A 144,179-nucleotide genomic window follows, 5' to 3' on the forward strand; every position below is an offset into this window, starting at 1 on the left:
CCACCCTGAACACCATTTGTGATATGTTGGAGCCCCACCTACAGCCTCGCCGGACATATCCAACAGCTTTCACCCTAACTTATAATACGATGGCAGCCCTCCATTTTTTTGCCACTGGGTCTTTCCAGGAGACCATGGCCAGCGCTGGTGGATGTCTCAACCGATGTTCAGCATGGTTCTGCGTGATGTTCTGTCTGCCATCATGAGATACAAGGACAGATATATCCATTTCCCCAGGGGTACTGAATTGGCAGCTGTAAAGTGAGACTTCTATCCCCTTGGGCACATCCCCCATGTTGTTAGTGCAATAGATTACACACATTACGGTCTTGTGCCACCACATGCAAGTGAGCACATTTTTCATAATCGAAAACATTACCACTTCATCAATGTGCAGGTGGTGTGCCTGGCAGATATGATCATCTAGCATGTGTGTGCCAGATTCCCCGGATCAGCCCATGGCTCCTACATCCTGAGGATTAGCATTGTGCCCCAGCTGATGGCTAATCTGCTTCCCGAGCGTGCATGGATTGTGGGTGAGTATGGCCAGTCGTATGGCATGCTGGGTGTGTGACCTGCTGACCTATGCCTGTGCAACATTGCAATGTATTTTTGTCATACCTAGGTGACTCTGCATATCCCAGCCGTCCATGGCTGCTGAGCCCACTGCGGAATACCAGGACCCCAGCTGATATCCAATAAAATGAGGCCCATGGGAGGACACGTTGTGTGGTGGAGCATTCTTTTGGTCTGGTCAAGTCACGTTTCCGCTGCCTGGACAAAACCGGAGGTGCACTGGCATACTCGCCCAGGAAGGTGTGTCAGATCATAGTGGCATGCTGCATACTCCACAACCTGGCCATTCACAAGCAGATTCCCCTGCTCCTGGATGATGCTGAGGACCCAAGGTCCCCGCCTGCACAACAATCTGAGTCCAGTGATGAGGACAGTGGAGAGGAGGAAGGTGGTGACATGCGTCAACAGCTCATCACCCGCTATTTCACTTGAATGTGGGTGATGAAGTCCAACATATACATTGTCTGGTGAGACTGCTGTTGTCGTGAAGGGCTATGTGTGAATAGTCTAAACACCGAGATGTAAAGTCACCTGTGTGTGGAGATGTGACTGTGACATGTCATCTCTGAACGTATACGGGACGTGCATGTTGACACTTTTTGCACATTTTGTTGTCTGCATGTTGGTTTATATAGATGGCTGGTGTAGTGTACTGTCTGTGATGCCACACTCACACCAGTGTATTTTGTTCTGTTGTGTTTTCCTAGGTGCCTCAAACTTCTCCTTGCCTGAATACAGTACATACTTCTGATACATTATGGACATTTTGAAGACTGTACATCCTGTACTAAAGACAATTCTGACACAAAGGCAGTGTGTAAGGTATTTTATTTCTAAAGTTGACATGTGAGGGTTGTGGGCAGATTTACATGGATGTAATGATGGGGCAGTGAGTTGACAGTCATGGTAAATGAGATGTAAGAGTAGATACCACTTTGATGTGGTGACCCAGTCCAACAAACAGGTGCCATTCACAAGGCAGTTTGGGGAAGGACAGTCCAAACAGTCAATGCAGTGGGGAAGAGGGTTGCCATCAGGGCTGGCTCAGTGACTGGCATTTGGCTAGTGCTTTGCCTCCAGATACTCCCAGGCTCTTCTTCGGATGCCCCCTTGGTCGCTCTGCTTGGGGGGCCCCTGCTGTGGTGCCAGGGCATCTGAGTACTCACCCCTCTCTGTGGCTACAGGGGAGGATGGTAAACTGTCATCCTGCTGTAAAACAGAGGGGGGTGGAAGTGCTGGTTGGGACGCAGGCCTGTCCCTCAGTAATGCCACTTGCTGGCCCATGAGATCCACCAATTGTCCAATATTGGTGTCGATGGACCTCATCAGGAGGATGAGCTCGCGTAAAAGATCGTCCAACCGGCCACTCTGTCCCCGGGCCTGTTTGTATGCAGCAAGGACTCTGGTGATATGTTCCAGGGATGGGGTCCCAGCCTCCTGGTGTCTGGAAGTGACCTGTTGCCTTGCCACTGTGGGTCTCTGCAATCTCTCCCTTCCATCCTCAGTCGTTGGTGTGGGTTGGACATCCCTTGGGACAGGGAGGGTGTTGCAGGTGGTACTGTTGGTGGTAGTGGTGGATGACAGCAGGGGTCTGCTGTGCAGTGGGTGTTGCAGCAGACGTGGTGGTGGGGAGGATGGGGTCCTGGGACCTGTTGCTCCCTGGCACACCAGATGGGCCGGCCTCGAGCTCATCGTCAAGAAAATCCTGGGAGTCTACATCCAAGAGTCCAGCTAACGGGGGGAGATACTGGCTTTGCTGGTTGTTGTAAGTAAGTTATTGGTCACCTGTGGATTAGATGGGGAATGGTCATTGTTGTTAGCTATGCGTCATCCCCAGTCTGTACACTACACAATTGACAGATCTTCACATCGTTCGCATGTGCACTACTGTGTCTCATTACATGGTGCAGAGGTACATACATTACTTGTACATGTTGTGATGTATCAATGCACACCATGCAAATGGTACTGTAGTAATGTTCGCAGTGACCTGTTGCCATGTAGAGACCAGCACATCATCTTTTCCTTGGTGTCACTTTGTTGATTTGTCTGACCTCCAAACGTCACATCTAGCCATGGACTGGCCAGTGTATTGTACTGCAAGACTTTTTCCTATCATGTACAGATTTAGATTTATGAGCCTACACATGCTTCCTAATTATTGTAATTGTCCTTGCTGATTGGGTCACATGGCAATGTACTCATCCGAATGTGCTGTGCATGGTTGTGCCCAGTCTTCCTTGTGCCTGTAGGTTGGTGTGTCACTCTTTGTTATCTGTGACAGTTCCCTTTGCTTACCAGTGTGCACACTGTGCGTGTCATGCAAGGTCGGTGTGCATATTTGTGTAATGATAGGGCTGGTGATGTCAAATGGCATGCTTTGATTAGTGATAAATGAGTGGGTGGACGTATGGCCTACTGACCTGTTAGGTGAAGATGAACACTCCAATGGCTTCAAACTGCTTGTGGGTGGAGGGAGTGCTCAATCTTGCTCATCTCGGATACAAGGGTACATGGTGGGAGTAATATTGCAGGCCTCCCATGCCTAAACAGCACAACCTGGGAAGATGGCTAACTACTGTTAGATGAGGGTGAACAATGCAATTGCTGACACATGCTTCTGGGTGGCTGGGGAGTGTTCCATCCTGCTCAGGGGTAGGAAAATGGGGACTGTTGGGAGTTGTAGTGCAGGCCTCACACACACCCACACCCCTCCCTGGGAAGATGGTTACCTACCTGTTAGTTTGTTTGGTGGACAATGCAATGGCTTCCAACTGCTTGTGGGTGGGGGAATGCTCTATCCTGCTGGGGTGTCGGCCAGGGAGCATGGTGGGAGTAGTGGTAAAGGCCTCCCACCACCAAACAGGCCTCCCAGGCAAGATGGCTACCTACCTGTTAGGTGAAGGTGAACACTGCAATGGCTGCCACATGCTTGTGGGTGGGAGGGAGTGCTCTATCCTGCTGAGGTATGGGCAAGGGAGCATGCTGGGAGTAGTTGTGCAGACCTCCCACCCCCAAACAACCTCCCAACCAAGATGGCTACCTACCTGTTAGGTGAAGGTGAACCCTGCAATGGCTGCCACATGCTTGTGGGTTGGAGGGAGTGCTCTATCCTGCTGGGGTGTGGGCCAGGGAGCATTCTGGGAGTAGTGGTAAAGCCCTCCCACCACCAAACAGGCCTCCCAGGCAAGATGGCTACCTACCTGTTAGGTGAAGGTGAACACTGCAATGGCTGCCACATGCTTTTGGGTGGGAGCGAGTGCTCTATTCTGCTGGGGCGTGGGCCTGGGAGCATGCTGGGAGTAGTTGTGCAGGGCTCCCACCCCCAAACACCCTTCCAGTCAAGATGGCTACCTACCTGTTAGTTCGTTTGGTGAACACTGCAATGGCTTCAAACTGCTTTTGGGTGGGGGAGTGCTCTATCCTGCTGGGGTCTGGGCCAGGGAGCATGCTGGGAGTAGTTGTGCAGGCCTCTGACCCCCAAACACCCTCCCAGCCAAGATGGCTACCTACCTGTTGGGTGAAGGTGAACACTGCAACGGCTGCCACATGCTTGTGGGTGGGAGGGAATGCTCCATCATGCTGGTGTGTAGGGCAGGGGACATGGTGGGAGTAGTGGTGCAGGCTGCCTGTTCTCGTGCTCCCATGGTAATATTGCTGGCTACGTTTAGAGTAAATGGGAGTGAGTGAAGGTTGGATCTGTGGGACAGGTTTTTGTGGGTGTGTGGTGCAGATGTATGAGATTTATCTTGGGTGGTGTGGGTTTTTGTTTGTGCAAGACAGTACATATCATTGTGTTGGGTAACATTTGTTTGTACTTATCAGCCTCCACTACACCGGATACACCTGTGAGACTCTCTGGATCCAGTATGGCGAGCACCTTCTCCTCCTATGGTGTGAATGTTTTCGATGGAATGGGAGGGCCACTGCCAGTCCAATTAACCAGCTCCCAGTTCTTGCTCCTCCTCTCTTTGACAACCCTCTTGAGATCATGCCACTGCTTCATGATCTCCTTTTTGGATTGCGGGGTGATCCCTACTGCATTGACCCTTTGTACTATCCTTACCCACATCTGTGTTCTTGTGGCTAATGGTGTCTGTTGGACCAGACTACCAAACAGTTGTGGTTCCACTCTGACTATCTCATTGACCATGACTGTCAACTCACTCTCTGTTTGTGGGTTCAGGGGTGTGGGTGGTAGTTGTGGTGTTGGTGTGTGAGGTGTGTTATGTGCTGGGGGCTTGTTGGTGCTGGTGTGATGGTGGTGGTGGTGGTGGTGTTGAGTGTGCTGTGTTCTTTTGCCTCTCCTATCTGATCTGGTGGATGCCCTTCTCTTCTGGAGTGTTGCAAAGCATTGTGGTCAGTGAAGGGGCTGGTTTTATGCTCAGCTATGATGGTGTGTCTAAATGGGGTTTTGCTGTCAGGTGTGTTGTGGGTGTTGTCCTGGACATTGTATGTTTCTGTTTGTTATGTATTTGTTTGTTTGTTTGTTTGTGATGTGTTTGGTGTATTTGGAGCGGCATGGCAACTTTGATTTGTGCAATGTTTGGCATTATTGTGGGGTTTTTGCATCGTCTGCCATGTTTTGTATGGATCGTCCGCTGCGGTGACTGAGCAGCAGCTCTTCCGCTGGCTCTACTATTCACTGCAGTGTGCGACCGCGGCGGTTGGAAACATTGGTTAGTAATGTGGGACCAGCGGGGATATACTAATTTCCCGTGTGGTGTCTCCACTATGCTTGCTACGCTATGCTTGTTGTGGGTTGTATATTTTCCACTGCGTTTCTGACCGCCGCAGTCGGATTTTGGACATGACCGCCCGCGACCGGCGGTTTTTCTCCTAATTTCACCCCCGGTTTTTCCACGGTCCCGGCAACAGGTTGGCTGGTTGAGGTTTAGTGTTCTTTAAGAAGTACCCTCACTGTTTGCCTACGTTTGAGGGACATGTTGGTAATATGCAATTTCCAAGGCATCCTTTCAGAACATCAAACCCAAATATTGGAACGCATTAACCCTCTCTAAAGTAACCCCACCCAATGTGAGACTCCCCCTGTATGCCTTATAGGGCTTGATTGCCATATACTTGGTTTATAATGTATTTATTTCAAAGCCCCGCATAGGACAGAAAATGTCAAATTGGTTCAATAACAGTTGCAGGCTACTAGGGTTTTTTGACACCAGAAGAGAGTCATTGGTAAATAGGAGGGTTGACATTTTCTCCTTGTTTAAAAACAGGGCATCTACAAATTTGGTGATACGAAACTGGGCAACATCATTCAGATAAAGAGAAAATAGAATTAGTGCCAAAACACATCCTTGGCAAACACACTTAGACACACTAAATGGTTCTGAATGTTGGCCTTGGTTCCTCCACTTTACTCTAGCACAATTATCTTACATGGATACGAACCACAATAGATAGGATCTCCATGGGAATACCTATGTCACGCAACACACACCAAAGATTAGCTCTAGGGACTAGGTGAAATGCGATTTCAAATATATGAAAGTGACATAAAGACTTCTTTTCCCAGTAACCACTACTTTCCAGAATAATGGTAGGAAATGAAAAACCTGATCAATGGTGCTTATCCGACACCTGAAGTCATCTTGAAAGGGTGTCAAAATGCACTGCTCATCTATCCAGTCCTGGATCTTCAACAACAAGGCTCGAGAGAAAATCTTCTGGCCTTAGTCGATGAGACTGATAGGCCTGTAGTTCATTGGAATATTCCCATCACCCTTCTTATATATTGATATCGTATCAGCTTCCTTCGAGGACACGGGTATTGAAGAGCCACCAACTATGGCATTGGATAGTCAAATATATTCAGCCCAGCTATCCTTTTCATATAGAAAATTGAATGGCATCCAGGTCGGGCTCTTTATTACACACTATTGCTTTGATAGAGGTTAGAATATCCCTCTGATCAAATAATATATCATCATGCACCAATTGGAATGAAAGTGGTACAATCGTGGTGGTGTTTTCAGAATATAGTGATTTAAAATGGGCATGCCACTCACACTGCTGCTATATGATTATCAATCAAAGGTTCAACTATAGTATCACCCCTTGAAACCAGGGATCAAAATGTATTTGACTCTATGTCTTTGCAGGCCTCTTTTAGAAGGCTCCACCTATCTTTATTCCATTGCTTCTTCACCTTCACCTTGGTCTGTTTAATTAGCTTCCTTAGTGATCTAACAAGGGGGGGTACATTGTTTGATTTGAAAGCCTGGAAGAGTTGTGCTCGCACTGTTCTGCACTCTCTACTAAACCAGGTATTTGCTGCCCTTGGATGTTTCAATGGATTAGTTCTTACTGCAGGTGCCATAAAGTACTGAACCAGACACCCAAATAGACTAGAATTTACATACGTGACTGCTCCTAGTCCCCCTGCCTCCTTGCTCAAGGGCTAGGATGTCCAAGGTACTCCCTAGCAGGTCCTTGTTTATGTGTGCAGAATCTCTACCTTGGAAGCTAGATACAGCCACCTTAAACGTTATTTATCTTTAGTCAGAGGCAGGTCACAAGATAGTGCATTCTGCCTGACCTGATGGGGCAAACAACTCCAGGATATCAACAAACATAGACATTTGGGATTATGATCACTTTCCATTCTGGCCCGTATTTCCATATCATCAACTGGGTGCTACAACCTTAGGTCCAGCAGCATGTAGTCTATACAACTTGAGCTATTGTTCTTGTTATAGGTGTATGCCCCAATATTGTCTGATTTGTTTCTTCCATTAAGAGCTCTGACCCTAAACTCAAGGGACAAGGTTTTAAGACAGGAGATAGCATCGGACTCGTATATGCCACAGTTCATCTTCTTCAACTGCCCCCAAACATCATCCTGGCAAGGGGCTCAAAGGTGATATTTAACTCACGAGAATGGCCTCGCCTTTCCAGTAGCCCTCCAATTTCTGCAGGGTACCAGATTGCCTACTCCCATGTGTTCGTTGTGCAAAGATATTATAGATATCAATGGTGATGTTGGAGTTCCCCTTGATTCGAAATCCCAGGAAATCAGGGCTGCCAGTATGGAGTTCAGTGACACCGCATCTAAGTGCGATCTTTACCCAGATCAATAGACTCCCGGTAGGGCGCCCCCAAATTTATTCAGTGATGAAAGCATATAGAAGTTTAAGTACTCGGCCCTATGAGTGGGCTCAATTCCCAGGTTTCCAGGAAAATACAGATGTTCACAGGTTCCACAAATGAAATTCTGTTGGGTAAAGACAATTTTGGTTTAACTCCAGTTAGATTCCAGGAAACCAAAAAGATGTTTGGGGGTGCCCTTGCTTTAGGCAATTGTGAAACTGGGGACAAGGCAATAGAGGAGTGAATTTTAGTACCTTAAATAGCCTGGTGTAGTGTCAAGTTCGAGGTTGAGCTACATAGCACCAATATTTCGCCCCTAGATATGTGATTAGTGGGTTGGCCGTTGAAAATAGAGTGAAGGCATAGGGGTGCCCTATCTGGGATTCCTCAACAACTACATCTGATTGAAGGGGCTTCACCCCCTAGGCACATGGGTTCCTTGCTGCTTTAGTCAATCAACCAAACCCCACACTGTCCATCCTCAGGATTTAAAGCTAGGGTCTAGTTATTAAGTGCGGGCCTACTAAATACGGACTATATTTTAATTAAATATAGTATCCTGAAAGGGAGGTAGTACTTAAGTTCAGGGCAACAAAATTATCAACCAGGCTCCTGTTTGTTAGCTGAAATTCAATACAATCAGTAGCACTTAGGGGATCATTAATCTTTTAGCCCTGATAATGTCTTTCCTTATGACTGACCTACAACCCCCCCATACATGGTGAATCCACTGGATCGCCTGATTCTTCAACGAGTCATCGTCTTCCCTTTGAGGGTTCGTTAGAGTCCTAGGCATGTTTAACATAAAAACTGTACATTCAGCAGGGCTCTCCTTATTCTCCCAGGGCAGTCGATGAGGGTTTGTCTGGAGCTTTGTTTGTACACAGCTGGGAATGCTGGACCGCTTTGAAATGTGGTGACCAACATTGCCGGTCCTGGGCCCTGCTGAACCAGATGGGGTCCTTCTGTTACCCGAAAGAACCGAGCTTCTTTTGCCTTCTATCATGTGTATCTTTCTTGGGATCATGCCATATGTTACGATTGGGGTCTTACAAGGGACCTTCTTTTCAAGACAACTGGCTGGATCAGGAATACAGCCAGAATGGGGACTATGCCCAATAGCTGCCCATGAGCGGAGGTCCTCCTTCTCCTCAAGGAGCTAATTAACTAGAGATGTTAGATCACACACCATGGTCTTAAGGGAATCTATTTCTAATCTAAGCTCAGTATTGAGCTCACAAACCGCTGCTTGTTTAATAGGTGTGGATATTATCTTCTGCGGGTAAGCGCCCCAAACACTCAACCCCCTCACATAATGAACTATCTGGTAAAGACTAAAGCGGGGTTTAGTGGTTGCAACATAAAACATTTAGGGTAGAAAGTTCTATAGCATTTAAAACACGCCATCTTGTATGTTGGTTTCAGATAAAGTGCCATTGGACAACACCTGTCTCTTACCAGAGGCCGCTGGCTGGGGACGATGGCTGGAGTAAGGTGAGGGAGGTTAGGAAATAAATACAAATTAAAACGTACCTGCTGGTAACCGTCGTCAGCCGCCGCCACTCCTCAGCAGGAACCAGAAACAGGAAGCACTCAGGCTTCCAGACTCCCCTAGCCAATCAAGACCCTGCTTATAGCAGCATTGTGATTAGTCTGAGCGCCTTGGTTCAGCACTCAGAGAGGGAGTGGAAGATGGGCATGTTCTCCACCCAGGCTGTAATATAACCTGGGTGGAGAACATGCAAAGTGTGCATGACTGTGTGGCTCGCCCAAGAAGGTCTGCCAAATTGTCATGCAAACTTAGGTGCAGCAGCAGCCACTCCTCCTACCCTGTGACACAGGAATACCAGCCCAGCTCGCCCTAACCCGCAGGCAACTGCAATACAAAAAATAAAATGTTAATAATGTTCTGTTATTATAATTTTATTTTTTCCTTTGCACTGCTTTAAAGTAGTGGAGTGACGCTCCTCCTCCTTAGCGGAGGAGCCTTTAATGTCTCTTACCATGATTCTTAAACATTTTTGGGGATGCGTGTATGTTTGCTAACACTAACCCAGGTGATATGGACCTGTTGCTTATGGGTGGAGCAATAACATCAGAGGCTAGGATCACTTTAGATTCAGCGACTTTATAATTTAGTCTATCCATAGTACAATTGCCTCCAGAATCCTTTAATAACTTTTTGACCATCATTTTAACCACTTCCATCCCACCATCCAATGCTTTCCTCTTCCCCATTCACTTACAACAGCAGAAGTGATATATATTTGGGTTATGGGAGACATATAAGAGGAAAACACACAAGATGATGGACGGAATGTTACACAACGGCAAAACATTCACCCCCAGTCACAGATCTGGACATATAAGAGGCCCATGGCAGTGACAACAGTAAATGAGACCATTAACAGTAGGACGAAGGACTAATCCTCATGGAAAGTTCAAAAGAAGGACAAGACAATCATACAGCACAGTAGTGTCCAGGGATACTGAAGGCACACGTTAGAGGGATGGCCCAGCCAGTCTCTGACTGGCACTGACAGGTGCAGGATGGACCAGCCCTTGGCCAGGTGCAGTCCAGGTGCTGCAGGCGCATGTTCCGCACATGCCCCTGAAGCGGGCCTGATATGACAATGTCAGGTACACTCAGGTGTGCAGGTGCAGGGAATCCTGGGACGAGAAGTCCCCAGCGGCGGTGGCCATAGATGCTCAAGGACCATGGCAGCTCTCCCCCCATGAGTGACAAAGCCCCTGGGTGAGTAGGCAACGTTCAGGTGCCAACAGCAGATTCCTAACCTACGGGCAGAGGCAGCGAGTTCCCAGCACTGCTGGACAGCAGCGAGGCTGATATGGCGATGTCAACTGCACTAAGGTGTGCGGACAAAGGGAATCCTGGGACTAGAAGTCCCCAGCGGCAGCAGCCGCAGATGTTCGAAGACGGCAGCGGCTCACTCCGCGTGAGTGATAAAGCTTCTGGGGCGAGTAGGCAATCTTCGGGTGCCAGCAGCAGTTTCCTAGCCGAAGGGCAGAGGCAGCGAGTTCCCCTGTCTGTAATTTACTATGTATATACAATATATCACCTCTCCATTCAGTGAAATATGTTAATTATATTATGTTCAACTTCAGTCTCTTCATTTCAGGGACAGTCCTCTCAATGCTATGTATCTGAGCTGTTGGGTCGTTCCAAACTCCAAATTCCTGCTTTATCACTCTGTCGAATGACATTTGTAGACATACAATATAACTGTCTCAGTAATATGAAAAAAGTTGCGTATTTTCGGTAGCTTTAATTACACGTATTAAAGTACAACCAAGGCTGCTGTAATTATTCATCATGGAAGAAACTAATTATGCGACAAGTCTGGCTGAATTTGGTCACATGGACAATGCTTTATTTTTCAATTTCATATGGTAGTAAATGTAGTTAATTGCACACACTTCCATTATTGATTCAAAAGAGGTCGCATTGCTTTACAAAATAGTGTTTTAAGAGGAAACTACACCCATTCATTCAGCAACAGTTTGAGAAAAAATGTATAGCATTTGTGTGATGAATTATGCATCTTTTTTAATAGAACAGACTGTCTTAAAATCATACCTCCTGGAAGTCAGTGTGTTTTTTTTAACGAGCACTGACGGAGCAGCTAAAAAGTATGCCCTACCAAGCAGAATGGAAAGGGAAGACCACTCGGTCCCTCCGAACGTATGGATGGGTGCCCCGATCCCCCCGGGAAACCATTTTGGGCGGAGGGCGTGGTTCGGCTGGTATGCCCAAAGCGGCGTAGCCGGATCGCGCCCTTCCCGCCCAGAAGGGGTTGTCCTAGACACCCACCAGGAAGTCCGCGCACGGATGGGCGTACCCGAGGAGGGCCCCCGCCCTCCCGCAGACGGATAAATAGAGCGGGAATCCAATAAAGCGCCCTCTTGTTCCAGTGCTCGGAAGGCTGAACCACTCGTTGCTCGAGAGCCCTCGACGGAACAAGCAGCAATTTTGAGAACTTGTAATCTTTGTTGTTTCTCTTTCAGTGTCAGGCGTGTGGAGGATCTAGGACCTTGTGGATCAAGTCGGACGGAGTAACCGAAGGCATGTCTGGCAAGAAAGCGGGAAATAGCTCCGAGATGGAGAAGATGCTACGCACCTTGGTGAACCGAATGGCGGTGATGGACCGAAAACTGGGTAAAGTGGATTCGATCGGTCGGGGCTTAGCAGAGGTTAAGAAGCAGATAGCAGCCCAGAACAACCTCTCGGGGCGGCCTAAGAAAGTGATAGGACCGGCCTTGCCGGACGTCGCCCCAGAGGGTAAGGGGAAGCGTAGTAAGAGCAGGGCGGATTCCAGGGAGGGCCCAGTCCCGGAGGTGCCCCCAGCAGGCCCAGTCGCACCGGTCGACAGCCCGGTACCAGGTCCGGACATGGGTTTACCAATCCCCGTTGTAATAACACCAGTTGAGGATGATCAGATGCCCCCAGAACTGGCCCTTCAGTTAGCTGCAGTGTTACCCTGGCTAAAGAAGAAGGCAGGGGGGGCAGTGGCTGCGGGGGATCCGGCCGAGGAAGCCAGAATAATAATTGAGCAGTTACGGCAGTCAAGGGAAGCCGGGACGGCAAATGTTCCTTATATTCCCCCACAGGTAGCACCGGGAGTCACGACGGATGGCCGAGCAAAGGCAGCGGACACGGCGGTTGAACCCGGTAACAACCCATTGCCAATGGTTGGGGAGAGTTCAGTGCCTTCGAGGCGGGAAAGGTTGTCTCAGCACATACCGGCGGCCACGAAGGAAATGATATGGGGGGACAAATATATTAATATGTTTTCACTGTTGACTGACCATCGTGAGATAGAGTACGCAAAGACCCAGAAAGATTTATGGCACCCCAGATGTCGGAATTTAGGGTCGATGAGACCATGGCGAACTGGGTGAAGGCCTTTTCCATATTTACAGCAGTAATGGGGGAATGTAAACCCGAAGTGTTGCCCGATTTATCATGTTACCAGAACAGGATCATGGATTTTTATATGATGTACGGGGGGAATGAATGGAAGGGTTATGATGTTCACTTTCAAAAATCTAAAGATTTTGATGAGACTTTAATGTGGCATTGTCTCGACACGGTGTCATGGCACAAACAGCTCTTGCCTGGATCGGCGGGTACGACCTCGCCAGGCGGGAGCGGGTCTGGGACAGTCCAACAAAGACCGGCGCAGCCCTTTCGTGCAAGCGCCGGTGGGGAATCACAGCCCAAGACCGGCGGGAATGGGGGCAAGCGTGGGGTTTGTTGGGGTTTCAACAGAGGTAACTGTAACAGGCCCCAGGGAACATGTAGGTTCCGGCATGCTTGTGCGGGCTGTGGGAACTCCTCACACCCAGAAAGTAGCTGTAGGTCCAAGAGCAGTAGTTCGGGAGGAAAGGGGGAATCCAAGCAGGATTGATGTGATGCCTGGGAAGCAATCATCTTCACCCATCGACATCCTGGCTTTGACTCCCTGGCTGAACAAATGCCCTGATCATGTATCCGCCGGGATTTTGAGGAATGGCTTCCTGTACGGCTTCAACATCCTGACGGGGAATTTTCGGGGGAGCCCCTTTTGTAAGAATCAGCTATCTGTTCAACACAACCCGGCAGTGGCCGCCAAGAAAATTACCAAAGAGGTCAGCTTGGGACGGTTAGCAGGGCCTTTTCCATTCCCGACAATGGCGGATTTCGTGTGTTCACCTCTAGGAGTGGTTCCGAAGAAAGACCCGAGGGAGTATAGACTCATTCACAATCTGTCTGCCCCGAGGGGGGCCTCGGTGAATGAAGCCATTGACCCTGAAGTATGTTCAGTTTGATACGCATCGTTCGGCGATGCCGTCGAGCTACTGAATCGCCTGGGCCCCGGTGCTTTTATGGCGAAATCAGACATCGAATCAGCATTCAGGTTGCTCCGGGTACACCCTCGGGACCAGCGCTTGCTAGGATTCAATGACCAAGGGAAGTATTACATGGATAAATGCATGCCCATGGGCTGCTCAATTTCTTGTGCTTATTTTGAAATGTTCAGCTGTTTTTTGGAATGGGCGTTCACCGAGGCCACTGGGCATAGACAGGTGATGCACTATTTAGACGACTTCCTGTTCTTAGGGCCGGCAGGCACTACGAAATGTGCACAGACACTGCAGGACTTCTGCACTCTCATGCAGGAGTTTGGGGTCCCATTGGCACCGGGTAAGACAGTGGAGCCATCTACTTCACTGGAGTTTCTGGGAATTGAGCTCGATTCCGTGGAGGGATGCTTCCGTCTGCCAATGGAGAAGGTGGCCAAGTTCAGGGCTTCCTTAATACAATGCCTGGGTAAAGAGAAGGTGACCCTGCACCAGTTACAACAAACAGTGGGCCAGCTTAACTTTGCCTTAAGAGTAAAACCGATGGCTCGCCCCTTCTCACGTTCCATTGCACAAGCTATGGTCGGCCTCAAGGAGGGACACCACTGCACGAGACTGTCGGCAGAGGTTTGCCAGGATATGCGCATTTGGTTGGCATTCCTGGCGGACTTCAACGGTCGGGTGGCGTGGAACAAACCCCCAGCATCGCCCGACGAACTGGGTTTATGGACTGACTCAGCTGGGAGCGTGGGATTTGGCGCAATCTTTGGTAACCGATGGTCGGCGCAAGTATGGCCGACGTGGTGGCACTCCAGTGGCCTAACAGGTAACATTGGGTTCTTGGAGCTATTTCCCATTTGGGTGGCTCTGTTGGCATGGCCAGAAGATTTTAGGGACCGCTCAGTAGTGTTTTGGTCTGACAATATGACGGTGGTCGAGTGCATTAATCACCAGGCAGCACGCTGCAAGTGGATCTTGAGACTGTTGAAAGAAATTGTATTGAGATGCATGAGATTGAATGTACAGTTCAGGGCAAAACATGTGCCGGGTGTACTGAATAATGCAGCTGATGCACTCTCTCGTTCACACATGCAGGCTTTCGGGGGCTATCTACCGACAGCGGATCTAGTGGCGGCACCGTTTCCCGAAGCACTATGGCTGATCGGTGCCCCGGATTACAGGACCTCGTGGCAGCCAGCTTAGCGCCCAGGACGAGGAAAGCCTATGAGGGAGTGTTTCGTTCATACTGCGCCTTTTTAGGGCCGGTAGGGAGACATAGCTGGGGGCAGGAGGAATCCTTCCTGGGGTTCTTAGTGGCGCTTCATAAAGAAGGCCGATCAGCCGCAACTGCCAACAGACATAGGGCGGCCATATCATTCATGGCACAGCTCCACGGCATACGGGATCCGACGGGTTCCTTCCTAGTCAGGAAGGCGCTCCGCGGTTGGCAACGCTTGGAGGGTCGCAGACAAGATACAAGGCACCCGATTGGTTTAGAGAGATTGTCTTTGCTACTAGCAAAACTTGATGAGACATGCTCCTCCCCTTCCGAGGTAGTTCTGTTCCGAGCGGCTTTCGCATTGGCATTCCATGGGGCCATGCGGGTAAGTGAACTCGTGGCGAGGAACAAGAAGGATGTGGAGGGAGGCCTATGCAGGGATCACGTTCAAATACGGGGTGATTATATGTTAATCTCGATAGCCAGGTCCAAGACAGACCAGGAAGCTTTGGGGAGTAGTGTTGTTGTGCAGCGTGCCCGAGGGAGCCCCAGTTGTCCGATAAGGTATTTAGAGGATTACCTAGCACAGAGGCCGGCGACATGGGGAGGGAGCCTGCTTAGACACAAGGACGGCACCCCGTTGACGAAATTTCAGTTTCAGAGGGTGCTGGCACTTACAAGTGCTGCGGCGGGCTTGAACCCATGCGATTTTGGGACCCACTCATTCAGAATAGGGGCCGCTACTGAGGCTACGGCCCAGGGTCTGGGTGCGGAAGAGGTTAAACAGCTGGGCCGTTGGTCCTCGAACTGTTTCAAGAGGTATGTGCGACTGCACATGTTGTAAAAGACTGATGAAATACACTCACGCTTGTTGTCTTTTGTTTGAATTACAGTTTCGCAAGCCTGTGACGCGAGGCGGAATTGGGGATCGACCCAACACCAGAGGACCAGCGGTCAAGGATCACCGTCTGGAGATCAAGTGGTATGGGTCGTGGGCCACTCATACGTGAGGCGTGCTGGGGACGTATTCATGGCAGGTGACGCGACTCACGCATCTGGGGAATATGGGTTCAGAGTGACCTTCCATGGGAAGGGAGGCCTCTGTTTTGACCAATTTCAAGCGTTTGTGGAGGGACTCTTAGGGCGGCAAAGGTCACCGCCATCTGTAATCATAGTACACTTGGGGGGCAATGACTTGGTAAGACTGGGAAGACGGGTGTTAGTGGAACACATATTGTCGGCAGTCAGCTGGTTGGCTAGGAGGCTCCCGGGGTGCACAATTGCCTGGTCCCACATGATCCCCAGGAGAGTTTGGCGGGGGGGTTTCTCTGTAACGGCGTTGAACCACTCGGTAAAGAGGGTCAACAATAAAACTGGGAAATTGTTTCGCTCCGCGCATTTGCAAAGCATTCCTCATGGGTGTATTCGGGGTGATCACTGTTACTTGAATGATATGGTTCACCTGTCTAGGGCGGGGAATGATTTATTCATAGGAGACTTCATAGCTTGGCTAGTGGGATTGAGGAGGCATGACCTTTAGGAGGTGTGGGGGGGCCGGATAGTCGGTCAACTATCCGGCCTGTGGCGGTAAGGTCATGATCAGTGAGCAGTGATATCAAGGTCCCTAGGGGGGGCGCCACCCAGTACGGATGGGAGCGCCCGGGGGGAGGTGGCCATTGGCACCTCCCACAGGGAGGCGGTACCCACTACGGATGGGTCGCCTAGGGGGAGACGGCCATAGGCCCCTCCCAGGGGGGACACGGCTATATGCCCCTCCTACGAATTTCCCGGGGGCCGGATATCCGCTCCGGCGGAAGAGAGTGTGGGGAAGGGGGGAGTCCACGCTGTCCTTCTTACAGATACCTCACACGGGAACTCGGATGACCTTTAAGATGGCGTCGAGTGAAAGGGGGCCCCCACGACAAGGGAAGTTACAGTTGGCAACGAGGGTAAAGTCCTCTGCGCATGCGCCACTCACACCGTGAGGGCGGGAATTTGGTAGTAGGGATCTGACACCGGTTAAGACCTTGCCGTTGGCCCTTAATGCTAGGATGTACAATTTTATTTTAGAATGTTATGCATTTTCAGGATGCTAGACTCCGCTAGGAAACCTTTGTATTAGAGATCTGTTAAGGTTAGCCAAAGAACATGTCTTCATCAAAATGTAATGAAAGTAAAATTGTACATAATTTATGAAACGTTTTAATTTAAAGTTTTAAATTTTGTTTCATATTTTAATAAATACGGCCAGGGGGGTAACTCCCCCCGCCTTCCAAAAACTCAAACTTGTGTTTGTCTCCTCCCATGGGGAATTGGTGTTGGGAGGGGGTGGCGGGCATCCCGGCCATATATAGATTGAATGCTGTGTATTGGAGCTTGCCAGGTCGAAGCATAGCATTTTTAAAGCGTAAATAAAAATAAAATAGCAATATGACATCGGCGCACTACATTTTAGGGGAGTTTTCTCTATACACTAGTCATTACATGCTATCACTTCAGAAACATGATAAACGTCTTGCTACAAAAGCTTTGATATTTTCCCTAATCTGTTGGAATGCCTTTAAACCTCTAACTTCGTATTTTTGCTAAAAAAGTAAAGGGCTCCCCCACTCATGGAGAGCAACAATCCAACATTTACCTGCAGATATATTGACACCTATTCAGCAATTAATTAAAGGGCGACAGGTGAGGGCAGGGACATTCGGCAATGTGTTGGAAGCCAGTGAGTAATTTTCATTCTGCCTGTTCTGTATGTCTTGCTTTATTTGAGGTAGAAAGTGCTTTGTTAACTGCAGCCAGCGAAATATGTGCGGATGATGCTTGCAAGCTAACTGGAGAATCACAGTTATTCAGCGTTTATATTGTGCCGCAGAAATTGTTCAGTAAATGCACCAGCAGTTTATTCTATCGCTAAATAATGAGTAAAAATCAATACAATTAGAGACATGGTCCAGTCGGTACTGTTTATATTTAGGTTTAGACTCTGAGTACTTGGGGCCAGTAATTGTTAGCCTCAGAGCACCTTGGGTAAATCATGTCAAAACCTTAGAAAACAATTGCCCAAGTAGCCTTCATATATGTGTGTCCTGATACACTGATTGCAGTGACTGGATATTGCCAAGCCATTTTACTTCGCCTATGTTCTTTCACAATAAATGTGTGGAAAATCGTAATGCAATCTGTCCATTTGGCAGACGTAACCTTTTTTTTGTAGAACATTATTAGTTCGTATGGTTTATTGCCATGGTGAAGTGGCCAATGTTAATAATTTTTTTGATGTTGAGTTTTAAATTAGAATACAATTAATAGTCCTTACGTAAAGTTCGAAAATCTGATGCCATATTTTCAAAGTGTAATCTCCCTGAAAAGAGTTGGAATTATGCTCACAATAAACATAATATCACTCACAGGCCTCCCAAAGCTAAACTTCAACAGCACAATGAACTGTACCCACAAGGGGCCTCATTTATGAGAAATGACGCATCGGTGCGTGAAAGCAGCGATGCGTAATTTCTCAGTGCGACATACCTGATGCGTCATATTTACTGTATGACGCATCATGTCGCAAGGAGTTACAGATACGTCAGTATTTCTGACGTATCTGTGAGCACAAAAGTGACGCATTGCTGGAGTGTGTTACAAAAGTGACGCAACTCCAGCAATGCATCCTTTCAAATGGGGCAAGCCCCATGTGAAAGGGCCTGCGTCAGTCTTACTCATGCTGTGAGGCAGGCGCAAGATTTTGACGCAACAGCGTCCTAGAAGTGACACAGTGAAATCACATAGATTTCACTCCGTCACTTCTACGAGGCTTTTTGCGTGGGAACGCCCCCCCTGAATACATTATACCTGATGCAGGTACAATGTAGCGCAGGGGTTTACAAAGTGACGCATCTGGTTAGATGCATCACTTTGTAAATAGTGCGCAACAGGAGGCATGTTTTGCGCCGCCGATGCGTCACAAACAGTGACGCATCAGCAGTGCAAAACTGACGCAAGGCCTCATAAATGAGGCCCAAGGTGCTTACGAGCACCGGGTGAAGGTAGGAGGGATTCCTTTCAGACGCGCAGGACAGGTTTCAATGTTTTAACTTTGGACGGGAAACACATTGGCTGTGATTTGCATGAGTAACACCTGAGTGATTGCTCGCTAAAGTGCCCTGCCAGGAACCCTTTGTTTTGCTAATGCCCTGCTCCCTTCTGCCTGGACTGAGGTGGGAGGAAGTTGTAAGCTCTTCATATAAGTAAAAGCTGCTTTGACTAGCCTGAGTTTACACTACTTAAAAACAGGCGGTGTAGGTAAGAGCGGTGGGTGGGGCTCGGCAGGGAGGGGGGAGTAAGTCTGTAGATGGCAGAATAGGGAAACAAAATAAAAAAAAAAAAACACTTACCTTGCGCTCGCTGCATCGCTGACTTGGCACTGTGGCGAGCATAAACAGTAGCGGCTCGTGGAGGGAGTGCGCGGGGCGGGGAGGGGCAGAGTGGGTAGTAGTAAACTCCGGCTCACGGCCGACCAGAGTAATGTGAATAAATAAATAAAATGAATTTCATTGCGCGTGCTGAAATGCCAAATGTGTTTCAGCGCGCGCATTGAACCTCATTTTATTTATTTATTTACATTACTCCGGTCGACCAGGAGCCAGAGTTTACTACCACCCACTGTGCCCCTCCCTCACCCCACGGCACTCCCTCTAGGAGCCGCTACCACAAAGTAAGTTGTTTTATTTATTTTTTTATTTTTTTCCCTGTGCCGTTGTCTGTTGAATTGCTCCTGTGCCTGCAAGAGCAGACAGCAACCAACATGTAAATAGTCTGCAAAATATTTTATTTTCTGAAAAAGCAAAAACATTTCGATGTTTTCAAGGAAATAAAGAGTATTCTCTGTCTAGATGTGAAATTCCACATAATAAGAAAAGACATCGATGTAAGAGCATATTGATAAGATTAAACCACAGGTTTGTATTTTCCATAGGAATTCAGTCGAATTGTATGTGTAATGTCGATCTTATAAGCATCCAAAGTGTTCACGTGTATTTGTTTTCTAGAACTGAATAAGGATGGAGGGAGGAAACGAGTAGAATATGTATGCCTTTACCTGTGAAGTAGTTGAAAAGGTAAGGTAAAGTAAAATGCTTAAAGTGGTTTAAAGCATAAAGCCGACAGCTAGTGGGGCTCCTCCATACTAGAATACTTATACACATTGCGAGTCGTAATAGAAGTGTGATAAAAAACCTGCAGATGCCTTGTTTCAGGATTGCGGAAAATGTGGCATGGAGATATATTGAAGGGGTGTTTAAAATTTGCTTTCAGGAAACTTAAGCGTAGTTAAGCAAAATGCTAATTTGTCATTTTCTGCTATATTTCAGTGCAAAATTCATCCCCATGCACATTTTTGGTACAAGGATGACTTAAACAGAAGCACAGTGAGCAACTTCTGAGCGAGATTCTGCTGAGTTCTGTGAGCAGGTGGAATTTGGCACATTGCGCTCAATTGTTAGCGCTGGGAGCTTGTTCCCTGTTGTAAAATCAGCACGAACTGCACCACACTGTGTGCCAGAGGGCACTGCTTCTTTCTCCCGCTTGAGTAGATATTCTACTCAAGCACCAGCTTTCTCATCACAAACAGCTGCGACCTGCCATGACCACCCGCGTTGAGAAATCTCACCGGGAGGCATTCTAGGGCCAACAAAATTGCACCAGTGGATGCAAATTCTGTCTCAAGCTTGCCAACTTAACATTGTGAGCTGTGTGCCAGAAAAAAACTTTGCCACATAGAATTTTTCACCCACCCCTAATAATTTTGGGAAATTTGTGTTTTGCTTGTTACAAGAAATTACAGATTTGCACTTCATGTAATTATGTGCAATGTAATGTCATTTTTGGAAAAAATCAGATAATTATACAGTTGAGGTCCACTTCTGCACAGGACACACAGGTGATGAATACGAATAGAATGACAAAATGTGAACAGTTATATATTGAAGGTGTTGCTTTAGGGCTGTATTTATTATACCAAGAAATGCATTTGATATGTCAGTGTATGTACTGATAAAGTGCCATCTCAACTACTATACAACGACTGATTGTCAATACAAGACTGCTACCTAAATGGAGCTGGAGATACATGATGATTTTAAGACAGACTGATTATCAAATGCCCTTAGCACATGGTGCACCTCTGGAGGGAAATGTGAATCACAATCAGGCACGGCCCGTGCCGGGCGTTATACTGGGGCGGTGACGTCAGGCAGGGGAGGGTCAGGGTGGGGGATTGTAAAATACGGGATATGGACCATTAGAGGTAACTACCGAAAAAAAAAAAAAAAAAAAATGTCATTGCCCACGCTGCATCACATTTGGCGATGCAGCGTGGGCAACGAAATTCGTTTTCTTGAATTTTTTTCGATACTTACCTCTAATGGTCCATATCCCGCATTTTACACCCTCCCACCCTGACCCTCCCCTGCCTGACGTCACCGCCCCAGTATAACGCCCGGCACGGGCGTGTCTCATCACAATATTCTAAAAGCATCACTTTAAAACAGACTATCCTTCTTGAGACTGAAGAACACTATAATAACATACTATCAGCCCGATTCATGAAGCTAAATAGCGCTCGCAAAGGGCCAGATTCTGAGAATCTGGCCCTTTGCGAGTGCGATTTTTGCATTTGGGATTCATCATCCCAAATGCAAAAATCGCTAATTGCGATATCGCATATTTGCGAGAAATTGGATTTAAGGAATCTCTGTTAGAGATTCTTTAAATGCAATTCATTTAACCAAATTTAAATGGCAAATTCGCAATATTTGGTCGCTATTTACCACAAATTCTCGTGGTAAATAGCGAAAAAGTAGAAAAAAGCACTTTAGTGCATTTTATTCTGTTGCATGTTACACACACACATGTCCTTTGGACATGTGTGTGCGCAGAACCTGTTTAAATTTGCATTTCAGGGGTGCTACAGGGTGTCCTTTGGACACCCCTGGCACCCTTGAAATCGCTATCTTATTTGCGATTAGCTAATTGCTAATTGCAAGTAAGGAATACTCCCCATTCATTCCTATGGGCCTTTATGCCCATCGGAATGAATGGGTAGTTATTCCTTATTTGCGATTAGCAATTTGCTAATCGCAAATAAGGATTGTGTAGGAATCGGAATTTATTTTGCGATTCCTACATGAATCCCGTTTTGCGAGTCTGTAATAGCGATTCCTTATGAATCGCTATTACAGACTCGCAAAACGGGTCTTTGATGAATCTAGCAGTAACTTTTTGTGATCATGAAAATCACTACACAAACATACCATCTCTGTGGGCTCTTGAGCATTCCTGTAAATACACAAAACCTCTATTTGGACTTGAACATCATTAGCTTCACAATCTTTGTAATGGGATTCAAGCTTTGAATCTACACACTATTTCAGTGAGGACTGAAACACAATCATCTTCACACACTATCTCTGTGAAGACTTAAACATCACTATTATAACATACTATCTTGGTGGGGATTTGAACAACCCTATAATAACACACTATATTTGTGGGGACTTGAAAATCACTATAATAGCACACTATCTCTTTGGGGACTTAAACATCTCTATAATAACACACTATCTTTGTGGGGACTTGAACATCGCCATAATGACTCACTATCTTTGTGGAGACCCAAACATCACTATTATGACATACGAAATCTGTGTGGACTTGACCATCATTATCAATCAATCAATCTTTCTTTATTCGGATAAGAATATATCCATAAAAGCAGAACAACAACAGAAAACATCTCCTTAACATTTAATTTATTAATCGGGTGGTACCTCAAAACATCAAAAATAAATTGTCCCACAATTCATTAAATTAATGTTCTTTTTATTTATCAAAAATATTTTTATATATACATTTTTTAAGTAGCATAAATAATCTCGATAATATGGGAGTCCAGAGAACATTTACAATAATAATCTCAAACTGTACACTCAAACATTACCAAACACACAACTACAATCATACAGGACACTATCATACTCCAAGACATAGTTCAACAAATCAAAACATATCATAGAACATTTCATAAATACATAAGATAAAAAATAGGAAGAAAAGCACCAATGCACGTTTCGGAAGGGAATCCAAAACCCAAAAAACCTTTGTCAGGGCACAGCTGGTCAATTATACATTGCGTGATTAATGATCATTCATAAACATCCAGTAGTTTTCTTATGCGTAGTGCAAGAAGGGCTCTATATAACAATGGTTTGAGCTTTATTTCAAGACTTAATAAGATGAAACATAGTGAGGGCTGGAATCTTCCTAAACAGGGGTGGATATGAAGCCGAGGGGCCTAATTGCTTTCCTCCACAGGGATAAAATCGTGCATAAAATATCTATTAAAGGTCGTCCGGCAGTCCTCTCAAACAAGAGCAAAGATGGGGCAGTTTCCGTCTCAAAGCAAGGTATGACGCTGATGCAGCTTTATGCAAATATGGATTAGAAAAATATATTTTAATTGAACCACGGTTGGGTTAGACTTTCTAAGGTACAGACATTAGAATCCATGCTTGCTGTGGTCCCGCTCCACACGAATAAATGGATAAAAACGGGTGCAGATTACAAAGCACTGATACATTTTTTTAGTTTTGCGGACGGTTTAATGCCTCCATATTTTCAAAAAAGGGGGTGGTGATGGACATGAGTCCCTTGCTCACTGCACCATCAAGATTCAAGCAAGCCACTCAGACATGAGTCCCTTGCTCACTGCACCATCAGGATTCAAGCAAGCCCCTCAGACATGAGTCCCTTGCTCACTGCACCATCAGGATTCAAGCAAACCGGGCCGAAGACGGCTGTAATGCCAGAAACTGGTCATCGGAAGCTTGTTCCCTTTCCAGTAAAAGAATTGGCTTGGTAGTTTGGTCTGCTCTGTTCCCATGATGCACTGGGCCAGACTAATTTGCATGTAGCCAGGTTCTGAGCTGGGATGGTGCAGTGAGCTAAAAAACGGTGAGGCATCCTAATCATGTACAAGGGCTGTATAAATCATAGATAAATGGGCCTCCCATTCCTCACTATTTATGTTACAACTTATCCTGTTCAATGATTGACCCATAGATCTCATATCCTTGACAGCAGCCCAAAGTTTAGAGTGTCGGCTTTGGCAAGGGCGTCCCAGCGTTCTTTTAATAATTCTTCCTTCCTTTGGAAAATAGCTAACTTATACGTCTTATAGTGATTTAATAGGAGGGTAACACCTAGGATCACTGGACAGGGCCTTATGTAACTGTCTGTTAATTGCCGAACATTCACTATTGAACCATCTTGGTCTGTGTTGGGCTACGATAATGGGTTTTGATTGTACAGATTTAATTGCCTCACAGAGTTTAGTAAAGGCACTGATCACCTCAGGGTTATGGTCTTTTGTTGACAAGCAGGAGTCAATAAGTCTTGGATAATCCCTTGCCATAATGTGGAACAGGTCAGTGTTATTAACACCTAGCCAAACCAATCTTAAGTTGTCATTAGAGAGGTCAGATTTCTGGCATAACACTCGTTCTTGTATGTCGCCTGGGAGAAAATCTCAGCACTATTTTAATTGGGTTGTGGTTGCCATGGATAGTAGGGACAACCTCAGCTTTCAATAAGCAGTCCTCAAGAGTAGGTGGGATAAAAACATAATCTATAGTAGTGGCACTGCCCCTGCCTCTTAACATTGGTTCTGGGGAATTATTATTATTAGTTGTTACAACAATTTCCATAGCACTGATTAAATTGTGATTTTGCTGGTGTTCCTTTAGTTCACTGCCTCCACTACAAGTTTGCACTCTACTGCTGGGTCCCATAGTTGCAGTTCTTTCCCTAAGAATCTTGGCATCGAAATCGCCCTCCAAACAAATGCCAGCTGTGTTTTCAAATCCATTACGATATTGTAAGGTGGTAACATAATCGAATAGATTAATACAATTTGGATTGGGTGTGGTATAAAAATAATTATTGTAAAAATTGAATAGACAAATAGGTACTCCTCTTTTATATATCAGGGCTTGAAATGTGTCACCTTTTGTATGTAGCACCTTGTCACTACCTCCTGCAGCGATATTTACCCAAACTGAAAGGCCACCTGATGGTCGGCCTATTTTGAGAATTGGGGCAACAGTGTTAAAACAATCATACCCTTCAATATATAAGTCTTGCGTGGCCCAGGTCTCCTGGAGCATAAGAATGTCCTGCTGTCTCACCAGTTCTAGCCAATCCGGTAAGTTTACTTTTGACCGTAGACCAGCAACTTTCCAACTTAATATGTTTAGATCTAAATCAATGGAAGACTTAGAGCAGCTTGGTTGCATATCTCGGTTGATAATGGGGGAGCTTATGGTACAGGGTCAACATCATTAATTTCGAGTGATGGCAATAGTCAATCCTGGGTGTCCAGGCCAGACAATGCTGAGAATCTATTATGTACAGTAAAAGGGCAGGCTCTTGTGTAGGGGTCCAGGAATCGGTTTGTAAAAATAACCCAGCGGAAGTGACCACATATGCATGTGGTTAATGGCTGTATACTCCTGTACCTTCAACATTGATGTTCCATGAAAATTAATCACAATACAGTCCCCTTATATGTTCTTTGGTGAGACACCCACCCACCCTACTCTTCATACCATAATGATCTCCTTCATGTTTGACACATTAAACCTCCATTATTTGGATAGCCAATCCACGCATTTATTGCGCAGTTGGTCCTAGGTTTCTCTCTGTTCCTTCTTAAGGGTTGGTAACCCTGCCAACACCAAGACATTGAGACAGGCTGCTAGTTGCAATCCCAAGACATCCATATTAGGCCCAGGAGGATTTCTACACAGAGTATCAAACACATTACTACTTGACCTACTTGGTCTTCTTGATCTGCTTAAACTTGAGTGCTTACCGAGTGAACAAATGGCAGGTTCAGAAGGAAGGTTGGGGGGCATGTTTGAAGCATTTTCAGCCATGCGTGATTGACCGTTATTAGTGGAAGGATGTTCTAACACTGCATTAGCCTTAGACAGAAAACACCCCCTAACTTGGCTACATGTTCTGCATGAGCTTCCAACTAGAGGAACAAAGGGCAGGGATAGGGTGATGGGGGAGGTGTTAATATTAGTCAGAGCGCTGGGTGTCAGGATCAATCCCTCCCCCGTGTTAGCAATAGTTTGGGTAGTCTCTTGTCGTTGACTCAACTTGTTCATGAGGCTGCCTAAATGATCTAGGTGCTTCCACATGGATGTAAACTTCATGCCCATCATATCATTGACCTGTGCTGAGACAGTATCAATACCAGTATTGACAAAAGTGTCCCCAAAACTCCAGTGTTCAGGTGCAACAAATACTTCCTCAGTCTGGGTACAGATAGAACAGCTTAACTTCCCATTTGATGTAACTTCTGGGATGCTAACACTCGTCAAGAGTTGTATGCACGAAGACAAACAGGTGAGGGTTGAGCTGGTGCAAGTTGGTTGATTCTTTTTTGAACAAGTGGACTTCCCAGTCTTCCTTTTACGCTTAGCCGCCAAGACTACAGTGGTTGTTGGTGTTCAGCAGTATCATGTCCTTTCAGACTCCCACTAAAAAGCACTGTGTTGTTGGGACCGGATCTCTGACGCAGGGGCATGCACAGTCCGGTAGTCGTTGCAAAGGTGGGTGCACGTGTAAAATCAACTAAAGCCCCTCCAGCTAAGAGACCGTTCTGTAGGGCCACACTTCCCAAGGACAAACATCACTCAGTTAGTTTAATCTCGCTAGACACAATGCTAACAACCCTTTGCAACATGCTGTCAATGCTGGTGGTAGCAGGGCGTGCAGGTTATGTCCCAGTACGTTTTCCCATCTTGGGTTTCAGAGGGCCTGCTCTTGTGTATTCAAGTATTTAAAAGTGGGCACTCACCTCAGACCTCTTGGATAGTGTTAGTTAAGAGAGGGTTGGGCCAGCCCAGCCTCTGTTGGCCACTGACAGGCACAGATGGCCAGCGGGAGTCCAGAGCTGGCTAATAGCGCCACCTGGTGGGGGCAAAGCATGTTGGTGCCTCCTGGCATGAAGGCTGATTTGGAATGGAGTCCCATAACAGAGTGTGGCATTTTACTGCTTGTAGCAATGAAGGGTTCCTCCCAGTATTGCTCCTCTCTCCGGGAGCACTTTCTCATCTTTACTGCAGTTCTGGTGACAGCAGGGTAAGCGCTAGACTGTTTTATCTTCAGTCTTCATCAGAGGGTTGTGAAGTTATGTGTGCTACTACCCATGGGTGTAATGAAAGTAGCTCTGTGAGCGTCTGCTGGGGTGAGCTAGGGGAGACGGGTGTGCGGGGCCTGGGCCAGTGGGCTGATGGATGCCAGCTCTCCACTCTCTTTGGATTCCAGCTTCCCTAGTCCCCTGTCAGGTCCGCGTCTGGGTGCTGTTTTCGGGGTCTTTTGTGAGTCAGGGGTTTCCTCCTCCACAGGGATGCAGGATGTTAGTGAGGATCAATCTGGGCTGCTGTGAGTGTTCAGCCATTTCCTGAGGGGGCTCCCACAGGGACCAACCAGAAAGGTGTACAGTATGTAATGTTCTGTAGTTTGGTGATATTAACAGGTGGTCAAAGAGGCGCCCATTGTCCTGGCTGTGCGAGGTAATCCCTCAACGCTGCACAGTCTTCAGATGCTCTGCAGCAGGCCTCACTCAAGGTCCTTGGCCTCCTCACATAACCTCAAGGGCGTGCTCCCCACCAGCATGTCAGGTCACCCCGGGGGGTGCAGTTGAAAGTCACCCGGATCTGCTTATCACTACTCATTAACTATCATTAGCTTCACACTCTGTATAATGAGATTCAAGCGTTGACTCTACACACTATTTCAGTGAGGACTTAAACACAATCATCTTCACACACTATCCCTGTGGAGACCCAAACACCAATATAATAACACACTATCTTTGTAAGGACTTGAACAATCCTATAATTGCACACTAACATTGTGGGAACATGAACATCACTATAATAGCACAATATCTCTATGGAGTCTTAAACATCTCTATAATAACACACTATCTTTGTGGGACTTAAACAGCACTATAATGACTCACTATCTTTGTAAAGACCTAAACATCACTATTATAACATACCATCTCTGTGGGGACTTGAGCATTCCAATAATTACACACAAACTATGGGGCACATTATGATGGCGGACGGACCTGAGTCCGTCCGCCACCATAGAGTAGGAGGGAACTTCCGCATGGGCTGCGTAGTTCCCTCCTTAGCAATTAGGATGTGACCGCCACCCTGGCGGTCACATCCTCTATTTTTAACATTGCGGCGGGTGCGGCTTTAAGCTGCACCCGCAGCAATGTTAAAAATGCACGCATTGCATTTGTATGTAGAAAGTGGCAGGCACCGCGCGGTGCCTGCCTCTTTCTGCATACAAATGCAGGGGGGTACCATAGGTACCCCCCATGTGCACCCCCCACCCCCCCCTTCACCTAGGGGGCCCGCAACGGGCCCCCGCAGTGAAGTTACACATGCTTTACCACGGCGGAAAAGCCGCAGCGGAAAAGCATGTTTCAGTGCCCATCCTAATCTGGCTGACGGTGTCTGAGAGACACCGTCACCATATTAGTGCTTTTCCGCCGCGGTTGTAAGCCAACCGCAGCAGAAAAGCTGCGGACGGAAACCAGGACTCACCAGCCATCCTAATGTGGTGGTGGGTCTTTGGTGGGTCCGCAGAGGATTTTCTGCATCCTCCGGGCCGGCGGTGGCTTCCGCCGGCCCGGAGGATGCGGAAAATCCTCCATCCTAATGAGGCCCTATGTGTGGACTTGATCATCATTAGCTTCACACTCTTTATAGTGGGATTTAAGCTTTGACTCCACACACTATTTCAATGAGGACTTAAACACAATCATCTTCACACACTATCTCTGTGGAGACCCAAACATCACTAAAATAACACACAATATTTGTGGGGACTATAACAACTCTATAATAACACGCTAACTTTGTGGGGACTTGAACATCACTATAATAGCACACTATTTATGTGGGGACTTAACCACATTGCTGCTGAGGTTATTTTTCCCCTGTGCTGGATAGTGGAGTTCTCCTATATTCATGACGAGCTCAGCTCGTCATCAGCACTGCTCAACTGTGCCTCATGACGAGCTCAGCTCGTCATGAGCATGGAAGGGGTTAAATAGCTCTATAATACACACTATTTTTGTGGGGAACTTGAACATCACTATAATAACACGCTATCTCTGGGGGGACTTGAGCATTCCCATAACTACACACAAGCTCTGTTTGGACATGAGCATCATTTGCTTCAAATTCTCTGTATGAGGATTTAAGATTTGTCTTTATACACTATTTCAGTAGGGACTTGAACACAATCATCTTCATGGACTACCTCTGCGGACTTGAACATTCCAATAATGTCACACCATCTCTGTGAGGACTACTATAGCATATGCTATTTCTAGGATGACAGGAATAACATTATCTTCACATTCTACCTTTGTGGGAACTTTATTCACAACTGAAGACACCATCTCTAGACAGACCCTTGAGCTATTGTGGTCACAACCACCACTATTGACATTATCACACACCCTCACAGTGCAGTGATGACATACCGCCTCTGGGTGCATCTTCTCACACAGTCCATATACAGACATTAACATGATATGCATTCCAAGGGAGGTGTTGTACAACAGTTATTTAAGCAAAAATGTAAGCAAATAATTATGCTCTGGATTCCACTTGACCATATAGTGCGCTTTAAAAGAACCTCCTAACATAACATAACATAACATAACACTCTTCCATCATGAAGGGTGCAGGCAATTTATTGACAACGATTATCCATTTCGCGACTGTATCACACAGTGGTACAGGTACATTGACGACGTCTGGTGCATGTGGAGTGGCCCTGAAGAGCGACTAACACAATTCCATGAATGGTAAAACGCAAGACATCCAGATATCAAATTTACCATGACAAAAAGTCGATCAGTATTGACATTTCTTGACGTGGAAGTATTCGAAGAGAATCAGAAACTAACTACAACACTACATCGGAAATCCACAGACAGAAATACCATCTTACACTATCGGAGCTCCCATCCCAAAAATCTGAAAAACAATTTACCATACGACCCGCTACTAAGAATAAGGCGCAATTGCACGTGCAAAGAAGATTTTATGGTTAATGCATCCATCTTTAACGACCAATTAAAAGGTCGAGGCTATCCCCAAAAATTGTTGAAACACGCTGTCAAAAGAGCTTGGCATACACCACGAGACACCCTGCTAATCAAAAAAGTGAAACCTCCTATGGAGAAAGTGGATCACTGACATAATATAGAATGACAAAATATAGACTTACCAAAATATAGTCACCAAAATATAGAATGCCAAAATATCGAATTCCTATCTACAAACAGGTAAGTACAAAAATATCGAATCCAAAATATAGTCTGTAAAAAATATAGTCAGTCAAAATATCGAATTTTTTTAATTAATGAAATAATAAATATAATTAATTAAAACATACTTAATGTTGTACTCAAATAACCTTAAAATTAAGATATAATTAATTTAAGTTATTAATAAAAAATGTACAATATTTTACCGTAGGATAGCAGGAGGGTAACATTTAATATTACCACCCCAGTGAGTGCAACAGTAGGGAAAGCGTTGGATAGCGTAGGGGTAAAAAATACTATTCCCACTCCAGTGAGTGCAACAGTAGGGAAAGCGTTGGATAGCGTAGGGGTAAAAAATACTATTCCCACTCCAGAGAGTGCAACAGTAGGGAAAGCGTTGGATAGCGTAGGGGTATAAATTACTATTCCCACTCAAGAGAGTGCACCAGTAGGGAAAGTGTTGGATAGCGGGAGGGTGAAAATTACTATTCCCACTCCAGTGAGTTTAACAGTAGGGAAAGTAATGATTTAATATATTATTAAAAATAAATTAAATATCAATCCCAATAAAACATTAATTGAAATTAATAACCAATTTAATATTATGTAATAATTAATTAGAAATACAACTACATATTAGTTATTAAAAATTATTAACCTATTCATAATTATTTAACAACTATTTAATTTTCAATAACAAAAACTAATTAATAATACAAATTAATACCAATTAAAAATTAACAGTAAAATAATTATCAAAAAGTATTTTTAAAATGTAATTAATTACAATTACATTACTTCCCACCCTATTCCGCTATAAACCCACATCCCACTACAGAAAATACATTAATACAATTATCATAATTATCAAATATTTAATTAATACAAAATAATTACCAATTAATAAAAATTTATTGCCAATTAATAGAAATTAATTACCAATTAAAATTAATTAACAATAAATTACAAATCAATACCAATGAATGAAAAAAATTATTTACTTAACTACAAATACATTACTTCCCACCCTATTCCCCTATAAACCCACAACCCGCTACAGAAAATAAATTTAGAAAATTAACATAATTAATAATTAATCAATTAATACAAATTAATTGGCAATTAATAAAAATGAATTACCAATTAAAAAATAACAATTAATTCAAAATGAATACCAATAAATAAATAAAAATATTTAATTAATTACAATTAAATTACTTCCCACCCTATTCCCCTATAAACCCACAACCCGCTACAGAACTAAAAAGCAAAATTTATTTAAAAATTAATAATTGCTAAAAATTAATATTTAATTTAATATAATTAAATTACTTCCCACCCTATTCCCCTATAAACCCACAACCCGCTACAGAATTAAACTACGCAAAAATTGAATAACATAAAATTCATTACTTAAAATACATTAAACATACATTACAAAAATTAATATACACTTTTCACACATATACTAACATACAAAACGCTTTAAAAAAATGATATTATTAAAAAATCGATATATTTAATGCCTATATTGTATACTTCGATATTTTGACTTCTATATTTTGAAAATCGATATTACTTACCTTAAATTCGATATTTTTAACCACTATATTGTGTCCATTCGATATTTTGTCCATTCTATATTTTTACTTCGATATTATGTCCATTCTATATTTTGGAATCGATATTATGACTGTTTACCGGAGAAAGTGGTGTGTGTATCCACGTTTGGTTCACATACTAATAAATACAAGAAGATCATCCTATCAAATTGACACCTTTTAACCGGATTGGACCTCCAGATGGAAAAACCTCTATTTGCCATGCGTAAAAATAAAAACATTGGGCAAAAACTAATCAGAGCCGACTTGGGACGAACACCAACGCCAGTCAGTGATTTGCGCACGCAGTGGAAGTTACCCCCCGTTCAAGGTCACAGAAAATGTGGGAACTGCTCTGTCTGCGGTATGAAAATTGAGGGCCATGAGTTTATACATGACGGCATTAAATGGACACACAAGGTGTTCACTAACTGTAAAACTAGGAATACCATTTATGCGATCAAATGCCCATGTTCTCAAATATACATTGGCAAAACGACCCAACAGGTGAACCAGAGAATCGTACAACCTAGATCAAGCATCAAAAATCAAGTACTGACCGCCCCAATGGTGCAACATTTTGTTGACCAACAACATTCAGAAAGAGACTTTCAATGGACTGTACTATCCGGTATCAAATTGCCCCCACGCGGAGGCAATTTAGAAAATATGCTGGCTAAAAAAGAAGCGTATCTAATTCTAAAGTTCCATTGTACAACAAGAGGATTGAATGAGCTAAGCGAGTTGAACCAAGCACAAACTTGAACATTGGAACCACAAGTCCCAGAATCCAAAGGGACAAGAAACACGATGATGACACGCATAAAGGCTGAGACAGCACAAGCATTGAGTGATACACGTTTGGTGAGAGAAGACTGAATCTATGCCAGAAGAACACAGCTGCAAAGTAAGTGAAACCCGCCGCAAACACGGTTATGAAATGTGAAGTAGACAGACAGTGAAACTGCCGTACAGAACAAAAATGTCACAGTGGTTCAAGTACTCCATTGCGGCAACGTGCAATGTAATAACATAATGGGCTGCAGCAGATAGACTAATAAGGATGATGAAAGCACACATTTAAACAAACAGCTTTCCGTTTAGACTGCGTTTAAAAAAAAAAAGTTTCCTCTGTTTGGTTGCGACAGGAAATTATGCTGCCCCAAATTTAGATGAGGATACAATTCATCTGTTAGAAGAGGAACCTTTCATACAAGTAAGAGAAATTCTGTGGAAAGCTCTTCCTAAGACACAAACAGTAAGCAACTTCGTTCTGTATAAACAATGGCAATTTAATTGTTTGCAGGGTGAATTCAAAATGTCCAAAGCTGACCGTGTCTGGAAACACGAACACAAGTAGGGAGTCATCTAAATAGATGTACAAAGGCTCCAGTAAGTGCTTCCAACTCTAAGTCATAAAAAACAAAGATTGTGGTTAAGATTGTCCCATAACGTCAGACTCAAACTTATATAAAATCAATTTGGTTGTGATTAGGGACAGAAGATGGACCTTTAAAAGAACCCCATCAAAAGCTATAAGGTACTCTTCGTATGTACTTAGTGGGTTGGTTTATTTAAAAGTTTGATAAGGAGAGGCAAAGAAGGGCGCTACTCATTATATATTATTTTGTTAATTACCAGGATTACACCGTGGTCTAAAGCCCTGATGATAATCCCCCAATGCAGAAGGGGATTGAAAACGTCTTTAATCGTCTGCGAGGGACCAACATTGATTGGGACTCTAGTGAGGGTGTCATAATTGAAACATACCTCGAGAGCGAACTTTTATTAAAAATAATTTTCCCCGCTGCCTGCCTGTCATAGTGCCATATAGAATTTGAATTTTGGCAGGCAATTGTTGAAAGTTTGGACTGGTGTAATTAATTGATGCAAATACAACAGTGTTTTGTCGTTTTTGATTATAATATGTTTTTGTATAATGTTTTTTATACAATTTTGATTCACACAATATACTGAATGAAATGTGTATTCCTCCTATGCATTAAGAGTAATGAACAGTTGTTTGAAATGAAGTTGAATCAATACAAATATGAAAGTAAAGAACAATGATTTTTTGCGTTGTATTTCGAATCTGCAGTATTAATTAACAGTACTGAAATTGGTGGTCTGGTACCCCTTGTTTGAAAAAATCACTTTGGACCATGGCACACTCTTCCATCATGAAGGGTGCAGGCACTTCTTGAGAGCTGGTGAGTTGGCATGAGGGACATCACCTCACCATCTTGTCAATGGCAGCTTCAAGTCCAGGGAACCAGACCTCCTCCCTCATGTGAGACTTCATCTTTGCTGTTCCTGGAAGTCTGTCCTGAGTCAGTTCTGCCATGTGGTGCTGAAGTTTCTCTGGGTTTACTAGGTGATGTCCTCATAGGATTAGCCCATCTATTGTGGGACTTCGCTCGTTGCACACCCGCTATATTTTCATGAGTGTTTTATTCTCTGCCATTTGCCACCAAGTGGCATCTCATAGAAAGTTGTGCCACAAGCTATTTTGTAGCGTGACCTTCACTTTTTCCAGGACGAGGTCTGATGCGGTTGTCTGTTGGGGGCCTCCCCCCGAGCTTAGAGCTCGGGGGAGGCCCTTTGGGATATTGTGCTAATCTATTCTTCAATTGCATCTTTGCTGTCATCGTTCTCGCTCACTAGCAAGGGAGGAAGGTGTGAGAGAAACTCTGCTGGGTTTTTGGTCCCCCTGTCAGGTAGTGACTTGCATGAGGTAGTGTTGTAGTTGATGTAGGGTATGGGGCGGAACCACCGTAGAGAGGAACAAGTGGCTGGTGGTCCGTGACTACTCTGAATAGCTTAATACAGAGGTACAGGTGGAAGTGCCCACATGCCCATTTATTGGCTAGCTCTTCTGTCTCAATCTGGGAGTAACATGCTTCCGTCTGCGTCATTGCGGTGCTGGTGAAAGCTAGAGGGGCCTATCTTCTGGGCTCTACCTCCAGGATGAGCACAGCCCCTAATCCAGCAGGGCTGGCATTGATAATCAAATTGTTTCCTTGGATCGAAGTATGCCATGATAGACTTGCTTAGCAGGGCTGTCTTTACCACTTGGAAAGCACATTCTTCAATGGAACCCATTCTCTTGGGTACATCAGACTTGGTGAGGGCTCTCGGGGGCTCGGCGAAAATGGCAAACATTAGGAATAACCTTATCTTAAGTGTAAATGACACTTAACCTTAGCGCACTGTTGCTCAAGCGCTAAACGCGCTCCAAATTAAACATACACTCTTTTGCTGTTTCAAAATTATTTTTAGTTTTTTAACAGTAGTTTCCAAAGATTACAAATAAACACAATTTGTTCTCATTGTATAACAAACACAATATGCAATATTCAACAGAACATCAAAATCAGTTTCTTTTCATCTCTGTGTGCCCAATGCATTTCGAGCTGTAGGCAGCTCTTCGTCGGGGGCCTGTAAATAAATAATGCAGAAAGCAATAATGTCACTCAGCAGTCTTAGAAGCACAAAAAATAGTAAAATGGAGCTCCAAAACAAAAACCTCCGAAAACAAAGAAAACCCTTCACCATCACCTAAGTGCTCGTGTGAAAAAACGATGAAAAACCACTTACTCCAGACGCGCTCCTCAAGAGCTAAATCATTCTGTAAACACAAAAACCAGAATATGTCCTCTCAACTCAGGTTTCTACCAGGGTAACTAAACACAATCTAACTAACAATGATCAGTCCGGTGGACTGAAGCAACAGGTTACCTTGTCTTCAATTCCACAAATCAAAAATGCTGACTGCTCCGTGTTATGGTTTTCACCTGCAAGAAGTCACAAAGAAACACCATATTTGTGAAACGGGCGTCTAACTAACCCTGACCGATGTAACTAACACCGCTGCAATCACGCAGCTCGCTCACCTCAATCAACTTCCACAGACTTCTCTCGAAACTCCTCTCGTAGGGAAACCTCACGCGCTCTTCTCTCGACTCGGCAGTGGGTGTAAAACCACATACCTCGCCGGTACTCAACTACGAAGCTACAACCAACAACATGAAAGACGGACTAGCGTCTAAAGTTCCAAACGCCGAACCGCGCCATCTTGGAATGGTGAAAATTACACATTCGAATAAAAACAAGTAAAGGGAAATAAAAGGGTGAAAAATGAAAGGGTGAAAATAAATCACTGGAGGAACTAAACACCAAATTAGAAAGATACCAAAAGGAGCTTCAAGAGGGTAAACTGAGGAAATTTAAACGTGATACACTGGACTATAAATTAAATGAAGTGTATACATGGGCGGAAGTTTATGCCCAGCGAAGATCATTTCAGAAGAAAAAGACTGTCGTGACTTCAGAAGAAAGTCTAGTTTCTGATAGTGAACTGAGTACAAACCGGCCGGCAGCTCAAACCCAAATTGCAGAGACCAGCACTGGACAAACAACAACTGAAGCTACCAAATCCATCTCCACAAGCCAGCCTTTTTTATCCCAGGTAGTGGACACAAGCCAACCTCCAGGGAAACAACCGAAAAAACAATCAAAACAAGGAGAGGAGGGAGAAGGAGTCCGAACAAGAAGCACGAGGTGAACTTGGTCTTAAACATCTCACAGATAGAATTGACAAAGGATGAAACGAGAATATTGAATAAAGGGCTAGGATTTGTTCCAACATATGACACCAACAACTTGGAAAATGAGATTGCATTTTTTAAATTCATGAGGGTCCTCAAACTTAGACATTTCTTCACTAACGTGGTACCGGAACAAACGGCGAAAGAAGAACCTGAACTCCTAGAGTTCAAGCCGAAATCTAAATTTCAAGCTCCAGTGAGCCATAAGATCTTGGATGCCTTTGAAAATTCTGTCCTTAATGAAATGGAAAACATGAATTTGAAGAAGTCAAAGAGGAAAAACATCTCGATTTATGACAGGTCCATCATAAAAGGTCTTCAAGAAAATTCTAATATTCATATACAGAAAGCTGATAAAGGAGGCGCCATAGTAGTTATGGACAAGACCATGTACCTTAGAAAAGTGAATGAACATGTGGAAGACACCATGATCTATCTGAAACTGGATAGAGATCCTACAGTTGAACTGCAACAAACACTCACTGAAATCCTAACCAAAGCTTTGGATCAAGGCCACATATCTGCTACTACTAAACAATTTCTAACTGTGACTAATCCCAGGAGACCATCACTCTATATGCTCCCCAAGGTGCATAAAAACCTTTTAGACCCCCCCATGCGTCCGATTGTGACCGGGTGTGGCACCATTTTTGAACCACTCGGTCAGTACATCGATACATTTCTACAACCATTCGTCCAACGATGGTCATCGTACATTAAAGACACCAATGATTTTCTTGTGACGCTAAAAAATGTTAAAACTACAAATTCCATACTTTTGTGTACTATTGACGTCAAGTCATTGTACACTTCAATTCCCCACCTCGCTGGGTTGGAAGCCGTAGAATGGGCTTTGCTACAACAGAATGCTGTAAGAGCTAACAAGGTGTTTATTCTAGAGTTACTACATTTTTGTTTACATCACAGCTATTTCAAATGGTCTTCTGATTTTTTCCTTCAACAACATGGAACATCCATGGGATTTGCCGGGGCCCCGGCATATGCCAATACCTTCATGGCAAAATTCGAGGCAGATCATATGTACAACAATAAAAATTGGAACGACCATGCAACTTTGTATAGGAGGTTCATTGATGACATTTTTCTGATATGGTCAGGAACTAGACAAAACTTGGAATCAGAGATTGAAAGGCTAAACTCATGCTCCGAACACATTGAATTCACGCATGCCATAAGCGAAAAAGAACTTCCTTTCTTGGATGTTCTAGTTAAAATTGATGAACAACTAATTGTTACCACCATATATAGAAAACAAACCGATGTCAACAATTCACTCTTATATCAAAGTTTCCACACCCAACACCTGAAGGATAACCTCCCAGTATCTCAGTACATGAGAATCAAGAGGATTTGTTCTGAAGAAGATGAATGCAAAAAGAATCTTGACTTGCAACACCAACGCTACAAAGATCGAGGATATCCGGAAGAAGTATTGAAGAAAGCTGAAGACCGCATTAAAGTTTGCAGTAGAGAGAATTTACTCACTCAAAAACCCAAGAAACTTCAAGATAGACAAGTGTTCGTATCCAAATTTTCTACATCATCAAATAAATTAAAAACCATAATAAACAAACATTGGACTCTTTTGAGGAATGAAGTTGATTTCAAGGGAATTTTTAACAACACACCTATTTTTGCTTACAAGCGCTCTAAAAATTTGAAAGAGTTACTTATGACCCCTGTCAGGGCAATTGAAGAAGTCAACAGAGGCATGAAGAAGTGCCAGAATTGTGTACACTGCTCCAATGTTATTGTAGGAAGCATACTGAACCATCCGCAAACTGGCAAAGAAATACAATTACACTACAATGGAGATTGTAACACAAAAAAGGTGATTTATTACATCAAATGCCCGTGTGGCAAAATTTACACAGGCAAAACAGAAAGGAAACTAAAAACCAGAATTTCAGAACATAAAAGTACAATCAGGAACAAAAACACCAAAAGTAATTTAGCTAGACATTGGAATGAGAATAACCACAGCATCGCTCAGATAAGGTATTCCATCCTAGAGGTAGTTAAATCATACGAGGGGGTTGATCTTACTAGATCCCTCCTCCAACGAGAGATTCACTGGATTAAATTTTTATTGACACAGGAACCTAAAGGACTTAATGAAAAAATAGATTTCTCATGTTTTTTATAAGTCCTTTTGACTTTGTCTTTGTACCATAGTATGCTGCTTGTAATAATCATCGTTATATTGCATCTGTTTGTAACATTTTGAAGCACATTGTTCCTTGGTTTGAGTCACTATCTCATCACTTAACAATATATTTTTTTCACCCTTTCATTTTTCACCCTTTTATTTCCCTTTACTTGTTTTTATTCGAATGTGTAATTTTCACCATTCCAAGATGGCGCGGTTCGGCGTTTGGAACTTTAGACGCTAGTCCGTCTTTCATGTTGTTGGTTGTAGCTTCGTAGTTGAGTACCGGCGAGGTATGTGGTTTTACACCCACTGCCGAGTCGAGAGAAGAGCGCGTGAGGTTTCCCTACGAGAGGAGTTTCGAGAGAAGTCTGTGGAAGTTGATTGAGGTGAGCGAGCTGCGTGATTGCAGCGGTGTTAGTTACATCGGTCAGGGTTAGTTAGACGCCCGTTTCACAAATATGGTGTTTCTTTGTGACTTCTTGCAGGTGAAAACCATAACACGGAGCAGTCAGCATTTTTGATTTGTGGAATTGAAGACAAGGTAACCTGTTGCTTCAGTCCACCGGACTGATCATTGTTAGTTAGATTGTGTTTAGTTACCCTGGTAGAAACCTGAGTTGAGAGGACATATTCTGGTTTTTGTGTTTACAGAATGATTTAGCTCTTGAGGAGCGCGTCTGGAGTAAGTGGTTTTTCATCGTTTTTTCACACGAGCACTTAGGTGATGGTGAAGGGTTTTCTTTGTTTTCGGAGGTTTTTGTTTTGGAGCTCCATTTTACTATTTTTTGTGCTTCTAAGACTGCTGAGTGACATTATTGCTTTCTGCATTATTTATTTACAGGCCCCCGACGAAGAGCTGCCTACAGCTCGAAATGCATTGGGCACACAGAGATGAAAAGAAACTGATTTTGATGTTCTGTTGAATATTGCATATTGTGTTTGTTATACAATGAGAACAAATTGTGTTTATTTGTAATCTTTGGAAACTACTGTTAAAAAACTAAAAATAATTTTGAAACAGCAAAAGAGTGTATGTTTAATTTGGAGCGCGTTTAGCGCTTGAGCAACAGTGCGCTAAGGTTAAGTGTCATTTACACTTAAGATAAGGTTTTCTAAATTTCAGCACGTGATAGGGCAGACGTGCTACCTTAGCTGCACGCTTTGAAGAAAAAGTTTGAATATTTACTTAAGTTCAACTAAGAATAATAAATAGAGAGAGTGCTCCCCTAATCCCATAAAAAAAAAAAAAAAAAAAAAAAAACATTAGGAATAAACCTACCACAATAAGTAGTCATCTCCAGGAAGCTTCAGACCTTTGAGATAGTAGTCAGGGCGCGGGCCTGTTTAATGGCGTGCAATTTTTGGGGATCGACTTGCACACCATCCTGGTTGAACATGAAGACAAAGAATCAATGGAGTTCTTGAAAAAGGAACGTTCTTCATGGTGCAAAGTGATGCTGTGCTCCCCCCACAGCTGTCTTAGCATGGCCCGCAGGTGCCTTTGGTGCTCTTCTACTGTTGTGTAGTTTATTAGGATGTTGTCGCTCACATTCGTGCCACCTTGGAGGTCGAGTAGTGTTTCCCTGATGGCATTCTGGAAGACCCCTGCTGCAGAAGAAATGTCAATGTTCAGTCTCTTGTACCAGCACAACCCTAGGTGTGTTGAAAATGTGGTGTTATTTCTGCTTTCTTTGGAGTGGACCTGTTGGTGGAATCCTGCATTTAGGTCCAGCTTGAAGAACCACCTTGACCCATTGAGGTTTGTGATGATGTCGGCCATTGTGGGTGTTTTGGGTCTCTCACACTTGATATTCTGATTGGGGAGGTGCATGTCGATGCAGAGACGTATCTTCCCCAACTGTTCTGGCTTCCCTGCTATGACCATGGGCCCTTTGTTGGCCAAGATGCCTTCTTAATGATACCTTAGCTCTCAAGCTTGTCTAGCTCCTTTTCGACTAGTGGTCATAGATGTAAAGGTACCCATCAGTGGCAAAGGGTGACTGGTTTAACAGACTTGTTGATGTGTAGTTTGATTGAAGGGCCTTCCAGGCACCGTAGTCTTTTGAAGAGTTTGGGGAATTGGCTCAGTAGCTTATCGACATGGCAGACTGTCACATTCTGTGCAAACGATACAAGGCCAAGATCTTCAAGTGGTGTGGCTCCTGATAGGAGTGGCTGCCTCCTTGACAACCACATGGAATGCAGTTGTGAGCTCTTGATCTTCCGACTTTACTTGGATTGTCATTTGCCCTTTCAGGGGCAGCAGGGACTGACTACCGTAGGTGAAGATTTTGCTGTTAGTCGGGACAGAGGTGGTTTTGGCTGGAGGTGTCTGTACTGTTTGATTTCCATCACATCACAGAGGCGCCAATGTAAATGAAGGCTTTGACATCTGAACCGATTCAGAAAAGGGGGGTGGTGGTGAACAGAGTGTCTGAATTAAGCAGACCACTCTTACCCAGTCCAAAGATCAGGGCTTGATCCATCACCGTTTTTTAGCTCACTGCACCATCCCAGCTCAGAACTTGGCTATATGCAAATTAGTCTGACCCTGGCCCAGTGCATCATGGGAACAGGGCAGACCAAACTACCAAGCCAATTCTTATACTGGGAAGGAAACAATCTACCGGGGACCGGTTTCTGGCATTTCAGCCGTCTTCGGCCCGGCTTGCTTGAATCCTGATGGTGCAATGAGCTAGGGAATCACATCTGAGTATACCCTTCCACGCTTATGGTGGACAAAAATGATTCAGAAAAGGGGGGTGGTGATGAACAGAGTGTCTGAATTAAGCAGACCACTCTTACCCAGTCCAAAGATCAGGACTTGATCCATCACCGTTTTTTAGCTCACTGCACCATCCCAGCTCAGAACTTGGCAATATGCAAATTAGTCTGACCCTGGCCCAGTGCATCATGGGAACAGGGCAGACCAAACTACCAAGCCAATTCTTATTCTGGGAAGGAAACAAGCTACCGGGGACCGGTTTCTGGCATTTCAGCCATCTTTGGCCCGGCTTGCTTGAATCCTGATGGTGCAATGAGCTAGGGACTCACATCTGAGTATACCCTTCCACGGTTATGGTGGACAAAAATGATTCAGAAAAGGGGGGTGGTGATGAACAGAGTGTCTGAATTAAGCAGACCACTCTTACCCAGTCCAAGGATCAGGGCTTGATCCATCACCGTTTTTTAGCTCACTGCACCATCCCAGCTCAGAACTTGGCTATATGCAAATTAGTCTGACCCTGGCCCAGTGCATCATGGGAACCGGGCAGACCAAACTACCAAGCCAATTCTTATACTGGGAAGGAAACAAGCTACCGGGGACCGGTTTCTGGCATTTCAGCCGTCTTCGGCCCGGCTTGCTTAAATCCTGATGGTGCAATGAGCTAGGGACTCACATCTGAGTATACCCTTCCACGCTTATGGCGGACAAAAATGATTCAGAAAAGGGGGGTGGTGATGAACAGAGTGTCTGAATTAAGCAGACCACTCTTACCCAGTCCAAAGATCAGGGCTTGATCCATCACCGTTTTTTAGCTCACTGCACCATCCCAGCTCAGAACTTGGCTATATGCAAATTAGTCTGACCCTGGCCCAGTGCATCATGGGAACAGGGCAGACCAAACTACCAAGCCAATTCTTATACTGGGAAGGAAACAAGCTACCGGGGACCGGTTTCTGGCATTTCAGCCGTCTTCGGCCCGGCTTGCTTGAATCCTGATGGTGCAATGAGCTAGGGACTCACATCTGAGTATACCCTTCCACGCTTATGGTGGACAAAAATGATTCAGAAAAGGGGGGTGGTGATGAACAGAGTGTCTGAATTAAGCAGACCACTCTTACCCAGTCCAAAGATCAGGACTTGATCCATCACCGTTTTTTATCTCACTGCACCATCCCAGCTCAGAACTTGGCTATATGCAAATTAGTCTGACCCTGGCCCAGTGCATCATGGGAACAGGGCAGACCAAACTACCAAGCCAATTCTTATTCTGGGAAGGAAACAAGCTACCGGGGACCGGTTTCTGGCATTTCAGCCATCTTTGGCCCGGCTTGCTTGAATCCTGATGGTGCAATGAGCTAGGGACTCACATCTGAGTATACCCTTCCACGGTTATGGTGGACAAAAATGATTCAGAAAAGGGGGGTGGTGATGAACAGAGTGTCTGAATTAAGCAGACCACTCTTACCCAGTCCAAGGATCAGGGCTTGATCCATCACCGTTTTTTAGCTCACTGCACCATCCCAGCTCAGAACTTGGCTATATGCAAATTAGTCTGACCCTGGCCCAGTGCATCATGGGAACAGGGCAGACCAAACTACCAAGCCAATTCTTATACTGGGAAGGAAACAAGCTACCGGGGACCGGTTTCTGGCATTTCAACCGTCTTCCGCCCGGCTTGCTTAAATCCTGATGGTGCAATGAGCTAGGGACTCACATCTGAGTATACCCTTCCACGCTTATGGCGGACAAAAATGATTCAGAAAAGGGGGGTGGTGATGAACAGAGTGTCTGAATTAAGCAGACCACTCTTACCCAGTCCAAAGATCAGGGCTTGATCCATCACCGTTTTTTAGCTCACTGCACCATCCCAGCTCAGAACTTGGCTATATGCAAATTAGTCTGACCCTGGCCCAGTGCATCATGGGAACAGGGCAGACCAAACTACCAAGCCAATTCTTATACTGGGAAGGAAACAAGCTACCGGGGACCGGTTTCTGGCATTTCAGCCGTCTTCGGCCCGGCTTGCTTGAATCCTGATGGTGCAATGAGCTAGGGACTCACATCTGAGTATACCCTTCCACGCTTATGGTGGACAAAAATGATTCAGAAAAGGGGGTGGTGATGAACAGAGTGTCTGAATTAAGCAGACCACTCTTACCCAGTCCAAAGATCAGGGCTTGATCCATCACTGTTTTTTAGCTCACTGCACCATCCCAGCTCAGAACTTGGCTATATGCAAATTAGTCTGACCCTGGCCCAGTGCATCATTGGAACAGGGCAGACCAAACTACCAAGCCAATTCTTATACTGGGAAGGAAACAAGCTACCCGGGACCGGTTTCTGGCATTTCAGCCGTCTTCGGCCCGGCTTGTTTGAATCCTGATGGTGCAATGAGCTAGGGACTCACATCTGAGTATACCCTTCCACGCTTATGGTGGACAAAAATGATTCAGAAAAGGGGGGTGGTGATGAACAGAGTGTCTGAATTAAGCAGACCACTCTTACCCAGTCCAAAGATCAGGGCTTGATCCATCACCGTTTTTTAGCTCACTGCACCATCCCAGCTCAGAACTTGGCTATATGCAAATTAGTCTGACCCTGGCCCAGTGCATCATGGGAACAGGGCAGACCAAACTACCAAGCCAATTCTTATACTGGGAAGGAAACAAGCTACCGGGGACCGGTTTCTGGCATTTCAGCCGTCTTCGGCCCGGCTTGCTTGAATCCTGATGGTGCATTGAGCTAGGGACTCACATCTGAGTATACCCTTCCACGCTTATGGTGGACAAAAATGATTCAGAAAAGGGGGGTGGTGATGAACAGAGTGTCTGAATTAAGCAGACCACTCTTACCCAGTCCAAAGATCAGGGCTTGATCCATCACCGTTTTTTAGCTCACTGCACCATCCCAGCTCAGAACTTGGCTATATGCAAATTAGTCTGACCCTGGCCCAGTGCATCATGGGAACAGGGCAGACCAAACTACCAAGCCAATTCTTATACTGGGAAGGAAACAAGCTACCGGGGACCGGTTTCTGGCATTTCAGCCGTCTTCGGCCCGGCTTGCTTGAATCCTGATGGTGCAATGAGCTAGGGACACACATCTGAGTATACCCTTCCACGCTTATGGTGGACAAAAATGATTCAGAAAAGGGGGGTGGTGATGAACAGAGTGTCTGAATTAAGCAGACCACTCTTACCCAGTCCAAAGATCAGGGCTTGATCCATCACCGTTTTTTAGCTCACTGCACCATCCCAGCTCAGAACTTGGCTATATGCAAATTAGTCTGACCCTGGCCCAGTGCATCATGGGAACAGGGCAGACCAAACTACCAAGCCAATTCTTATACTGGGAAGGAAACAAGCTTCCGGGGACCGGTTTCTGGCATTTCAGCCGTCTTCGGCCTGGCCTGCTTCAATCCTGATGGTGCAATGAGCTAGGGACTCACATCTGAGTATACCCTTCCACGCTTATGGTGGACAAAAATGATTCAGAAAAGGGGGGTGGTGATGAACAGAGTGTCTGAATTAAGCAGACCAATCTTACCCAGTCCAAAGATCAGGGCTTGATCCATCACCGTTTTTTAGCTCACTGCACCATCCCAGCTCAGAACTTGGCTATATGCAAATTAGTCTGACCCTGGCCCAGTGCATCATGGGAACAGGGCAGACCAAACTAACAAGCCAATTCTTATACTGGGAAGGAAACAAGCTACCAGGGACCGGTTTCTGGCATTTCAGCAGTCTTCGGCCCGGCTTGCTTGAGTCCTGATGGCGCAATGAGCTAGGGACTCACATCTGAGTATACCCATCCACACTTATGGTGGACAAAAATGATTCAGAAAAGGGGGGTGGTGATGAACAGAGTGTCTGAATTAAGTAGACCACTCTTACCCAGTCCAAAGATCAGGGCTTGATCCATCACCGTTTTTTAGCTCACTGCACCATCCCAGCTCAGAACTTGGCTATATGCAAATTAGTCTGACCCTGGCCCAGTGCATCATGGGAACAGGGCAGACCAAACTACCAAGCCAATTCTTATACTGGGAAGGAAACAAGCTTCCGGGGACCGGTTTCTGGCATTTCAGCCGTCTTCGGCCTGGCTTGCTTCAATCCTGATGGTGCAATGAGCTAGGGACTCACATCTGAGTATACCCTTCCAAGCTTATGGTGGACAAAAATGATTCAGAAAAGGGGGGTGGTGATGAACAGAGTGTCTGAATTAAGCAGACCACTCTTACCCAGTCCAAAGATCAGGGCTTGATCCATCACCATTTTTTAGCTCACTGCACCATCCCAGCTCAGAGCTTGGCTATATGCAAATTAGTCTGACCCTGGCCCAGTGCATCATGGGAACAGGGCAGACCAAACTACCAAGCCAATTCTTATACTGGGAAGGAAACAAGCTACCGGGGACCGGTTTCTGGCCTTTCAGCCGTCTTCGGCCCGGCTTGCTTGAATCCTGATGGTGCAATGAGCTAGGGACTCACATCTGAGTATACCCTTCCACGCTTATGGTGGACAAAAATGATTCAGAAAAGGGGGGTGGTGATGAACAGAGTGTCTGAATTAAGCAGACCACTCTTACCCAGTCCAAAGATCAGGGCTTGATCCATCACCATTTTTTAGCTCACTGCACCATCCCAGCTCAGAACTTGGCAATATGCAAATTAGTCTGACCCTGGCCCAGTGCATCATGGGAACAGGGCAGACCAAACTACCAAGCCAATTCTTATACTGGGAAGGAAACAAGCTACCGGGGACCGGTTTTTGGCATTTCAGCCGTCTTCGGCCCGGCTTGCTTGAATCCTGATTGTGCAATGAGCTAGGGACTCACATCTGAGTATACCCTTCCACGCTTATGGTGGACAAAAATGATTCAAAAAAGGGGGGTGGTGATGAACAGAGTGTCTGAATTAAGCAGACCACTCTTACCCAGTCCAAAGATCAGGGCTTGATCCATCACCGTTTTTTAGCTCACTGCACCATCCCAGCTCAGAACTTGGCTATATGCAAATTAGTCTGACCCTGGCCCAGTGCATCATGGAACAGGGCAGACCAAACTATCAAGCCAATTCTTATACTGGGAAGGAAACAAGCTACCGGGGACCGGTTTCTGGCATTTCAGCCGTCTTCGGCCCAGCTTGCTTGAATCCTGATGGTGCAATGAGCTAGGGACTCACATCTGAGTATACCCTTCCACGCTTATGGTGGACAAAAATAATTCAGAAAAGGGGGGTGGTGATGAACAGAGTGTCTGAATTAAGCAGACCACTCTTACCCAGTCCAAAGATCAGGGCTTGATCCATCACCGTTTTTTAGCTCACTGCACCCTCCCAGCTCAGAACTTGGCTATATGCAAATTTGTCTGACCCTGGCCCAGTGCATCATGGGAACAGGGCAAACCAAACTACCAAGCCAATTCTTATACTGGGTAGGAAACAAGCTACCGGGGACCCGTTTCTGGCATTTCAGCCGTCTTCGGCCCGGCTTGCTTGAATCCTGATGGTGCAATGAGCTAGGGACTCACATCTGAGTATACCCTTCCACGCTTATGGTGGACAAAAATGATTCAGAAAAGGGGGGTGGTGATGAACAGAGTGTCTGAATTAAGCAGACCACTCTTACCCAGTCCAAAGATCAGGGCTTGATCCATCACCGTTTTTTAGCTCACTGCACCATCCCAGCTCAGAACTTGGCTATATGCAAATTAGTCTGACCATGGCCCAGTGCATCATGGGAACAGGGCAAACCAAACTACCAAGCCAATTCTTATACTGGGTAGGAAACAAGCTACCGGGGACCGGTTTCTGGCATTTCAGCCGTCTTCGGCCCGGCTTGCTTGAATCCTGATGGTGCAATGAGCTAGGGACTCACATCTGAGTATACCCTTCCACGCTTATGGTGGACAAAAATGATTCAGAAAAGGGGGGTGGTGATGAACAGAGTGTCTGAATTAAGCAGAAGACGGCTGAAATGCTAGAAACCGGTCCCCGGTAGCTTGTCTCCTTTCTGGTGAAGAATTGGCTTGGTAGTTTAGTCTGCCCTGTTCCAATGATGCACTGGGCCAGGGACAGACTGATTTGCATATAGCCAGGTTCTGAGCTGGGATGGTGCAGTGAGATAAATAACGGTGATGGATCAAGCCCTGATCTTTGGACTGGGTAAGAGTGGTCTGCTTAATTCAGACACTCTGTTCATCACCACCCCCTTTTCTGAATCGTTTTTGGCCACTATAGGTGTGGCAGGGTATACTCAGACATGGGTCCCTTTCTCACTGCACCATCAGGATTCAAGCAAGCCGGGCCGAAGACGGCTGAAATGCCAGAAACCGGTCCCCGGTAGCTTGTCTCCTTTCTGGTGAAGAATTGGCTTGGTAGTTTAGTCTGCCCTGTTCCCATGATGCACTGGGCCAGGGACAGACTGATTTGCATATAGCCAGGTTCTGAGCTGGGATGGTGCAGTGAGATAAATAATGGTGATGGATCAAGCCCTGATCTTTGGACTGGGTAAGAGTGGTCTGCTTAATTCAGACACTCTGTTCATCACCACCCCCTTTTCTGAATCGTTTTTGGCCACTATAGGTGTGGCAGGGTATGCTCAGACATGAGTCCCTTTCTCACTGCACCATCAGGATTCAAGCAAGCCGGGCCGAAGACGGCTGAAATGCCAGAAACCGGTTCCCGGTAGCTTGTCTCCTTTCTGGTGAAGAATTGGCTTGGTAGTTTAGTCTGCCCTGTTCCCATGATGCACTGGGCCAGGGACAGACTGATTTGCATATAGCCAGGTTCTGAGCTGGGATGGTGCAGTGAGATAAATAACGGTGATGGATCAAGCCCTGATCTTTGGACTGGGTAAGAGTGGTCTGCTTAATTCAGACACTCTGTTCATCACCACCCCCTTTTCTGCATCGTTTTTGGCCACTATAGGTGTGGCAGAGTATACTCAGACATGAGTCCCTTTCTCACTGCACCATCAGGATTCAAGCAAGCCGGGCCGAAGACAGCTGAAATGCCAGAAACCGGTCCCCGGTAGCTTGTCTCCTTTCTGGTGAAGAATTGGCTTGGTAGTTTAGTCTGCCCTGTTCCCATGATGCACTGGGCCAGGGACAGACTGATTTGCATATAGCCAGGTTCTGAGCTGGGATGGTGCAGTGAGATAAATAACGGTGATGGATCAAGCCCTGATCTTTGGACTGGGTAAGAGTGGTCTGCTTAATTCAGACACTCTGTTCATCACCACCCCCTTTTCTGAATCGTTTTTGGCCACTATAGGTGTGGCAGGGTATACTCAGACATGAGTCCCTTTCCCACTGCACCATCAGGATTCAAGCAAGCCGGGCCGAAGACGGCTGAAATGCCAGAAACCGGTCCCCGGTAGCTTGTCTCCTTTCTGGTGAAGAATTGGCTTGGTAGTTTAGTCTGCCCTGTTCCCATGATGCACTGGGCCAGGGACAGACTGATTTGCATATAGCCAGGTTCTGAGCTGGGATGGTGCAGTGAGATAAATAACGGTGATGGATCAAGCCCTGATCTTTGGACTGGGTTAGAGTGGTCTGCTTAATTCAGACACTCTGTTCATCACCACCCCCTTTTTTGACATCTGAACCAGCAATTTTGACCAGGCAAGTGGGCTGTGGGGTCTATGTCATCAATATTGTTTGAAGTCATTGGTGAAGGAGATGAGGCAGGCTTCCTCTTCATCTCTGTCTGGTGATGAGTCTTCTAGTCATTATTGTTGGCATTGCAATGACTTCCTGATGTTCTGTGACTCAGAGTTTTCCAGCGTTAGCTGCAGTAAGGCCTTAGTAGGAGGTCACCTCTCCTTTATGCCGCTTCCTCAGGGCCCTCCTCTGCACATGGTTGCAAAGTGATTTATCTGGCCACAGTGTGAGCATGTGCAGCCTTGTGCATAACAATTTTCAAAGGAATGCTCTTCACATCCTCAACACCTGCAGCAGTGCTCTTTTTGAAAGATGCTTTGAGTCTTGGGCCTGTTCAATCTTCCATTCATGTGGAGGGTGTCTGAGTGCTCCATCTTCACAGTGGGAGTCTTTTCAGGCTGTTGCGTATTGGTGAAAACCATTTCCGCTGCTTGTGCCACAGACAGGTCATGGGATGTGGCCGTTATAAGGATGTCATTGAGGCTGATATTGGGCTGCCTCAAGATGAGGTCTCTGGGACTCTTGTTTCTGCAGCCCTGGCTGATCTGCGCCCTAATTTCTTTAGATTGGCCGTCTGTTGTGCACATGATGGCAAGTGCTCTTGGGCGCACATGGAAGGCATCTATGGATTCTCCTTCCTGCTGCCGGGCTTAGCAATGTTTGAAATGTTCAAAGTCCAGGTTCAATTGGAGATTGAAGAGTGCATGGAGCACGTGCATGGCAGCGTCGTAGTCTGTGGAGGGGCCTGTATTTGGGAGATGTTCGAACAATTTGTAGATTTTTTCCCCTGCATACTGAAGTAGGTTGGAGCACCTGATGTACCTATCAGTCTTGTGAGTTGCAATGAAGTAGTTCTACATCTCTCAGACCTATGTCTTCTAGCGTGGTGATGCAGTTGCTGGATCAGCAAGCTCACTCTCACTGAATGGTTGCAGCGCTCACACGTGCGCATGTTGTGGGATTGACTGTCCCTGTTGTGGGCCTGGCTGGGGAACGGTGTTGACATTGTTAACCATGGCTGGCCAGGTTTTGTGCACACGTTTCTGGGTGTGGAAGCTTGCGGCGCTGCCTTCTGAGTCAGTGGGCTGATCCTGGTTATGAGCCAACCTCGGGGTGTGTTCTCTTTGCAGGGCATTTTGTGTGGGGTAGCAGATTTGAGAGGTGGGAGTTATTGGTGAATCCATTATGGGCAGTATGCCTTGCTTGTCTAACTTCTGGTCTCTCTGGGAGATCTCCTTTCTTTTCTTCAATGCTGGTTCTGCTGTTAATTTATCCATATATTTGTGTCGTTGTTTTTCAGGTCTCTGTTCCCCTTTGTCGGCTCAGGCAGAGCAATGCCGCTGGAACTGGTCTAGCCAGGCCTCTCACCATGCTGCAGGAGTGAGGAGGCACCCTCCAGGAGTGCAGGTAGAGCAAGGGAGGTCATAAGCGCCAAGACATATCACGCGGTGACTGGAGGGGGTGCGGTGCCGCGTAGCAGTGCAGAGGTCCCTCAGATGCAGGCACAGAATTGGGCAATGGTACTCCAGAATGCTGCTGGCCAACATGCTTAAAGTAGGTCAGTGCAGGCGTGCAGCAGATAAGGGTTTGCTTCAGGAGTGGTGGACTCGTGCCGTCAGTTTAGTGGGGGCTGCAATGTAGGAGTGCCAGACCAGCCTCTACAGGGGACCTAAAGGAAATAAGGTACACACTCAAGGATTGCAGTGTTGGCCAGAAGACAAAGTGCAGTCTCTGCCCTTTTATTTTACTGCCTCTGGCCACGCATGGCTACAGGATGTACATGGTGCATTTCCAGGGGAAACTGCCACCGCGGGGAAGGGGTTAGTTGGCCATGACATGCCCTTCAGCCCAGTGAATGAGTCAGATTAAACAGAGATGAGGAGTGAGGGTGTGAAATAATGGATGTGCCGGAAAACTGCAGGAGTGCTTGAAAACAAAAAAAGTTACTTTGTTTAAATGACAATCATGTTTGTTTCAGCACCGTTCTCTGTGTTTATAACCCATTTCATGGAGGCTTCTGTGTCCTACTTGTAATGTGTCCAGTGGTGGGGAGCTGAAGGGTGTTAGATGAAACAGAGATGGGATTTGAGGGGGGGGAGAAGTAACAGGGCCTGAAAACTCAAGCAGTCGTACGGAGTACTTGAAACAAAACAAAACGAGCATTGGCATAGCCAATAGGTCCTACCTTTGTGACCCTTAGAAGTGTTTAGTCATGCATCACATTATCCTGGGTGTTGTGCCATCAGGGATTGAAGAACTATGCAATTACTTTACACTGGGTCATGCATGTGATTCAGGAATAGATACTTGCCTCAGGAAACATCTACAGACACATTCCAAGGCTTTTTAATGCACAGACAGAAAGACAACTGCCGAAAACATTCTGTGTGTGACTGCATCATTAGAGTATTGATCAGCCAAAAAGCAGTGAAGTACTTTTCAATGGTAGGGAAGTCACATCTCTCCTCTCCCAGGCCTCTATTCACCAGGCAGCCTTCTCTAGAGTTTCCCATTCAAAACACTTCGCGTACCATCTGTTTACCAACATGCCCTCATCCCCACCCTCTGTCCCAGCCACTTGGGTATAAGGGCACTGGACATAGCAACAACAACAAAAAAATCACATTTCTCAGGTAGAGGGGAAATAATGGATAAAGAGGGACAGCTCTGGCATCAATTAATCTCCGCATACCTAAAAACGTAATCTGACTTTAGAAAAGAAGAATAAAGAAAATTGGATTATACAAAAAGTGGATGGACGAAATTAACTTTGGAATTGGTGGTGCAATCCACATTTGTGAGAAAGCTAATCTGACTTTGTTTAATGTAACTGGCGCTATAGTAAAGCGCTTCAATACCTGTGGGTCAGCCGAGTTCATACTCTCTAAAAATGCACCCCAAATTAATCTGTCACTTTGCTATAAAACTGGCACTCATGTAAAGCATTCTAACACCTTTGGGTCACTAAATTTAACATTATATAAACAAGTGTCAGAGAAAATAAGATGGGAGTTGCCCAAGCCTTGCCCCTTAATGTGATGCAAGGTTGGGCTACTGATGGTCCGGTGACCGAGACAAGCTAGCTAAAGCAGCAAGCAGCAAAGGGAGAGGGGCTTGCTGCGAAATCCTCACACTTTGTAGTCAGAGAAAATTAAAGAGCCACCAATGTCAAAAGCATTTGACATTTCAGTACTTGACCGGTGTACTAGGAAAAGTAAAATAAGAACACACTGTAGAAAATGTAAAAAGCAAAAACATAGCGTAACAACAAACACCAGTTGAAAGCATACAGCGGTACGTAGTGAAGGAACAGTGTAGACCCAAATATTGTACTGACCAGAGAAAGGTGAAGAGTTCAATTGAAGACATTTTGGAATGAAAGGCTTGCAGTTAAAGGCCAACTCGTGTTTAGTAAGCTTGAAGGTATTTATGGGTTTAGCTCATGGGTTCATTGGCATGCACTTTGTGTTTCCAAATAGATTGTAACTTGATTAGACAATGGGTGCAGAAAATCCAAATAGCTTAGAACACCCGGAGGTCTTAGGTGCACAATGCCACTAAGATTGTATTTACCGCAAATATACATGCAGACATGAACAAAGAATGGATACGTTTGTTTAGCAATGTTAGAAACTGCAAAAAAGCATATGTATAGAATTTGGCTCAAGTCAAGGGTCACAGGTGACTTCATGTTTCCGCAAACAACCTTTACAACGGAGTCATCACATCGCACTACATTTACAACGCAGTCATTACATCGCAACGTCCTTTATTGCGCATGTCACTACAACGCAACCGTAACATTGAATGTCACTACAACCCATGGCATTACAACACATAACACTACAACGCAGGCATTACATCGCATGTCATCACAACGCATACAATTACAACGCATAGTACCCCTACACTATCCAACACTTACCCTACTGTTGCACCCCATGGAGCTATAATAGAATTTTTTACCTCTACACCATCCAACAATTACCCTATTGTTGCACCCACTGGAGTTAGTATATTAATTTTTACCCCTACACTATCCAACACTTACCTTAAACGCAATGTAATGGTATGCATTGTAAAGGTATAATGCAATGTAATGGAATGTGTTGTAAATGTAGTTAAAAAAATGTATTGTAAAGGCATGCGAAGTAAATGTATGCGTTGTAAGGGAAGTAGCGGTGTAAAAACGGTGTTGTAAAGGCATGCATTGTAAATGTATGCATTATAACGTCGTACATTCCATATGTTTCATCTGATCGGCATGTATTAATCTGTAACTGATAAAAAGATGCGGATGATGCAAAATTGAATGACTATGTGGATAGGGCTGTATGTATGGCAAGATGACCAGTATCTAAAGGAAGAGATGATACCTGAAGGAGAAGGGGAATGCAACAGCTTCACCAGAAAGTGTTCAATAATGGTTATTGCGATGTGAGAGTAGGAAAGATGCTAGTGAAGTAAGGTGAGAGATGATATCACAATGAATTTTCAGGACAGATTCAGAGAGGTTATGTGAGAATTACAAAACGAACAGAGTCTATACATAAGTGTAGATAGTATGGGTGAAATGCTTCAACTCCCAATATTGTTGATACCAAAGAAAGACCCCTTATCGATTTGGATCACACAAAAAGGGTAAGGGTAAAGCCTAATCATATTGATATTACAGAAGAAGAGCAGGATATGCTTTCTAGAGTTAGGAGAGCTCAGGTGACAGAACTAGAGCAGTTGTGGTTTCAGGGAGCACGTGGCCAGCCAGATCATAGGATGGTATCTTGCAAGACTATGGGGGGATTGACCCTACATAATTAGTGCAACAAAATGAGTGTTCAATCAATTTTGCACAGCACAGATCCCACCCAGATTGAGACAGTTGCTGAAGGAGAGAATATCTGGTACAATGTTGTGCCATATGTAGATAATTTAGTAGATTGGACTGAGCAGTTCGCTTTCTGAAATTTGTCCATAGTGACAAGTAGGGCTTTTTGATAAATGCAATATGGCGAATGCTGTGAATGGCATTCTTTATTGTGAGGAAGATGCAGACTGGGATTAATCCCTACATGCAGAAATGTTAGCATGCATGGGAAAAAAATTCAAGACAGCACAATCCCCAGTATTCTATTACTACCTTTTATCAGATGTCCCTGGTACACCACAGACCTGGGGCACCTCATTATTATCTTCCTTGGCCACAAATGGCGTGGCTGCTAACAGAGGGAGCAGGGAAATGGATTCGAGCTTTTCAAAAAGAAACTGCAGGTATCCCCACAGAAGTAGGGGACATAAAGAGTTTGCTTAGTTCTCTTATAGGAAAAGAAACAAACACTGGCTTTCAAAATAATGGAGTGAGAAATGTAACCCCCACAAGATTAGATTTGAGGGGTTTTCTATAATTTGGTTAGAACAGTAGTTTGGAATCAGCTGAGGAAAAAGTATCTTGATAGGCCAGATAATTGCTTTCTTATGAATCAGTCAATGAAACCAGATGAGTATCCCACTCAGTTCCTTAATATGATGAAAAAAGAGGACCTCAAAAGTAGATCAGGGTTGGGAGGTTAACTGGAGGAAATTACATATTATTTTATAGCTTAGTGAAAAATGGATACCCTCTGATATACATTATAGCTTAGATAATATAGTGGCATTAGAAGCCAAACCCCGAACAAAGATACAAACATATATAATCCATTTTTGCAAGAAAAATCAGGAGAAAGAAAGGAACAAACAATATGTGACAGAGAAAGCAGCTGGCAAGTTAGTGCAGCAGAAGTTGGCAAAGAAATTAGCAGTACAAGGCGCTTAAGTGGCAGGTGCCATTCAGATGATTGCAATGTCTGTGGTTTGGTCCCAGGGACCACCCAACACTAGTACCCACTACAGCATGATAATATAAGGATATAGGAAAGTAGAGGAGGATGAGGAAGAAACGAAAGACGTAGGATAGGCCCTCAAAGGTAGGATCCTGTGAGCAAGTTCTCGCCACTGCAGCCTTTGCAGTGCAGAAGATCATCCCCATTGTTATGGGGGCACCTTTGATGCTCTATGCAAAGCATGCAGTATTTGCTATTATTCAGAAGGCTAGGACTCGTCTAACTATACAGAGAGTGTCAGGATATGAGGTGATACTGTCACTACCATCTTTAAAGCTGGTTAAGTGCCATACAGTGGATCCTGTGACATTCTTTCCCCATCCAATATTAGACTCAAAGAATGATGCACATGACAGTGCAACCTATGTTCCCAATGAATCTAGTGGAGCAATTGAGGTTCCTCTTAGGCCCAATGGTAAACACCGTTCTGCTCACGGAGTTTGCAGTATTTGGGCACTCTGCGCTCCTCAGTGGTGGGCAGAGTTCCTGAATTCTGCATTTCCAGGCACAAAGCCAAGTTCTTTTTCTGTTTCGCGCTTGACATTTGTTTTAGCACTCATGCCACGATAATCTGAACCCATTCGAAAGCTCATGCAATGCTTTGTGCTTGATTACTCCAAAAACATGAGGATTTGATCTTCTAATTGGATTGGTTAACTTAGTTATAGTAAGGCCATACACTGAGATATAATAAGACAAATGTTACCAGGTTGCTAAATTTACAGACAAAAATATACAATCATACTCAGAATAATCAAATTATAATCAAACATATGAATTTAAAGGAATGTATTGTCAATATTTTATTCAAAACATGTTCTATACAATTGATATTGACAAAGCTAAAAACACATTAAAATCATATGGGGGCATATGTAGGTAATTTACTTTTTGTGATTCTCAAATAGCGATTTTTAAGGAATTGCTATTTGAGAATTGCAAGATGGAATGTAGGTAATAATTTGCAATTTTTTGCGAATCCCTAAAATTCCTTAATTGCGATTAGCAAATTGCGAATCGCAATTAAGGAATGAGTGTCCAATTCATTCCTATGGGCAAAGAGGCCCATAGGAATGAATGGGGATACATTCTCATATTGCGGTTTTCTTTGAGAAAATCGCAATTTGAGAATCGCTTTGGCTGAATAATTAAGAAGCCATTGCAGAGTGTCTGTCACTATAGTGAATCAGTGATATCAGTGAATACCGCATTCTCTCCTATGTAGTTTGTACAGTTACGAGCTATTTCACAGTAATGTGTAGTATCATGGAAAACTCAACAATACTTAGTGGTTTCGAAACTAGCACTATAGGTGACCTGTTTTAGAGAAGCACACTTATGTGACTGCATTTGCCTACTGTCGCAATTTTGTGGTGATAAACTGAATCACTTATCTGTTTTTTTAAATCTTTTTCATTTATTACATCAGCACCTAAGGGCAAAAAGAGGGGCGTTGAAGGTCCGGGAGAAGCTGACCAGCAGGAAGTGCCACCACCAACGCCGCTGCAGAGGGCTCTGCTAACCCCAGTAAGTCTTATTTTTGATTAATATTATTTCCCTAATGTTCGGTTTTAGGATTCTAATGGACAACTCAAACTGAAGGCAACAACTGTGCTCCTACTAATTATTCCACTTGAGAATGTTAACATCCAGGGCCAGCTTTAGCGCTGGTGGCCACTAGTTTTTTTTGGCTCTCCTCCCCATGACCTCCTTCTCCATGAATTTTCTCAGTGCCATTCTTCAAAAGTGCATCTCATCTCTCCATAGCCTCTCTCTGAAATACATTTCATTTTTTTATAGTGCTACTCGCAGTTCACTCATACTCATTTCTGTGATCTGCATGGTATATGTTCTTTGCAGCAGGCACATTAACCCTCCACACTACTTTATGATGAGTCAAATGTTACTGCCACTAGACAAAATTACGATCTGATCTCTCACCAGTAGGAACATTATTCACAAGACTTATCTTGACATTTTTATTGTTGCCTGAATACTGCTGGAGGCTGAAGGAAGCTCACATGCTTTTAAATCAATAGTTATTTTTAAACACTGCACCCCCCACCAAAGTCAACACCAGGTGCGGCTACACTAGTCGCAATGCCCTAAAGCCAGCCCTGATAACACCTGCACTCAGAATACAAGTAAAAATGTAAGTAGCTGATTAAGAAAGGAGTTTCACATGACCAAAATCCCCAATGTTCTTTCTAAGTTCCCAACTTCTCTGTAATTTCAATTTGGTGACCACTTGCTATTAGCATGGATTAAAGCCCCATCTCCTTTTTACATAAACTCAAAAGGAGGGCTGTCTCTTGGCCTGCAACCTGCTCAAAAGCTAAATGCACACACGCACAGCACAAGACTGGCCATTCAACGAATGTTGTCTTTATTCGCCATCTATTTTAACTCTGATTCTCCTCTTTCCCAGTAAACGAAGACCATATATGTATTGTTCTGCTTTATTATCCTGCAGATAATTTATATAAAAATGATAACTTATAACCGGAGTCACTATAATTCTGCAATTCCGCAGCTACAGAGGTTTTCACATAATTACGGATTTACTGCATTTGCCACACAATCCATTATCTATTGCATAGTTTTCAGATTTTAACCAAAAAATATTTTTAGCTTATCTAGATCAAAAGTTACTGAAAACACAGTGAGAAGTGTTGCCAAACAGCAGAAGGCCGTTCACACAAGCTGACTGGCCACCTTTGCGTAACGTATTGCAGTATTTGAGTGTTAAACTTGTACTAAAGAGGTGAGTTCTTTTCTCAGACAGTGCTAATGTGTACAAATATAAATGAAGTAATACAATTGCAAAATGTGCAGCATTATACCTTATAATTTGACTTTTTCTGCCTCATTATTTAATCAACCCTGCTGCATAATTCGGTCCTATCCTGTCGTGTAATTTCAGTGGCCGTGATTAAACTGTTAATTATAAGAGTAAATTCAAAATACACACAGGCATTTCTCAACAGGTGTTTCTCCACAGTAGTGTTGATGTAATGCAAACTAGGCATGTTGGCTTTTTCCAAGCGTGGTAAGGTTGCATGGGCTCTGTTCGAACTGGTCCGTCTTGCAGGGTCACCCCCAAACATTTTGCCGTACTCCGCCTATTTTTTTTGACAAACTCTTTTTTGTTGGCCTTAGGACTCTGTGCACTTGACCACTGCATACCAGTGCTAACGTGCTCTCTCCTAAAAATCTTGTGGAATTGGCTTATGCCCAAATTGCATATTTCATTTACTAATAAGTCCCTAGTAAAGAGGTACTACATATTCCCAGGGCCTGTGAATTCAATGCTACTAGTGGGCCTGCACCACTCGTTGTGCCACCATCTTAAGTAGCCCTATAAACATTTCTCAGGCCTGCCATTGCAGAGTGTGTGCATGAAACTGCCATTTCAACCTGGCAAAATAAACATTTTTCAAGGCCCAAACCTTCCCTTGTAATAAATATAAGCCCTCCTTTGGCTAGGGTCTGGACAGCCCAAAGGCAGGATACAGCGTTGTAAAAAAGTTGGGCATATACTTAAAGCCTTACTTGCCCTGTTAGTGAAAAACTCATAGATGTGTTTTTCACTACTGCAAGGCCAAGCTCTCCCATAGAATAACATTGAAATTACCTTATTTAATTTACAAGTGCAATTTCCACCTGGGACGTGATAACCAGTTAATGTTTGGTGTCTCTGGAATCACAATTTAAAATTCTAACTTATGGTGAGGTGAGGCTGGATTTTAAAAAGCAATTCTGAAAATGCTACTTTTAGAAAGTGTATAAAAAAGAGATAGATGGAATGGTTCAATAATTCTCAGCCACTGGTAAATACTAAGAGCTGCATCCCAATCTATTAATTTGCACACCATGTCCTCTCAGTTTGGCTACATGCAAATCAGTCTTGACCCTGCTCCAATCTAAGCAGTCCAGCCCAAACTGCCAAGCCATGTCCTCCCTGAACCAGAAAACAAGCAGCCCAAGACCGGTTTCACCCTAGTTATGGGCTCATCAGCCGGACCAGCTTCCTTCAGTGACACATTGCGCATGGGACCCACTTATGACCATACCAGTCCCACTTAGGGTGACGCACTAAAGTATACAAAAAAAGTGATGGATGGAATGCTTGAATTAATCTCAACCACTGGTAATTACTCAAGGCCACACTTCAACTATCATGTCACCTTAGTTTGGGCCCCGCTATCTTCATATCAGTCATGATCCTGCTCCAGTCAGACCAGTCCAGCCCGAAGTGCCAAAGGAGGTCCTCTCTGAACTGGAACACAAGCAACAGAGGACCACTTTGTCTCTGGTTTTGAGCTCATCAGAAATGAATGCATTATTGAAGGAAATCACTGCAATTATAACTACCCTGTCTGCCATAAACAGCAAGATGAATGATCTCACATCCGATGTCAGATCCATGAGAAAAGAGATGACCTCCTTCCAGATCTGAATTGACGCATTGGATCAGAGACTGGACCAAGTAAAGCCTCCTCGATGGGTTGTTGGACTGAGTAAGACCCATCGACCTCCTCTGGCATAATGTTACCGACATGGAAGACAGGCTGCAATGGAACCGTTTCCATATCCATGGGTTCTTAGAGGGATTGGAGCAGAAAGACATGTTTGCTTTTCTGAAACAATTCCTCTCCAAGCCTACATCTTTCAAAGCAACTAGACTTCCGGAGGGCTCAACACGCCTGGTGTGATCCACCGTCCAGCCTATCATTGCCTGGGCCCACCCCCACCAGCTTAGTTCTAAAGGCAGCAAAGCATTTGCCTTCTCTGATGCTCTTCGAAGGTCACCACATATCTTATATACAAAGTTTCATGCCCTTCGCCCCCTGCTTCAGACAGGGGACATTAAATATATCTTGTTCGACCCTGTGAGCATTGCTATCACTATTGACAGCAAGACTAAAGACTTTTTCGAGCTGGTCAGTCTTGTCCATGAACATGTTGTCTGGGCAGATACGCTGTGCCCCACTTTTCACCTACTGAGATTGAAGCCTGGCATCCACAACGCCAGCACCTGCGACATCAACAAACCTCAGTATCCACTGATAAAGGGTCCAACTGGGCGGGTCTCAACCCGAGGGCGAGAATCTCATTAAGAACAGAGAGAGAGGCACATCCAGATCATTGCTTAAAACAACACCTGAGACTGCTGTGGGTGACTAGGCTGACCCATGATGGTACCTACATCTCATGGCCCCATGTTGAACAGCATCGGATAGTATCATATATGTTTCATTGTTTTTCTTGCAGCTTTCTGTTTCCTACCTACCCCATTTCACCACTAAATGCCTACTTGACTTTGGGTGGGATTGGTGTTCGGGTGTGAGTGTGGGATGTGACCATACTGTTATGGCCCTGAGCCTCCAATATATCTACACTCCCCCGTATTGCCAGTAGGCTTCGTTGCATGGTTTGTGTTCTTGCTCCTTCAACATACATCACTTCCTTCCGATTTAACCATCCTGTGGGCCAACTAGAGCTAAGCATCCCCTCCTGGCCAACCCGCACAGTCTCCTGCCCTGCTCCCATTGCTATATTGCCTGCATATTGGCATGGACGGGTTTAGGCAACCCCGACCTGTTGGCACCTCTGGGGGCAGGAACTAGCTCTACTATTCTTCTGCCCCCTAACTGAAGCTCTCTCACCTACCCATGCTCCTTTAACTCCCCCATGGCACCCTCACCACACCACCATGTTGTTGGGATCTCCCTGTTTTTTTCCTCAATTCCTTGAGGGACCCGGTAGGGTATACTCTCACATCGATTGATCCATACTGGTAATGCCTGCTGAATGACGTCTGGACCCTTGGCCTTGGTCTCGATAAACATCAATGGCCTATTACATTATATGAAATGGAAGAAGGTATTACACTATTCATGTACGAGACACACCAACATTGTACTTCTCCAAGAATCCCAACTATTCCCAGAAGAATCTCTGAAGCTTAAACATGACTGGGTGGGCACAGTAGTTAGCAGTAGTAGGCAAGTGTCAAACTGTCAGACATTTTTCCTATCCTGTAGTTCCTCTAAGAAATGCGGAGTTGCCATTCTCATTAGACATACCTTTCCCTGTAAGGTACTCAAAACATCAATCACTTCAATATGGGGAATTGTAAGCGCGCTACTCACCTGTATGGGTCTCAATGTGCTGGGGGGGAGTAAGCAGCTCCGTTCAGTTGAAGAGCCAGGTATTTAGCATCTTCCTGAAGATGTTCAGGGAGGGTCGTGTCTGATGTCGATCGGGAGCTTGTCCCAGGTCTTGGCTGCCATGTAGAAGAAAGTTCTTCCACCTGTTCTGGCTCTGCGGATGACCTGGGTTTTGGCGAGGGCGAGGTTGGCTGAACGAAGGTTTCTCTTGGGTACGTGGAAGGAGATTATCTCATTGAGGTGTTGGAGTCTGGTGTTGTGGAGGCAATTTTAGGCATGAGTGATTTTCTAGGAAGTGACTCTCTTGTCAATCGGGAGCCAGTGGAGGTTCCATAGGTGTTGGGTGGTGTGTTTGTTTCGAGGAATGCCGAAGAAGAGTCTGAGCAGTGTTCTGTATGTCTGGAGCTTGCAGAGCATAGAATTGTTGATCCCAGCTTAGAGGGTGTTTCCGTAGTCTAGTCTGCTGGTTTTGAGTGCGTGTGTGACAGCCTTCCTTGATTCACGGGGGATCCACTTGAAGGTCTTTTGGAGGATTCAGAGGGTGTTGAAGCAGCTGGAGGTGATGGTGTTGACCTGTCGGGTCATGGAGAGGGAGCACTCAAACACAATGCTGAGGTTTCGGGCATGGTTTGTGGGGGTGGGGGTACTGCCAAGGGCGGTGGGCCACCAGGTGTTGTCCCACGCCGAGGTGGAGGGTCCGAGGATTAGGACTTCTGTCTTCTCCGAATTGAGCTTCAGGCAGTTTCTGATCATCCAGGATGCGACATCCTTCATTCCTTCCTGGAAGTTGAGTCTGGTGGTAATTGAGTCCTTGGTGAGAGAGAGGATGAGCTGGGTGTCAGCGTAGGATACTATGCTGAGTTTGTGCTGTCTAACGATGGCGGCTAGGGGGGCCATGTAGATGTTGAAGAGCGTGGCGCTGAAGGATGATCCTTGGGGCACTCCACAGTTGATTTCCATGGGTTCGGAGTGGAAAGGTGGCAGTCTGATTCTTTGGGTTCTGCAGGTGATGAACGAGCTAATCCAGTCAAGGTGGGGGTTCCTTGTATGCCGGCGTCATGGGGTTTGGCGGTGATTGTGTGGTGGGAGACGGTGTCGAACGCTGCAGAGAGGTCGACTAGGATCAGGGCCGCAATGTGTCCTTGGTTGTGGAGGGTGTGGATGTCGTCTGTGGCAGTGAGTAGAGCAATCTCGGTGCTGCGTTGCTGGGGAATCTGGATTCCTAGGGGTAGAAGATGGAGTTTTCTTCAATTAATTTGATTAGTTGTGCATTGACGGTCTTCTCAGTGACTTTGGCCACAAAGGGAAAGAGGGAGTTCGGTTGGTAGTTCTTGAGGTCATGGGGTCTACTGAGGGACTCTTGAGTAGGGGTCTGACTTCTGCGTGTTTCTAGTCATCGGGAAAGATGCCGGTCCCTCAGGTGGCTTTGATGGTGCGTTGTTGTTCAGGAGCGATGGCTGCTCTGTTGAAAATGTGTGGGGGCAGTGGTTCGTGGGGGCTCCAGATGGATGCCTTTTAGCCTTTCATGGTCGAAGTGGTGTCTTCGGTTGTGACTTGGGTCCAGGAGGAGATGGTGGGCTGGATGTCGTTGCTGGAGAAGGAAGTGGTTTCGGAGTTGGGTATCTGGTCATTGAAATTGTTGTAGAGTTCCTTGATTTTTAGATGGAAGTAGGATCCAAGCTTGTTGCAGAGGTCCTGGGGAGGGGTGATGTCTGTGGTTTTGCTGGGAGGCTTGGTGAATTCCTGGATGATACTGAAGAGTTGCTTGGAGTTGCAGGCATTCGTGAGGATCTTGTTTTGCATGAAGGTCCTTTTATTGGTTCTGATGCGTTGGTGGTATTCCATCATGGCGTTTTTGGAGGTGATGCGATCTTCTGCCGTTTTTCTGTTTCTTCAGTTCTTCTCGAGATGTCTGCAGATGCGTCTAGATTCTTAGAGGTCAGTGGTGAACCAGGTGGATTTCCTGGGGTGCTGTCTGTCAGGGTTGCGTAGGGATGCAAGCTTGTCTGCACAGTTGGAGATCCATCTGTGGGGTCCTTTGGCTGCAAGGTTGGTGTCGGTCAAGGTGGTGGGCCGTCGTGGTTGAGAGTGGAGTTGAATTGTTCATCAGTGACTTTGCTTCAGTTCCTTTATGGGGGGTGCGGTGCAGGTTTTGGCTGCATGGGTTCGTCGACTTGGAAGTGTACTCTGTGGTGGTCTGTCCATGGGGGTTGAGTGATGTGGCTGAAATGGATGTTGTTACCACCTGCGAAGATGGGGTCAAGGGTGTGGCCTGCCTTGTGGGTGGGCATGGTAATGAGTTGTTTCAGTCTGATGTTGGTGACGATGCCCAGGAGGGTGGTGGAGGTGGGGTCACTCGGTTGTTGAGGTGGAAGTTCAGGTCTCCGATGAGTATGTAGTCCATAGAGGCGATAGCGTGGGGTGTGAGGAGGTTGCCGACAGAAGTGGCGAATGAAGAACAGGGACCGGAGGGGTCTGTAGGTGAGGGTGCTGTGGAATGTGATTCTGGGGCTGGTCTGGATATGGAAGTGAAGGTGTTCAATGGTGGGGAAGGAGTCCTTCATGGAGGAGGTGGAGAGTCAGCGGGAGCTGTTGTGCACAATGGTGAGTCCTCCTCCTGGGAGGTTGGGGCTGTCCTTCTTCTGGATCTTGTATCCGTCAGGGATGGCGGTGGCGATGCTGGGGGCGGAAGAGGCGTTGGTCCAGGTTTCTTTAAAAAGGTGATGTCTGGCGAGAGGATGTCGAGGAGGTCCCAGATCTATATGGTATGTCTGTACAGGGAGCGCAAGTTGAGGAGGATGTACCTCAGGACTTCGGAGGTGTTGGTGTTTGGTGCGGGGGCTGTGGGAGTGTGGTCGGAGGTGAAGGATTTACGACAGTGATGGCAGGAGAACTGGCCTTGGGTGGTGTTCGGCATTGACCGATGGCAGTTGTTGTTCCTTCCAGGGTTGAGTGCGAGGAGGGCCGTGGAGTTGTAGCAGTGGGAGGTCACAGATCCAGGTTTCCTCTTGCTGGCCGTGGACGGGCTTGCCTTTGGCGTGCCAGCGGTGTGCACGCTGCACGCGGCCACACAGCAGCGGAGGGGGGTAAAAGGGCACGGAGAGCAAGGCAGAAAAACAGCAAAGTTAAACACAGGCACAGTTACAATAACAAGACAGGCACAATAACAAGTGAAGAGGCTAGAAGGAAGACAGAAAAGCGGGCACTGAAAGACAGAAAACGGCATATATAAAGAGACAGACAACAGCTGCCAGCAGAAGAGCAAGGCTCTCCTACTGGACCACCAGGGATGAAGCACAGGCAGGAGCCTGCGGGTGGAGGAGGGCTTCAAACACCTACCTGCACAGGAGCAGTGGCAGCAGAACATCCAGTTCGCTGCTGGGGGAGAGAGCAGGTCTCTGACATCGACAGACAACAGTCACTAGGTTTTTGCATGACTCCACTTTCCCAATGGAATCAAAATTGTGAGCTCAGTTTACAGCACCAATACTGCTAAGATACATCTTATCCCACATTTCTCAGATCATTGCTGAAGATGGCTATTCCCCTCTTGCTGTTGGATGGTGATTGGAACTTACCTCTGAATCCAACCTTTGCTCGGTTGGGTGGACCTGTTCCCAGAACAGGAGAGATAAGGCGATCCTGCAGGAGGTGATGTTGGATCATGCATTATTTAATGTGTGGTACCTTCTTTAATCACAAGACAGGAAATACATGTTTTCTCCTTCCCTCATGGTACCCAACACATGTAGACTTTTTCTACCACAGGCACCGCTGCTTATCCCTATGGCCTGCTGTGAGATACTTGCAGTGAGCATCGCTGATCACAGTCTAGTCAGTAAAGAATTGAAAATAGAGCTGTCTACTCCCCCTCTGGCTCAATAGAGAATGAAGGGCTTTTCCTCAAAACTCCCTGAAGGAACACCTTCTGCAACATATCCATTCTTTCCTGATGGATAATGATAGCTCAATGACCTTCCTTAGGACCTCATGGGGGGCCAGCAAGGTGATGATGCGGGAAGCCCTGATGCATGATTCGGGGACTGCAAAGCACAAGACTTGGACAGACCTGCAGCAGGTCTAGGTGGCAATACACGATCTCCAACTTGTTATGCCAACACCCCTATGAGTGCCTGCAGTAGAGTTGGGGATTGCCAAACTTTGACTCAATATGTTCTTCAGTGCTACAATGGAGCAGATACAGCAAAGGAGAAAAAAGGGGCAGGCTGCTGGCCACTTAATTGTGCCAATGAGATTCACAGATGTCCATATCTGCCATTTGGGATGCAATTGGATCCTTCTTGATGCCCCTACTGGACATATATAGCATACTGCTTTGTCACATTTTTCTCCTCCCTATATATATGTCAGACTACTTAGCCACCCCGGAAAGCTGAAGAATTCCTGCTGCCTTTGTGTCGTCCCTTCTTTGAAGCTAAAGGTTGGGCATACTTGGAGGGCGACATAATGGAGGAAGAGGTATGTATTGCGACTTATATAGTTCACGTATCACCAGAAGGCATCAAGGCGCTTGCCTTGGGAACCCGTCCTGACTTTTTCCCTGTGAGATAACCCCTACTGGGCATCCCCAAGGTGAAAGCCAGGCATCCCGCAGTGGGTGGGCCGCCGTAGTGGAGATTAAGCAAGCTATTGCCCAGAGTTGCAGCGTGGGACCCCATGATTAGAGTAGGCACCGAGGCGAGAATTATCGAGTCCGTGGACATTTTTGGGCTCAGGACCCTGCCGCGTCGGGAATTGAACCCTGGTCCCGGGCCAGACCTCTGCATCAGGGTCTGCCGCTCTAATCAGTGAGCCACACTCCTCCACGTGGCAGCCATTTCAGTGCTGCCCACTTGCCAATCCCCCGTTGAAGACAGCTTCCCTGGAGAGTTCTTCAAGACGGCAAGCCCCTACTGGCCCCCCTGTTGACATTGACCTACCAGAGACTATAGTGTCTGGGTTCCTGGGATCAATACCCAAGAGGGTTACTATCACTATAATCCCTGAATGAAACAAAGACCCACTTGACGGCGCAAATTAGCTCCTAATCTCCTCAAAATTCTGGGCAAGATACTGGTGAGCATGCAGGGCAAGGGTATATGCCAACTGATTTATCACTACCAGGTCAGGCTTGTCCTAGACTGCAGCTCTTACAACCACTTCCACATCCCACTCGACATACTGTGGAATGTGAGGAATGACCCTGAGGCCAGAATGGCCCTTTCACTCAATGATGAGAATACAGGTGGTTGTGTTGAATGGACATATCTCTTCCAAGTAACGAAGGAGATGGGCCTATGATCTCCCCATAGCAGTTGTCAGCTGTGGTGATTTCCTATCAACTTTGTTCTCGACCGCAGGACTGTCCCCTCTCCCTGCTGTTTTTTCTCCTGGCACTAGCACCCTAGTCTATCACTATTCACCCCTCAGCTGATGTCTGAGGGATTCAGGAAAGAGGGATAGAGGTGAAGAATCTTTTATATGCAGAAAACTTTTAGGTCCACCTGTCTCTGCTTGCCCCCTCCCTTGCTGCAGCGATGTCCATTATTGACCATGTCTCACGACTTTGCAGGTACAAGATTAACTTGGACTCAATATGAGGTGCTTTTCTTATAGACGGAAACCACCAGTGTTTGTATCATGATATGAAGTCGATGCCTGCCGGACTTTGGTACTTTGGAATTCAGATTAACAGAGGCCTAACAAGCATGGTGTGGGATAATCTCCTCCCCCTTCTTACACACTCCAAGCAGGTCTTCCTCTAGTGGCAACATCTCAACTGCTCTATCTGGGGTAAAGTCCAAACTGTTAAGTTGATGGTAGCGCCTCACAATAACTATGTGTTTGGCATGCTGCTCCTTCAGATAACCCAGCCAATGCTTCTTAGGACTGAAGTGGGCAACTGATCCTATCTTTGAAGTGGCAGTTGGCCCCACCTGTAGGCCAAAACAACTGCTGAGGGCCTTTGTTTCCAGCAGGTATCTTCCTATAGTCTGGCTTTCAACCTCTCCCAGCTAGTCCTTTTCCTGGACAATCCCAAGGATGCATCACATGGCTTCCTGGTGGGTCCTTGTCATGTTTCCTTTTGCCTCCCCATGGGTCTTGTAACAGGAACTTCATTCTTTCTGCCACAGCCTGCAGAACTGTGCACAAGTTAATAGATGCCCATCCCTCCTACACCGCACTTCCCAGCTATGACATAATGCAGCCCTGTGTATTGATAACGAAACCTTCTACAGGGATGCATGGTACTCAAAAGGTATCTATGCCATAGACCAGCTTATTTTTAAGGGGACCCTCAAATTCTTCCCAGCACACTGGGTGGAATTCAGTCTCTCTGTGATTGACCATTGGACATATCGCCAACTAGCACATTGCCTTTCGGTGACTTTAGGTATTTTCCCACGACCCCCCTGTATCCCTAGTCCTGCTGTACCTCTGTGTTGAGGAGCAACATCAAGGCATGGTAAAAGGTTTATATGGTATCCATCTAAAATCCCTCCATTCAGGACCCACCCTTGCCCTTACTAGGCTTGGATGAAAAGTTCCTTTAGGCAAGAAATACTCCCCAGATGACTGGCCGACACTACCCATGAACCATGATAGGGTTCTTTGGGAATACAGATTGAAATTTTTTTACTTCAAGGGCATTCATAATGGTATTTAACCCCACAGACACTGAAGCAGGTCCAACTACTAGCACACAGCGACTGCGGGAGATGTAACTTTGGAGACCGTACCCTGTATCACATTCTCTGGTCCTGTCCGGGAATACAGCTGTACTGTACAGTGGTTTGGTCCCACCTTGAGATCTACCATAGTCACTCTGTCCATCCATTCTCCCACTTAGCTCTTCTTCATTCTGTGCCTGATGCCCTGGACCTGGATGTCTATGCCCACCGCTGGCTTGCCACATTTCTTGCAGTGGCCGAACTGTGTATCCTACGCTGCTGCCGGCAACCTACATGCCACACTCCTACTGAGTAGACTATTGAGCTCCATATGGTGGCTCTCCACAAGATGGCTACCTACAAGCTGAACAAAAAGATGGAGATATATGACGGAGTGTGGGGAGCCTTCCTGACTGAGGTAGGAAGCCCCTCCCTAGTGGGAGGTTTACCATTAATATAGCCTCCTACTGACCTCCTCTGACACCAGGCCCACTCCCCTTTCAGATTGCCAAATCCGATTGCTGGACTACCAGGTGTTGCCTACCCTGCATTTCTTACAAATTGTTGACCATCCCAGATGCTGCTGCTCCATTATCCTCTATGTATCTCTTTAGGTCCCCCTTTGCACAGAAGGAGTCACCTGACCACATTCCTCAGCCCTCTAATACCAGCTACTGCTGGCATGCCTAGGGGACCGCAATCCACTCTTTCCAATACTTGCATACTCCCCACGCCTCATTGAAGGAGCCCAGCGTCTCACATCAGCCATTCCTCACAGCTCATGCTTACCCTCCTATCTAGCTGATAGTAACCTGTGCGTTCAATCTAAACAGACTACTTTCATGGTGGGAGTGACGAGTTGGCCTGTCCCTGCCTTCGCTACCTGAGGTACCTACACATGGCTCTCCATTTTGCTCAGATATCGGCTACAGGTTGCACCTCAAACTTTAATATTGTCATCGGAGACTGGTTCTGGCTCTAGTTCCGGTTCTGGCAGAGGTGTGCTGATACAATGTTATTCATGGAATATATATCTCGTTCTCAGTTCTCATTCTCTGTGATCCCCTCTGCCTCCCCCCCCTTCCCGTCTCCCCCCCTTCCCTTCTCCTTTCTCCCCCCTCCCCTTCTCTCTTATGTTTTATTTTGTGATTGGTTTTGTGGTGTACCATATCACTGTTTGTACTGGCTGGGGGTTTTGTGACAGAAACGTTCACCTCGCAGGGGACTGACTATATCACAGTTACTATTCCTGTTGTTTTTGCAGTGTTTTCTCTTCTCCACCGCCACTAAATCCATTAAAAAATATATTTTGCAAGCAAAAAAAAAAAAAAAACAGCCTTTGACCGACCCACAGCTCCAGGTCCCTGTTGCGTGATAATTCTAAATGTATTTGCAATCGAAGCAAACTGCCTAATTTGCAAAAAAACATATTTTTCCATTGCATTTGTAAAATAGTGTTACAAATTGCCATTTTTACATAGTGACATAATAAATAAATTAAATGCAATGAATAAAGACTGCTCGCGACATGAAGCGAAAACATATTCCTATAATGTTCTTACAGTGAAAAACAACTGAGGGACATTTAACAACCATCAAGGGCCCGATGTAGGTAAACGCGATTTTCCGATTTCAAAATACCGAGGCGGGCCGAATCGGTATTCTGAAATCGGAAAACGAGATGTAGGAAAAAAATACCGAATGAATACCGATTCGGTCGGCATCGGTAATGAGAATCGGTACGTTCCGATTCTGCTCGGTCCGAATCGGAAAGTACCGAATCGGCCAACAACGAATCCGAAATCACCGATTCGTCTACCACCGAATCGGATATTCCCGAATCGGCGAATACCGAATCGGTAAAAGCCGAATCGGTAAAATCCGATTCGGCAATCATAGACCCATGGCGAAAAAGCCCATAGGAATGCATTGAAAGAACCGATTCGGCTTTTACCGAATCGGATAATACCGATTCGGATTTCACCGATTCGGATATTACCGATTCGGTAAAAGCCGATTCGGCAATAGGCGATTCAGCCAATGAGGTGGCTCCCCCTCCCCCACCCAAACAGGGAGTGGCAACCCTGGCAGGTGCAGCTAATTAAGAAGTTTCTAGAAGTATCTGGAAAGCCTGCCTGAGCCCAACACACACAGTTAGCAGCAGTTGGAGAAGGAGGTTGCAAACTGAACAGGAGAAAATGGCAGATCAGTCTGGAAGCCAGAAGTCCTCCCAGAAGAGGAAGCCCAAGTTCACCACCACCGAACTTCAGGTGCTGGTTGAGGAGGTGGTGAGGGTGCACCGCCAGCTGTTTGGCAAGCTGTCCCTCAACGTGCCAGACAGCACCAAGAGGAGAATCTGGGCCGACATCGCCCAGAAGGTGAATGCTGCGGGTGTCACCCCCAGGTCCATCGAGGAACTGAAAAAAAGGTTTTACGACATCCGCAGCCTCACGAAGAGGAAGCTGGCTGACATTCAAAGGCAGGCTGGACACACTGGAGGAGGCCAGAACCCGGCGCCACCCCTCACCGATCTGGAGGAAATTGTCTCCAGCACCATCGAGAGGGAGAGCATCGTAGGAATCGGGACCCTGGACAGCTCTGCGAGAGCCACAGCTACAGGTAAGAAGCATGCGCATCATGACACACCCTACCAGACACCTCCCCATTAGACACAATGCATAGACAAACACCAGCACTGTACTGTCACCAACATACAAGAGACAAGCATCATGGTACATGTAGTCAGCAGAAGTTAGCCAAATATGTCAGTGCAGAATCACAAGACAGGAAACAGGGTGACACGGTGTAAGGAGATGCAAGGACATGTGGAATGCCATAATTGTACTGACTGTAATACATCGGCACTCAGTTTACAAATGCTTCTTTGTACCTAGGGGCCCCATCAGGCGGAACTACTGTGACAGCAGAGGGAGCTGCAACGTCCAACACTGCAGTCGCAGGGCCGAGCACCAGCCAGGCTGGCCAGGAGGAGGAGGAGGATGAGGAAGGAGACACCCCAGGGCTAGGAATGGAGGGTGACCTGGTCATTGACTTCCAAGCAGTGCACTCCCCAGTACTGCCCAGCTCACCCCCCTTGCAATTCTCACCAGACAACTCCCCTACAAGGCAGACCATTCCGCCTACACCAGCTCCTGCCACAATCGTGGCCTTGCCACCTGTCCAACCAGTCCTGGGAGCAGGGGCTCAGGGACCGGCCAGCACCACACCCCCACCAGTGGCACCCCAGCCCACTCTGCAGGCCGGAAGCAGCAGTGCCCGACGCCGTGCCACCACCACCACTGCTGCACCAGCACGGGAGGGCAGTGTGTTCCTGGGCCTGGAGGGACAGATGGTTAAAATCCAGCGCCAACAGGCCAGATCCACCATGGCCTGCCAACGCCAGCTCCTGCAGCACAACATGCAGATGGGGGAGTTGGTGAAGGGTTTCCAGGCTGTTGTGGACAGCAACAAGGAGGTGGCAGCAGGGTTAGGCAGGCTGACCACTGCCATCACCCACTCATCCGCCAGACAGGAGGAGCATGAGGTTGCGCGCAGGAGGGATGCCCGGGTGCTCAACCGGGCCATGGCCCGCCTTGCAGCGGCGACCGCACAACTGTGCCATCGCAGCTCTAATCAAGAATCTGTGCTCAGTCAGCATACGGCTGAGCTGACTAGGGGGATGGCCAGGATCACCACGGCCATGGAGGCCATGTTAATATCAAACGCCGCCTCCAATCCTGCCCTGGACCTGGGTGATGCTGGAGACAGCAGCAGCCGCAGCAGCCCGGCCAGCGCTGCATCAGAGCCACGGAGGAGCACCAGGCGATCCGCTGATGCTGCTGGGCATTCGAAGGGGGCCGAGGGACACCCCAGTGGGTCTGGCAAGCGGGCCAAAAAATAGCCTGGCAAGGGGGGATGAGCAAACCAGAACCCTGGACTTTATTTGAGTTTACAATCTCCATTTTTTGATGCACATCAGTGCGGTAACTGTGGTGCATCACTATTAAAATTTATTTTTTTCAAAGCAACATTTAGCTGTTTTTGCATCTGTACTCAGTCAGAAATAGTTCTCAGTGATCTCCTCATGTCTGTATCTGCCATCACTTGGCGTACACACCCCAGCTGGCTGTGTCAGTGGCACAGCTTCGTCGTCGTCATAGTCCTCGTAGTCAGACAACTCCACCTCAGTGCCCTTCTTGACCGCAAGGTTGTGTAACATTGCACATACAGCTATGATCTTGCAGCAGGTGATGGGGGTATACTGCCTTGCACCTCCACTCTTGTGCAGGCATCTGAATCTACTTTTCCAGATGCCAAAGGTCCGTTCAACAACATTCCTTGTGCGTATGTGGGCCCGGTTATACCTCCTTTGGCTGGGTGTGGAGGGGTTGAGGTAGGGGGTGAGTATGAATGAGCGGAGGGCATATGCACTGTCGCCTGGAAGAGAAAGGGGTCACATTAGACACATGCATAAATGTATTCCACCTACCTACTATGTGTTATGGGGGTCTGATGATGTGTCTCACCTAGGAGGTATCCTTCTCCAAATTCGCCTGCCATCAGCCGTGCATATATGCCGCTCTGTTGGAATATATAGGAGTCATGGGTACTCCCCGGAAATTTTGCTACCAGGTCTGTGATGGTGCACTTGGCATTGCAGATCACCTGCACGTTGATGGTGTGTGTAGATTTCCGATTGCGGTATATGTATTCGGTGTCCGCTGGTGGGCAAATCGGAATGTGTGTGCCATCTATGCAACCGATGATTTGGGGAAATTGTGCCATCTGGTAGAAGTCAGCTTTAGTTTGTAGCAGTTCTGCGTGTGTTGCAGGGAAAGAGATGTATTGGTCCATCCTGTCTATCATGGCGTCAAGGAATATGTGGAAGAACCTTGACAGGCTGCTCTGGCTCACCCCTCCTGCTGCTGCTACTCCACTTTGATAGCTGCCAGACGCTACCAGGTGTAGGCTGCATAGCACCTGGACGTGCGCAGGGATGGCGTGTGCCCTTGGGGTGTGGTGGTCCAAGTATGGCTTAAGGTCCCTGATGAGCTCAAGTATGGTGTCAGAGTCCAGCCTGTATCTCTGTAGGATCTCAGCCTCAGTGAGCATGAACAGGGTTATCCTCTGTCTGTAGACCTGTTCATTTCTTAGCCATTCCCTCTGTCCTTCCTGCTGTAGCCGTAGCCACCTCGCAATGACATAGAAAGCTGCCATCCTGCAAGTTGCAATGCATTTTGGGACTGTTTATATGGGTTGGAGTTGGTTACCACCTGATTGCAATCCATGGTAAATACCGAGTGAATTCTACCGATTTCGAGCCGATTTCGGTGTTTCTGTGCCTCCCTACATCTCCCCAACTGTCGGAATCGGGGAATTTCCTGATTGGAGATTCATACGAATCGGCATGTTTTCCGATTCGGCTCATGTCCGAATCGGTATTTGTACCGATTCGGTACATGGACCGAATCGGTGATTTTCCGATTCGGTGTCACTTACGATTCGGTAATGGGACCGAATCGGTGATTTTCCGATTCGGTGTCACTAACGAATCGGGAATTGGACCGAATCGGTGATTTTCCGATTCGGTGTCACTAACGATTCGGTACATGGACCGAATCGGTATTTGCATCCGAATCGGTGTTTTTCCGATTCGTTCCATATCCGATTTTCGGTATGTACGTATCGGATTCTTTCCCATTCGGTACTCATTCCGATTCGGTTTACTGTCCGATTATTTCTGTTTTGGGTTCCCTACATCTGGATGGCTGTTTACCGATCGGTAAGGGCCAAAAATCGGTATTTTCGGCCGTTACCGATCGGTAACGCCCTACCTACATCGGGCCCCTAATAGTGTTGCTAAAGGTCAACGTGACTTTAAAAATACATTTCTGCTCAAGAACTTGCTTAACTTAATTGCACATCATGGGATCTGCTGTCAAACGCTGTGACGTGTGGCTCGTTCTGAAAACCAAGGCTGGTGCCGGCAATGCTCCGGAATCCACACAACAAAAGCGTTTAATGCATATCCTGTAGTGTGGCTGTTGCTTTTCTGTTTGTAGGATACCACAAGTAATTTTATTTGCACTTATGGAGGCAGGCTATTGGTGTAATTCCTGCAAAATAATAAAAGAAATCGAAGTGATGTTTCCAACTCCTTTTCTGCCAGGTATTTTATCGCTTCTCTTAATTGAAGGTTACTTGGAGGGTTTGTGTGCATTGTATTGATGTTGCTATTTGAGAAATCAACGGGTTTGTTATTGACAATATCGATGGAACTGTTGCATTTTAGAGGGTATGTCGCTTTTATCTACCTTTGCCGTTACTTAACACCACACCCTCCAGAGTTTACCAATGTGTCATTCTTAGAAAGTGACCCTTTTTGGCCTATTCACCTCGATTTTTTGGTGCTGAATGGAACTGCTGGTAGCTGACTCTGACTGTGTCTAGGGCTCTGCTAGGCTATGTTAAACACAAACACACATTGAGGTACACTTATAACTGGCATTACCTACCCTGTAAGTCCCTAGCAGATAATATGGCCAGCGGATGAAAACTACCTTTAACACCTATAATGCTCATGACGGAGCCCCTCTGGCATGAGCCTCGGTTGAGCTGTGCTCATGACGGAGCGGTTCCGTCATGGCCCGCTCGGCGCGCCTGCGCGGCGCAAATTCCGCGCCTGCGCTGGACGTTCCATTGAGCGGGCGGGGCCATAACGGAACCGCTCCGTCATGAGCACAGCTCAACCGCGGCTCGTGACGGAGCGGCTCCGTCACGAGCATGCGAGCGCCCCTCGGCCCCCCCCACCCCCTTAGCGCTGCGGCGGAATTGCCGCCGCAGCAAAAGGGTTAAATCCCTAGTATATAATAGGACATGGCAGTTTAGAGGCCAGCAGCCTTTGTTACACTTGCATGTGTGCACTGGTGAGAGCCTGAGGTCATTTTAAAAGTGACCCTGTGTTGCAGCACTGCTTTTAAAAGTAAAATTCACTGCAAACTCGACTTTGGTGGAATGGGCACTGTAAAAGTGATACTCTACCCCATTTTTACCCCCAAGGTCTCTCCTAGGTGTTGCAATGGTGGGGAGTCATGTAACTAAAAGCCATGTTGCGTCATACAGTAAATATAACGCATCATTTATGCCACACGGTGGGCGCAGTGAAAACTGTTGCATCGCTGTTTTCACGCAGTGATGCACCAGTTTTCATAAATGATCCCCTCAGTTTCCTGATGAGCAATGAGTGAGAATATTTTCAAGCCTGAGAACGTATGTTGGTGTTTCCCTCCCTCTCCTTGGTGTTCTAAAGTTACCATCCACTACAAACAGTCTTGTTGGACATCAGAAGACAGAGCAGTTTTGTAAGGTTATGGTCGAATTTCTTTAATTGGCTGAATTACTAGTGGATCACTACAATTGGTGGCTGTAAGTTTAACTGCTTACTTAAGAGATATAGGATAATGGTATAATATCCACATGGTTCAATGTAAATCAATGTATTTCACCTGCTGTGATTTTTACAAAGTGTACAGGCAATTTGATGGGTGCTGGTAGGGTGGAATGCCATCTTCTTAGTGGTGGTTGATGTGGCAGGCTCTCTTCACGGCTACCGGCCCGGCTTGCTGCATGAATACTTTTACACGGGCATGACAGTGGGGCTGAAATAGAGTTACAAGTAAAGAATTTTGGAACCAGAGAAGCAGTTTCTGAACTGCACCCCACTGTTGTAGCTCTTGAGTCCATGCTCTGTTTTTTTTTTTAGTATGTTGCACTGAGCAGAGAGACTCAGGCTCTTCTGCTCCGCAGTATCCCGGGAGAAGGCACGGTTGCATTCAGTAATCGCTAGATCCCCCTGCAAATGGTTACCAGTAACACATACAAGTAGACGGAACTAGAGCCCGTCACGCCACGAACACACACGGTGTTCGGCCTCGCTCCTGAATTTTCAGCACTCAGACACACCCTTTTTTGCGCCCGCAGTTAATGCCGCCTGATTGTCGGGGATTTCCAGGATGCGTCATCCTTTATTAGGACTGCCTACCACTACCCTCACTAGGGTGTCGGCTGGGTCGCCCTGTGAGTATTTTTTCTTCACTGCACTCACGGTGACACTCCTTCCGCACTAGGCAGTGCACAACATCCTTCAGGTGTCCCTACAATCTAGGTCCTGAAGAGACCCTTCATTGCATACAGGGTCGAAACGCTGTCGACTGTTAGCAAAAGCGAACCAATACCCAGCACCTCTCATTGTATAAAGTGCTGATTACAAAATGTATACCTCATATTGGTCGCTTTTATGTTCCTAAGGAAACCATGTACATATGTCACGAGATATGTCACCATTTTTATGGGTTCCTAAACTTCACTGGGACGCCCCTCACTAATGTTTATGATTAGTGTTAATTTTTTCTTTTTGAAATACTACACATGTATTGTTGTGTCTTTCACCTCACTGCATAAACAATTGTTTACCCCAATTGACTTCTATGGTGTGTCCGTCTGCTCTCTTTTTTACATCAAAGTTAACCCTGAATATTGCCATTGTGCAGGCCTTATTATCATAAATAAGTTCGTATTAGTCCACAGGAGCCATTGTTCTTTGGTTAAATACTTTACACACCCTAGGCTCCGTGTGAGTAGGGTTCCCTAGTCCCTTGTTCTCGATACTCTAGAACATAGGCTACACTCAGTGTCAACCAAAGAAAAAATATTCAAACCAGATACTCTCTGAAAAGTGTCTTTGCGGCCTTTGCATAAGTGTTGGGCTTTAATGTAGGATGAAAGATATTGAAACATTTGATTTTGTAGATCATGGCTTTTCTTCTGTGTCAATGCTTGCTTTCACCTGCAACTGAATACATGGTGGTAGTATTTAACCGTGTGCTCATATGCGCTGAGGTGCATGCAAATATGTTGTGGCCGTTTAGCTGCTAATCCTGACTCTACTCAACTTTTGTAATAAGATCCACTGTATTTGAAGATAATTCCCTTCTAGGGTTCCATTTATGGCCTGAACCCAACACTGTATGGCCAAAAATGGCTCAATAAACCGTTGTAAACAACCCACAAAAGGACACCTGGCAGGAATAAATGGTTTTCCTACTGAGTAATGGTAGAGCACACATGCGCAGGGTTGGAGTAATGTGGTCGAAATTCTTGTGGCCACTGGTGAAATGTTGATGTATGTTGAAAAATAATTAAATGAAACAGTGAACACATATTTAGGGTAACAAGTAGAGTTAGATTTACACGTGTGAATAGGTGCTTGGTGGAAGTAATATTTTGAATTGAAGACAGTCAGACAGCATTTATATAGAGTAGACTACCCTTCTGGTACTCTTGTGCAGGTTGTACATAACCTTGCCCAACATCACAGGTTGTATTAATTAATTAATTAATTGTGGGTTTGTAATGCGCTAGAATCGACTCCGGGAGGAGTATCTCTGCACAGTAGACCGCAGGGAAACCCATACTGTGAGATGGTCCCTACTGGGTATCTCCAAGGTGAAACCAGGCATCCCCGGCGTATTTGGGGGGCTGTTGTGGAGATGAGGCAAGCTAATGCCCAGAGTTGCCGAGTGTGATCCTTGGTTAGAGTAGGGACCAAGGTGAGAATTATCAAGTCCACTGACCCTGGTCCACGACCCTGCCGCATCGGGAATTGAACCCTGGTCCCGGGCCGTCCTCTGCTCCCGGGTCTGCCGCCTCTAACCAGTGAGCCACACCACTCCATTCTCTTCAGACAATAACGGGTGATGAAGAGAACCTTTTATCAAGGGGAAAGGTGTTCCAGACTGTGGAAGCCTGTAAAGAGCAGTACGTCCACCACACGAGGGATGGCAAATGTAGGAACTACTATAATACCTTGTTATTGATTCAACAATTACAGCTAATCATAATAAGATATGAAAATTGGGTCTAAATAGTCGCCATTTAAATTCGATTCATTAACTTGAGGTCAATCTTTTCTAATGTATGCAGTAATTGCAGCAGTCTATGAGCTGAGGATATGTAATATCTTTTACTAAAGCTAGCTTTTACAGTGGCGTTTTAATATTGTGGTGATCTGAAATAAATTTCACTACAATAGTCTTTTGTAGAGACTACTGTAGTACAATATTCTTGAGAATAATGGATGCATTCATCTGCATCACTATGGCGGCATGAGTATCGAAGGGAAAGCCAAGGTTTTTAAACCTCATACCAGTTAGACATTACTAGTTAGGGCAGTGCTTCTTGAACTTTTTAGAACCACTACCTACTTATGTCCAGGGCCGGACTGCCTATTGTGGGCACTGGGCGTTCCCTAGTTGGGCCACCAGGATGGGAGCTAGTTTTGGACCCCTGGTAGGCTATTTTTGTTACCAGAAGTCAGTTTCATCTGCCCCGTAATAAAAGGAGCTGCAGTGTTTCCCACGTGCACCCATGACGCCTCCCGCCCCCCCCCCCCCCAAGCCGGTCTGACTCAATTTCCTGGGCCGGTTTGGGTTCCCAGTTCGGCCTGGAGTATGACACCTAGGGCCTAATTGTGATTGGCTTGTTCAATCCCATGCCGTGTGCAAACCCCTGTTTTCGCACAGTACTGTATTAAGAGTTTGGTTTTATTTAACGCATACAGTAATTATCGGATGTACTAAATAACCCAATATTCATTACATTTTGGCAAGTCAAACCTGTCCAAATATAACAGGTGAAAACAAACGATACTTACCATATCATGTTAATTTTGATGCATTAAACACCAAATCCAAATGATATTCACCATAAACTCATAATAGGTGTTATTTATCGCACCTGATAAATAACGTACCCTGCAGTATCGATATTTACCAACAGCGATAAATAACGCCTCAACTCTTAATCAGGCCCCTAGCTTTAATAGACCTGCTGGAGGGAAAAACACAAGTTCCACCAGCCCTAGACCTCAACGAACAAGCAACCACAAGCAGTGCACAGCCAGCTAACCAGTACACCTCAGAGCCAAAGATGGACCTGGAAGGAAAGTCTACCCCAATCATCAAAGAAATCAGACGACCAATAATTCAAAAGCGGCATATTTTAAGCAATAAAATTGAGCTAATTCCGAAATACTGCTCAAGAGGGACCCATGATATCTTGAACAGAGGGGCAATCCTAAAACTCCTAGAGGAATTACCTGGCCTGAGTCATTTAAAATCATGCGACTTGGAATCAGTAGAGTTTAAACCAAACCCTTTCCAACCAGGCTCCGATTCCACGATAACAACCTGGACTGATCACATCGTCACAGAACAAATCCTGACCAACTGGGAGGATTTTGCCTCATGGAGTATTGATCTAAAAAAAGTTGAGCCAGCTCGATATCCCAGTCCGTTGTGGAAACAAAATCCAAAACGAGGCCTCCTAAAAAACGCTAAAGGACCAGAGTTAAGAGGCAGCATAGAAGAAGAAGGCCACCACCTCAGGCAAATCACAATCACGATTGCCCATCAGGTGAATGACCTGCCCGAAAGTCACCAACATGCCCCTCTGGCATCAATCCGTAGGAACAAAGACTGAAACAACAGTAGAGCAATGGTTGGGAAAGAGCAGGGCTGTACGTTCTGTTCATGGAACGTCCATGGTCTAAAAGCAAAGCTGGAGGAAGAAGACTTTATAGAGTTTATCACGCAATTTAAAATACTAATGCTCCAGGAAACTTGGCAGACAACAAACACGCCTCTTGTGGGATACAAATAATTCTTTACACCAGCACAAAAGGAGGCCCGCTCCGGCAGGGCAAAAGGAGGCCTATCCATATTCATATTGATGGATCTCCTATTGCAACTTAGTCACATCGACCTAGAGTCTACATGGATGCAATGCGTTAAAATTGAAATTTCCCCAAATATGGGCCTCTTGATTGTGAACCTCTATATGCACCCGGGCGGAAAACATAAGGGGAAGAGGATAAAACAACTAGTTACTGCAATCAAGGTGTTAAAGTCTACCTATCCAAGCAAAAACATGCTTATAACAGGAGATTTTAATATGAATCTAATTCATCGTCAGGAGGGAAGCCTCCCCACCCACATTGTCCCCCGGCAGGGCAACCTTTGCAGACAAAGTGCAATAGGAAGGAAATGTTCCATGGAGTTGGAAGCCCTCCAATTGTACACCTTAAACGGAAGGGGTAATCTGGACACACCAGCTGCCCTAACGAGGGTTTCCAAAAATTCAGGATCAACCATAGACTATACTCTGGCGGACCCCAACCTATTCCTTTACATCAGAGACTTCCACATCCAGGAACGTGGGGAAAGTGATCATTTCCCACAGACCTTCACCTTGACAATTGAAGTAAAAAAGTCTGAGCAAGCGCTGCCTCTATCCTTGAACACCCAAATCTTTAATTTACAACGGCTAAACTGGAATGAAGAAAACCTCGACAATCTAATGGCGTCATGCCATGCATTGCTTTCACTATCTGACATATCAAAGGACATAATAAAGTCCTGGGAGTCCTTTGTAGCAGACTTAAACAAGATTTTCCAATCCAACCACAGTGGACAAAAAGCCATAAGAAACAGAGGAGGGAAATGGTACACCCCAAAGCTGCGACAACTAAAAAGGGAAATGAATGCATTTCTCAGGGCTGAACGAAAAAAGGATCCTCACTTTTCACAACAAACTCTGAAAACAATCGCAGCCTTAAAAAAAGAGCTAAAAAGAGAGACCAATCTGGCCAAGAGAATGCATAGGGAAAAACAAGCGTGTACTATTCTCCATGCCAGTAAGATGCCGAACTCAAAAGAATTTTGGGCAAAAATAAACTTCATGCTCAACGGTAAACATCGGCAGTTCAACTCCGACATGACTGACCAGCTTTGGTGTAGCCACATCGATTTATTATACAATTTCACACTTGATACCCCACTTGACAATAAAGTTGTGCCTCTCCCGGAGTGTGCCGTGTCAAGCCTGAGAACAACGACAGACCCAAAGCCCGCTGACCCCAAAGCTACTTGCGAACTGCCAATAACAAAGAACATAGGTGACATTGACCTGATGACACTAATGCAGGTCTTTAACACCATAAAATCATTGAGAGCAGATGGGGTTCCTGGCCCAAATGGTCTCCCCTATGCCCTATTCAGGAAAGACCCCATGTTCTGGGCCATTCAATTACTCCCTTTATTTTGTCTCAGTGTAAAGACCGGGAACATTCCCGAATCGTGGAGGGGCAGCATTTTACACCCAATATATAAATCTGGGTCTCACTCTGACCCCAACAACTACAGCCTAATAGCCTTAATAGATGTGGAGGCAAAGATCTATGCATCAAACTTACTGGTAGAACTGGAGGCTTGGGTAAGCAGCATAGGGCTAATCCCCTTGACTCAAACAGGCTTTCACCCAGGAATGGGCACCCTCACCAACTTATCTGCAATAACCCTACTTGCAAAAAGGGCAATCGACCACTCTAACTCGCTGTATACTTGTTTTTTGGACTTAAAAGCGGCCTTTCATAAAGTGCCAAGATCCAAACTCTGGGCCAAAATGAAACCTAGGGCGCGCAGCCAAAGCTAATGGGAGCAATCATAGAGCTGTATTCAAAGACCTGTGTCCAAGTGAAAAAAGGAGATGGCCGATGCCTGACAAAGAAATTCTGCACACTCAACAGCTTAAAACAAGGCTGCGTATTGGCCCCCTGCCTTTTCAACATTTACACTGCGGACCTAGAAAGCGATCTACGCTCTATTCAGGGAGATCCACCAAAATTGGGTAACTTACCCATAATGAGTCTACAATACGCAGACAACATTGTGCTTTTGTCACAAACTCCTCTCGGCCTACAACGTATGATCTCTAAGCTTGCGTCATACCTCTCGAATGCACAACTGACAATAAACCTTAAAAAAACAAATGTTTTATGTTTCTCTGGCTCTCGCAAGAAAATAAAAAAATTAGTCTGGAAGATAAACTCCAGCATACTAACTCAGGTAGACCAATACAAATACCTGGGCATCTTACTGGATCATCAATTAAAATATAAACAGCACTTGGAAAAGAGGAAATCAAAAGTCAAACAGCTCCAATTTGCCTTTAAAACAGTCCAAAAACACCTATGCGGAAATTCCACTGCCCACATTTTAAAGATCGTAGCCGCCAAATTCTTGCCATCCCTCACATATGGTTCTGAGATGATGGCAACCCGGGACTCCATAGCGCTAAACCTCGCCCAATCTCACCTCTTTAAAAACCTTTTTTCAATCCCGCGCTATATTTCGCAATCTCAAATACATTTGGAATACGGTCTTACAAATCAGCTCCCGGCAAGACAAGGAGCCCTCGTCAAATACTACTGGCGAATGAGGGATGCAGAAGATCACTCCCTGGCTCATCTGTGCTGGCTGGAAGTAGAAAAACAGGCAGGACTTCCCAAGTCTATATATAAGTCTCTCAGGCAAGCACTTCAATCATTAGCACTGGAAGATTCCTGGCTTGCACCCATGACTTACACTGCTTTCAAACTGCAAACTAACAACGCAATCAAACAAGCGTCACTATTAATGGACAAAACTGCAGTGGCAGGCAAAAGCCACGCCTGGATTGTTCTGCCATCATACATTCACATGAAGCCCCATCCATATTTCAGGACTGCTTCAGGGACCACTACAAAAGGAAATTAAGCTTGCTAAGGTTGGGCTGCTTTGTGAGTAAAGATCTCACTCCCAAATGGCTACAGTCGTGGTCAACTTCCGACTGCCGCCTTTGTAACAAAGGCGCAGAGTCATTACTGCATCTAATATGTATATGCCATGCACTTCAGAAACTAAGGAAAGTGCTTCTGCTACCACTCTTAAGTGTCGCCCAGGTGAGAACCTGCAGGGCGGCTGTTATCATATGCCTCAGCGGGACTTGGATAAAAATATCATGCGAAAAATTTCTGGAGCATGCTGCTCAAGAGCTGGGAAACAAGGCAGCAACCAAAGAGAACTCAGGATAACAGGCCTGGACACAGCCGGCCATAGACTCACTTTTATTTTCCCAACGGACTCTCTTGTTTCCATCCCATAGCACTTCATTTCATGTCATAAATGTGTACCCTGATCTAGCCCACTTTGCTTCCTCAAGTTTTACTTTCCCCCTTACACCACTTTTTGAAAAGTCTGTGTAATTTTATGTTACAAAAGTGTCCCCTGATCCTAATCATAACCTTTCTAAGTTTTAATTTTCACCTTAGACCACCTTCCTGAAAAGCTTGTGTAATTTTATATTCTTTTTGCTTTTCCTATTCTTTTTGTTTTATCTTGACCTGAAGCTGATTTTGTGTTGTTTTAAAGATGTAAATATTGACCAAATGGTGGTAAGCTCCACCCTTTTATGATTTTTATTATAAATCAAATAAAAGTATTACTCTCTCTAATGGACATGAGTTAGGTGATTTTTTAATGTAACTAAACTAAAGCATCATTTGTTAACTCATCGTCGTTTACAGATAGCAGATTTTCAATTGAAATAGCCACTACATCTGCACAGATATACAGTTTTATCAATAAAACCATATTGCAAGCAAATGATAATGCTTGGAAAGCGGGTTTTAGTGAATATTAATTATTTGTGCTTCACCAAGTAAAGTGTCTTGACTTATTCTGCTCCTAATAAAATCTAGTTTTCATCACACTTTAGAATTAAAATAAGAATGTGCTTCACTTTGGCTTTCCTAATTTCTGAATGTGTACAGGTATATACATTTAGTTATCTGCTATGAAACAATTGCATCATACATTGTTTCCTTTCACACTACATGTATTTATCTCTACTTTTTATCAACTGCAAAGAGAGAAGAGTTTGTAAACACCAGTCCCCATATTACAAGAATAAGCAGGAATTTGTGAGAAAACATAGCCTGACATTTGACCTCTGTCTTTGAGGCACAGGAACTGTGATAAGATAAATACAGAATTTAAAGACATCCTTATTTTTGGCTTTGACTTTCATAACCCTATACAATCTGCTCACAACTCACAGTTTGGGAAACATTAAATTAGGGTAGTGGCTGCCCGTGAAGAACTCCATTACGGTACAAAAATAATATGTGTTCTTATAACATTCAGATGGAGGTAGAAGGTTGAAATTGACATTTATTGAATATCTACTGAAAGACAGGCGTCAGTCTTGTTTGGGACATGTGGAAATGAACCTGGTTGTCACTGGCATTGTACTAAAAAGAATGAATAAGGGGCAGAGTTATGCATTTAATAAGACAGGAGAGAACTAATGTCCCCCAACACTTTGTAATATAGACTATATTTCTTAAATATATACTGCACAAGTTTCCCTTGCTGAGTGTAATGATGTAGGAAGAACTGACACTATGGGGTTGATTCCGATCTCGTTCGGACAGCCCTCCCAGAGCTGTCTATAGCTTTACCAGCCGACCGACACGTTCTGGGAGCCGGTCCGTCTAAACGATGAAGTACGATGTGCAAATGTGTCCAAATCCCGACTGACATGTACGCCCCGATTCCAGCTACATTTCCTATATGAGCCGGATATGTAAATGCTGAATAGAATCCCTCAGAAGCATTTCCACAGCAGCTTCAACCGGCCAAGTACGATGCGTACATCCTATGCCCGAACAAGTTGCTACCTACAGCACGTCACGTGGTTCTAGTGACAGAGCCGGAACCTGGAGAAACTGTGGTTTCCTCATGCCATGCCGGATACACTGCCAGCAGTTATAAATCCCTCGCTTAAGAAATAAGAAGATTTGGGAAGAAATATTTATCTCACCTCAGCGCTGACATCAGTATTTCAAACACGCACAAGCGAACCAGTGGTAAATACCTCTATGATAACTGTCAAATGGTACTCTTATCTGGAAACACTAAGGACCGTTTGAAAGGTGTCCTGATTTTACCTCTGTCCTGATGAGGCCCAAGATATGTCAGGCTGAAACGCGTTGACCTCTTGAATTGGAGAAGCCCTAGATAAATTGAAACAAAATAAATAATAGAGAGAGTACCATTAATTAAAAGAGGACCTATGTATTTTTCCTCAAGATGTACTTTCCTTTAATTATAAAGGGCGATCTCTAGAAAAGAGAATGCTTACAATACATAGGTTCATCATCTGTATTCATGAATAGGGTAAAAAGGATAAATATTTGTATAGGAAACTTCTTACCCACTATATTATTTGTATATAGTGAGGTATATATACATCCATTATTATTTTATTGTATATTTTCTGTATATATTTATTATAATTAATGTAAAAAATACTTTTGATATAACATAACAAGACCTGGCTCTTCGTCTAAACAGATCTGCGGAAACCCCCCTGCTGTGCCTTGAGACCTCACGGGTGAGTAGCGCGCTTACAATTCCCTGATTGATTGATTGATTGAGTAATTGATTGAACCCTCCTCACTACAGTGACCAAAAGGTGAGTGTGGGGTCCAAAAGCCCAGCACATCAGGAACATTGTGGTAATGGGTTAAACCTCCCTCGCACTACAGTGACCAAAAGGTGAGTATGGGCTTAAAAATGGTGTTCAACGTGGTTACATCGTGGTTTTCACTATGCAAGTTGTTACACCGACTTGCACTGGAGGACGCAGTTGACTAAGGAATAGTGTAAATTACTGTTTCCAACACCTTCACTTCTGTATGTAGGCTGGAGTTGGAATAGTAATTCACACTTTTCCTGAGTCCAGCAACCCTTCAGCGCAAGTCGATGTAATGACTTGCGTTGTAAAAACCATGATCTAAAAGACCACTTTGAAATGGCCCTCATTGTATCATCATACATCCCTTAAAAATATCAACATCTACAAACCAGCATGTATGATTCTTGGTCCTAACACCAAAGCAATGTAGTGGCAAAGTAGTGGTTGTGTTGTAAACAAACCTACATCTGTTGAGTGAAAGCTTTTTGTCGTCTTAAAAACCCTCTGCAATGTGCAGAGAAGCTTCGCCCATGGGGGCTGACAATGCCTCCAATGTCCAATTAGACAATGTATGAAGTGACCATTATAATGCATACACACATATGCTCACAAAGAGACACACATACTAAGGCATCCTGTGTAGACTGCAGCCTTTAGGTGATCAAGACCCATACCATGGCAGAAATCAGCCATAATAACCAAGATGAATGTCCAGACTGATGAGTTTGGAGTCCCAGGGACAGTAGGAAAAAACCTACAACCAACATCCAGTCAATGGCCCACAAAAGCTATACCAATGCATGGGTGCAGATGCACAAACACAACTAGCCAGCCTCACACTGCATATCGAACACATGTGTGTGTGTGTCTCAGTGTCAGGCATTGTTAGATGAGTGGGCTGACAACAGATTCATGTGACATAAGCTGGGCGGAACATTAGCCATAACAGCAAGAGACAGACCCACTCCATCAGTACCCACAAGGACCCTACATTGTAGTGACAGTAGACTGTATGATGATACCTCTGTGATGACAAATTTGGATGTTGCCCATGCTGTGGAGCACAGTCACATGTGCGCACTGTGTCATGCCGTGACAGACCAACTTCCATCACACTCACACACAGAAAACTCACTAGGCAAGGCCTGTAATTTAAGGCCACGGTGTAGGTAGGGGCCTATACATGACAAAGTCACATATGCCCACTCTCAATACCACACACCTTGATCTGCACCAATATGCATCAGCTAAGCCCACATGGACTGGTGACATTACACATGCACCTATGACAATCCCAAGGGTGGAGGGGGATCCAAGGTGTACAAACTAATCACACATGGGCAGTCAACAGCCCTTGTGAATTTCTTCCACACTCCATAGTATGAGGTACATGTGCATGACATGAAACATATCAGATACATTTGGATCCCTGTCACAGTCTCAGACCAATGACGAGCCCTAGAAGACCCATAAAGAACACATGTTGACATCATCCAACATTGAAGGCTAGGATCTGATGAGTGTGAGCAGTCACACAAACATACAAGTGACCCAGTCATAGAAAGACACCACAAAGTGAAAACAACCTGATATTGGAAACACAAAAGTGTCTTTGTGAACCCTGAATATGTCCCTTGTGCGTTTGCCCACATTCCAGGCCCTTACATCAAACACACCTACAGATGACACCCGAATGACCAGCAGTTTTCTATGCACCTACATCCCAGAAAACCAAGGTCAAAGATGTTGGATAAATACAGAACGACTCAGCAAGCATCACAAACAGGGACATCTGGAGGGAACGTGGTCTGTGTAGAAAAAGGGAAGGTAACCCATAGAGACATGCTCACAGAACACACCACATGGGCTCAGTCAATGTCATGGAATAATACACTGCCATGAGGTGACTCCCCGCATGTGTAAGGTCAGCTGTGCCAAACATTGTTTGTGCAGGGCTCTGTAATGTCAGCATAAAACTTGGTCAGTGATCCACCAATTACAATACCCTGAAAGCTCTGGTGACATCAGCCTGTGTACAGGAGTGACTCTTAAGTCATCTGCACTTCATCAAAACACATGTATAGCAACTTGCACTGATGGCACCGATGACGTCTTCATCATTGATGTGCTAATATGCATTTCCAGCGGATATAGGCCCACAGTCAGGAGAAAGTAAAATGTGCACAAATCTAAGACCAACATATGCGCAACAGTGTAAGCCAAAGATGTGAAGTTGTGAATAGAAAGTGACGCTCCCTATGCCAAGTAATTGGGATCATGACTACCTCAATTTGCAGCAAAGGATGACATGGATACATACTGTAATATGACACATATATCATGGACCACGTGCAAACACAATAGCAACAGCAACTTAATGATTCTCATCAGAAACATCATGTACATTAAATGCAAAAGTAGCAAATTGCAATTGTCCATTTCATGTGACATGTGATTACTCATCACACATTGCTTGCCTGCACTGCTACAGCCAGGGGACATCTCCCCTTGGAGCGGCATACATAGGGGCAGGCCAGACACCACAGGAACAGGAACCGGAGATTGCAGGATGGGGCAGGGGAGTTGTGGTGGGTATATGAGTGTCAGTGGCAACTGCAGTGGATGTGTCTGATACAGTGGGTGCCGTCAGCACTGCAGTGCCCAAGTCAGACAGAGTGGACAAGGTCTCCACTGCAGTGCCAATGTCCAAAGGTATAGTTTGGGGCTCAGATGAAGTGTGTAGGTGTGCTGGTGTGACGCTGTCTCCACAGCAGTCATAGGAACAGGCTGAGGGTGTGAGGTTGGGGTGGAAGTGCATGCAGAAGGGGGGAGGGCCTAATCATTTTGGGGATGGTGTACCTGTGTGTGGGTGAAACTGGGGCATGGTGTTGTGTGGGAACGCTAGGAGTGGTGGCCTGGGTGCTGGAGGACAGAGACTGTATGGTGGGCGTGCGGGATTGTGGTGGGGTCTTGCTCTTCCTGGTCCTTGGGGATTTGCAGTTGGGGGCCTCAGTGTTCCATGCTCCTGGGGGAGGTTGTGCATGAGGGGGTCTACCCTCTGTGTGTGGTGACTTCCTCTTCATATGTACTTCCATCATAGAACGTGCACAGACGATTTTTAAAATAGGTTTCTTGAGGGTGTACCATGCTCCTGGGTAACGCTCACTGAACCGGAGCGTTTTTCTAATATAACTGTGGCTGCATTCCCATACACATGGGGTATGTCTCCCGGGCACAGGTTAATAGTGCTTATGTGAAGCTTCAACAATTTCTTTCAAATGTTTCACCTAAACCCACTTCTCCAAAGGTTTTTTTTAAATGTCCGATCTGTATTGTTGCATCACAATACTCTCATTTCATAAATGGGTAAACTTCCAATTCCAGAATGTATTATTCCTGGTTTACCATGTTACTTTTTATCTCAATGCATTTTGGTCGACTGGCCTTCACCTGGGGACTATCTACAAAGTTAAACATTGTCTAACATTAACCCCTTCCAGGCTCATGACGAGCTGGGCTGAACCAGTCGGTAAACTCCTATATCGATATCTGCAACCATGTGTTTTGAAGATGAGAACACTCATCAAAGATACAATGGATTTTCTTAATAAGCTCAACCAAATTAACATCACGTAGGAAGAAACAATACTATTGTGCACAATAGACTTAAAGTCTTTATATACGTCAATCCCACATCAACAGGTAATAGAAGCAGTCCTGAAAGCTTTACAACATACTGAATACGATGACAGATTGCAGGTGTTTCCTATGGAGCTCTTTGAGTTTAACCTGTTACACAGTTATTTAAAATGGCAAGAAAACTGGTATCAACAAAAGACAGGCACATCAATGGGAATTTGTGCCGCACTGTTGTATGCGAATATCTTTATGAATCATTTTGAGGAACAGAACATCTTATCTTTAGAACCTTGGAAAACCCCAAAAAATCTATACCTACGATTATTTGATGACATCCTCAACGTATGGAAAGGTGCAGCAGTGGAACTCATGGAACAAATATCCAAACTCAACCAAATAGATGAGAGAATACAATTTACATCGGAAATACAGGCACACACAATAACTTTTCTGGATGTGAAAATTACAAAAAACATCTACAGGATTTCAAACAAACTTATACAGGAAGGAGACTGACAGAAACATTACCCTTGCATTTGATAGTTTTCACCCACAAACCCTTAAACACCATCTGCCGTATACACAATTGTTAAGGGTAAAGAGAATTGTGTCAAACCCAAAAATGGAAGAGGAACAAATCAACACTTTGGGATATAGATTTAGAAAATGTGGATATCCGGACCAAATACTGATACAGGCAAGAGACCGTTGTAAAACCAAATCGAGGAAAGAATTATTGACAATACAAAATAAACCCAGTCAAGACCGAATAACATGTGTCTACAAATATTCTACAATGAGTGGCCCATATAAAAAAATCATCAAAAGGCATTGGCCTATCTTAAAATTGGAACAAGACTTAAATCACTTTTTTGATTTGGAACCCATCTTTGCATACACCAGAAGTAAAAACATTGGTGAAATAATAAAAATTCCCACTAGACAATCTTTGCAAATCACTTACAAAGGCACAATACCCTGCAGGAACTGCAATAACGTCATGAAAGGATCATATATTACACACCCCATAAAGGGACACAAGAATAAACTAATAGTGAATGTTACATGCGACATCGCAGATGTAATTTATATGCTTAAGTGTCCCTGTGGAAAAGCCTATATCGGACAGACAGAAAGGAAATTGAAAAACCGATTGAATGAACATAAAAGCAACATCAGAACGAAAAAGATGAAATCCACAGTAGCGAACCATTTCATTGAGGCAGGCCACAATATCAGCTATTTAAATGTTGTGTATTGGAGACAATAGAGAAACACGAAGGAAGGGATAATCTCAGCACTTTATTAAAGAGAGAGAACTATTAGATCAGCCATGTGAACTCTTTGAGGCCCAACGGGATGAATGACTGGTTGGAGTTCCATTGTTATCACTGATCATGTTTTTACGTTCCTCCTAAAGAACTATTATGTGTAACAACCATGATTGACAATGTATATTATGCAGTTGCAATTTGTGTATTCAGTATCACTAATTTGACAGTCTTTAATTAGCTAGACCATTAGTCAGAACCACATAGACAGCAAATCACATAAAAACTTTAATTACACACTTCAGGCTGCTAGTCTGCAGTAACATGCCCGTCAGTAACATATCCTTTCTTACTTTCCTTAAACTGGTGGCAGTTAGCCTCTAACAGCACGCTTAAAGTTTGTCCCTTTACAATGTTCATGAATCACCACACACGTGCAGTCCGTTGTTCCCTACTTGTCACATAGGACACCTACGCGAGCACACACCTCTAGCGAGATCACCCAGAGAGAAGCCGTCTTTGTGTTACCTGTAAGTGACCACATAGAATAGTGGATTATGCATGAGAATTTCAGTGTGCTTTTATAGATAACTGAGGAGTTGTACTGTCGTAGCACCGTGAATCAGTTCACAGCATGCAAGCACAAACTGGTGCTATCGTTAAAGCTCTGGGACATTCAGTAAGCCAGTTGGAAGTTTCCATTCAGCATAATTTAATCATGCACCGTTATAAAGACAACAAGAGGTCAGAAGCGCGTTTCATGTCACACCATATATCACAAAATTCCTTGAATCGTTTAAATGTGCTAATGCACAAGCACTTTAGGTTTTGAAATATTTCACTTCAATTGCACATCTAACACACATTTCAGTGGATTTCTTCAGCAGCTATTTAATGTGAGACTATGTTTAACTTTGTAGATAATCCCCAGATGAAGGCCAGTCGGCCAAAATGCATTGGGATACAAAGTAACATGGTAAACCAGGAATAATGCATTCTGGGAATGGAAGTTTACAAATTTATGAAATGAGAGTATTGTGATGCAACAATACAAATTGGAGATTTAAAAAATACTTTTGGAGTAGTGTGTTTATTTGAACTATTTGAAGGAAATTTTTGAAGTTTCACATAAGCACTATTAACCTGTGCTCGGGAGACATATCGCACGTGTATGGGGATGCAGCCACTGTGACTTCCTCTTACCCTTGTGACTTTGACCTGATGGATCTGTGGAGAAGAAGCCAAGGTCACAGAGGAAGACCTTCTGGGAAGAGGGGTTGCAGGTGTGTCAAGGGAAGGGATTTTGGAGGGCGAGGTATCTGAGGACTGCAGATTGGTCGTGGATCCCTGTCTGTGTGTCTGTAACCTATCCCCTGTGTGTGTGCCATTAGTCCCCTGAGTGTGCGTGCTTGTGCATTTTACCCCGGACTGACATTGCTGCATGCTGCTTGTGTCTGTTGTTGTGTATGCAAGTGCCTGTGTGAGTGTGTGTTGGGCAGATAGGGTAGTGGGGATTGTGGATGGGGCAGAGATGGGAGGGGTGAGGGACTGTTGGAGGAGGGACACTGCTGATGTCAGCGCGGAGGCCATGGACGGATTGGTCCACTGTCGGGCAGACATGTTTGCCAAGATGCCCTCCATGAATGACACCAATTGTGTCAAAAGACCGGTGTGAGCATGGAGGACACTCAGCATCGATATCTGCCCCACATGGAATTGCTTCAGCTGTCCACAGACTCCACACACATGGCAGCAGGGGAGACAGAGGCAGGGGGTGCGTTGCTTGGACTGAAGAAGACATGCTCCCTAACACGGGAGGCTCCACAGATATCTGGGATGGGAGCAGCTGGGAGAGTTGAGATGGTGGTGGTGGCGGGGAAAGACCCGCTTGTTGCGGCCTGTGGTCCTGTAACACCCGCCTCTACAGAGGAGTCCTCACTGGAGCTGGAGTGTTCCCCAGCTGAGGTGGTTGTTGCTGAGTGTCCCTCAGTGTGGCGTCCCTCACCCTCCATGCCAGTTGGTCCCTCTGCCTCCTCCACAGGGACCCAGTAAGGCTCTGTGCCTCCTCTTGGTCTGTTGAACTGTCTTCTCCAATATCTGTATATGATGCTGTAAACAAGCAGGAAAACAGAATCATATTAGTCACCTGTATTGACTTGACACATGACTGTAATTGCAGCACATCACAGAGCAAGGCCTGCCATTATCGGAAAATCATTGCTTCCATGAATGACACATATGTAAACCAGGCACTTCTCAGTCTTCCAGTCAACCATGCTCCTCGTACTCATCCTGGCAATGGACCCATCTGTCTGGTGCATGTATGATGTCACTAATGATATGTGCAAACATGCACCACATTTCCAGTTTTCTTATCTTCATGTCATTACACACATATCTCTTCTCCTGCCAGTGAATCAGTACTTGTGTCAGTAAATGGGCTGGCTGTACTCATTGTTGATATGATGGATATGCTTCCATCTCCAGACACCATGATGACCTCATGTCTTGATAGACAATGCTACAATGGATTTCTTGCAGGACAACTGACAACACTGTGGGCCCCAGATTGGCATGTGGTACACCATGCCACAGGCCTGTGTGGTGAATGAGTCCTTACTGGCTCCTGTCACAGGGGCAGTGCATCCAAAAACAACAGTCTGCACTGTGTCACACTCATGTTTTTATAAGGAATGCAATCTCTGTAGTGGTCAAGTACACATGTACTCCCCATGCTACCCACATTAGAAAGAATCTGATGATCACATGTTATCCAAATGAGACATTTGAGTGTGTGATAACATAAATCATTATACATGAACACATCACAGGCTGATGAGAACAAAGTAAAGCTGCTTGCATATTAATGTGGAATCCACCATTAGGTCCAATCTAGTGATTACACACATATGTTTTACCCTATGTGCAGATCCAACAGACACAAATCAGATGCCAGTACATTATAAACATTTTACCACTCTTGAAGTCCAAAAAGCTATCCCAGTCCACAATACACAGAGTCAGACACCTAATTGCACATTTCAAAATGGTCATGATGTTGGATGACACCCTGGATTTGTTGCATGTTTATCTAGGTTCCTGATCGATACTGTGACCTTATGCCCCTATTCGGCTATAAATCCATTTATTCCCTATATTGGCATAACCGTTCAAGTGCGATATTCAGAAAGTCATCTCTGGCCTCACACGAACAGAGCCACATTCCAGAATAGTTCTCTGCCACTTCCTTTGCAACCAATTAGTGCAATGACAGAGCAGAAGTCAGTATCTGATATTCCTAGATTAACACTCCGAGTTCTTCAACAAGATAAAAACTCAGCAAACCTGGAAATCCCCGCTTGCTGTGTTTTGATTAGTTATGGAACTCTAATGAGCAACTGATAGCTATCACTTCCTAGTGACATCTTTAATTGACGTCTTATGTCCAGCAAACTTGCGTCAAACCAGGCACCTGTCAGGTATAAATACTACCAACGTTGCCTTAAGCAATTGCTGGTGTCCCATTGCTGTTGTATGCTGTATGCAGTATGCTGATGCTGCTGCCCCGCTGCTGTTGGTGAAGCTACTGATACCATTATCGCTGCTAAAGCGCGAACGATGGTGTGGTGAGCTTAGGAGCTGAACAGCCGTCCCTCTGCGAAGAGCCCAGCAGATGCCAAGCTGCCCGCGGACGCTGTCCCCCCCTCCTCCTCTCGACGCGCTGAACAAGAGCTCCAGCGTTTCTAGTCTGCCCTCGCGGGTGACTGGGATACCGAGTTCCTCCTGGAGGAAATACCAGACTTCCATCATTCTATTCAGAGGTATGGTGTTGACTAAACCCTTAGACGAGAATTCTTGAAGCAAACCTTGGCAAAACCAACTTAACTTAAAGCTACTTACTTACTCCCCTTCCACGTGTTAGGCTTAGGTAAGGCACACTGGGGTAGGCGTAGTTAGAAGCACCAGTTGAGTATGTTAGCCTAATGTATATATGAATGTATATATGTTTTATTACTTTTAAACCATTGTATGGCTAAGAAACCATATCAAAGCTTTTACAGTATTATTTCGCAATACTTATCTTACTGTACGTACTTTTTATAATAACAAGTCTTGCAATTGTGGCAATACATTTCTCTTGTACGAGAAGAAAGACTGTTCAATAAATGTTAACCCTTTATTGACAAACGCCCGTCTCTCTATTCTCTACATATCGTGAAAGTAAACTGCACTAACCTGACTGAGTGAAATACATGTCTATTGTTTCACACAACCCTAGAGATTGACTCTTGATCTGAGGAGCAAAGTTGTCATGTTGCCTGTTGTTGGAAAACTGAATCCCTTCTTGTCTGTGCCAGGGAAGCTGATCACTTCCCATGCAGAGAAGAAAGTTTCCAGTGACCTCTGAGCTAGTTGGTAACAAACCCAATTAAGTTTAGCATAGTCAGTGGAGGCCTGGAATATCCGCAGTTCCACGTCGATACTACTGTTTATGTTATTCCAATGCGCAGAGCCTAGTGGGAAACTAGGAACTACACTACAGATTAGGAGGACAGAGTGTCTCGGATGGCCTGGGTTGCCATACTTGTTCTACCAGGAACACTTGGCAGGTGGCTATGCATTAGGTACACGCATGAATTTCATCCCTCAAAGGCCACAACATTGGTCTTACCTGCTGCATGGGTGTGTTGTAAATACCTCAGACACCTATGGTGACCCAGGTCAGCAATTAGAACATTTATGTATGGCCCACACAGAGTAAAAGTCAGATTTCTGTCAATGTACTGACACACGTCAGACAATAGCTCTGTCAACATAACAGTCAATAGCCAAAGGATGCAACTCGCAATATCTTGGCAGGGACTCCGGTGCTCTACAAAAAACATACAGATTGTCACACAGTATATGGATTAACATTTCAGTCTTCAGTCTTCATAACATGTGTGTGTAATATTAGAGGGGGAACTTAAACCATTGTGTGTGAGGCACATCACTACTGTGAGTGACAACTTTGCAGATCAAACCCCAAAGCTTGTACACAGTTCAAGGTGCACATTGGTGATGATATGTTACATATTCCCTGACTCATAGGTGAAATGGACTGTGTGTCACAGAGTGTCCCAGAGCTACCATTGTGTGTTTAATCCAGAGTATGTGCATATTGTGCTACACACATGTCTCTAATTGTATGTTGTAGATGTCAATCGTTTACAACATCCATGTGATTTGGTCATGTGAATTGCTGTTGTGTCTGTGTGTCACAGACATCCTTTATTCCCTGCAAACAAATCTGGTGGGGATTCATGGGTGTGTTGCTACGTGTACTTCAGACGCTACATCCTGACAGTGTTCTTGTGGCACTACAAGATCCTTGTGTGTGTGACTGAAAAAGCACCTGTCATGTCGGGAACAAATCTATCCTTACTAGTCACTGAGGTAGGTGTTTGGTATGTGACATTTGTGCAGATGTACTGTGACAGACCCCATAGATGGTTCACAGTGCAGCATTGCACTTGTTGTGTAACCATGTTGAGCTGAGATGTCAGGTGAGGGGCACATAGCTGACATATGTGTCCATGCCCAACAGCACACACATCAAGTAATTGTGTCTTGCTATGATGTAGCATGTGATATTTAGCATGGTCATTGCCACATATGTTGGGGAACTGACAATCTTTCTTTGCTCACCTATGTACTGCAGGAGATCAGCTGTCCATAGACTGTACCCAGACCTTGCAACCATGGCTGAACATGACTGTATCCGATGGTACTGCTTCACTAGACCACTAATTGAGGTGTTGGTGGAGCAGTTGGCCCCACATGTACAACCTGGCCAGACATATCCATCAGCGCTGACCCCCAAGATGAAGGTGATGACAGCCCTACACTTCTTTGCCAGCGGTACCTTCCAGTACACTAAGGCGTCTGATGGTGTGATGTCACAGACCATGTTCAGTGACTTTTATGCAATGGGAAGGATGCCACATGTCATAGGCTCTATAGACGGAACACATGTGGCTTTGGTACCACCACAAGCACATGAGCGGATATACCGGAACCGAAAACATTTCCACTCCATTAATGCCTTGGTGATATGTCTGCTGGACATGACAATATCCCATGTGTGTGCATGTATCACTGGTACAGCACATGACGCTTACATCATGCGTACTAGTTGGATCCCAACAATGATGTCACAGCAGCAGAACCAGCGTGCCTGGCTTGTCGGTGTGTAACATCTGTTTCCCCGGTGTGTTTTTGGTAAGAAATGTCTTTAAACCTCTTTTCAGACCCATAAAATGTCTGTTTGTTTGAATGTAGGTGACTCCGAATACCCAAACATGCCGTGGTTGCTGACACCCCTCAGAAACCCGGTGACACCAGAGGAGATACGTTATAATGAGGACTGTGGGCGGACCAGGAGAGTGATAGAGCGGACATTTGGTTGGTCTACTGAAAAGCAGATTCCACGGCCTGGACAGGACAGGAGGGGCCCTCCCATATGCCCCTGAGAAAGTGTGCAAAATCATAATTGTGTGCTGCATGCTACACAACCTGGCAGTGAGGGAGGAGTGGGGTATCATCCAGGATGACCGCAAGCCGCCAGCCGAGGAGGTTACTGCTCTGGGTCATGTTGCCAGTGATGATGAGGGTGATGTTCGGACACAGCTCATCAACAACTTTTTCACATGATTGTGATTATACAGTGATGTGTTTCCTATGTTTTATCATGGCCTGATATTTGTAGGTGGTGCAATGTTCCTGCATATGTTTGGCTGTGTGCCACTTGACAGGATGCTTGCAGTGATATGTCCTTTAAGTTAGTATGTACTTCCAAACAGTGTTGACATGATTATTAGGTTATTTTGTGATATTAATAGTGTTGTATGTCTGTCCCTCACAGTGTCCTTTGGCTGGTGTTTGGTCACGTGTGACCCCTAAAACAAGGATTCCTGTTACAGAGTGCAATTTGTCATCAAACCGATGATGTGCCACACACTCCTCGACTTTCATTGTTTACCATTTGGTTACTTTGTGTTCACTGTCCCGTGAGGTTACCTTCCATTTGTTGTGGAGTTCACATGTAGTGATTGTGTAATAAACCCGTACGTCACTTTGGACTGTGCTTTGCCTGTGTCCACATATTCAACAATCATTTGCATACTGTACCTGTGGGCTGATTGCCACTGACTCAGGATGGGTGTGTGTATGTGCATTCCACTGTATTTTAAGTTCACAAAAGTGTAGGCGATGAGCTAGATGGCCATGTGTTGTGTTGACATAGTGGTGTGTCTCCCTCATATGTGTCACACCACCATTAATAAATAACTGTGTTTACATTTCTGTAGTTTTCATGCACATAATTCTTCTAGCAGGTCATCATTTCTATGACACAAACCAAGTTTAAGTCACAACAGAAGCAATTTTTGTGTGATTGTGAATTTATTGACATGCATGTGTTTGAATAGTATAAATAAAGGAAGTGCTGTACAGTGCAATAGGAATTCAACGTTCACAAAGGAGTTGGTAGTGTTGGTAGATGAAATTTCAAGAGTAAAGTCCACAGTCATTTGAAACATTGGTCCAACTTAGACCCTCCATCACATGTGTGGGAGTTTATTAACAGTCAACAAGGGGAACGCTTTGCACACAATGGAGTATGTCTGGAACCGGTATTCACTCCCTGGGGGGTATGCATGGCCATCCGTCTCTCACTAGACCTTCTTCAGATGACCCTCTTCTTCTTTTCAGGGAGAACGTCAGATGCAGGCTGTTGTGCTGCCGGGCACTCTCCGTCAGAGTCCTCATCCCTTCCTTTGGCAGTTGCAGATGTGGTGGCAAAATATGTAGTGGGTAAACAGGGAGGTGTGGTCATGTTGTCAGCTATCTTGCGGAAGCATGTGAGTATGTCCCTATACACCGCTGTGAGTTCATCGATTTAGTCCATTTTGGACTCAAGTTGGGACATGTGGGAGTCCAATCTGGCATGATGGGCAGCCTGCTGTTGTTTTATATCCCTGAGGATCCCCACTACCTGGCCAAAGCCTCCGGTGCTTACCTGGTACGCATCTATGATGTGTCTGACCTGTGGATCATCCTGCAGTAAAGCCCCATCTGCAGGCCATGGCCTCAGTCTGCCCACCCTCACACTACCCTTGCACACATGGGCAGGGACTGCTGTAGCAGGCACAGACGACACTGGGCCCCCTTCTGTGTCGGCACTGGTGCTGTTGTCCGTCATCTCCAGGGTTTCCTGTGTAGCTGTGCCATCGGTTTTCTGTTGCCTTGGTCTGTGCATGTCAGCAGAGGTCATTGGTGTGCCTGCAGATGTGACAGGAGTGGTGGCAGGGGGCTGGTATTACAGCTGCTGGGGCTGGACGCGGAACCATACCAGAGGTGCCAGGTCATTCATCATAATCCGAAGAGGACTGAGAGACATCCACACCGGAGAGCTCAGGGTCAACCTGAGTTTGGGACTAGGATCCTTCTTTGGTTCCTGCAGTGTGCCCAGCATCCCATGTGGGTGGAAGAGACACACAATATATATTGGGGTTCAGCACACATCAACAGATCACACACATTACAGTTGCTACTGTACTACATGATGAGTGTATGTACATTGCATTGTCCTCCATTGCCACAGACAGAGGACCATATTGGTTAAGCACATTGTCTTGGCAACCTGAAGCATTTGATGGTTAGTTGGAGCTGTGTGCGTGGTCAGCTCATGTATTGTTTCAAGTACTTTACATGACCATTGCTGCTCAAGTGCTATCCCGTGCCTGACACAGGTGTGTTTTCCTTATCATCATCTGTGCTTTAACCAGGACATACATGCACTTCCTCTTACGATGTGTTGCAAGATTGGGGCATGTGTGCTGGCCTTTGTGCATGTTCATTTCAGTCACATTGGTATGTCTGAACAACATGGTCACAGTCCGGTATGTCTGAGATTTCTTGTGAGCTACCATATTCATGTACGTGTTCCTTGTTTACATCTCATTGCACACATGTGATGGTGTTACCGTAGCAAATGATGTTGCTGCTGAGCTTTGTATGTGATAACGTCATTAATCTTGTCAATGTCCTCCATGGAAAGAGGAGTTAACTAAGGCAGCTCTCTTGATTTTCAATGCTCATGACAGTGTTGGCCAGAGGTTTGTGTGTTTGAGTTATGATGCTGTAAGTTGTATGCCTCCTCCTACCCAGACCAATAACAGTGAGTGGAGCATTGTGTCAAGGATGCTGACAATGCTGCATGATGTAAGAGTGGAATGCAGCTCACATCAGCAACTTGTGTACATGACACCATGCAATAGTGTCAGCTATCTAGCTGTGGACATTCCATTCACTGTCATAGGTCCCCTGTCAATGAAGTATATGTAGCTTTGTGTGTGTATTTTTATATGTGCTATGTATGCATCTCCCCAATTGTCATGTAAACGACAAACCTTCACAGCCAATCCAGGGGGTACCCCTGGGAAATTGCTTTCCCAGACAGTGATTGGAAACATACAGTTGTGATGGCTGTGGGTATGATTATGTTTGGGGAGGCCAATGCCTAGGCGTGACTTGCAGCCAATTCATACATCAGGCCCATGTGCCAGCCATCTTGCCAGGGCATGTACTTTCAGGGTGACTAGTCCCAAGGGTTCTATTTGTCTGGTTGAGAAAGTGTGTGTTGATCCAGACTTGATAGTATTTGTAGTCATTGCAGGTCATCATTCACCTACAGAGCCCAGCTAATCCCTCCGAAGCATGCCTCCATTGCAGGGAGTCAAAGTTGACGTTCAGGATGTCAGGCAGTGGTGTCCTGTTGTTTGTTGGAGCAAAACCCCCACCAGGGCCTAGTGCTCATCACAGCAGAGCCCAGTGTCAGCCATCTTGTCTGTCTCTTTCCACTCCCTGTGAGGTGAGCATGGTTCAGTGTGGGCTTGTTGGGCCATGTGGGAGGAGGACCATTGGCTGTGACTACGACGCCCATAATACTATTGGCTACACCTACCTTACCAGAATACCAAGACTTCCTTCTTGTGACTCAGCTTCCCTATGAGGTGGTCTAACAGTGCTGGCAATATCGCTGACAGTGATGTTCTGTTGTTCGTTTGAGCAGTACTCCCACCAGGGCCTAGTATTCCCCACAGCAGGGCCCAGTGTCAGCCTTCTTGCCAGTCTCTTTCTACTCCCTGTGAGTTGAGCATCGTTCAGGGTGGGCCTGATGGCCATGTGGGAGGAGGAATGTTGGCTGTGACTGCGACTCCCATCATGTTTTTGGCTACTCCCACCTTCCCAGCATACCCAACCTTCCTTCCTTTTGACTCTGCTTCCCTGTGAGTAGTTGAAATAGTGCTGACAGAATGGCTGACAATATTTGTTGGCATTTTGGGCCAATACCTTGCTGTATTTGTTAGTAAGTTTGTACATGTTATAACATAGTTCCATATTACTCTGAGATTGCAGGTATTGTGTTTATCTAAGTGACATACACATTGCAGGATAATTAGCTTCCGGCTGCTATGGCTTTGCTAACAGTGAATGGTTTCACTGTCTCTTGACAGTGATGTTTGTGTGTGTATTGCCTCACAATATTGGCTAGTTGGTTATGTACTCATCAGGCTCTGGTATTCCTGTTAATCCATGGATGTCCTCCGGTGGAAGGATGGCTCGCACCTTCTCCTCCAAGGAAGTGAAGTGAGTTGCATTTGCAGGAGGGCCACCGCCAGTCTGCTGGCTCAGGGCATGGTCTCTGGCGCATGCAAGGTGCTTGTGTGTTCACCATGTCGACAATCCTCTCCCACATCTTTGTTTTCTGTGACATGGGAGTCTGTTGGACCAATGTGCCAAATAAATGTGGCTCTACTCTGAGGCTAAACAAAAGGGGATGATGGATGGAGCATTTGAGCAAATCAAACACTCACCCCCAGTCAACTGATCTGGGTTTAATCCATCATCATTCTTTAGCTCACTCAGCCACCCCAGTTCAGACATGGCCATATGCAAATCAGTCTGACCCTGTGCCTCATGGGAACAGTCCAGCCCGAAACCGGTCCCAGGATGCTTGTTTCCAGTCCATAGAAGACATGGCTTGGCAGTTCGGGCTGGACTGTTCCCATGAGGCACAGGGTCAGACTGATTTGCATATGGCTATGTCTGAACTGGGGTGGCTGAGTGAGCTAAAGAATGTTGATGGATTAAACCCAGATCAGTTGACTGGGGGTGAGTATTTGATTTGTTCAAACGCTCTGTCCATCATCCCCTTTTGTATCGCCTTGTTCGCCCTAAGTTGGCAGGGTATGCTCAGACGTGAGTCCCTTGCTGACTTGGCCACTGGATTCAAGATAGCCTAGCTGATGAGGATTATGAATCCGAAACTGGTCCCAGGATTCTTGTTTCCGGTCCAGGGAAGATATGGCTTGGCACTTCGGGCTGGTCTGTTCCCATGAGGCACAGGGTCAGACTGATTTGCATATGGCTATGTCTGAACTGGGGTGGCTGAGTGAGCTAAAGAATGGTGATGGATTAAACCCAGATCAGTTGACTGCAGATGAGTGTTTGATTTGTTCAAACGCTCCGTCCATCATCCCCTTTTGTATCGCCTTGTTTGCCCTAAGTTGTCAGGGTATGCTCAGACGTGAGTCCCTTGCTCACTTGGCCACTGGATTCAAGATAGCCTGGCTGATGAGGATTATGGATCCGAAACCGGTCCCAGGATTCTTTTTTCCGGTCCAGGGAAGACATGGCTTGGCAGTTCGGGCTGGACTGTTCCCATGAGGCACAGGGTCAGACTGATTTGCATATGGCTATGTCTGAACTGGGGTGGCTGAGTGAGCTAAAGAATGGTGATGGATTAAACCCAGATCAGTTGACTGGGGGTGAGATTTTGATTTGTTCAAACGCTCCGTCCATCATCCCCTTTTGTATCGCCCTCTACTCTGAGGCTTTCATCAACCAAGACTTCCAACTTAGTATCTGTGAACTTTGGATGCTTCTTTGGGAGCATGGTGATGGGTGGTTGTGGAGATTAATGTGTGTGTGAGGGTGAAAGTGAGGGCGAGTGAGTGTCAGTTTATCTGGGTGTTAGTGAGTGTGTTTTTGAGAGGTGCAAATGGTGTGAAGGTTGTGTGGTGGGTGAGTTGTGTGTGTGCCTCTGAGTGCAGGGTAGTGGCGTTCTCTGCTATCATATGTGTGGAATTTGCAAAGGATCATGGTATATTTTAATATATTGCCTTTGACAAAACTTGTTTGGTCTTTTTCAGTTTCTTTCTATGTTATTTTGGTGAGCATGATGGATGCCTTGGCCAGAAGTACAGCGTGTGTACGTGTCGGTTGGACCCATACCTGATTCATTTCGATCGGAATGGTTCCCGGTCAGTTTATGGCTGAATCATGATTTTCCTAACTTTTCGGGCTTGCGGATTGTGCTCCATGCAAGCCGTTTGTAATTCACTCAAATTGCATCATAAACGGACGGTCATACAGCGCGTGTATGTGTTGTCGGACTCCAGTCCCGGTCCGTGTCAGTCGTACCAATTTCCGATAGGAATTATGTCCTTAATCATTGATTCCTCCTAGGTGCCTACCATGGAGGACAAATGTTCCACCAGAATATGACACTTCACTGTGTCAATGACCACCTGGAAATCCAACATTAGGAGCAGTGAGGCAACTTTTTGGTAAATAACTTGTAGGGTGTTGGATCAGGCACCTAGAAAGGCCATTCTAGGACATAGAAAATGTGAATCTGATTGAATTTGAGACAATGTCTAATGGAGTTGTACAAAGTCTTGTAGTAACTGAGCGATGTGCTTTTCCAGTAATTGTGCTGATATAGGGAGATTTATAACTAACTCGCAACAAGAAAATACTTGGTCTGGATATAACTCAACTAGCATGTAAAGTGACAGGCAAATTCACACAGGAGAGCCTGTGGAATGATCCCTTTCAGGACGAAAATTCCTCACCCACCATAGGTGGCATGCTTCATTTTAATAACTTGTTCTCGCTGACATAATTAAAAGCTGTGCACCTGCAGTATGGATTTAAACTGCATGTGTGAGACGAAGGGGTCTACATGTTTCAGCCAGGGTGACCCATCTGGTGTCAAGGCTTTCTTCACGACCTACAGGGGTGCTGCTGCCAGAGAAAAAGTAAAATGGGGTAAAATAATACAGATAACTATGTCCAAATATCAAACCAGTAATCCTCCCAATCACAGATCTAGATTGTTACTGGTCATTTCTGTAGTGCACGGATAAGCAGCCTCACCTCTACCTGGCGACAGCTCAGGGAAGGGGGTACCGCTCTGTAAAGAAGGACATTTCTTTAAAATTTGTTAAACATAACCAACAATATTTTTACAATATTCCATCCATAAGATTTGTACGAGGATCAAATAGATCACCTAGAAATCAGGCTCAAGTGAACAGGCTAACCCATCCAATATCAATGAGATCATGCCTGAAGCCGTGTTTACAATAATGATCTTTAATAAGATATAAATAGTCGTGGAGGTGTCTCGGTTTGCCCTGGCAGCCTATAGATATGGTACATATCCATGGCCTCATTTATAAACTCCCCTGTTGTAATCTTCGCACTTTTAGGGAAATCATTAGTATGTTTAGCGATTTTGTCAGAGAATCTTTTGACTGCAAATTTCACTTCGTCATGCACTGTCTCATTTGTAATTCATATTGTCTTGTTGCGAGGATGATCGGATGACCTTTCGTCTTCTATTGGCAGTGTAAACGTATGTTGCTCTCTAGAATACTATATATGGTGGAGATATTAGTCCTTAATTACTCCCCCAACAAGAAGGTGCCACCAAGAGGGGAGCTGGCTTTGACAACTATGTGATAGTTAACTCCGCTCGGGTCGCTGAGACGAGCGCTAAAAACAAGTAATCTATGCATGTGATGTCAAAGTTATATGTGCTACAGTGACCGCTAAAAACCTTGTACCAGTAACTGATAATAGTGGGTAGTCAAGGTGAGCATTTGGACCACAGCCTCAACACAAGTTAACCTCTACGAGGGGCCGGACTTCTAGGATCAGTATCGGAACAGAAGCATGCGTCTTATTGGTAAAATTTAAGCAAGGTTCAGACAGCCAAACAGTACACCCTTACCTCAGTGGAGTGGTGTGGCTCACTAGTTAGAGGCGGCAGACCCGGAAGCAGAGAACGGCCTGGGACCAGGGTTCAATTCCCGACGCGGCAGGGTCGTGGACCAGGGTCAGCGGACTCGATAATTCTCGCCTCGGTGCCTACTCTAACCAGGGATCACACTCGGCAACTCTGGGCATTAGCTTGCCTCATCTCTACAACGGCCCCCCACATTCGCCGGGGATGCCTGGTTTCACCTTGGAAATACCCAGTAGGGACCATCTCACAGGGATAGCCAGGACGGGTTCCCCAGCGGTCTATAGCGCCACGACGCCTCAGGGCAGCAGTGCGCTTTACAAGACCACATACATACATACATACATACCTCTCCGTCGGTGCCCCAGGTCAGTACACAAGCTGCAACCAGAGGTTGGTGCCTCTGTTTCTTGGCTCAATTTGAATGGCTGGCATGAGCACGTAAAGGAGATTTATAACCACCCCAAAATTTGAAAATTCAGAGATGTAATGTTTTGGATGTTTTAGTAGAAGAGTGACCAGGCATTCTTTCGATGCTGTGTACACACAAGACTCTCTGATGAAAATGACATTAAAAGGAAAACTAGCTCAGCATGTTGTTTCAATAAGGAATTAGCTCTACAGGTGAATCGGTGGGTTTCAGTTAGCACAGGAGAAAATCTTTTCATCAGTAGAAACTTCTTTAAAACTAAAAGCTGGTGAAGGCCTTAGTGTTAAGTCTTCATTAGTCAGAGATCCTGCTTTGGAGTCATATGAACATTTAGCAGTCGAAGCAATAGGCTCCCAAATTATCTTAATTTTGTCTATCAAGGAAAAAGATCTCACTGAGTTGCATAATTCAAAGAACTATGCCAGAAGATCAAATAGTACTAGTAGGTGCTATGGTTACAACTTTGAAAAAAGTTTCTGAACGACTATTGGCTGTGATACTTTATCAAGTCCCATAAAACCGTCTTTGCTACCATGATGGCTTTAGTAAGGACTTAGAGAAGCTTGATATTCTGTTTTAATAAAAGGCCACACATTTCTCACCATTTATTTACTAATCTAAATGTTTTCTGTTTCTTAGCATTTGATTAAGGGACATGACGGGATTCAGTTCAAGTTTTTAAATGACATCAATACGGCTTTCATCCATTAGGCCAATAATTCAAAGGCATATTATGGGGGAGAAGTTAATTCATTTAGAGTTCAAGGAGTCTTGATGAATGGCCTTGCTGATGATCTTTCATAATAGGACCAAGGCCTCTTCAAGAATGAAGTTCTATGTTGGGAATTTTCTGTAAATTACACGGTTGTTCAAGAAACGAAGTTCAAACGACTGGTGATGTAAAATGGTGCTGTTAGGCTATGAATATTTCAGAATGGCCCACCCATTTATCTGTAACAAAAAGAACATTAGGGTGTTCTGTAATAAAAATAACACCAGGCTGTTCATGCTAAAGAGTTTGTATTTAATCAAATATTGTGAAAAGGAACTGGTCTGGGTGGATTAAGGTGCAAGACAGTCTAGTAACTGAGCCACTCGATTCAGCAGGTGTGTGGTAACTGTTTGTTATATAGCCAGTTGTGCACTTTAGAACAAACTGTTGTAAATAGTTTATTAAAGCATGGTGTGGTAGCATGCTTTCATTTACAGACATCACATTTTCCACTGAAATGGCAACTCAATCAGGGGCGGACTGGGAACTACAACCGGCTCTGGCAAAGTGTTGGCGGGCCCCCCGTACACTCTCGGGTGGGATTGGAGGTGCCGCTGAGCTCATTGCTGGGGCCGGTTTTCTGCCGATTTTGCAGCTATGCTGCAAAAATGGCGTTGTAACAAAAACGGTCCCCAGGGGCCAAATACCGGCCCCCACCCGTGCGTTGCACCGGGAAATTGCCCGGTGCCCGCTATGGCCAGTCATGTAGTTTTACTGATAAAATGATATAGCATACTAACAATAAAGTGTGGAAATCAGGTTTCAACAAACATTTATCATTTGTACATCATCAAGTAAATCGTGTTGAAATTGTTTGATCCTATTTGAATCTTTGTTCCCATCATGCTTTAGAATTGCAGAAGAAAAAACTTCTTCATTTATGCTTATCCTTCCTGCTAATATGTTTTCAAATATTTGTACAGTTTTAGGGGTGGCTCCGCCCCTAAGGCAACCCACTGCTCTCAGAGCAGCGGAAAAAGGAAAAATAAAATGATAATATCTTTATTATCATTTTTATTTCTGTATCAGTTGGGCTGGGTTAGGGTGGGTTGGGGCTGGTGTCACGGGGGAGTGGTGGGCCCTCTCTAAGTGCGCATGACAGTTTGGCCAGCCGTCTTGGGCCGGCCAAACAGTCATGCATGTTCTACAAAGGGCTGGTATACACAGCCTGGGTGGAGAACAGGCACTGGCTCCCAGTCCCCTTCTGAGCGCCGAGCCACGGTGCTCAGACCAATCACAATGCTGTGTTGTGATTCGCTTAGTGGAGCCTGTGTGCTTCCTGCTTCCGGGAACCACAAGGAAGAGAAGCAACGATGAGGAGAGACGGCAGCCATGAAAATGTGTTTTATTTTGTGAGGGGGGGTTCAAACCCCTGTTCCCTGCCAGCTGCCACTGTACAGTTTGCATTTTGTTTTTAAAAACTGACATTCTTTCCATTCATACTAAATCAGTGCCTCAGCAAGGTTTTCAGAGAGTTCACTTTACAAAATCCTCAAATTTTGCAGTTGGAGAAAGAAAAAGTAAACACCAATCTACATGTTAAAATAATAAGCAGCAATTTGTCAAAAGATATTGCTTGAGAATTGACATCTACCTTTGAATGCACAGCGAAAGTAACAAGATAAAAACAAAATATAAAAGCATCCCTATGGCTAATTCACCTTCTAAGCCTCAGCATGTTTGTTTTGATGCTGCTGCAGCACCCCACGGCCTCTACATGCATCGCCTATGGTAACACCTAATATTTACACTGCTTAGAAATGGGAGAAATGCAGAATGCAGCACTTTCTTCTTCCTTCACAATTCTTATTTTTTCTCCTCCTCCTGCTTTCTTTCTTATTCTGTTTTTCTACTTCTCCTTCCCCTTCTCCTGTGGCAATACCCTTTTCCTGTTCTTTCCCTTTATCCTTCCCCTTTTCCTTTACATTCTCCTTCTTCTTGTACTTCTCCTTTTCCATCTTCTTTTCCTGCTCCTATGATTTCTTTTTCTTATTCTCATTGTTGTCATTGTTGTTGTTCTGGTCATTGTTAAGCTTACCAATAAAGAGAAGTAAGCCTTGTGGGCTCCACTCCACACTGTCCAATAAAGAGCTTCAGATTGTCCAGAGATAGCAATCCACCTAGAGACCAGTGGAATCGGATGGCAGGATCTGTGGGGGTGGTTTGGCTCTACCAGCATGACTGGTTAAAGGACCTAAGAGCGAGGAAGATACGTCGCCCGACGTGTCATGGCATCGGAGAAGTACAGGGTTTGGCACTGACTCCCATCCAAGGAACCAAGAGGCGCTGGACTCTATCGTTGGCTGTTCAGTAGGTGCCTGTGTTACTGGGCAGGCTTGGCGGCACTCGTGGGTCACCCAGGGCAAACCGAGCCTGCCATGCCTGACTCTAAATGGCAGCACCAGTGACGAACTTCTGAGACCTCCGGCGGAGGAGGCCCCGGCCAACCATTGAGCGGGGAGAGTAAAGGCATAAGAGAGGTTGAGAAAAAAGCCCCCCATGAAAAAATGGAATACCTCTGGTAGGTCAGAGGAATGGCGAGAACACTTTCTGGGAAGGGCCTTTCCAGATAGCGGAGGCAGGATATTGGAGGGCTTCACCTCAAATGCTGCAGGCCAGAAATGCAAGTCAGGTAGAAAAGACCCATGAATTCTCTGCTTTTGGACTTCATGGACACTTGAAATTCTGAGATCCTCAGAGATAAAACTTCAAACAAATTGCTCTTTGCTGAGGGCAGCCACGTAGCATTGCAGACTGAGCTCCAGGAGGAGGGCGAACATTGACTAGCAGTGACATCTGGGTTCCTTCTCTGAGCTGGCTGGGTGAAGACTCCTGTTGATGGTGTGTCTGCGAGGGATGAGGCTGATGCGCATGGGTGGTAGAGGCACTGACAGGCTCTGGAGCGACCCTTGACCCTGCTTGCAGGTCAGGCAACTCCCCACGCCACACAGCACCTCTGCTGTGTCGATGCCTCTCCCCCACTGCTGCCGTAAGTTCGCCGCTCCTCCACGCTATTCAGCGCCTGCTGTGTAATTGGTTTTGCTGCCCAAATATTCTTCTGTGCCCCTTTTGGTATTTGTTAACTGTTTTTACTGCCAATTGTCTTTACTATTTGTCAGTCACTGGTTTCTGACCCCGCTTTGCCGCCAGCACCCCGCTCTGCCTCCAGCTCCCGCTGCTGCTTCCCTGCGGCCCTACCCCCTCGCTCGCCCATAGGCCGCCCCACTCCCGCCTCCCAGCTGCTTCTTCCTCCCACCTCCCCTTATATGGAGGCCGCTGCACGACAGTGAGAGTGACCCTTGACCCTGCCTGCAGGTCAGGCCACTCCCCATGCCACACAGCACCTCCGCTGTGTCCGTGCCTCTCCCCCGCTGCTGCCGTAAGAATGCCGCTCCTCCTTGCTATTCAGCGCCTGCTGTGTAATTGGTTTTGCTGCCCAATTATTCTTCTGTGCCCCTTTTGGTATTTGTTAATTGGTTTAACTGCCAATTGTCTTTACTATTTGTCTGTCACTGGTTTCTGACCCCGCTTTGCTGCCAGCACCCCGCTCTGCCCCCCGCTCCTGCCGCTGCTTTCTTGCGGCCCGCCTCCTCGCTCACCCATAGGCTGCCCCACTCCCACCTCCCAGCTGCTCCTCCCTCCCACCTCCCCTTATATGGAGGCTGCTGAGCGGCCGCGCCACTGGCTCTCCGAAGGCCCAACTAAGGCAAGCCCATCTGCACCCGTCAGCGCCAGAACCCCTGGAGCCCACGAATGCCACGATGCCCGACTCCACTACGAAGTCAGCACCCTCCATGCACTCAACCCCGAACGAGAACACACCTGCTACCAAGCCACCCCGAAGTGCACCCAGGACCCTTCACCTGCCTGATCTGCAGCTTTACCAGCATCCGGCCCATCAAACCGCCAACAAAAGAACCCATCTACCTCAGATGCATCCTCCTCAAAACCCATTCCCCCCACAAACAAGCCGTCGAACTCTGGGACCTCCTCGTCTCTACCTCCCCAGACGTCGCCTTCCTGACGGAGACCTGGCTGAACACCACCTTAGCTCCCGACATCACCATAGCCATCCCGGAAGGCTACAAGATCTCCTGCAAGGACAGCACCAATGGCGTTGGAGGAGGAGTCGCCATTGTCCACAGGAACACCCTCAAAGTCTCGACCAACACCGACGACACCCTCAGCACCGCTAAACACATGCACTTCCAGATCCACACCGCCACAAACACCACCCTCAGAGGAACCCTCGTCTGCAGATCCCCCCGAACCACAACCACAGTTCAGCGACTCCATCGCCGACTTCATCAGCACACACACCGTCGCCTCCACGGACTACATCCTCCTCGGGGACCTGAACTTCCACCTCGAGAACAACAATGTAACTAGCTCCACCACCCTGATCGACAACCAAACCAACCTCGGACTCAGACAGCTTGTGACAACACCCACCCATGCCTCCGGCCACACGCTTGACCCCATCTTCACAGCAAGACCCCACGTAACCTTCAGCCACCCTACCAGAACCCCATTGGACCGACCACCACTGCATTCACTTCACCTTCAGGAAGCTCACCACGCACCACCGCACCCAGCAGATGCCTCGATGCTGCTGAAGCAAAGTTACCAAAGACCAGCTAACCACCACCCTCGCCCAAAGCCCACTGTCCGACTCCACCGACCCAGACATCGCCGCAGCTAACTTCGGACAATGGATCTACAACTGGGCCAACACCCTCGCCCCGCTCAAGACACCCTCCAGCAGCCAACCCAGCAAGAAGGCCACCTGGTTCACCGAAGACCTCCAGGCCTCCAAACGAGCATGTCGAAAACTGTAGAAGAACTGGCTCCGCGAACAAACTCCGGACAGCCGCCCAGCCCACAAGAACGTCACTCGCAGACACCATCAACTCATCAGAACTGCTAAGAGTGCCTTATTTAAGGACCGCCTAGATAACAACGCACACAACAGCAAAGAGTTCTTCAACATTGTGAAGGAGCTCTCCAACCCCAGCTCTAACAACAACGACATCCCACATTCGCAAGACCTATGCGACTCACTGGCCACCTTCTTCCACCGCAAGATCGCCGACATCCAAGACAGCTTCAACGCCATGACCCACGACCACCTACACCAACTACCTGCTCTCCTGGACCAACATCAACACCGAAGACACCAGCGAGATCATGAACACAATCCACTCCAGATCACCGTCAGACCTATGCCCTTACTACATCTTCAACAAAGCATGCACAGCCATCGCACTTTATCTCCGGAAAATAATCAACATCTCCTTCGAGACAGCAACCTTCCCGGAAAGCTAGAAGCACGCCATGATCAACGCCTTACTCAAGAAACCCAAGGCCGACCCTAAGGACCTCAAGAACTTCCGACCCATCTCCCTGCTTCCCTTCCCGGCGAAGGTCACTGAGAAAATCCTCAACAAACAACTGACCTGCTACCTCGAGGAGAACAGCACCCTGGACCCGTCCCAGTCCAGTTTCCACAGCAATCACAGCATCAAAACCGCCCTCATTGCCACCACCAATGACATCAGGACCCTGCTTGACACTGGAGAAACAGCGGCCCTCATCCTCCTGGACCTGTCAGCTGCCTTCGACAAGGTTTGCCACTGCACACTATGAACACGCCTACACGATGCAGGGATCCAAGAGAAGGCTCTGGACTGGACCACATCCTTCCTCTCTGGCAGAACTCAGAGCGTCCGCCTCCGCCCCTTCCGCTCCAATGCCACCGAGATCATCTGCGGCGTACCCAGGGCTCTTCCCTCAGCCCGACGCCGTTCAACATATACATGGAACCCCTCGCCCACGTCGCCCGACAGCACGACCTCAACATCACCTCCTACGCCGATGAAACCCAGCTGATCCTCTCCCTCACCAAAGACCCTCACACCGCCAAAACCAACCTTCATGAAGGAATGAAGGCTGTCGCCGAATGGATGTGGAACAGCTGACTGAAGCTGAACTTGGACAAAACAGAAGTTCTCATTCTTAGCTCCACTCCTTCAGCCTGGGACAACTCCTGGTGGCCGACCACCCTGGGAACAGCCCCGACACCCACCGATCATGCCCGCAACCTAGGGGTCATCCTCGACTCCTCCCTCTCCGTGACTAAGCAGGTCAACGCCGTCTCCTCGTCCTGCTTCAACACTCTCTGAATGCTCCGCAGGATCTTCAAATGGATCCCCATCGAAACCAGAAGAAACAGTCACCCAGGCCCTCATCACCAGCAGATTGGACTACGGTTACGCCCTCTGCGCAAGAACGCGGGCCAAACTCCTGACACAACTGCAACACATCTAGAATGCCTCGGCAAATCTGATCTTCAAAATCCTGCCCGCAGCCACATCACACCCCACCTGAGAAACCTGTACTGGCTCCCGTCAACAAGAGGATAACCTTCAAGCCCCTAATCGACACAAAGCTCTCAACAAAACCAGCCCAGCATACCGCAACAGACGACTCAGTTTCTACACCCCCACTCGCCATCTCCGCTCCGCCGGCATCACCCTCGCACAGTTCTCCACATCCAAAGAATGACCTCCGGTGGCAGAGCCTTCTCCCACCTCGCCCCCAAGACCTGGAACACCCTCCCCTCCAACCTACGGTAGACCCAAGACCCACTGGCCTTCAGAAGACTCCTCAAGATCTGGCTCTTCGATTAGTAGTAGCAGATTCCCCCAGCACCTTGAGACCCTCACGGGTATGTAGTGCACTTTATAAATGTCCTGTTTGATTGATTGATTCATTGATTGATTGATTGGTTGATTGATGGGAGAAACATTCCAGCTGAGGGACATAATCCGTAGATTCTCAGAAAAGTCACGAGAGGTGGACCAAGCAAACAGTGCAGGAGCCAGAACTATAGGATAGGCAGGTACTATGCCTCTGAAGAAGGACCAGGTAAACAGAGTTACCAGCTACTTTGCAAAACCAAAGGGGCCAAGCAAACACACATTAATTGTTAATTGTAGGTTTCGAACGTGCTAGAATCGACTCCCGAAGGAGTATCTCTGCGCAATAGACCGCTGGGGAACACGTCCTGGCTTTCCCTGTGAGATAGTCCCTACTGGGTATCTCCAAGGTGAAACCAGGCATCCCCGGCGTATGTGGGGGGCAGTTGTGGAGATGAGGAAAGCTAAGGCCCAGAGTTGCCGAGTGTGATCCCTGGATAGAGTAGGCACCGAGGTGAGAATTATCAAGTCTGCTGACCCAGGTCCATGACCCTGCCGCGTCGGGAATTGAACCCTGGTCCCGGGCCGTCCTCTGCTCCTGGGTCTGCCGTCTCTAACCAGTGAGCCACACCACTCCACTTAAAAGCCTTCACTCGCTCGGACTGTAGGAGAGTCTGCACCGCCCACGCCTAGCCCACATAGAGGGTGAATTGTTTTATGTTTAACTAATATTTTGTTTTAATATAATTTTTAGGAGTGGGAAGTTGGGTTTATTGAGGTTAAGGGTGGGTAGTAATTTAAAAATGTTGTTGAAAATTTACTCTAATTTAATTTAAAATATATAATTGTAATCTTTAATTTTCATTACATTCCCAAAAAAATTGACTTTTTAATTTTTTTTAACAAAGTAAGCATTTTATTTTCCTCCATTTGTATTTTTAAATATATTTTTTATATTTAGTGAATAATTGAAAATATATTTTTAAATATTTATATATTTAAAATGTTTGTTGAGAATTTGTATTTATTAAAAAAAAATTATCAAAAATTGTATTGTATTTTTTAAAACTATTGAATGTGATAACACATTTTTTGTTAAGAATATATTTTTGGTAGATTTGAAAGATGGGGGTGTTTAGTCATTATTTTCCCTGATTTTATTTGTATTTCGAGTTGGAATAGTAAATTATTTTAAATCCAAGTGAGTTTATTGGATTTGGAGTTGGAATAGTAAATTAATATGGTTTACTATGCAGCACTTTCCCTGAGATTATTTGGATTATGAGTTGGAATAGTAAACTATTATGGTTTACTATCCAACACTTTCTCTGAGTTTATGTTGATTAGGAGTTGGAATAGTAAATGATTGTTATTTATTATTCAGCCTTTCCCTGAGTTTAGTTGGATTTGGGGTTGGAATAGTAAATTATTATGGTTTACTATTTAGCACTTTCCCTGGGTGTAGTTGGATTTGGAGTTGGAATAGTAAATTATTATGGTTTACTATCCAGCACTTTCCCTGACTTTAGTTGGATTTGTAGTAGGAATATTCAATTATTATGGTTTACTAGCCAGCCCTTTCTGTGAGTTTACTGGGATTTGGAGTTGGATCCGTGAATTGTTTTAATTTATCATCCAGCACTTTCCCTGAGTTTAGTTGGATTTGAAGTTGGAATAGTAAAACATTATAGTTAAGTATCGAGCACTTTCCCTAAGTTTAATTGGATTTGGAGTTGGAATAGTTAATTATTATGGTTTCTTATACATCAGTTTTGTTGAGTATAGTTATTTTTGCTGTTGGGACAGTAATTTTTGGGGGGTATTATTCTGTTTTTTGTCAGAGTTTAGTTTATTTAGAAGTTAGCAATATAAATTATTTATTATTTATTATGTGTATCTTTTTTGTACAGTTTATCTGTATACTATAATAAGTAAATAGATGTATGTTCGTTTTTTATTTTCTGCATTTCTTAATGGCAAACCATTTAAATTTTCATTCACAATTACATTCTTTTCATTTTCTTTGGTTAGAAAATGTACTATAATATTTAAAACATAAATCATAAATTGTGATGGTATTTACATTTTATTATAAAATATAACATTTGTAACATTCATTTTCCATGTATAAATCTTAAACAAATAATATATTTGTATATATATATTTTTACAGTTTTGAAAAATAGTACATTTTTTGATAGCATATTCATGTAATGGCAAAGCAAAATATTTTCACTTTTTTAATTATAAACATTTTTTATGGTTTCTTATTTTTTTGTACAAAAAGAAAACATTTGTATGCATTTTTTTACATTTTATGAAACGTTTCATATAATTTGATTATTTTTGAAAAGTTGTATGATATGTATTTGACAAGGTTAATTTTATTATTTAGTCTACTAAATATTATTTTTCATAAAATAATATTTAATATGTTGAATAATTTATAATACTTTTAACTGAAATATGTTGTATATATATATTTTATACATTTTTATAATTTGTGCATTTACATTGTATGAAATAACATATTTTAATATACATAAATATTATAGTTTAGCTTTTTTTCATAATATGACAGTTAATGTATACTTTAATTTTTTGTAAATTTTTGTTAACATTAGGAAAACGCATTGCAATCCATAAAGTTAAACATATTATTTTTTACTTTTTTTTCTATATTTTCTGTCTATGGGGAGTTAGTCTTTTTTCTTTTTAATTATGTGGGCATTTTTTGTTCCTTTTTTCTCACTTTTCTTTCTATCGGTTTTGTTTTTAGGTCATTTTGGAAGACAGAACCTCACGGTTGGGAGCTGCATTTCATCCGTTCAGGTAAGTTTTATTTGATATACTTTTAAGTGAGTTTTAGGGTAGGGGTATGGCAGTAGTAGTTTACATAGATGTGTTAGGGTGTCATTTGATCGTTGTTGGTGTAGTTTTGTTAGTTTAGTGTTTTATATGCTTGACGTATCTTGACTGTTATTCTTCCCCTGCCAATGGAATCTTGCTGTAATGACATAACAAGGAATGTTGTGAGTCAAATAGACACAGTTGGCTAGGCTGAGCGGCATGCTGGCTGCTACTTGTGAACTTGTAACTATCTTGAATAAATGTTTCTGAACCACTTCAACATGCGTGGACTTGATCACTATAAAGTAGTGTTGGATATAATTAGAATGTTATGTAGTGTTAGTTATGTGTTTAATAAATGTATCATTCTTTATTTAATGTTGATGTTAGTGCTTGTGGGTTTGTATTTGTGTTGTTTTTTTTTTATTTACAGGTTTTGTCTTTGGTGAACAGAGGGAGTTGCCAACACGTTTTTTTAGTAAAGGAAAAGGTTATTTCTTGTTTCTTTACATTACCTTTTTGCCTGGTTTGTTGGAGTGTTTTTTACTAAACTATTTCCGGACTTTTGAGGGTTTCGTCATTAAGAGGTTTGTGGCATTGGATTTTTTTTGTACAGTTGTATTTTTGCATTTTTTTTTAATCCAATGATTTCGTAGTTAATTGGTTTGCTGTGGATTTTATACTTTTTGAGGTTATTCTACTGCTACATAACTAAGTATTTTTTTTACTATGGTTGGGAAACGTATCTCTTTTTTATATTATGTCATTTAATTTTGTGTCATATTTTTAATTTTATGAAAGAATTATATTTATTAATTTAAAAAAATGATATCATTTGTTTATGTTTTATAGTTGTAAGATTTAACAATGTTTACTTTTTTTTAATTTGAACAATTGATTTAGCAATTATTTCTAGGTATACTAGACCTTGGGTATTTGGATACAACCTAGTTTTATGTTGCAGGTATTCGTACATAGATTTAGTTTGTTTACTTAGCTTAGGGCCTATTTAATTCAGTGATTGCTCTAGTCTGCATTTTTGGCAGATTTGTTCTTTTTTAATTGCTTCAATGAGTTTGTGAAGTGTTGGTTGTCCCCTTCCTATTGTGACTTGGAAGCATTATGCCATACTTCCACTGTATTGTTTGTTTTGGCTTTTAGAGCCACAGTACTAGCGTATACGTTCCACCAGGGGATCTGAAATTTAGGATGTCTATTGTGCCCTGACCTATGTAACCTTCCCATCCAGGTGTCTTCAAAGTAGTCCAGGAAGGCACTTAATTTTGTGTCATTAGCTTATTAGAAAAGACTTTCTATAAGTACGTTGTAGCGATTGGCTACTTCAGTAGTTGAATTGGCAAACACAGAGAGCGTCCCTAGTAAGTTGTATCTAATATACAGCAGTTCAGGGCAAGCGAACAACGGTACAGTCCAGTAAATATTTAAAATAATTTATACATGTGCAGAAATGTAAATTTGAGGAGTCACACAAACAACAAGAACAACCAAAAGCTTTATAAAAGTAATTATACACAATTTATTACACAACATTTTTTTTAAAAACAAATCAAGCATTAAAACATTTCATACAGTACATGATTCAAGAATCATGTACTTGCAGTCCTCCTGGAAACTGGTGCATCTTCTCACGGCCAGGGCAGCCGTGTAAGTAATTGTTTTGCAAACAGCCCTCGAGCGTCAGAAGAGCACACCACACTGCCTCATGCCATCCAGCGTGTTTAGCCTCGCTGTAGCTTGCTCATTGACAACCTTCTTTCATTGCCCATTTCCGACGTGTTTCGAGGCTGGAACTTGTTATAGTTTATTTTAAGTAATTGGGATATGTAATTCAATTATATAATTGTAAAAAGTATTTCTTTAATTTCAAATGTTATTTTCGATATAGTTTATATGCATTTTTTCAATATTTGTGTAGTCGATAATATTAATATCGATATTTTTGGTGTGTTTCATTTTATTTTAATGTTAACAATATTTTTGTAAACTATATTTTTGTTGCCCATATTTTTGTAATCGATTTTTTTACAAACAATATATTTTTATCGATGCTTTGGTAATTTCTTGATTAAGTATATTGTGTCGATATTTATGTCTTCGATATTTTTTCCTCAATATTTTTGTAGGTTGAGGTTTTATGAGTCGATATTATGTCAGTGATCCCCCCACACCACAGGATGGGTATTCAGCATGGAAAACGCCTGCAAGGGACTCGGCTAATGGGAGGTCTGGAGGACAGTTGCAACAGCAGCGGAAAGAACGATGCACTGGCAAAAAAGATGACAAGGAAAAATTCAATTGACTAGCAGTATCTGGAGGTCCTTTGGGCAAGAAGTGCCTGGGAGATGGGAGGAGCAGATACATTATTGGAAAGGACACCTTTTCAACCCATCCTGATTGTCATCTTTGCCACTCACTTCTACAATAAATGAAACGGAGTAGGGATGGGTGAGATGGGGATTTTTTTTTCATTAACAATATTTGTGTGGTACAGAAATAATGGGGATTTTAGCAGGCCATTCATAATGCGACTCTGAAACTGGTAACCCAGTTTTGGGTCCGGCAGGTTGCTTAAACCTCCTGGGATTCTGGGCAAATCACTTAATCTCTCCGTGCCTAAAAACAAAAAACAAAGAATGTGTCCATTTGTAATGCAACTGGGGCTCCTGGAAACTGCTCTGATACCTTAGGTTCAAGTGCACACTATATAAAACTGCAAAAAAAATACATATCCCGATAACACGCAGCTGGTCTCTTCACTCTAGCCTGATCAGGGCAGAGCTCTAGACCATCTTAGGAGCTGCCTTTCATGTGTAGCCAACTGGATGGGACAACATCTGCCTGCAGTGTAATGGACAGAACACAGAAGTCAAGATGGTGGGAAATTAGGCTCTTCTCTTGTCTCATGACTAGTGGCCGGATGATCTTGGCTCTTCTGCATCCTGCCAAGCCTGCGGTGAAAAATGTTTCGATCTGGCTAGATGCCAATCTCACCATGGATTTTCATATGTGGGGCTGGAGTGGCTGAAAAACTTTCTCAATCAAAGGCGGCAAGTCACCGTTCTAGGAGAGTTTTGCTCTGAAGAGAAAGCCTTGGAGACAGGGGTGCCGCAGAACTCTAGTTTGAGCCCTGTACTTTTCAACCTGTATATGGTCCCTCTGATCAAACTAATCTCATCCTTCCAGATTAACACAATTTCGTATGCTGATGATACTCAGCTAATCCTAGTGCTGGATAGCGAGGTACCTGGAGCAGAAGAAAATCCTAAAAAATTGCCTCGCAGCCACCTTTGATTGGATGAGGAACAATCACCTCAAGTGTAACTCGGGCAAAACCGAAATTGTGCCATTTGGACAGCAAAACTTGTTTTCACCTAAACAATGGTGGCCGGAGGATGCAGAAGTCCCTCCTAACACCATTGTTACTGCCCGTAATCTGGGCATTAAGTTCTATGACTCCCTGTCATTTAAACAACAGGCGGTGACTGTGCCTGGCACCTGTTTTAATATCATCAGAGGTCTCAGGAAATTTTTTGACCTTTTTCCTTTGGCAGCCAGGCAAACGGTGGCAATGGCACTTATATCATCTAGGTTGGAATACTGTAACAGCCTGTATGCGGGAGCGAATATATCGGTTCTAAGCATGGGCGAATTTTGCGAATCTCGCGTTCGCGAATTTTGCGGATTTGCGAACTCGCAATCCGCAAAATCCGCGAATTCTCGCGAATTTGCGGATTTTTTTTTTTGTGTTTGCGCGGGTTTCTGCCAGTTCGCGAGGGTTTTGTACAATGTCGCAAATTGCGAACTTACCTGTCGGGTCGCAAGTTTTGCGAACTTGTTGTTTCTACGTGTCCAGCCTGTTTGGGACACTCTTCTTCATCACTGCCACTCTCTGTCACCACTGCCACTCTCTGACTACTCATGCCACCCTCTGGCCCACCCATGCCACCCTCTGTTTCATCACAGCACCCTCTGGTTGTCCAGTCAGTGTACATTATTGTGGCAATGCAAGCACACCTTCCCTGCCTCAAGTGACCTGAATTAATTTGGGGCTGATTAATGTGTCACAGAATATTTTTTTAGCTGGCACCTGCTTCCTTAGTGCTTCCTGATTAGTGATCTTTTGCACTTGCTAAGTGCTTTCATTGTTGCAAAATTAGTTACAACACCTGCCCTGCCCCAACTGACAATAATGAATTAGGGGCTGATTAATGGATTTGAACTTCCAGCCTGGCTCCTGCTTGTCTCCCTTAGCTGTAATTCAGGACCTTTGTGGCATATGTGTAACTATTCTGGGGTTCAGAGCAGGGTCACATAATAGTTGCAACTGGCAACTGAACTCTGGAGGGGCCCCTCAGGAAGCACTACAGGAAATGGCTACTAATGATGAGCCTGAACTTTTGAACCTGGTAAGTAGTTTCAGTTTTGCTAAGATCGTATTTCTGCAATTTTGCACTTATTCGCGGGGCGCGAAGTTGTACTGGGAAGCCGCGAACTCACGCGAACAGTGCGAGCAAAATCCGCTGCTCGCTGATTTGCGGATTTTGCGGGAGATTCGCAAATCTCGCGGATTGCGAATTTACCGAAAATCCGCAAAATCCGCGAGCGAAACGGATTTTCCGCCCATGCTTAATCGGTTCTACACAGGCTGCAGATGGTCCAACATGCAGCCGCTCGTTTAGTCCTTGGCTGGACGAGGAAGTCGTCCGCCTCGGCTGCGCTTAACGCCCTTCATTGGTTGCCAAAACACAAGCGCATCCTGTTTAAAATATTGGTCATCACATTCAGGGCCTTCCATCTGCGAGGACCCAAATACCTCTCGAATGGTTTCAGACGGTATCTGCCATCACGGATTCTTAGGTCCTCAAATATGAATCTATTGGCGATCCCTAAATTTAAGCTTGTCACCAAGGGAGGGAAATCCATTGGATCTAGGGCATGGAACCAGCTCCCATTTCATCTCCGGCAAATCCCCGCAGAGAGCCAGTTTAGGAAATCGCTGAAAACTTGTATTTACAATCTTACAGACACCGCCTGTAAAGCTTTAGTATAAGTGTGCAGGCCTTCTGATTTTCAAGCAGTCTGCCGGCCAAGTCCATCTGGCTACAGTCCACAGCGCCAAGATGCTCCTTGGAGTGATAGCCGCGCTATAGAAATGTGCCCTTACATTACATTACATTATATATGTCTGGATGTTGTTTTGGGATTCTGAGAAGTCCTAACAAGTTCCACTGGACCATATGTATTTCCACCCAAAAAACTTTAGTCCAGACGATCATCGTGTCTTGCCTCACCATGTGAATGCTATCTTCCTTGACGCATCCGCAGATGATCCAGGTCACTGCAGCTCATTACCTCTACATACTCCTAATTGCCAATCAGTATTGCCCCCGCTCTCAGCCTTAAACTTGGTACCAGTGGATAAACAATTCAATGTAATGTTCTTTTGTCTTCTGGTTCTTCTAGGGTTTCTGGGCCATTATGTCTTGGCCATTTCATCATAACCTACAAGAGCATTAAGATCCACACACTCCAAACTGGCCTTCTGTCTCAGCTTTTCATAGCCCTAGTGATAAAACAGTTAAAACCTGTCTTTTCTAAGTTCAGTTGAGGCTATGTTGTGGCTTCATATGGTCTTTAGGGCTAGGAAGCCATGACTGGGCAGCCATGCACTTTATGAAAAATAAATGTAAACATAAATGTGAACATATTGACAGGTTTTTTCTTAGCACCAGTCTGTGGCTTACGTTAGCCTCTAGTATTGGATTTGGGCTGTACACACAGGAGAAGCCCTAATCAAGCCACCTACCACACTGAGGGGCAGATGTATCAATTTGTGACACAGTGCAATGGAGCCAGGCAACTTGCTGCACTGTATCAAATGGAGAAGTCAGTGATATGGTGTGTTCCTGTGCTCTACTTGCAAGATCATTTTCTTCATTGCACCTCTAGTGGAAAGGCATACATTTCCGACTCATTCCCAAGTCTACCAGTGTTGGTAAATCTAGGACTGCCTCAGAATGCATCCGTGGATGTGTGGGAACACCCATGCTCCACCCATATGCCCCAACAACGCAGTGTAACGCAAGGCAGCGACTTGCGATGCCTTGTGTTACACCAGACATACCAAGCCACGCAGGACCACACAGGGTGGCCTTGCGTGGCTTTGTAAACCTGAATCTAGGTTTTGAGTTGCCCTGCTCCACCTTGCTTGGTGTGACGGCACCACAAAACTATGATAAATAAGCCCCTTAATCAGCAGATCTAAGGTCTTCTCCACCCCGTTATATTAAGATCAGACCTCCATTTCTGTAATCCCAGCCTAGTTAGCCGCTAGGTGCTTTTCGTTAGTTCTATCATGCCGGCCGAAGATAATGTCTGAATCTCCAGCTCTCATTTTATGTAAGAGCTGCTTTTGGCCATGTAAGGTAAGATCCATGGATCACCCACCTGTGTGCTTTAAAATGCCTTCCTACATAGGGTGTTTAGCCCAGCAAACAAAAAGCTAATTTCTCAATATTTTAATGCAAACTGCCAAATATTTTAGTCCACTACATTTCATAACTGTCGATTTGATTTGTGTGAGTCATCTGGAGTACGTGTCGTCTAGACATCAATGGCATATCCATTAGAATATGAAAAGGACATATGGCCTCTCTTACCCCAATCAATCACTCACTTGTGCTTATTCACACCATCATTATGAACTTTTTTTTTACTATCCCTGAGATAACATTATTCGTGCTATCTAGTACATTGCGCACAGTGTATAACTGCCACTGACTGTACTGTATCTTATATTTATCCATATGCTCTGGAAAATAAGATGTTGAAATGTAGACATACATACATACATACATACATACATACATACAGTAAAATGTTTATCATATTCATCTCCAAATGTGTTTATATTCACAATGAGAAGCACAGCCATCTGAGGAGCTGACTGTCAATCAAAATCTACTACCACGCAAAGTCCCCCACATTTACCGTATTGGATTTAATAATACAGATTTGGATTAATGGCAGTGCATCCCTACACAGGAAGACAGTTCTAGGAGCTGTGAGCCTGCATTGTCTCTGCTAACGCCTGACAAGGGCCACAATACTGCCAGATCCCTGGAGTTTCCATTACCTCCTAGCACCTATGAATGGAGGACAGTGACTATAAGTATAGACATTTACAGCCTCGGTAAGGTTCCACGTCTTATCGGTAATGTGTGCTAATTGTTGTGTGAATTTGTGTGCGCCGCCCTCAGCTACCTTAGAAACAAAACATAACAATGAAGCAGCTTTGTGGGTTTCAAAAATATAGTAGAGGTGGCCAGTGCCGTCAAAGAAATGTTTCACGAAAGGAGTTAGAAGTTGATTGCGTTGTAAGTGGAGATATTGAAAGGCATGCACAGCAAAATAAGTATTGCAGATATCTGAGGAGGAACCATGAATAAGCCAAGCTATAAGAAAGGAAATAAAAAAAATCCAGTAAACTATCGCCTTACACTTCTAAAAATGAATATAGGTCATCCCTGAGATCGTACAAAAAATTATTAAAAACTTCACAAGCCGCATACTATCAGGGTAAAATTGCGGAAGCAGTTAATGCCCCCAGAGAAATTTTTAAAATATTTCAATCTCTGGTTACTACTCCCAGGACTATCAGTCCCGCTCTGAACCCACAGAAACACTGTGAGGACTTACCTGCCTTTTTTGCGTCCAAAGTGTCCAATATCTACTCCAGCTTTGCGCCAATGGCACATACTCCAGACAATATGGAGAGTGAAAAAGAGGGGGCTAAGGAAGCTGACCTAAACCTATCTGGAGGTCTCAAAGCCTTCCCGCCATTAGATCTGGCTAGTGTGGATAGTCTCCTTGGCAACCTTAAATCGGGCTTTCCGCTGGATGCTGCACCTCCGGCAGCCCTTAAACAGGTATCAGGGACGGTATGCCCAGTGATAATGCAGGTCATTAATGCGTCTCTGGCCTCGGGTGTAGTGCCCCCCAATTGGAAGAAGGCTATGGTCAGAGCCCTGCTAAAAAAAACTAGTTTGGACCCTGAAGACCTGGCCAATTATAGGCCTATTTCGTTACTACCAGGCATCAGCAAAATAGCTAAAAAACATGTGAACCAGGTTCTTTCTTCTTTTATTGAATCTACTGGTGCACTACATTCCACCCAGACAGGGTTTAGAGCAAAGCAAGGAACAGAGACAGCTCTGGTGGCGGTAGTGGAGGCAGTTAGATGTATTGTGGATGCAGGAGGCTGTGCTGCGGTGGTCCTGTTGGACCTCAGCGCAGCCTTCGATACTGTGAACCACTCTCTCTTGCTGCACCGGCTGCATCTTACAGGGGTCTCCGGATTGGCCTTCAAATGGCTCCACTCCTTCCTATCGGACAGATGCTTCTCCGTTTTCGAGGGAGAGGTGTCATCCAGCCAGCTGCAATTGAAGCACGGCGTTCCCCAGGGATCATCCCTCAGCCCCACGCTGTTTAATATTTACATGAGACCTTTGGCTGAGGTGGTACTTCCCTGGGGAATCCAACTTGTCACTTACGCCGATGACACGCAGCTGGTTGTTTCTTTGGTGAGGGACGATGCTTTAGATCAGGGGATCAATAATTTGACCCCGTGTCTCACCAAAGTCCTGGAATGGATGACCTATTCTTTTTTAAAGTTAAATGGGGCCAAAATGGACATTATGCTTCTGGGCTATAAAGCCCCAATTAACTTGGACCCCTGGTGGCCGTATTGTCTGGGACCCCCTCCGGTACCTAAGACCCAAATAAAAAGCTTGGGGATCTGGTTAGACTCTTCGCTAGGTTTTCAATACCAGGCTAAGAAGGTGGCCGCGACCTGTTATGGATTGCTGAGAGTCTTAAAAAAAGTTCTAGATCTCCTTCCATTTGAAGCTAGACGAATGCTGGTCCAGTCGTTGATCTTGTCGTGGCTGGACTATGCAAATGCCGTCTACATGGGGGCCCTAGTTGGTACCATATAAATTCTGCAATCTGTGCAGAATTGTGCAGCTCGGTTGCTCATGAAAGTCCCCAAACGATGTTCGGCTAAGGCCTCACTTTGAGTGCTCCATTGGCTACCCATCCAGGAAAGGATTATGTTTAAAACCTTATGTTTGGCGCATAAGACCATCCATAATGCTGGCCCGTCCATTCTTGATCCCCTGTTTCGTCGCCATCAATCGGTGAGATCTTTAAGATCTAACCAGCGTAATTTGCTGGTAGTTCCTAGGGTGAAGCTGGTTCGGATGGGTGGCCGCCGGCTCTCTCTTCAAGCAGCCAAAGGTTGGAACAAACTCCCAGACAACATCAGGCATGAATCCAACCATCTAGCTTTCAGGAAGCGATTAAAGACATTCTTGTTCCAATAGTGTCTTTCTATGTCCTCTGGTCTCACAGCGCTGGGATGCTCGAGAGTAGCCATGCGCTCTACAAGAGGGTATTCATTCATTCATTCATTATTAACTGGCATAAGAAAATTGTGTGCCAATTAGTTGAGAATCGGCTCTTTTAGAAACTCGAGGAAAGAAGCTCATTGCATATGAATAGTGGTTTGTTGGGAGCACTGCAAAATAGATATTACTTAGCTCCTCTGCTTCTGTCCAAATGTTTATTAATCTTTATAAAATTGTTGTTGCTTTGCCCATTTTTGAGCTACATCTTATTTTGTAGGTCGCGGGTGATCTGCAGTGCTTAATGTGAGCCGGTGGGTGCCGCTGGGTCTTACCGGCACATTTCCTGTGAGTAAGAGAGGGAAAACGCACAAAGTGGAAAGATGGAGGAAGAGAGCAGTGGCGTAGCAAGAGTGGGCCACAGCCTCCCAGCTGTTTAGGGCCGGACTGGGAACTAAAACCGGCCCTGGCTAAGTGCCCGGCCAGGCTCGGTTGGGGGTGCGACCTTACAGGGCCGTTTTTGCAGCAACACTGCAAAAACGGCCCTGTAACAAAAAAACAGCCCCCAGAGGCACAAAACCGGCCCCCACCCTTGCGGCACACCGGGGGATTGCCCGGTTCCCGCAACAGCCAGTCCGGGCCTTCTCGGGCGGCAATCACCAACACCCCTCTCACCCCCACTCTTCAATGGGGACGGTGCTGGGTAGCAATCCGATTAATTTTGTCAGCGCCCCCCTGCTCCTCAATGCCCTTTGGTCGGCCAAAAGGCTAGCTACATCACCGGAAGAGAAAGATGGAAAAACCACCACAAAGGGCAAAAGCAGGACTGACAAGAGTGATATAAAGGTGCAAGGATTGTCTGGCAGTGGATTAAAGTGGCTTGAGGGGGGATTTCAAATTATGCAGCTTCGGTATTTAATACACAAGGGCTGGCCACTGGCGTCTGATCAGAACCAGCATTTATTTGTCTACAAATTAAGCATTGGAGTTCTAGGTAACCATCGTAGAATACATATTACAGAGGGACTGCTACGCATTCTCCAAGTTTTTTATTGGAGAGCAAGTGGAGTTGAACTCTGCAGCTCATTCACCTCAGCAGATAACGATAAACAAGCGCCTAATATGAGATATAATTTCAGTTGCGACATTAGCGTCCTTGCTGTATGCAGGTAAACGTAATGTTGATGGAGTACCCCCTGGTGCTACTTCAGAATGAACTGACAATCTGAATACATACGCTGGGAGGAATAAGATTACAGCTGATGTGGAATTGTCAAAAGAATTAGTATTGGAAGGCAAGAAACCAAATCAGAGCTTTTGATCACCATTTGATCTAAGTTTAGAATAGGAGAGTTCAAATATTATGGGACGACGGTTAGTGCCAAACTGAATTACAAAAATCACTAGTCTGGTTTGATCAGATTACAAACATTTGAAATGCTTACAAGGTTGAATCCTACTACTCCCACTGCTCGGAGCCTTTAAAAGTAAAAAAGATTACTAGATCTACCCAGAGCAGAATTTGTAACATTGAATGAAAGGGTTGGAGCAGGTGGGGGACAGTTTTTTTTTGGGCAGGTGCCTCTGTCGCTTTCCCCAGCTTTCCCCAGCTCGCAAAGAATAATTATTGTAGGGACAAAGACAAAGGGAGAGGAGAGGAGGTAGGGTCCAAAATTTGTCTAACATGAGACACACTTCAGATACCATGGTTTGACAAAGAGGTAAAAAAGCTAGGTTCTATGTTATTGCCTAATACCATATGTACTTCAAGCCTTTTGCAGTTGCTAGACATAGTCACTCTACAGACCTACTCCTGTGTCCTGGACAGCGAAGGGAAGGGATCAGCGTCTGCAGCAGGCACCACAGATCTGCAGCAGGCTTCGCAGCTCCATGATGGTTTGTGGTTGAACCGCCACAAGCTTAGCAAGTCGTTTCTGAATCCGTAGCCGACCCAGTGGACCTTGCAGGGGGAGACATGCAGGGTCCTCAGCTAGAGGACAGCGATGCAAAATTGTATTCTTGCCGGTCCGACTCTGGGGTGGATGAGGAGCAGAGAAGTGAGGAAGCAGGAGCTGAGAGCAGTGCTCAGCGGTAAGTAAGGGCATAGCATGGGGAGAGTGTGGAGAGCAGAGGTTTAGTCCTGCTGCAATTAAGTTGGGCCCAAGCCCGCAGAGCCGGCCAGACTGGGTTTGGGTGCAGCCTCTGGTGCCGTGTGAGCTCCCACTCCCCCAAAGTGCATCAGCCCTCAGCTTGATGCGGCTTGACCATGTTACTGTAACATGAAATACCTCCTAGAAACAAGAGACAAGAGACATTTGGCAAAACAGGGACAGTTTGTCTAATTAAACACAGCTGTTGAGATACCAGTTACAGGCACAGGGTCTGAGGACTGTCTCAATTTACAATCAGTTTGTGGCCTTCTTTTATACAGTTATCATAGGTAATAAAAGGTTCCCAGTGATACATAAATGGTGAGGAGTGTAAGTTGCTGCCTTTGGAGTCATAAATTATTTGTCTAATTGAAAATACAATATTGTACAAAATAAGATTTAGAAGAATGTGACTTGTGGGCCCTTATCGATCCACGGTGGTCCTGTCTTTTGTCCCCATCATTCACTCAGTTTATTAAAGAAATCAGTTATCCTCTCCCCTGACTTCATTGTCTCTGCCATTAACCCTCCTACATTTTGGCAGTCAGGGAACATATCACTCGAGGCTGTCCATACCCTGTGCCTTAATGAATTAAAGCATCATGCTCAGTATCTGTTTGTGAAATTGCTGGAATGTGGGCTTGGGCAAGCACTGCGCTAGTCTGCTCCCCAATAAGCCCACTTCACTGTCTCTAACTGCCACCTATCGCTATGTCCTCTTGCTCAAATGATCCTTCCTTTGGCCAAGGTCTATCATATTTGTCCCTTTCCTCAGTCCAGTAGGCTAATAGTTGGCAAAACGGACACACGAAGATCTCACCTTCCTCTCTTGCTACTATCTCCCTCAAGGTTAACTTATCTTTGCTTTACACTCATGTGGAGCAGCATGCATCCTCGTCCCTGATCCAGTTGTTTGCACGCAAAGGCGCCATTTTATTTTTCCTGCATCTTGGTTGGGTTAGCACCATGCTGCCTTGGTCTTATATTTTCTGGTCAGCCCCTCTCCTTTGTCGATTGACTGGTGAGGTTCTGATACCTGCTAAAAGCCTCTCATTTAATTCTGCCTCATATTCTTCCCCAATCGATGCCCTGTACCTACTCCTACTTCCATCATATGAAGAGCACATTGCCCTGTGTTCTTGCTGTATTTCATTAGGTGAATGCTTTTTCTGACACTTGCCTCAGCTCAGCTTTTCTTCCTTGTTCATCTGGTTTGCCTTCTTCGCTCTGACCTTAAAACTCACTTTCTCTTGTCTCCTCAGCTACTTGGGCAAAGCTTAGAGCCCCACACTCTTCATCGATTTCCGGGGAGGTGGAGTCCCCTTCCTCACCCCCACTCGCTGAATAGCATTAGAGAACCACCACAAACCTCCCTGTCACTTGTGTATGTTTGCCTGAACCAGTGGGAGTGTGTGTTTTGTTTGCGGTTGAGGTCCTATGTTTTAGGCGTGATAGACGGGGCAGAGCATTTTAGGACCCTTCCAATTGACTAGGGCTGCGCTGGAAGCATCTGGGCTCGCTGACCTTTTGGTTTCTCATGCTTGGGCTTAACTATCCACCATTCAGAGGGGTGCTTATCGGCTCAAACTATTGGTGTATTGGAATATTCTAATTCAGGGGGAGCTGGAGCGTGCACCCCCATTCCTGCATATGGTAGGGGATGCACTCCTGCCTTGCTTGCTACTGGCATTATAGGGCTATCGCTCTGGGCCTCTTCGAAGATGGCCCATAATTCTTGTAATGCCTCCCGCCTGTCTCTATATTGACCTGTATATTTAGTTTTAGTATGCTCAATTGCATTAGTGTCAAATGTTCCCTCATTAGGCCAGGGAAATGTGGATGCCTTCATATGTGTGTGCCATTCTTGGCAACACCCATTAAGTTTCTTTGCTTGTGTGGGGAACCTGGTTTCCATGTGTTTTAGTGGGGAATCTATGACAGTTGTAAAGGTTTTGTGAACAAAATACGACTCAAATCTTATTGGGAGACTTTGTTCTTATGATGGGTACGAACATACATGGTGCAATCTTACAATTTGACGTTTTATGTGCTCAGCAATATTCACAGATCCATCAAACAATTCAACTTGAAAATTTCAATAAACACAGATAACAATGCATCTAAAGGGTTGAAATAAAGGTGAAAAAATGCAATATTAAAACAGTATCTGAATGATTCAACTTTTGTGCAAAATACAGTTTGCAATAAATAACAGCACTTGCATAGGAGGTATTGAAACATAGGAAAAAACATGCAATATTAGGACAGTATTTGCATGATATCAATTCTTGCACAGTATAGAGTTTCCAATAAATAACAGCACAATATAATTATATGTAATTTACACCAACTCAACAAAGGTTAACAGAAAAAAGTGATTGCTTTGTCAAAAAGTTCTTAGCCTGCTCCTAGTGCATGCTATCCTGTAAACAGGGGAAGCTCTGGTGGTAGATGGGACTAAGTAATCCTAATAGTCTGCCAATATCGGTTCCGGGATAAAGGTATTGGTAATAGTAATAGGTGCAGAAAAAGGAATAGCTCAGGAACCAAAGGCCCCTCTTACCCACCCATGTTACACGTAGTTTCCCAGGTCCAAATCTTTTTCCCTAACATCTGAATCACACCCTGTAGCACACCCAGAGGCCAAACGCACCATTTGTTTTATGGCCAGTGGACCAAACTTACGCCCAGTGGCTTAAGGGTACAGTCTGTGTTACGCCCAGCAGTCCAAACAATCAACAGCTTTCACTCCTTTGATATCAACGGTGTTAAGAAACCAATAGAACTGAGAAAAGCTTCTAGACTAAAAATATGAGATTGAGGTGCCATCTCCACCCAATCAGTATAGCTCCATCACAAAAACAGCAACCTGTGAGATCCCCTGCCTCTGCTGCCCAAAATCACTGAAGACCAACTCCATGCAAACCTCGCTCTCAGACTACCCACCAAACCCTCCAACACAGACGACGCTGCCCACAGCCTCAGTACTAGATCGAAGACTGTGCCAACACCCTCATCCCGCTGAAGAAACCCCCCCACAGAGACATCAGCAAGAGGGCCAGCTGATTCACCCCAGAACTTCTAGCCTCCATGCAAGCCTGCCGGAAACTAGAGAAGAAATGGCACAGCGAACAAACGCCGAACAACCGAGCAGCACACAAGGACGCCGTCTGCAACCACCACCACCTCAACAGGGCCGCCAAGAGAACCTCGTTCAAAGATCGCCTTGACAACAATGCACACAATAGCAAGGAGCTCTTCAACATCGTGAAGGAACTCTCCAACCCCAGCTCCAACACCGGCATCCCGCCGTCACAAGCCCTGTGCGACTCCCTCACCATCTTCTTCCACCGCAAGATAGCAGACATCCACAACAGCTTTAACACGCAGACAGACCCAACAGACAGCAACACAACAGACCCTTCACACACCATCGACCACGACCCCGTGCTAACCTGGGCCAGCATGAGCACCGATGACATCATCAAGACCATGAGCACAATCCACTCCGGCTCTCCGTCAGATCCCTTCCCGCACCACATCTTCAACAAAGCAAGCAGCTCCATCGCACCCCACCTGTGCAACATCATTAATCCCTCCCTCGAGACCCCAACCTTCCCAGAGAGCTGGAAACACGCCGAGATCAACGCCTTACTGAAAAACCAAAGGTTGACCCTAGACAACTCAAGAACTTCCGGCCCACCTCTCTGCTCCCCTTCCCAGCCAAGGTCATTGAGAAAATCGTCAACAGACAGCTAACCCAATACCTCGAAGAAAGCAGAATCCTGGACCCTTCCCAGTAAAGGTTGTGCAGCAACCACAGCACCTAGACCGCCCTCATCGCCGCTACCAATGACATCAGGACCCTGCTGGACAACCGCAAGACCGCAGCACTAATCCTCCGAGACCTCTCCGCCGCCTTCGACACCGTCTGCCACCGCACACTACCTGCACACCTCCACGCCGCAGGGATCCGAGAAAAGGCACTGGAATGGACAATCTCCTTCCTCTCCAGCAGAACCCAGAGCGTCCGCCTCCCCCCATTCCGGTCCGACGCCTCCGAGAACATCTGCGGCGTACCCCAGGGGTCCTCCCAACACTGTTCAACATTTACATGGACCCGCTCGCACACGTCGCCTGACAGCACGACCTCAACATAATTTCCTATGCTGACGACACTCAACTGATCCTCTCCCTCACCAAGGACCCCATCACTGCCAAAGCCAACCTCTACAAAGGAATGAAGGCCATCACCGACTGGATGAAGACCAGCCGTCTGAAGCTGAACTCAGACAAAACGGAGGTCCTCATCCTCAGCTCCAACCCTTCAGCCTGGGATGACTCCTGGTGGCCGAAGGCTCTGGGAGCAGCCCCGACACCTACACAACCTGGGAATCAGCCTCGACTCAATGCTCTCAATGACCAAGCAGGTCAACGCCGTCTACTCCTCCTGCTTCAACACCCTCCGCATGCTCCACAAGATCCACAGATGGATCTGGACAGATACAAAAAAGACAGTCACCCAGGCCCTCGTCAGCAGCAGACTCGACTACCAAAATGCCCTCTACGCGAGAGCCCCGACCAAGCTCATCATACGACCACAACGCATCCAAAACGCCTCGGTGCGACTGATCCTCGACGTACCTTGCCACGGCCACATCACCGCCCACCTGAGGGACCTGCACTGGCTACCAGTCTGCAAGAGGATATCCTTCAAGCTCCTTATCCACGCACACAAGGCACTCCACAAGACCGGCCCATCCTACATCAACAGACGGCTCTCCTTCTACATCCCCAACCGCCAACTACGATCCGCCGACCTCTCACTCCCCAACCATCCTGCGCATCCAATGAACAATCACAGGCGGGAGATCCTTCTCCCACCTCGACGCCAAGACATGGAACACCCTCCCCCTGAGGTTATGACAGACCCAAGACCTGCTGACCTTCAGGAGGATGCTCAAGACCTGGCTGTTTGATCAGAAGCAATCCCCCCACCCCCTCCCCGTGCCTTGAGACCCTCATGGGTATGTAGTGCGCTTTACAAATGACTGATTGATTGAGTGATGATTGAGTTATCAAGTGCTATAAAATAAATATTTACCTTTCCTAGTGTGCTGACTATTGAAAAATAGTGACTTCCGTGCAACTGCCCTTGAAGCTGCCTTATGACTACTCAGCTAGGACAAATCAAATATGTAATATTCCTGATTCTGGTGGGGCAGAGTGATCACGCTATCTTTTTACACTTCTTCCTAGTTTATCATATGCCAAAAGCCTTAAAGTAGGTTCTGATATAGTTTCTTAGCAGGTGAGTGTGGAGGAGGAAGTCCTCGGAGCTATTGCTAGCTATTGTGTAGCAGCATTTCTTTCTTTTAACTCACGTTGTATGATTTCACTGTTATTAGTTATTTTAAACATTGTGCAGAGTTTACCTACTTTTGGGAAGTTCCTGCTAATTTTGTTTGCTCTGTGCCCCCATAGTTGCAGAAGGGTGCAGGCCACTCCCCCTGCCTTGGCACTTCTGGTCAGAGGTCATCATAATAACACATGCTGGGCCAGACGCGCAGTTGGTGAGTGTGGAGGAAGAAGTCCTCAGAGCTAGTGCTAGCTATTGTGTTTTATCACAGAAACGTGGCTGAAAGATTTGTCTAACCTAGTTCTCACATAAGCCCTCCCGCCAGGCAACCTCATAGCAAGACAAGATGGACCTGTACAAAGAGGGGGTGGCCTGGCAATAATATATCGTGATATGTTAAAATGCTCTACATTTGATCTCACAGAGCTGAAAGGGGAAGAAAGTCTTTTCTTCTGATTCCAACTAGAAAGCTCTGCATCATTCGTGGGGGCCTTGATTTATCGGCCACAAGGGACTACTCATAAGTATTTAGACACCCTGGGAGAACATCTGAGCACCCTGGTGCTTACATATTCCAATTTTACCCTACTGTGTGATTTTAACCAATACTTGGAATCAGTAGGTACCCCAAGTGCAAAATATTTTGAAGAGATTGTAGAAACTTTGGGACTCAAGCAGCGGATAACTGGTCCGACACACTGCGCAGGGCATACCCTGGATGGAATCTGTACTAACTCCACCAGTCTCAAAGTAGATCCCCCGGTCAACATAACCTGGTCAGACCACAAATTCATCCCTTTCAGGATCCGACACCCCAATACACATCTCGTGAAAGATTCTTGAGAAACCTGCCACAAAACTAAGCAAAAATGGAACAAAATGCCAACTAATCCTAGTCTACACACAGTGGCAGAACAAGGTAGACCTACTCTAACAGGGGACCCCTTGCTAGATTCTCACATCTTCAATGGCTGGATGGCCTCACTTGGCAACATTTTCATGTCACCTGCTCCACCAAATAGAAATATCTCTAATAAGGCCTCTGCTCCCTGCTTTACCCCTCAGCTAAAAGTTTAGATGGAGAAAAAGCTACAAATCCGAAGAGCTCACTCTTTTTAAAGTGGCTCTCAAAAACTGCCATCAGAAAAGTAAATCAGGAAAGAAAGCCCACTACGCAAATCTAATTAGTCAGTCATCATCTGATCAGAAAATTATTTTTATAATTGTTAAATCTTACACACCACAAAATGCTCAAACATGAAATTCCACCTTAACAAATCCTATGTGATCAGATTGCTAATTAATTTGATAAAACAATTAAAGACAAAAAAACGATTTTAAGCCAACAAACACTGTGCTTGCAGAAACAGCTGACCTGGATAATAGACCTATGCTTAATTGCTTTGAAGAGATTAGTCTGGAACAATCACGCCAAGCTATCCTCTCATGCAAATAGGGCTCCACTCTTGATCCCTGGCCTCCAAAAATATTGCAAGCTATCATTGATACTATAAACCCAACTATCAACCAAATAATAAACTCCTCTTTCAGGCCAGTAACAGTACCAGTAAATTTGAAAAATCGCTTTAGTCAAGCCCCTCCAAAGAAAGCAACTATCAGACCCTGCAACCCTCTCGAATCTCAGGCCCATCGCCCTGCTACCATGCTTAAGCAAAATAAAAGAGAAACTAGTAAATACGGAAGAATGCTTTTTTGCAGGAAGCTAATATCTTACACCATAGTCAATCGGGTTTTAGGCCTGGACACTCAACCGAGTCAGCACTGCTACATACCACAGAAGCGTTAAAATTTGCCCTGGATCATTGCAGTGCTGATTCTGTTGGACCTATCTGCCCCATTTGACACAGTTTTCCACAACATCTTGGGAGACCAATTAGCAACAAGTGGCATTTCACACAAGGCCTTAGCATGGCTAAAATCATTTCTTGAGAACAGGAAACAAATAGTAACATTCTGCCACTACCAATCAACGGAGAAACCTTTGCTCTCTGGTGTCCCACAGAGCTTGGCAAAGAGCCCAAAACTCTTCAATATATAATGGCACCACTGGTAAACCTGATTGCATCTTTTGATATCGAGTCTATCTTGTAGCATTCTCTGTTAGAATTGTTATTATACATTCCTGTTGTAACATTCTCTGTGTGCTCAATAGAACAGTCTTAACTGGTCTTCTGCTGGAGGTGGTTGTTCAAGCTGTCTCTTACAATAAACTTATCAACTTCGTGCGAGTTAAGTTTGGCAGGTCTGTTGGGAATAAATGGAACAAATGGTCTGATCCTTGCAAGGTTACAGAAATCTTTTCTAAAGCAGTTCGTGTTGAGGGGGTAAGGTATGGAATTTTAGAAGAGAGTCCTTATGTAAAAATTTGAATTTGGAAGGGAATCAACGATCAGCATCTCCTCCTAGTATCCATGATTCCAGTATGGATAACGTGTCAAAGGATTCTGTTGTGAAAGAGGTTGTGCCTTATTCTGCAATGATAGATACTTTTATGTGTGAGAATCAAAATTTGAATGCTTCTATTCCTGTTGTTAATACTTCTCCTCAAGATGCTTTTCCCAGACATGTTAATGTGGGTGATGTTGGTAACGCTATCTCTCAAAACACTATTTCTCGAAACAATGATGTTACTGACTTAGTTTTAAGGAAAAGTTCTTGTGTTAAGCAGATTCCTGTGAAATTACATGATTACTTTTGTTGAAGTTTTTTTTTTTCTCTTTTCTTTTTCTCTGTATTTCTTTTGTTTTTTTTAAAGGGGGAAGGTGTGTAGCATTCTCTGTTAGAATTGTTATTATACATTCCTGTTGTAACATTCTCTGTGTGCTCAATAGAACAGTCTTAACTGGTCTTCTGCTGGAGGTGGTTGTTCAAGCTGTCTCTTACAATAAACTTATCAACTTCTACCTGGCCTGCCTTATTGGATTACAACATATCTCATATGCTGATGACACTCAACTAATCCTAACGTTAGACAAAGATTTCAACGCGGCATAGGAAAACTTTCAGCGCTGCCGCCCCGCCATCATTGACTGGATTAAATTGAACCATCTCAAATGCAATAGCCATAAAACAAAGATCATGCTGCTCGGGAAATATACCATCTTTACGCCCAAACAGTTGTGGCCGACTGACACTGCACCACCTCTAAACACAGTGGATGCTGTGAGGAACTTGAGGATAAGATTTGATAACTAATTTTCCTTCCACCATCAAACCCTCTCGGTAGCCGGCACCTGCTTCCACATGATAAAATCCTTTACAACAATTTTTGATCTGCTTCCAGTCACAGCTAGAAAGAAAACTACAGATAGCCCAAAAAAGCAGCAGCCATCTGGTATTAAAATTGCTCCGAGGGTCCTCTGCATTAGAAGCACTCAAGGCCCTTTACTGGCTGCCCGTACATAAAAGGATTCTCTTTAAGATCTTAGTAATCACCTTTAGAACGTTTGGGTCAACAGGACCTAAATACCTCGGGACTAGAATCAAAACATATTTTACGCAACCCCTACTGAGATCATCTTCTGAAAACTTTCTAGCCCCTCTCAGCTTTCATTTAACGTCCAGAGGGGGCAAGTCCATGGCAGTCCTAGGAACTAAAGCTTTGAACAGTTTACCCACCCATCTCAGATTCCCGCAGTCAGAATCCATTTTCAAGAAACTTTTGAAAACCTGGATTTTTACAGCCTCAGATAATATGGTGTTTTCACTTATCTGATCTGTTTTTCGACAGCTCTAATATTTTTCTTACCTCTACCTCTCCCCATCTGCGCCATGATGCACCTCAGAGTGAAAGCTGCACGATATAAATGACATCATACATTCATTCATTCATTCATTCTTACTCTCTATGATGGCTGCTCCAGGACTGACCTCCTATCGCGGATTAAGCAGAAGATCCAATCAATTGCTGTGTCTGCTCACCTTCCTTGATGTGCAAATGTGAATCTATCTGTGTGGGGTCTCCTTCCTTTGGCTGCAGTCAGGTTCAAGGTAGGAATCAGCTCGAATGGTAGCTCCCCAAAATGTTTTTCAAACATGAAATACCTTGAAAAACAAGAGACAAGAGATGTTTGGCAAACCAGGAACAGTTTGCTTAATTAAACATTGCGGCTGGGAGAACAGTTACAGTCGCAGGTTATGAGGACTCTCAATTTACAGTTGATGTGTGGCCTTCTTTTAGAGAGTTCACACTGGGTAATAAAAGGTTTCTGGTGATCCATATATGGTGAGAAATGTAAGTTGCTGCCTTTTGAGTCATAAACTATTCATCTTCTGGAAAATACAGTTGCAGCTCGACCTTGTGTGGACACAATGTGGCAAGTGGGTAACATGTCCAGATGTCCGTCATGGAGAGCGCTTGATCACACCGGGTGCGGTGTCCTGTTGGCTATGTGTTCCTAACTCTTGTGGCATCTGACTTTACGATGTATTAGCTGCAAGTGTTCCCCGTCCAGCCATGTGTGCTTTATTGGGGCCAATCACCTTTGACCATTGTAATCTCGCTGCACCTATCTGTGGGATTGATCTAGGTTTTCCTGTTTGTGCATTTGTCTGCCAGCAACAGGCCATCCCACTTGCGACCTATCACTCAGGAACCTTGGGCCTAGGTCTCGGAGCTTGCCTGACTATGTATTTTCCAGTTGGGGTTGATGTGGAGTTCACAACAGGTGTTGTGATTAAAAAAACGCAAATTTATTCTCATAAATGAATGTGTCATTTTCCATATTAGGATTGCCTTTGAACATTTCCCCTCTAGTTGATTTTTTAACTACACTATTTAACTCATGCCTTCTAACAGTTACTATATTTGGGGCCTGTTCCTCTTTATGCTCGCTTTCGACAACCACTACCTTCCTAGTTACATACGTTTGTCTGCCTGCTATGTGGCACCCCAAATGTGACCCATCAATCAATAACGTAGGGGGCTAGGCCTCAGAGCTTTCCTGACTATATATTTGTGAGTCGGTGTTGATTTGGAGTTCACGACAGGCGATGTTGTTAATAAAGACGTGATTTGGTTCTCATAGGTATCATTTTCTATATTAGCATCAACTTTTTCCATATTAACAACCAAAAGAGCAATTACTATAGTACAAGTTCCTTGCCTTGCCTTAAAGGAAGGAGATAAAAAAGTTTTGGTACATGTTACAAGTACCTTGTCTAGTCTCTTGTTTTAAATGAAAGTGATTAAAATATCTAAAGCACAAAAACCTAATCTGTATTTCTTGGCCTCCCCCATTACGCCAGCCTGTCTGCCTTATTTTCTACCAGCCTGCCTGCCTCATTCCTCTCTGCCCTCTGATAGCTGGGGGAGTCTTTTACGGGTGATATCTGCAATATCTCATCAGTCATTTGGTATGATTTTCCAAGGGCCAGTTTGGGCCCATTGTGAAGGTGGAAGAACTGAGTTAACGCCTTAGCATGGGCTCCGCACGGTGGGGGCAAGGAAGGGCGCTTGCCCCCGCTCCCGGATCGCCGGTCCGTCCTGTGGGGGACGGACTGGGGGTGAAGTGGATGGTGGGGCGCCGGCGGCCGGGTGCCATTATTTTTTGCACTCCTACAGTGTTGGGTCTGACTGTGGTCTGACAGGCAGGAGGCATGAACTCAGAGCTGTGATAAGAATGCAAGGCAGCATGTCCATAGAAGATATGGTTGATTACTGTCTATAATATATGATTTTGCATACTTTCGGATGCTACCGAACAGAAAACTTTACAGCAAAACTTTGACAAAATTTGAATGAAATGCGTGAATTCAGGACATATTTGGAAGGTTCCGCTATTTTAGTTTTGGCAGGCGGACTGCACCTGAGGGGCTGAGGGGCACAGCATGAGCGCCCCTTGCTTTTTCAGAGATGCTCAAGTCTGACTGCGAGAGCCATGAAAGACAGCTCAGAAGGCTCAGTACGTGCTACGGGGCCACATGTATCTTGTAGAACACAGATTTTATAAATGCTTTATAAAGTGACGGCCACTCATTATGAACTGGACTAACCTTGGTGCAGACATACTGGGTGCCGGAATCTATATCATCATCTGATATCTCCACATGAAAGTCCAGCTATTACAAGTTTTTTTTCCCGCCAAAATGGGGAATGAATGCTCGGACCCTGTCATCCTGAGTTACCAGGTGCTTAACTAAGACGTTTTAAAGCCACTGACACTTTACAAAGTGTCAGCGGGAGACGGGGGTACCTACATGGTCTTAGGGGCTGAGGCAGGGGGGGAGGGGGGCAGAGGTGCTTGTGCCTGTCCGGCGAGAGCTTTGCTCCCCACATAAGGCTGTAGGGGTTGGGTTGCCTGCAGCCCCTGTCGTGCAGAACTGGTGTTACCGGGCCTGGAACTTTAGGGTCTGGAGGATTCAAATTCGATCATTCCCCCTTAGTTATCACTCCAATTGAAGTATCTCAACTAGTAATGAGAATCTTAATGGGGTAATAACATGTTTTGTTGAATCACAAACAGTAGTAATTTCATGCTGTGCGCACTATCACACTGCCATCCTGTGAATGATGTCACAATAGAGCTTCAAACCTTCACAGACATCATCAAACCACTGAACATTCTGGCATTCCTGCGGTTGCTGATTGTTAGAGGTGCTGCAGTGGGTAAACAGGAGTGCTTTTTCTTCTACTCCGGATGTCTCCTTTAATATTACACAAACACGAAGATCTCTCAGTATGAGTAATAACTTACAATCGTATTCATAAGGCTGTTAAAAAATCTGTCTTGACCGACCCACCATTGGACAAATGCTGTAAAATACACATTTTAAGAAGGGTCGAAGGTTCCAGGGTGCTCAGGGAATTATGAATAGGCGTTACCAGATTAGGCTGTTTCCCGCAAAAATGGGTGACATTTTTCCCATTTGGGTGGGAAAAAAGTACCCTGGCGGGATGCAGAAAGTTGAGTGACATTTGCCCATGTGTGCTCAGAAATAGTGGATCCTGCGGAGCCCACAGAGAATCTGATATAATCAGGGCCGTCAATCATACATAGCGCGAACGCGCTACTTATGACAGCCCTGCTTCTTGTTGATGGCCTGCCCCAGAGAGAATGGACCAATCATCTTGCGAGGAGCAGGCCTGTCATCATTTTTTAAAAACTTTTCCATGTGCCTCACTTGGCGTGGGCATGCAGTGTACTCTGAGTGCTGTGGTCTGACGGGAGCTCAAGAGAGGGAGTCTTGAGTGTCAAGGCAGGGCAGGATTGCCTACCCTGCAGCCTGCTTCGGTTGCGCGTGGGAGTCCCTTGGTGCCCAGCAGGTGTTTTGAGGTGAGATTATGTACGAAGGGTCCACTTTTGCTGCGCTGCTGCTGTCAGCTGCCCCCTCTTCCTTTTATTCCCTCTCTTTCTGTCTCTCTCTCAGCTCCTCACTTGCTGAAACCGGTGCTTCAATAAACACTTTTTTTGGAAATGTCGTCTTTTTCTTACATATTTCTGTTCCAAAGTGCAGCCTTTAGACCAAGAGAAAAACAGGTGCAAAATAGGAAAAATAAATAACTGAATAACGCATTACACAGCAGTTGCAAAGTGGCCAGATTGGTTTTATTCCCACACAAACACATTACCTCCACATTTACAGAGATTGCAATTGAAGGGCTACTTTTGTTTTCACATCATTCTTTGAACAATATTGTTTTCCCTGGGTGTGGTAGTACACCATTCCTGGAGGCTCTGCAACACCTGGTCGATGAGTGAAGTGGAAAATGTTTATTGTGATCCTTATCAGCTTCTATACTTATTTTAGTTTATAAAATGTGTACTGCTGCCCTGTGTTCAGGGATGTGGTCTTTTTGAACCACACTACTTACTTTTTGCAAGGATTTAAGCAATGGACATTGAACAAGTCCCTTCTGGGCCCTGTAGTCATGTGCTAACATTTCAGTAAAAACACTTCTTGATTTCTGAATAATGAGTATAAAAGTGTGAAGGTAATAACCATGTTATTCTGCTTACATTTCACATGCTTTACTTAATCTTGTATTCCCTATGAGGGTATGCTTTTTCCAGGATGTTGTCACTTTTGCTTTTAGGCAGCATATTACTCTAGCGTATAATTTGAATTGAGTTGCATCCAGGTGTTTGTAGCAGGTCACAATTGGGATGTAGCTGAAGGCAGTGATAGTTTCTCTCAGTGGGGCGGTATGGTGTTGAGTGGGGGGAAGTATGTGACACTATGGCCAGAGCTGCCAAATTTGGTACTAGGGAACAAGGTTTAGCCTTTATGACCAGTCCACCAGAGCACTCTCCTGAGGAAGCACATTCCCATGCTAGACCTTAGAAACCCTAGCTAGACCTTTGAAGCCCTGGTGTCATAGCACCTTGAAGGTCTGTCCACCACAATCCATGCTGAAGTTCACCTCCAGTCTTGCAGGTAGGCCTACGAAGCAGCATACCCTAGAGCAATAGTGACTTTGTCACCAAAGTCACAGGTCCCTTGAGGTCAGTCCACCTCACCCATTGGTACCTTCATTGGCCTTGTTTCAGCAGGAGTAGTGCAACTCACCAGGGATCGGCAATGCAGGATGGCCTTTACTTCGGCACTGAGATCTTCTCTTGCTTTTCCACAGACTCTAAAGAGGAAGTAGGCATTCTTCTGTCCATTTTGAAACCTGGCTTTTCCAATGACTCGTGCTGTGTGAGAATATTACAAGGAACTTCTACTGCCAGTGTCTAGGAAATTGCCAATATTATCAATGCATTGTTCACAGCTGGACTTGTCCCCAAAGTTTGGAAATCTACTGCCCGATTCATCAAACAAAATTGCGCTCGCAAAGGGCCAGATTCTGAGAATCTGGCCCTTTGCGAGTGCGATTTTTGCATTTGGGATCCAGCATCCCAAATGTAAAAATCGTTAATTGCGATCTCGCAATTTTGCGAGGAATTACATTTAAGGAATCTCTATTTGAGATTCCTTAAATGCAATTCATCATCCAATTTTATTTTGCGAATTCGCAATTTCTGGCCGCAATTTACCGTGAGGTCAGACCTCGTGGTAAATTGCGAAAACTCAGAAAAATGCATTTAAATGCATTTTTCTGAATTGCATGTTACACACACACATGTCCTTTGGACATGTGTGTGTGCAACACCTGTGTAAAATTTCATTTGAGGGGTGCTACAGGGTGTCCTTTGGACACCCCTGGCACCCTTCAAATCGCTATCTTATTTGCGATTAGCAAATTGCTAATCGCAAATAAGGAATACTCCCCATTCATTCCTATGGGCCATTTGGCCCATAGGAATGAATGGCGAGTTATTCCTTATTTGCGATTAGCAATTTGCTAATCGCAAATAAGGAATATGTAGGAATCGCATTTCTTTATGCAATTAATAGCGATTCGCTATGAATCGCTATTAGGGGCTCGCAAAAAGGGAGAATGATGAATCAGGCTGCTAGTGCTGTTAGCCGTCTGCCTTCAAAAGATGGTTTGCATCTTCCAAATGTTTATAACTCTGATCTCATGGTGCTGTCAGACAGGCAAATAATGTCTGAACAACTTACCGACCATCTTGAAGAATCCGATGCTCTGGGCACTCCTCTGTGAGTTTCTGTCCAAGTAGGTAGATGAAATCAGTCATGGCTTTGGTAATTAATGAGTTGCTTCATTAATATTGCTTGAGACGATGTGGCTTAGCGAGGCTGATCGTACTAGCTCTTGAGTTTGACACAATCATCTACTGTATCATCATTGAAAGGTTTGCTGATGTGGATCTCTAGAACCACATCAACCTGATTTAGAATTTTTTTTGTTTTTTCCGGCCATTTTTAGTTTTTCCATCTGTTTCATTGTAGTTGCCAGGTTGTCTGCTGTGGCGCCTCACAGCATTTTTGTTTTCCCCCTGTGGGTTTATTATTGTTTGTTTAAGCTCTTTGTTTTATTGGATTTTTAAAAATGTATTTATTACTTGTGCTCATTCATGTTGGAGGATGGTGATGAAGTTAAAATGTTGCCCCCTCCTGTAAACATTTCTGCAGATGCCCATGGGCCTTAGGGCTGTGTCCCATTGTCAGGATGTGCGGAGGCGGCGGCATTAGGCCGGTGCAGCTTGTGCTTCACTGGGGCAGGGTCACATTTACCTCGCATACGGACCTGCTTGTTAAATTGGTGGCTAGCTATTGAGGTCTGCTGAATCTTATTTAACAAACTGCGGTATTAGAAATACCATTTCGCTGTTCACTTAGATCAGCTGCTCAAAGCTTGGTAACAGTCATTTTGAACTTGACTTTTTGCGGGAGGCAATTGCTTCCACTTCGGAGCAAGTTGATTTGGTTGTGACTTCAATATGTTTACTGAAGTGATTCCACATTATTATTCTGCTATCCGTTAGCTTGGGCCACTTGTCAGCATGGTGAAAAATAATCGGAATGTGCAAGACTCTTTTGCAGCTCAGGGCTTAACATCAATAGTGGCATCGGGGGTTGTCCAACAACAGACAGGGGATGAGGATGGAGCTGACGCTCTCTGCGGTGTTTATTCCAGTGGCGTCCCAGTCTCTGAAAGCGCAGTCAGCCCATTACAACTTCTGAAATCTCGAGTTGTTAGACGGAGGGAGCTAATTATATTATAAGGGTTCTGAATTACTCAATTACTTCATTCCTGGTAACCAAGCTGAAGAAAGGTGTGCCTTTTGCAACTTGATGCTCTTGGGTTGGAGCCAAGTCATCCGAGCCAATTACGAGGAACGTAGGTTAAAAATCTTTCCACAAGAGGATCGTTTACCAATTCGATCAGGTGCTTTTCGCACCCCAAGGGCCCACAGTGGCCGGATCACTGTGGGTTATAGCAGGAATTCTCTGGCAGGCGATGTCCTGTGGAAAAAGGATGAGCTGGTGTTGACTACTGAAGTGTTTCGCAATGTGGAAATGGAACCTGTGCATAATAAAGATAGTATGCACGGGTTATCTGAGCAAGGCTCAGGCAAGAGGCTATAGAGAAAATCTTGGTAGATTCCCCCTGCCCTAATTCTAACTTGGCAATACATGATGTCCATCTATGGAGGGAGTCCTGGTAGTGAAACAAGTGGCTGGTGACTCAGGGGAAGATGAGTATCCTGTTAGAGAGAGTATGCACAGCTCCTTCATAAATCAACTCATTTAGAAATCCATCTTGGAGAATGTTAAGTGATAAGAAGGCAGAAAGGATAGAATGGATATGCCCTTTTGCTCCATGCTTTCAGACAAAGTGCACCTGTAGGACACAAATCAGCCATCAAGTCCCTGTGCAGTTATTTAGGATGAGATACATAGCAGAGTCCAAGAGAGGACTGAAATAGATGATCTCTCCCATATCGAATCGATTTATCATCTAAACCTGAGGAGCGCGCCTTGTCACTTAACGAATGGCTGCTCACAATTTAGGGATTGCAGATAGATAGTCCTTCAGGGGTTCTAAATAAAAATCATCCTCAAGGGGAGTTAGTCACAATGAATTCCAATTGGATGGCGACAATAAACAAAATATTGGAATCTGTTGTCCAACTTCTGTATAAACTTGTGAGGGGCACTGATCACAATGTTAATTCTAATTTGATATTGTTACAGTTCTTATAAGTTGTAAGGTCAAAAAGGGAGAAGGACAGTGTTATGAGAAAAGAAACTTTGGATTGTGTGATCCATAATGCTCCCATAGGAGTGGCTCCAACAGGTGCAAAGGCCAAACGTGCACCTGCACCTGTGATACATGATCTTGCAACTCAGTCTGACTTGAATGATGCCATGCCGCCAGGTAAAGTCCCCGATGAAGGAGCACAGCCCTCTTGCAATGGATTTAATGCCACCACTTAATCAACTGGAAAATAAATAACAGTGGGGCCAGGGGATGAAGCGGACTCTGAAGAAAAGATATTTCCGATTTTCCTAAAGAAGCCGAGGTTATTGAAGGCAGAGATAAATATCAAATCCAAAAAAAACAAGAAGCACAGAAAAATAAAAAAGCAAGAAGTGATCTTAGGTATGAACCCGATTTAATAAAGGAATCTGCTGAAGAAAAGGTGGGTGAAAGCCAACAATTTCAGGATACTCTTGTGGGAAAGTAATTCTGCACTGTGTGAGCATTTGGATAACATTCCTAAGACGACCCTGGCCATGGTCATGTACCCACAATCTGTTCTGACGTATTAGCAGTGAATAAAAGTCCCATGGTAAGGGACTCTGACCATAGGCCTGTGCAGAAGGGGCAGAATATTTCAGTGCCTTCATATGGTAAGGTCGTGCTCCTATGGCTGCTGGAGCCAAGATTATTTGTCCGGAGGTCAATCAACGGTGGGGTAAGGGAATCCCAGTTAACCGCTATGAGGCAGCTGATAGGGGTTTTCACTTGGT

Source organism: Lissotriton vulgaris, chromosome 3_1 (assembly GCF_964263255.1).
Source record: "Lissotriton vulgaris chromosome 3_1, aLisVul1.2, whole genome shotgun sequence".
NCBI classification, from domain to species: domain Eukaryota; kingdom Metazoa; phylum Chordata; class Amphibia; order Caudata; family Salamandridae; genus Lissotriton; species Lissotriton vulgaris.